The following is a 144,179-nucleotide window of genomic DNA, read 5'->3' as shown; positions in this document are numbered from 1 at the left end:
TCTGTATCTGGGAGGGGACCACAGCAAATAGCCACCATCCACTGCAGCACCTGCAGCTGGGCTTTAGGATGGCAGGAGCCAATGTACCTGAGGCCTGCCATTGGCATTGGAAGCAGAAGTGACAGGTATGACAGTGCTGTGGATGTGAGGGACAGGTGCAGCTACAGACATATGGGGTCTATGACAAGTCCTCAGCACTGACAGGGACAGGCAGCGAGACAGGGACTTTCTGGGCTGCAGCTGGAGCTGCCACAGTGGCCTGGGAGTTCTAAACAAGGGTATGGTTCTCCTTTCTCTTCTGGAACTTTCTTCCAGCCACAGTCATTAGACTGCAGGGTCCTTGCCTATGCTCATTGATAAGGTCTTGGTGGTGACAAGAGCTGCAGTGGTAATGGGTGGGAAGAGGGGGACTGGGAGAAGTCAGAGACCTTCCTCCTCCAGCCACTGCTCATGGTCAATTTGCTTTCATGGGGAAAAAAGTATTTTCTTCAGCTACCAGATTCACAGACTAAAAGAACTGCAGCCCTGTGAAAGGGGAAGGCCTTTGCAGAACTACTACTAACACCTGTAAATGATGTTTCAAGCATTTTGAACACTCTGTTTTGCAGCCAAAACAGGCACAAGGAAACCCTTATGACAGTGTTTGTGGGCAGCCAATGTGTGTGTAAAACTGCAGCAGTGAACACTACTGTGCTATGCAACCACAAGATGCTAGGAGGGTGCATCAAAGCATTTGAGACCAAAGGGCTACCTCAAAATATGCATTTGCTTGTGTTAGGCTAGTATAGAGGACACAGTCTTGAGATGTGTGGCAACATCTGTGGTAAAGCCCCTGCTGGGAGAACCTGACTGATAGTGTCAGATTCTGCAGACACAACAAGAATGACAATGAAAAGAAGCACAAAAGAAATCAGAAACGGATGGGCAGAGTGCCATCTAAAACATGGCTGGTGGTGTGTGGGAATGACCAGACTTACTTCTCACCAAATACACTAAAAGATATCTGCTCCATCAAGTAGACAGGAGGTGTCATATCCTTTTTTCATCCCCATCATAATATTCATAATCATCTGGCTCATCATGATTCCTTCTTAATACCATTGCTTTTATAAGAGAGAATTCACCCAAACTGAATTTGACCCCCTATAACTAGAGATGACTCCACAATATTTTTGGAATTGTATTTCAAATAATAGCTACACAATTCCTTCAATATTGAATATAAATCCCAAACCAGCAACAATGGTGGCAGTGATCCATGGTGACCAAAGTAACTGTGGGTGACACAAATCTACATATAAAGTTTCTATTATTGTATGTATTAATTTTGTTCTTTTTTTGAGAAGGAAGCAATTGTTCAACATTTTTATTTAGTCTGTATCCAGTGGTTTTGCTCTTCCAGAGAAACAAAAAATGAAAAAAATAAGGAAAGAAAAATGGAAAGGAGAAAGGAAAGGGAAGGAAAGGAAAGGAAAGGAAAGGAAAGGAAAGGAAAGGAAAGGAAAGGAAAGGAAAGGAAAAAGGAAAGGTCAATTTCCTATGTTTTTTATTCCATTTTCAGCAGTTTTTATATGATCTTCTTACTTGTGCTGTGAGGAGACTCTAAAAGATGCTGAATCTCTTGAAGGTTGTGCCATCATGCAGTTAGGTAAAAATGCCAGTAGAATGGACCACTGTCTGTTATTGAATGATCATTGAAGTGTTGTGCCATTAAGCAAACTGAAAACGTGAAAACACGTATTTCTAAAAAAGGAAATGCTGCTGAAATAATTAATATTCAGAGTTTTCATCAAAGAAAAAACCCACTAAAGTTCAAATATTTCTGTTTATTAAAAAGTCTGTTTATTTAAAAGTTTGACTTTTCACTTCAAAATAAAGTTTTGAGACTAGCTTAATAAGATTAGTCAAAAGCTATATGAAGTGTTTTGTTTCAGGTTGACTTAAATATTTGGTAATTTCTTGCCTGTGGAAATTATTTCCCTTTCAGATTTCTCAGTTTGGCCATCTAATAAAAAGCAAAACTTACACAATCTATTCAAGAAGTCTGAACTCTGTTCTCAGCTGTAGGCAATGGGTTTGGCATTGGGGAATACGGCCTTCAGAGGTCGTTCAGTCGGAGTGCTGGTGTTATTCTCTCGTGGTTATTCACAGTGCAGCTCTGATTTCTGTGTTATCCAGTCAGGCCATGCCCATGGTCTCCCTTTGGAGAACAGAGCTATGTGGGAATATGGGGGGTAGGATGGTATTTACACAGACCTTTCATGATATTGTTCTTAACAGCAGGCAGGACTAGGGAGACAGAAGACAGGGTGCTAAGGGTGAACCTCTTTCCCTTCCTGTAGGGTGAGTCCTACCAAAGACTAGAAGTGACTTGGCTGGCAGGTTGTGCATTTAGGTAAATTGTTTAACAATCTACATTTCGTGGAGCTAATGAGTGAGCTTGAGATTTCCTAGACAGCTTCTAAGCCAGTAAAAAATTAGTAAATCTTTCCCCATTTTCTTGGATTGTTAGAAAGCTGGATGAAAATGTGAAAGCAATTATATCCTTCAGAGCTCTTCAAATGACTGTACCATCCACACCCTGTGACTAAGTCCTTCTCTCTGTCTGTTTGAGATTGTCAGAGGGGATCATTCTTTCTTTCTAAAGCAGAATGTGCTGTAAGGTCTCCTGGGATGGCAGAGGCTTCATGCATACAATGCCCCTTTGCAGACAGAACTAAACCTTCCAACTCAATGATCTTATTACACATATGTGTGTTTGCTTTATAGAGGCATACAGATATATAGGGTATGCATAGACAAATTAGTTTTCTTAGTAATGAGCACTGCTTCTGACAGTGCTTTTTTCTTTTGTTTTTAGACTCCAGGATGTGGCACACTATAATGCATGCTTCTGTGCTGTTGCTGCAAAAATACCCTGCTGCAAGCAGGGGTATTTGTCTTCTTTTGAGGGGGGTTGTAGACCAAATATGGCCCAGGCCTGTTTGATAGTTCTCTCGTAAATGAAATGATGACAATCCTCTTATGACTAGGAAACATTCCAGAGCCAGAGTGTAGGGTTACACAATGGTACAGTGTCTTGCCCCTGATTTATAATTTGAGAAGCAGATTGTGTTCAGACAGAATGTGAGTTGAACAATGAGGTTTCTAGTCCTGATCTCATTAACAGAGATTTATACCAAGAGGCTATTGTATCTTGTTCTTTTGCTTTGCCATGCCAGCAAACATTCATAAGGTTATTTAAAAAAGAAAGCTTCTGTCACACAGTTAGGTCAGAAAGTTCTCAGGAAAATAGCTGGTCACATACAGAGTGGTCTAAATCTGCACTTAGCTAAGGCTTATGTTTCTGGCCTTAATAAGTCTCAGAATGATTACTTGAAACACCATACTCAAGCTTATTACATGTTAAGATTTCTGGAGACATGGTTTAAAATGCCTTTTGGTATATTTATGTTTGTTCATGGTTGAGTCACTCCAAAATAACTAATATTTGCAAATCATCCATAATCACCAAAAGAACATTCTTCCAGTACAGAAGAACCAGCAGAATGTGAAATAACAATAACGTCTTGAGAGCTGCTTTCCCTCCTACTGCCCCAGAGCCTCTGAGCTGGGAACCTGCTCTTTGTCGACAAACCAAGCAGTCCTTGTGCATCCAGAAGAAGATGTACAGCACATTAATTAATACTTCAGTAATGCTGCCAGGCAATTTGCCCTGATCATCAGTAGAAAGAAAATGTAGGTTCTTTTCCATGCTCACCGTGCTAGAAAATAGACTGCCCTGTCCATATGTGTTCACGATGCAGCTCTGAATCCTGCAGACCAATTCTGCTCAGAGTACCTCAGCAGGAAGCTGAATTGGAGTGTTGTAGCAAGACATGAAGCCATGCAGAGGCACAGCAAAATCCAGCATGGCTCTTAGGAGATTAAAGGGCACTGTATCTGGAATACAGGAGGCATCTGGCTTCAAAGTGCCACACAGCTGTCATCACCACTTTCTCATACTCATGTGAGACATGAACAGCTTATCATTATCACAGCATGTGACTTCCCAATTTCACCTGCACTGCCTACTGTGCTGTTGCTGGTATAAATAAGAACACAGCACTATTAGACTGTTATTCAAGGTCCTGTCAAATATCAAGTGCTGTAGTAATACTCTCGTGAGCTGTGCTCTCCCAGACAGCTGATGCACATGACAGATGAGAAGCTGCTCAACCCCAAATTTGACGGTTAGTTTCCACATATTAAGCACCCGAGAGTAGGTGCCGAGACAGGGCAGCAGAAACATGTCAGGCAAACCTTCAGACAGCAGCCAGCTCCACATCACAGAAAACTGCTGTTAAATAGCATCTCCTGTGGCAAAGAACATGGATTGGCCAGACTGTACATAGAGAAACACACAGGAGCATGGAGGACAGCGGACGTTGTACAGACTGACAGCACACCTTTGGTGTGTTCAGTTTGTGACAATGAGACCCAGTAAAGGCACAACAGCTGAGTCTTTGCATGTTGAATGAACAGCAACAGTCATCCTTAAATCCTGTGGAAGAACAGTAGCTAGACCTTCTGTCTGGTCTCCTCTGCCTGAACTCCCAGTAGAGTTTGAATGAAATTATACAACATCCTTTCATCAACTCCTGGCCTCAGTGTTACAGAAGAGTTGCACAGAATTTTTCACAAATTTTCCAACACATTTTGAAAAGGATTCAGGTGATCTTTGCTTCTTATCCTGTACCTTTGCTCTCTGGTAAGCCTGGGGAAATAGGAACATGTTGCTCACTTTTTTCTGTGCCTTTCAATGTTTTGCATGTTTTTCCAGAAGAGTTCAGACTGCACTGCAATAGCAGCTTGTCTATCTTGCTAATGACTTGTCACTGAATGCCAGGCAAGCCAAATTTTAAATAATTAGGGTAGGAATGAATGGCATTTTCTAGGCAATATGTAAATGATAAGCTGTAACTAACTTTGGCAGTCTTCTGCTTAATCCATACCTTTTTTCATTTGGCTGAATGCTTGGTGTTAAGTGATAGAAAAAGGCGAACTTTTCCTTTTTTTTTTCCTCCAAATGTTTTAACTATTCTTTATCTCCCACAAAAGCTACACTTCCCATAAGTCTTACTTTCTAGAAAGAAAGTTCTCCTTTACAAGTTTCCTATCCAAGTACAACTGATTTCTAGCATTTATACTTACTTTATTATGAAGAGCTGGAGAGACAATCCCAACAATTTGTTTTATTCCAGTTATTAAAGCCCTGTCAAAGAGCAATGATCTGACAAGGCAGTGCTTAAAGCAATGAATCCTATGTTAAATCTTCACAACAGAAAAAAAGTTTTCAATTGCCTTCTGTGTTTACCTTCTTAGTCTCATTGCCATTCACACCCGATGCAGTGCTTACAGCAGGATCACCCAGCCTCCCCTCTGAAAACTGCCCTTTCCATGTTTCTGGGGACCTAGCACCAGAGTAAAAGAAACAAGGCTGAGGTCAAGCAGGAGAACTCTAGGAGAAAGCTTCTGTCCTCAGCTTTGGAAACAAGCTCCACAGTGAGTCTTCTTAAATCCTATTTTGTATTCACACGCTCAGTCAATATGAAAAGACACACATTATTAGATCCCCAAACTTTGATTTTGAAAAAAGGTAAACTTGACAGAAAGGGTTCTATTGGTAAGAGCAAACCATTATGGCAAACTCACTCTCTGAGGATTAGACCCCTACACAATAGTCTACCGGGGCCAGCTCCTCCACCTCTTATCTTGCTCTGAAATGTGTGTTCCACATTAGCTGCATTTGTTACGTGTATTCTACGGGTACCTCATTTTTCACAGCACTCAGGTACAAGTAGATTTGGAGTCTCAAATGCCTTGTACCAATGACTGATGCCCAGGTAGTCTGTTAACTCAAGGTAGTAGCATTTCTGTTCACGGGTGAGAACCAAACTTTGGATATGGATTAGGTACTGGACCTGTGTCCTTACCTTAAGTATCCTCTTAAGGTACATACATGTCATTCTGAATCTTCCAGAGGCTAAGACCCTTTGGAGAACTAAATCATTAGCTCTGGCTTCTAGTCACTCTAAGATAGATAGACCAAAAGTCATAGCAGTTGTGCTGCCTCATTATCTCAATGAATTAGGACAGAGAAAAGGAATATAAAATACTTCTCCAACCCTGTTGAGGTTTACATTCTACTATAAATGAATATCTGTGTCCTGAGTCTGCCTCCTGCTTTTGCAGTGGTCCAACCACATGGTCCAATCTTGGTGTCATTTGACCCCCTATTAGGTCCCTTGCTCACAAGCTCTGATAGTTCATGTTAAAATCACAGGGTCATTTAGGTTAAAAAAAAAATAAAAAACAACTTAAAATTCCTGAGTGAAACCATTGAGCCACTTAAGATGTCACAGACCTGATTTGTCCATCCTCCCCTTCTCTGGAGATTTGCATCCCCATGGCTCAGCTGTACTTCACAGCCCCAAAACATGTTAATGAACACCCAGGGCTGGGACCTGAGGAACCTCAGGACTCTGACTCATGAGCCTTGTCATGGACAGCACTGGAAGTAAGACAAGTGTTTTCCAGGCTATCCTCAAGGGCTGTTACATAGGGGACATTCAAAGAAGAAACAATTGGTTAGAAAATACATACTTGCAAAAGAGAGACCCCCTGTATGCTCTCAGTACTCACCCACCTTTCCTGTTTTCAGGAATCTGGTAGAGGTTCTATGCTCTTCTGGCCATGAGCACATGATAGGAAAGGAGAGGAAATGGCACTATAACAATAAACACTACACAGGGACCATTTCCAGCAAGGAAACTGCTCCTGGCACTGGATGTAGACAGTGGCTACACAGATACGTAAATGCTGGCTACACAGATTAATACCTCCAGGATTTATGATTGCAGCTAAAATACTAAAATATTCCTGTTTTCTTCTCAGTTTAGGCCCATTTTTAATTTTTTTTTCTCAGTTTGTGTCATTAAATCCACTGCCATATCAATACCTAAGGAAAATGGTTGCAGGGTCAGAAGCTTCTGGATCCATGCTTTGGCAGGTTGCAAAGTAGAAGAGGAAAAGGAAAGGAGTTTCAAACTCACCTGTCTATGGCATTACCACCCCCAGGAGACCCTGCAGCAAGGTGCAAAGCTTGCCAAAAGCCATTTGGGTACACATGGTAATTTGAACAGCAAGATCTCCTGAACTGTCTCCAGCACAGCTGTGGTCTAAATGTATTATTTTATTGACCATATAGGTGCAATGCAACTGTCCTTTGTGCATATGAGTTGGAGAGAGCATATTGCTCCCAGTTTTGTTTTACTTTCTATCAGCACTTGTAGTAGACTCAGTCTCATCTCTTCTTTCACCAAATAATGCTGTGGGGTACATGTCATTTGAGAGATTCTGTACAAATATCAGAGAATCAAAGAATCATGGAATAGTTTGGATTGGAAGAAACCTTAAAGACCACCTAGCTCCAAACCTCCTGCCATGGGCAGGAAACCTTCCACTAGACCAGGTTACTTGGAGTCCCATCCTAAGTGGCATTTGCCCCTTCCAGGGATGGGGGGTCCACAACCACTCTGGACAACCTCTGCAAGTGCCTCACCCCCATCACAGTAGAGAATATTTTTCCTAATGTTTAACCTAAACATTGCACTCTTCAGCTTAAGGCCATTTCTTTTTTTCTTATGGCTGCCTATGGTTGCATAGCCTTGTGAAAAGCTCCTCTCCTGACAGCTTGTAAGTCTCCATAGTTTGCATTATAGCAACCCAAATGATGAGAACATCATCAGGATAAGCTTTGCCTAAATATCATACAGAAAATTGTGCTGAAATTGTTTTGAGAGTGGCTCATTTCCATTCCTCATCCAATACAAAAAATGTTGAGATCAGTTCTAAATTGTTCTGAATCTGCCATTAATGGCAGAACAGAGACCCCACACAAAAGAAAAACATCCTTTCAACCCAACACCAGCACAGCATGCAGAAAGTCAGTACCATCTTCCTGCAGAACTCTAACAGCTCTATTTTCTGAGGTCCTGTCATCTGGGCTCAGTTTTTCCAAGAGAAGTAAATACTAAAATTCTTTCATCTATCTTTTCAAGTGACCTTTGTCGGCTAGTAGGATTTGCACAAACAGGCATCTCCACCAAAACATATTTCAAGTTTCCTATTGATCATACCCAAGGTTGGCAAATTAAACTATACGCAAGACAAAATCTCTTGATTTAAAGTTTCGATGAAGGACATTACCATGAGACCCTACATCTAATTTGTGTAAGTATGATTATATTCTAAAACAGTCAGATAAAATAGGTCAGACCCCATTTGGGGAATCAGATGTCCCTACTAATTCAGCATGCTGATAGCTCAGAATCTGTTACTCACAAGTTTTTTAAACATTGGGGGATGTGTACCACATGGAGGGGAGCATTATGAAAGCTACTTTTCAATAGTCTTATATTATTATATCAAGATATGTAGTATTATACTGTATTATAGTGTATATATACTAAATTGTATATAACTATTATTATACGTTGCTAAAAGTATCATCCCACGCTTATATGTGGTCTTCTGCAAAATGGGAAGCCAAGGAAAAACTTGAGTTTTGTGGCTTGCTGCATGGAGCTGGGAATATAGAAGACATGGGAGAAGACTACTTTTCTTTTGAATGTAGAAGCAAGATGATTCTGAAAAGTGGGACTATTGTCTGCAAAATATTTTAATTTGGATTTTGTGGAATTGATAAAAATCCAAATTCAAAACAAATATGTTGCAATTAAATCCTTATCAGAAGTGCTTATTTTGTTCTATTTTTCTTCTTAATTTTGAAAGGAGACAAGGTGAAATAAAGTATTCAATATACTGAGATGAATAATTATTCATACAACATTATAATAGTCCAAGTTAGGGACAGGGTCCAAAGTTCCTACTCATTTTAATGGAAATTATGTGTCCACATTTTTTGGAAAGATTTTTAAATCTCAGATATGATTTATTAACCAACCACAAAAGCATTTAAATGGCACCCAAAAAGGTCAATAAATGCACAGAGCACATTGCAGCAAACTGAGGTGAATCCAATAATCCAATGACAATGCTTAGTTCAGTTTCTGAATACCAAAGTATAAATAATTTATAGAAATTTTGCAGAAAACACTTTAAAAGACAATATAACTCTCAAAATCATAGAGATTTTCTCAGTCAAAGTTCTTGTTCAGTGATACATAGCTGTCAGCTACGTTACCCTTCTCCTGAGAGCTGACAACAAACACACAGCTTTGTGGCAGCCCTGAACAGTCCTATCAATTTAGCTTGGCCCTGCATACAACATCTGGCCCATAATTAATACAGCATTTTAAAATCCTTCTGGTACTATAAAATGCAAGATATATTAAACCAAATTAATCTAAAAGTTACTGGGGTAGGTTTTTTTTGTTTCTTCTGGAGAAGAAAAAATCTGAAGGGTTAGAGAAGACGAAGTTATTAACATATTTTAAAAAGCCAGAGTACTAAATTTGACATCTCTGCCAATTCCTCTCTAGTCTCTTTTGTCCTTAATAAGACAGTGCTCACACATTAGCCTGTGGAGTATCAGATGGCCCTTTTGTGCTTATTCATTTCCTATAAAGAACGCGACTCCTGTGGCCACTCATGTTTCCTTTGGCAGCTGAGAAGCCGGAGTTTTACCACGCTGTAAATCTGCAGCTGTAGCAGAGCCCAGGTCCCACCAGGTCCATGGCCACTGTGTTTGCTGTGTGCTGAGAGGGCCCCCAAGCTGACCCCTTCCCCAGGCCACCACGTGTCACCTACACCCCACTGAGATCTGCGCTCCTACCCTTCACTGCCTGACTGCCGTGGGGAGAACTGCACATGAGCAAAAGCTATGCCTTGAGGGACTACTTCTGCTGTGTATGGATTTATTCACAAAGGGTGAAGAAAATGTAACAAATAATTGTATGGCACCATTGTAGACTGAGGAATTAGAAGCTATGTACATCTCCTGTAAATGTGTAGAAATTATATATGAGAATATTGCCAAATGCTTCCTTTAAAACAACTGGAGAGAAACAGGCAATTTTAAGGTATGATCCACCTGTTCCTATATATCTGAAATAGGTCAGATGAATCAGTCCCTAAAAATATTTATTTGTTTCTAATGACTTGAAAGAGAGGTTACAGATGAGCTCAGCCATAAGCACTGTGTAGAAGTTAGGTGACACACATGCCATTGGAGGCAGACTCGGAAGTGGTCTACTGACTTCTTAACTTTCCCTCTTGGCATATTGTTTTAAAAAAACTAGATCTCAAGCTGAGATGACCAAATTTGGCTATAAACTGACATATAGCATGCAAATATGATCATCACCAATGCATAGTGAATGTGGATTATTACAGTTTCCATCAGCCAGATTACACATCTGTGTGCCTAGGACATGGTTTAACCTCCACAAAGATAATCTGGCCATCAATAAGGGACAACTGGCTGTATTTTCAATATCATATCACTTTGTGAGCATATCAAGGGAAATCATTATAATGCAGTAGCATCTTCAATATTTACTGTTAGTGGAGTTTTAATATTGCACCTTCCTAGTCTCTAGACTCAAGCTTTCAAGGCAGAGTTTTCAATATTAACTAAATAATTTTTCCAATTTAACTCTAACCAACTCCATTACAAAAGTTTTAGTTATTCTAGATGGAAGATTTAACACAAAGGAAAAGTGTTATTTCAAACTTAGTAAACGCAAAGTACACCTATACTATCTTGTTGGTATCTGCTGGATTTTTGTGCCTGTTATCTCCTGATTGTTCATGCTACTTGAGTGTTAGTTCACCCCCAAACTTAAATCTGGAGAAAGGTTAGTTGTTTATGGGCTGGTAAGAACTAGGCAGAGAGGAGGAGATAGTGTGTGCCAGTGTCCCACCCCCACACTGCAGGAAGATACAGTGTGAGTGTGACTCATGTTGGGTTTGGCTTCTCCCAGACTAACCAGTATTTCAGATGGCCTCACATCCTAAGCCACCCTTGGTGTTACACAACAAAAAGACATATCTGGCAGCCTGCAAAGCAGCTTCCCAATAGCAGCCCAGGGCAACATCTTAAAAGGACCACAGCAAATCAATGTCTCCATTGTTGGGAAGATTTCTTAGCAGCATTTTAATATTACACTGAGTGTCATAGCACAATCTGGTTTTATACAAACAGGACTAGTGCTAGTTTTAGTTTCATACAGATCTATCTGTATGTCCATGTATAGGCAGATGAATTTTGTGTCCCAGCTGTGTGTGTGTACATACATGCAGGAGGGGTAACCAACCCTTGCATGCAGGCAGGCACAGCTGCCTAGGCTATACCAACATACATGTGATCCTTGTAAGCCCAGTTTTCAACAGAATTCTTTGTGATTCCTGATTGCTGTGAGGATGGTCTTGAGAAGCAGGTCCCTGCTTTGCTTCTCCAGACATGAATATCCCTGAAAGTCTCCAGGAGGAGCCTTCTTTCTAGGCTGTGACATCTACTCCTATAGACTCACTGGAAGAGGCTTCCCAGGAAAGTGGTCACAGCACCAAGCCTGACAGAGTTCAAGAAGCATTTGGACAAGGCTCTCAGGCACATGGTGTGATTCCTGGGAATAGTCCTGTGCAGGATAAGGAGTTGGTCAGATGGATGCATTATCACTGGTGCTCCAGTCACTTGCTTATAAGTTTTCACAGCAACTGGATATTTTTCTGTAGGGAATATCTATACTGCCAAACCAAAGGGGACCAGGTAATGAGATCAGGCATTCACACTTACTGTTACATGGCTTAATTCTTACTGCTCTCCTTGACTCTGTTTTGGAGCCCTTCAGCTGTCACTGAGAGAAGCCAGTTTACAGGGAGCTGACCCTGTGGAGTGTGGACATGAGCCAGTCAGTGCTATTCAGCTTCAAGGCTTGAATCAACTCAGCAGAATAAACACAGCCAAACAGTCTGTATGTTCAATGAGATGAAAAGGAGCAAACAATTCTGATTCCATTTAATGCCAATTTACGGCTCTTAACATTGCCTTTCCCACAAATCAAGCAGTTGTATTGTCTAGCTGAGGGCTTTTGTCCAATGACAGGATGAGAGTCTGAGAAATCTGTCTGTTCTGATAATGTTGCAGAAAGTGTTCACATTTACTATCAAGGCTTCACTAGGACACAGTCAACATGTTGATTTTGCTAAAATAAATGTCTGGAATAAAGGAAGACACTAAAAATAAACATGATCCTAGGAAGGGCATTCACTTTATTTTTGCCCAGAGAGGAAGAGGTGTAGCTTGCCAGCCTTTTTAGTTGGTTGCTAACCAAATAATGAACAGGAATAAGCTAATTCTGACTATGTTTTCAATTACTGTAGGGAATTTGATGCCAATGAGTTTGAAATTTTTCTGTTAACTTCTGAATACTTCTATGCAGGGACCACCTTACATATATATGATGACCTTCAGTGCTCCAATGTAATCAAATTTCTTTTACAGGTTCATAGAATAGTTTGGGTTACACATGACCTTTAAAGGTTGTTGTGCTGGTTTTGGTTGAGATAGAGTTATTTTTTTCATAATGGCTTGAATGGGGCTGTGCTTTGGATTTATGCTGAAAAGTTGTTGATAATATAGAGATGTTTTCATCATAGCTGAGAAGGGCTTATGGAGTCCAGGCCTTTTCTGCTCCTCACCCCATTCCACCAATGAGGAAGCTCAGGGTGCCCAAGAGGTTGAGAGGACACAATCAAAACAGCTGACTTCAGCTGCCCCAAGGGATATTCCAGACCAAATGGCATCATGCTCAGTATGTAAATTGGGGGCAAGAATAAAGAAGGGGTGGAATGTCAGAGTGAGGTTGTTTGTATTCCCAAGTAAGTGTTCCACACAATGGGGCACTGCTTTTCTGGAGATGACTGAACACCTGCCTGTCCACGGCAAATGGTGAATTAATTCCTTGTTTTGCTTTGCTTGTATGTGTAGCTTTTGCTCTTCATATTAAACTGCCTTTGTCTCAACCCATGAGTTTTCTCATTTGCATTCCTCTGATTCTCTCCCCATCCCAGTAGGATGGGAGGAGTGAGTGGCTGTGTGGTTCTCGGATTGGTTTTGTGACCATTTTCTGGACCCACTCCAACAGGTCCACACCTTTCCTGTTCTGAGGACTACTAAGCTGGATGCAGCACTGCAGGTGGAATTTCACAAGAGCAGAGCAGAGGGGAAGAATCACCTCCCTCACCCTGCTGGCCACACTGATTTGGATGCAGCCCAGGATATGACTGGCTTTTTTGGCTGCAAATGCACATTGCTGGGTCATTGCATGTGGCCTTGTTATCTTTGTGAGGTTCATAAGGGCCCACTTCTTGAGCTTGTTAGAGTCCCTCTGGACAGAGTTAGGCATGTCAACAATACCACTGAGTTTGGTATCATCTGCAAACTTGCTGGGGGTGTACTTGATCCCGCTGTCTGTGTTACTGTACCCCAGCAGGACAAGAGCCTGTGTGATAACTCCTGTAGCTGGAGCAAGAAGGTTTTACCAATGGGCTACCCTTGATGAGGCAAGCTGTAGGAGAGACCAGCCACGAGGTTCCGTCTGTTGTCTCAGTATCTTGATTCTTACCCGTAAGGTTTCAATCTGTTCATGGCTATTCTTCAGAGAGATCTCTTCGTGCTCTATCACACACATCCCTCTTGGTGTAGAGGGCAACCTCTTTGATCCTCCTTCCTTGCCTGTCTGTCCTAGGCAGACTGCAGCCATCAACAGCCACACTCCAGTCATGGGATTTGACCCACCAAGTTTCAGTAATGACAACAGTAATGGCATCTTAGAGCCTGATGATTTGCTAGAATTACAGTTCTCAGGATATTTGACATCAGAGATCTAATTGTCTGATGGCAAATAAAAAGATATATCAGTATGAAAAATTGCTTCCTGAGATCACTTGTTTATTCCTTGAACACTTGGATATTTTCTCAATAACTCTCAATGTGTTCTACATCTAACTTTAAAAAGTATGTTCTGTAAAATTTTGTATTAAGATTGCACCTAAGTATCCACAAAATGTAATCATTTTGCATTTCAAGATGTTAATGTATGAAGTTCTCTTACAAGCCTTTCAGAAAAATCATTGTATTTCTTTGTACTTATGAAATAAGGAAATGCTTACAAGCTCTCTAGAAAATTAAGTAGCACTTTCTGAAATGTATGGAGATCTCTAAATAGAATTGTGAAGTGTCAGATTGTGTACTATTCTGAGAGCATTTAATAGATTAACCTCTGAAGGAAGTTATGGGTTTATTAAGAGTATGTTAACCTTTCCTTACTTGCTGTGTCTTGGATGCAGCCTGAAAACTCTTTACACCTCTCCTCCAGATTACAACTCTTTTATTGTATGCACATGTCTGGCACAATTAGTCTACATTTTGGCAAGGACCTCTTGGTCTATTGTTATATAAATAATTTCTTTAAATGTTAGTTCTCTAAATGTTCTCTAAATGTCCCTTATGCATTTTTTTCCTAAGAGGGTCTTAATACCCAAACATTTACCACTCTAGTCTAAATATTCCTCAGCTGAACTACAACATGAATAGGAAAAGCATCCAGCTTTAAAGAAAATGGCAATGATCCCATTGTTCCTGCTGTGCGCCAGATTGTGCACTGTAAATCATGCATCCCTCAGAAGAAAAACCTCACATCCTTCTGCCAGGACTTCTGATTATAAAGTTTGTAAGTTGAAAACTTTAGAATTGCTTCTTAGCTTGAGCTCTAGCAAAGGGGAATTTTAATTTAGACATTGAAATACAGAAAGTATTAAAATCAAAAGCAAGATGTTGCCATTTCTCTTTCAAACTCATTGCTAAGGAGTAAAAGCAGGCTATTCGTTCTTCATCACGTCATTTGAACAGAAAGGATAATTCAGTGTCTTTTGCAGCGGATGGAATGGATTGCTTTCCTCAGTTTCATAGTTTGTGGCTCAGTTGGCTTCTTGCTATTCCAAGTAAAAGGTATATCTTCTTGGAAACATTTTAAGAAAGCATTTACATATTATTTTATTCAAATGAAACAGTGCAGCTCAAAACACAAGTGAGACTCCTCCCTGGCTCGTGTCTTAGAATGAGTTTGTAATTTCCTCATCGGGACAGTATTGTTTTAGTAATGAGACATACACACTCATTAGGAGAGCTAAGAGGATGCTCTTCTCATTCATACTGATCCTTTCAGAATGGAGTCAAAGGGAAGCCAAGATTGATGTTGCTGTCATAACTACACAGCATGATTTGTAAGACTCAAGGACTGAAAGGAGATGCAAACACCTTGTGGGGAAGACAATATAAGGACAGATTCTAGAATAATCTTCTGTGCTTGCAAGAATACTATCCTGCTCTAGTTGCTGTGGATAGGCAGCAGCCTTGTTATTCAATTTGCAGGTGCAAATTTATTCTCACCAGATAAATTACAGAAGCAAACTAGTGTACATATCCTTTTATCTTCTGGCATCTGTAGACAAAGTGATGAGCTTTCTGATTTGGTTTCCTACTGGAGGACATACACAAGATTTAGGCCACACACTTCATGCCCATAAACAAGAGCTCCACCTCTCCTTTCAGTCTTGAACCTTCATCTGGGGAGAGGAATTGCCTCCTTCAGTGTGGATTCCGAAGCTCAGTGCTGTCAGAGGATTACTATTTAACACTGCAAAGCAACCACATAGAAGCTTAGAATAGAAGGTAGGGAAGAAAAACACCAGCTGATCCAGGAGGAGGAGTTTGCAAAGATAACGTAGCAATCACATTCACTGATAAGTTATTTTACTCTGTTGTGTAACTGTAAATTCTGGAGAAGCAGACTTGCATTATATAATCTCAATTTATAGGAATCAAAACCAAAACTCTGAATTCTCACTAAAAACCCTCTTAGTTCCCTGCTTGGTAGAATAATAAGGACCTGGGTCTTCCCTGTTCTGTGAATTCAAGATAGCCTGTTGTGCAAATAGATCTGGATTCCTAAACTCTATATTGTTGTCCTCAGAGCCTAAAATTTCTAACACTAATGAGAACTTAAGTCTTGCTCTGAGGGAGAAGCCTGGACACTTGGTGACCTCTATCATAAGCTGTGGAACCCAAGTTTTAGATTTTCAGCTCTGCCTTGGGAGACTACATTGGGTTTTCCTGTCTCCTGGAAACCCTGCAGTCTTTTGCAACACTGAAGAAAAGTCACAGAGCCACCAACAGATTTGAATTAACCACAGAATTCCTGGAACTTAACCAAGAAGTTTACCTGTTTCCTGTTTCTTCCACAGAAAATGTAGAAATGTCAAGTTTTCATTTAAACTAAGTGACATTTTTGTTTTGACAATGCCATTTTCCTAAATTGACCCTATATTTGACTTCAGGCTATGCTGTCTTGGTACTCTTAAAATAGATATCCTTGGAAGGTTACCCTCACTCTTCAATTAGTCCTGATTGCTACAGCCTGTCTCTTAGGTTAAGTAGAATAACAAGAAACTTTTGCTTCAGACATTTACATGAGTGCATTCTGTTCCCCTGTACTTATTACGCTTAGGTCCCTAGACATGTTTGTCTGTCCTAGAGTTGAATTTGTAGAGGTGAACTAGGACAGTCATAGCGCCTGATGCTTAGCAAGGAACCCATTACTGCCAGGTCTCTGGAAGAATCTTTATCTGATATTGAACAAAACTGAGTCAAATTGCATGAAACATCTCTGCCTTTTCCATTGCAGGAGGTTCTGGCATCACCTTGAGAAAAAAATGTCTTGGCTGATAGTCTACTGGCTGCTGTAGAAATCATAATTGTGAAGGGAAACAGCAAGATAATCGGCTGGAAAATTTTAAAGGGAGAAAAATTTCCCCCCAAAAAACTTTTCTTGGTATTTTCTTTATTTTTATGGACAAGTGTAAAACAATCTTAAACTTGACTTCACAGAATATCTGTCCTAGGCCAATCAGGTTTCAAAGTGTAGACTTTCCTCTTTGATGTGACTTCCCAAGCTCAATTCAGTAAGCATTCCCTGAGGTGTCCTAATAGAGAGAATCCTGCATAAAACAAGAGACAGTGTCTGTGTCACCCTTCTCCTTTCATCTGTGTGGGTTTTACCCATAGGGGAAATGTGCATTCCCTTTTATAACCTCCAGATCAGAGGGCAGTATAGGACAGGTGTCCATCAGCCTCACTGTTGAAAGTATCTGTTTGTAAAAATGCCCTACTTGTTGAGCTGAAGAGCATAAAAATGCTCTGCCACAGAATTAGCAGCCAGAGTTTTTAATTGAAATCAGGGACACTTCAATTCAAGGGCATGCCTCAATTCTCATTGTACATATGGAAGTTGTCCTTTTGTCAGATATTGTTTCCTGGTGGATAGTTTAGGTATCTTTCTGCTTAGAGTGGGACTTTCCAAAGTGGCAGCTCAGACATACAACTAAGAATCTGGATCTTGGTCACCTCAGCCCAACAGCATTACCTTCTCTGCCCTTTGTGGTCTAGTGTTAAATCACTCGCTTAGATTGCAGTAGAAGCTTGTGGTCACATTGGGAACTGACTTCAGTTCTGCAAAGTCCAGAAGAAGCAAATTCACAGTAGAGTCCACCTTTTCCTCCCCTGTCTAGGAAGAACAGGATAGACTAGATTTCCTTGTATGATTGAAAACAATAGCAAGAAAAAATCTGCATAGGGTTTTTAGACCAGTTTAATGGTTTAAAATAAGTTCACAATCAAATAAGGCATTTTATAAAGGTCAAAGAACAAATACTGCAGTTCAGCAAAAACCTCATAAATTTAGTAGACAAATCCAAAACCAGAGCAGTTTCTCCACCCTTCCAGACTGGATCAGGGTTTAGATTGCCAGTCTCTTAGATGGCCTAGGTTAAGATCCATGATTATGCAATGAAGGATGCTTGTCAGACAGAATGGAAGATGACATTTGGGGACCTTATTTTACAAGGCTTCATAAGCTTTGTTTAAACAGTATAAACAGCAGACAAAGGAAAAAACTGATTTTGCAATAAAAGCTATTTTTACAAAAGCAAAAGTCACATGATCTCTTACCCAGCTTCTAAGAGAGCTGCTTTGCCTGTCAGCTCTGAAAAAAGACTGAACTTAATGCCAAAAACAGAGGTCTTGATGGGCAACAGTGCTAAATTCTAAATCTTACATATTAATAGCTTCCCTCTTTGCCTTAGCCTCAGTCCCTGGATGAGAAAAAGCCCCATATAGTAAGGCTTAACCCTTCACAGCTCCTGACTTTTACAGCAGCTATGGACACCCTGCTTTTTCACTTGGAAAAATTTTCAAAGTGAAAAGTATTGATGGGTAGCTCATATACACAACACATAGCTCATATACACGTAGGAGGGAAATCAAGGTCTCTGTGGGTCCTAAATATCCTAACTTCAAACTATTTGTGTCAAACTACATTTAGATTTGTCATGATCATCCCTCTCAATGTAAAATCAATATTGCAGGCAAACCTTTTCTTGTTCATTGCTAATGTTAATATATGTACCTCCGAAGTCACCTCAACAATATTATTGGTAAATACATCCTGATGGATAATTACACACAGTTTCCTTCTGAAATGGAGCTTTCCTTTTCCCTCCTTGAAAACTTTAATAAACTCCTCAAATGCAGTATTACACCCTGTAAAACCCTCAGTTACTGACTGAATTTTGTATTTGATACCCCAAGAATGGAAACCCTGTGAAGTCCCATTCAGTAAGAAGAAAAGCCAAGAAATATCAAGGTGAATAATTAACAGAATTAGTAAACTGCTTAGAACCCATGTGTACTTCAGTCTGACATAAAATATGCAAAAAGAATATGTTTAAATATAAGACTAATATTGTGTCCCCTTTTCAGAGAAGAAAAAGTGGGGAAAAGATAGTAGTGGTATTTCTGCCCTCTCTTTGTAAGGAAAATCAACAACTCCCTGGCTTTGGTACACAAAGTGAAGGTCATGTGAGTGAGACCTGAAAGCCATGACATAGAGAGGAGCAGAGGATGCAAAGAACCCTGAGGGTCAGTGTGGGTAAAACAAACAAAGTAACCCAAGGCTGGGTACAAAGTGAGAGAGTTGGGAGCAAGGGAGGGAGGGAGAAAGACAGGATCCTGTAGATTGCTGTAATTTACACTTGGAGGAGAGGGGCTAAACTGGGATGTACAAAATATTGGTGGGAAGGCAGTAGTCTTAGGTGCCTTATTGAGAGTATAGGTGGAGAGTAAGGTGTACAGAGCCCAGAGGGATAGTAAGTAATTTTACAATAGAAGAGATAGTTGTGCTTTCAATTTTGTTGTTCAGTTATGGAGTTTAGGATGTTTTAAGCTCACCTTATGGAGCTCACCTTATTCATCCCATCAACTGAATAAATCTGTTCACTCTAAGCACAGTACTGACTTGAAACTCAGTTCAGGTGCCTGCACACAGTCATCTAGTTCCATCTGAGACAAAGAAGGATATGACCTTTCTGGAACTGGCAGATACACCACTACTTAAGAGTAGACTCAGCCTCTAGCTGCCATTCCAGAAAACCAGAAAAGAGGTATCTGGGGCAATCTGAAAACTACCTTGGGCATCTGAAATGCCTCTCTCTGCAAATAAATTGAGATCTTGATCTCCCTTGATGATAATGGAAGCTTATCTGACCTATAAAGACCTACAAGTAGACACCTAAAATTATGTCTCTGAACCTGAAACATACCCCCAGGTCAGCTCTCACCTCTAAGTCTACTACCATTTAAAATTCCCAGCTGGCCTCCAGCCACCAGTCTGGAGAAGTACAGGCCTCCTCTAGGTGTTGTGTCATATCTGACAGCCCCATGAACATGTTCCAGCCTCCTTGAGTAGCAGACAAAAAACTCAAGCAACTGAATCAAGCTTCCAGCATCCAGACCTTCAGTCACTCCTACAAACATCCAGATAACTGCCCAGAGAAAAACAGCACATCTGGTAGCCTGGTTCTGCTATGCTTAGGCACATACAGGGAGATAAACTGTTATGCTTTAAAGGAATTTGTACCAGAACACTTGAAGTATGGCTACACAAATAATAAGGGGGAAAAAAAGCCAGAATAAGTAAAAAAAAATTTTAAAACAGGATTTCTGAAGAATTTGCAGGCCTAAATCCAAGTAATAAAGAGTCTTTTGGAACTCAAACAGGCCCCAGAGTTGTCCCCTCCTTTGTAAAGTCCTTAACCAAGAAATAATAGATACAAATTCATGTTTATGTTCCCCAACTGCTACAGTAAAACATTATTTTCTACACAATGAAGCAGATTCTGATACATAACTACCCAGACACCTTTAAGCTTTTGTATGTAAACTGTGCAGGAAAACTCTGTACACAAGTATATGTTTGGCTTGTGGGCCTTGAAGAAATTTGGTATACTGCTGAGCTCTCAAAGCATAAGGTGAATTTGAAACTGGGCTTCTCAGTTGTTGTGTATATGATAAACTCATGTATTGCTTGAAAAAAGGATTAGCAGCTCTGAAACCCTTTCTTTCTTCTGCTTGTTTTAAAAGCAGCAGCAGCCCATATCTGATTCAGAGAAAGTGTTTAGACACCAACTTTCAAAGAAGGCAGTGAATCTCCAGGGGAGTATATAAATTGCAATTGAGAGATGAGACTTAAGTGTGTGAATCCTCTTCCTTTCCCTCTTGGAGAGGGAGGAATAGTTTCACACACTGTGTTGAGTTTCCTGGGCCTCGCTCTAACTCTAACTGTGCATCTTCAGCATCTCATATCTCTTTCTTGAGGACCAAAGAAAATCAGACCTTGCAATGCTTGTTGCTTTGACACCTAAACTCACATTACTATATTCTATTATTATACCTATTAATGTAGGTATTAAACCTCACATATTTGCTTTATTACTTATTTCTAAATACTTTTAAAGATACAAATTGTAAATTATCCATATTTTAGATATATACATTACATGTTGGATATATACATTACTTTTTTTTTTTTTAAATTAAGCCCCATAATAGTCTGTAGTGCATGTATAAAGCAATGTACCGCACACCCTTGGGAAGCAAAGGTTATTAATGGAGCAGTCACTCACATATATGAAGCTGATTAAACTAAGACAATATGGACAAATCTGCCATAAACATAAGAACCTTGTAACCACACACTGAGTGTGAGGCAGCTGCAAGAGGGGGTTGCTCTGTAAAATCAGCTGAGCTGGCAGCCAAGGGTGACAGAGAAGTTGGTAGGGCAGTGCCCTCCCTGACACAGCCCCATCCCACAGCACCCTAACCAGCAAAGCAGGTCTGGTGACAGTGACCATGTTCAACCATGAGTCCAGATCATCAGACCAGCCTAAAGGGATGAGACTGGTTGAATCTGAGGTGAGGCCCAGGACTGGTGGGTTTATGGCCAGGCTCAAGCATGCTGTCCATGCAACTCCAACAAGAAGCTGGGGAAAAATCTGGGGCTGAAATGCAGCTCCCAAGCCAAGAGGATTAGGGTGCCATTGAGGTGCCATACACTTCTGTCCCACCCAGCTGTAAGATCCAAGGTCACAGCAAAGTTAGCCTTGAGTGCAGCAGGCGTACCACTAGGAAAAAGTGGCTGCTGGGTCTCTGCAGAGTCCTGAAACTGATCCAGAAATACACTTGCTAGGACAGCAGCAGGTTAACTCGGGATGTAACAACAGCCCTAGTAGGTGAGGCACTTCAGATATAAAAGCTTTGAGCTTGGACTTCCTCAGGCTGAGAGACAGTAAAATCCTGATCTTCCTCTTCCTGGGTGATGCCTCCAGTTGGTTGTCTTTTAAAAGAAAAAAGCAGAGCAAGCAGAGGTGTTAATTCCTGCCCTCACCTGAGGATCCAGACTCTGACTCTGCAACAGACAATGACTCCTGCCTTGCAGTCTTGAATTACTGAGGACTAATCCTTGTGGTGGTGGTGGAGAAGGGAGAAATTCAGATATACCACAGACTTCTATTCACTGTTTTAGATACATTTTTATTTGGCTTCTAATTGGCCTCTGTCTCTCACAGACTTGAACCTGTAATCTTTTGTTAGTGCAAGTGCCTAGAATTGGACAAATCTTCTGCAGGAGCTGAACTTCACTGTAATGTACAGTGCCTTCTATGCCAGGTGTTTCTAGTCCTCATTACAGACTGGATGCAGGATCTGAACTTTAATTCACTCTCCATCAGACTTATCCCACAGTATTTTAACACTGGAAAGACTAATTTATTTCACAAATTAATATATAGACTGATAATTACCCCTTTCCTCCTCCATTTGGCTAATTCACTTGGCTTAACTATCCCTCAGCAATGCTGAAGACTTCTGCAGGAGGGAGGGAGGTGCTGCCATTCAGGTTCTTCACTACCACCCCAACTGGAACAGGCTGCTCCTCTGTCACCAGCTGACCTTTGCCTTAAAGACTGATGCACTTTGCAGAGGTACAACAGGGCTGGTCCTCTGTAATTTGATTTTTGTTTGCCATGGAAAGGCTGGTTTGTTTGCTTTGCACTTAAGGCCTGTGGTTTATTCAGCAGTGTAAAACTCTTCACAATCACACATAAGAAATAAGTGAAAAACAAACAATGCTGAAAATTTGTCTGCTTAAAAGGGAGTGACTACTATTGCTTAACAGTATATACTAACCAGACTTCATTTTACAGCAGAAAGATACATTTTCCACCGTCCAAATGTCTTCTGTGAGATGATAAAATCCTCAACATTTTAAAAAACCAATTTCAATCTCTGGCTTAAAAGAGTACTGTGCCTTTCTTCAACAGCCATGAACATGGCTGTTGTTCATGACATCAGAGGATACTGAGGTCAGTGTTTAAACTGAAAGTCCCAATTTAACTTTTATTATTGTGCACTGCTTAAACTGGAACTACTGAATCATATTCTATGATAGGTAAATGGCACAACATTAAAGAAATCAATTCCATAGTTTAGAGTTTCCTGTCCTGATCCCTCTGGGCCAGTCATGAAGTCCTTGCTCATTTCCTTACTCCTGATTCATCGGAGTGTTTAAACACTCTAGATTTCTGTGGGGTTTTCAGCATATGCTAGTTGATTCAACACTTTAATCAGATAAAACCCTCACTAAAGTCAGTAGGATTTTTTTTCCAGAAAGACCTAAAGTTTCAATCTTCTTTTTGTTTGGTTTTTAAATCCTGCATTTGAGTCCACACAACTTGAAATTAAGAATTTATGTGTTTGGTAGTTGTTGCTACACATCACTCCCTGCCCAAACCAGTTCTTTCACTTTGGCTATTTAATCACCGGCTAATAATATTAGTGGCAAGAGGAATTTAACAGAGGGGTAGTGCTGGAGTAGGTGGAGACTTGTTGAGAAGGTTATAAGAATTTGTATCACATGCTATCACTTTACATTGTATTTAAACACTGAGAAGAAAGGCACACTTTTTCTGTATCCCCTCTTGAGCTACCATTAAAAAATCTTTAACCATTTAAACATCTTGAAGTATACTATAACTTTATTTTCCCTCATTGCGTAGGTGTCAGCAAAATTTATTGGGGAAAAATACCATGGAAGTGTGTTGCAAAATGCTTGGAGAAAACAGAATGAAGAAAATATAGGGGAATGGCTCCCTAAATCTCACATACATTGCTGCTATGCAGCAACTTGGTCTGCTGAAATGCAGCCCACTGCACAGTTAGAGAATCTAGTGAGTAGGCAGTGAGCAATTAATTCTACTGAAACTGCGTTAACACAGGGCTTCTTAACAGGCTTATGATATCAATTTCTTCTGAATTCCTTTGGTACAGGCCTGTTTGATGAATGTCTCACAAGTTAAATCTTTGGGAGCCTTTTAGAGACCAATGACACCAGGTGATATGTGGTGGCAGTCTTGACTTCTAATCAAAGATGTGGGCCAGCTTTTTTTTTTTTTTTTTTCTTTTTTTTTTTTTTTTTTTTTTTTTTTAATAATTAGACACCAACAAAAGGACTGTCAAACTTCTTGGACATGGGAGTGCTGCTTAGCCTGAGCAATAGATTAATGGGAAAATTACAGTTTTGAAAATTTGTGGCTAAGCAAGTACAGGCTTTGGAGGGGGTAGGCTGCCAAAGGATATAGTACGAGATGTGCAGCAGCCTTAAATTCTCACTGCTTTCCCTGCAAACGACAGGAAATCCCCCAACCTGTGCAAGGTGTCCCTTGCTTTACTAGACTTGAGGAAATAATTTCCTGAAGTAACAATGGTCTTTCCTTTGATTTCGACTGGGAAGAGTTTGAAAGCACGGCTTTGCTATTCCCAAATGACTTTGCATCCTGGGAAGCAAATAGCAGCCCTGATTCGCTCGAAGCTCATAATTCATAACTTTGGCCTTTTCCTAGTTAGTTTTGGTGTTTCGGCACAGGGGTGGCCTCTGCGAAGGCAGCAATGGCAGCCCCTGCCTCGGCCTGCTGGGCAAGCCTGAGTTTTCCTAGCGCAGAGACAGGAAGAGGGGGAGAGGGCAGAAGGCTGATGTTGAATTAAGGGATTTTGTAGGCAAACAACGAAGAGAAGGGGGACAGCCGAGCGCGCCGGCCCTCACGGGCGGCGGAACGCTCGGGAGCGGGGCCGGGCTCCGCGCCGGAGCGGCGCCGTCTCCACGGCAACCGCCGGGCCGCCAGAAGATGTCCGCGGAGGGCGGGCGCGGCGTGGCGCGGGTCGTGTTCCGAGCGCTGCCGCAGAAAACCTTCTCCTGCCTGCAGGACAGGGACATCGCGGACCGACTCCTCAAATGGTGGGGGGAACGCCCGCTGCGGGGTGCCTCTCTCTAGGGGCGGCGGGGGAACAGGCAAACCGCTCCTTCTGAGGTGTGAGGCGTGTGTCCCGGCCTCCCACAGTGAGCCGAGATCTATTTCAGCTTCGCAGCGGGGCTCCAGCGCAGCTCCAGCCCTCCAAAGAAGGGTTGGAGCCGCTTATAACTGAGAATGGGGGTGAATTACCAAAGTATCATTGGTCAGAATAGGGCATTTTGTATGTCTTCGGAATATTTAATCTCATTTTTCCATTTCAGGTCCATGCAAGGCAGGATCACAGCACAAGCGTTCAGTTTTGACCAGCAGTTTAAGCCTTATCAAAAGGATGAGTTTCTTATGGTAGTTCTAAATCCTTTGTATTTTAAATTGATTTTTTTTCGCCTTCCCGCATCCCCCCCCCCCCCCGCCCCATGAAATTATATTCAGCATTAGCAGTGTTTAATGCTATTGGCCTGCTCACTGTCTCCTTGAAAGGAGGTGTGGTGCTCAAGTCTCTGACTTTGTGGGTTAACTGTATTGTCCAGTAAAAATATTTCAGTCTGTACTAATGTTACTCTGCTTTAAGAGGAACAATTTAGCCTTTCAGGATTCCCAAGAATGGAAATCTGAACTGGATGCTGATCTTGGCTGCAGGGTTTCGTGTTGGGAAGTCCACTTAGTGTGAGACTTCAAACAGTGTACACGCTCACAGCTATCAGTAAATTTCTCACAGTAAATTCACAGTGCAATTAGATGTGCATGTGCACCACATATCTGGAAATACAGCTTTTGAAATGTATTGGATGCCATTGCTTTATACTAGAATTTTGAACTCTCAGCTTTTTGAGACTCAAATCTCTTGCTGATTTTGTGTCTTCCATTTCTGTCGTCTGCAAAGTCAAATCTGTCTGTTTTTTGTCTGTCAGACAAAAAAACCCCAAACTTGTGGTTTTAAGAGCTATGTGATTTTTACATCTGTTGTTTTAAAAACAACTCTTTGATATCTTATATGTCTACTTTATAGTGTTATCCTGGATAAAGAATTTAGCCTCCTTATATCTTAAAGAAATTTACACAGAGATGCACCAATATTTATTTCATCTTCCACTGATAAACATTTCAAATTATTGAAGTTTACAGAATACCCATTTACCCTCTCAATGCTTGTCTCTTTTGAAATAAAAATGTAAAGATATCACTGTGAAGTTACGAAATCTGAAGAGCTGTGAAGTAATTGGGGAAAAAAGGATCATTACATGTAATATCTGATCTCTTTGTATCCCAGAAGGGTGGTAAAGAAATTTAGTGATACAGAAATTGAAAGATCAATCATTTCATTTTCTTAGCAGTTTCTTCAGTGATTTTTCACTCTGTACATGTGGGTTTTCTTAGTTGGCTTATCTATCATGGAAACTTGTCAGCTATCAACATTACTATGGATGACTCCTTTCAATTGATAAATCAGTAAGACTGAATTCTTCAAATCTTACTGTGGAATATATCCTCCATCCCTTCAATAACTTATGAATCTCCTCTGTATCAGTTTAATAATTCTTGTGTGTCTCTACACTTCTCCAAGCTTCAAATTTTTTTTAAAATAGTAAATTTTAAAATCATACTTGGCATCTCATTTTTAACTTCAATGACATTGTATGCAGAGATAGAACTTTCATCCTCTTTTTTTTGTACCTCCATGAATTTCATACATTTTTGTGTGTTCTTGGACTAAAACTGTTTCATTATAAAAAATTAATACTACATATATAAATATGCACCTGAAGAGATCTTCTATGTATAAAAGACACAGGCTACACTGAGTTACAAACTGATGGATTTTGTGATGTGATATTTAGTACACAAACTAGTAGATTATGCAGAATCTACTTATTAATTGGAGCCTTACAATTTGGATTGAAAGTATCTAAGGCACTATAATTGATGATTTTCTGTTTCATTTCATTAACTTGTATTCTCTTATTTGAATATTATAGGCATTTTTTAATGATCAAAGTGTGAACTCCAGTTTAAAGTTGCTGTCAGATTCAGGACAATGGACCACATTGGGTAAATTTAGAATAAATTAATCTTAAATAAAAAAGTCTGTGTTTTAACTATTTTGCTCTAATTTACCGTAACAACACTTCATATTTGTGTGCTTCCAGCTAGTTGAAATATCTTAAAGAATGACTTCTTTTAGTAAAGTAATAGGAAGAGATTATACTTCTAGAATAAAACAACTGAATTGTAACCTTTTATGCCCTTTTTTCTTTTGACCCCTGCATCGTTCCATAAATCAAGCACCTGAAGCTGTTTACAAATGGTTTGTAGCATCCCATTGACCTGATCACATATCCAGACATAAACAACTGCATTATTTCGGGAATTACAGTCGTACCATATGCAGATAACATTTGGAGAAGGGCATTCTTCTGTAGAGGTGATGCCCTGACTTGGGGCAGGTCTCAGGTGATTGCTGTATTCCAATTAAAGCTGAGAGCAGAGGATTGGTAGAGCACACCCCGAGCTAGTGTAAATCTGGTGTGTGTACAGCCGTGGTGATGGAGGCACAGAAGAGCCCCATGGGACAGGTTGCTCCGCTTGCAGCCATGCCTTGAGGGTCACTTCAACTTTGTTGCCGTATCAGAAACTTCTGAACACACTCCATTAGGTCTGGAGGTGCAGATGAGACGCTAAAGCAGGAAGGCCAAAAGGAAACAGCGAATTTATGGCTCCACTTCGAAATTGCGTTTTTCATTATGTAAATGGCACACAAAAATTCATGGCTATTGCATGTGATAATGTAATGGTGATTTATGCATAATGTGATCTCTGATATTGCCAAAGTGATTTTCCATAATAGGAATGTCTTAAAAGAGGGTAGTGGGAAGCCCTCATTTCTTTTGGTTTGTCTGCAAATATTACTGTGTGCAAATGGAGCTTTGGGAATTTTCTAACTTTTCCATTTCAGCTCTCTGGAATTGGCATAGGTTTTTCCCACTATATACAATGACACTAGACATTGCCACTTTTTTGTCAGCAAGAATCCATTTTCCAAACACTTCACCCAACTGTTAAAACAATTGAAATATATATAAAATGCAAAAAATCTGTCAAGTATCCCTTCAGGTACCTCTTTCTCTGGCAAGCAGAAAGAAAATAGATGTATTTTAAGGCAGTAGTAAACCTTTTCTTGCTTTAGACAGGATTTGTTTTAGGCTATCTGTCTAGTCTACAACTTGACAGTCCCTGTAGTGGAGGTCAGCAGGTTACATACCTTGTGTTGAGTGGAGGGTCTCTTGCCAAGTAACCCAGCTTAACTCTTGGTTCTGCTCAATCTTCCTCCACAGAGAAGTGAAGCATTTTGTCCCAAGGACTGGAAGGGTTTCCTTTCTAAATCCTGAACAGCTGGTATGCCCTATTTGCTCTTAAAATTTCATCTTCCCATTCTTTGCCTATTTTTGGTGAGGAATGTTGGCACATTTTTCTATACTTAGTCTTCATGTGCATTTTTTGAAAATATAGTAAGAATTAGCTGTGAGTGGGAGTAGGTAAAAATGATCTTCTAGTATTTTCTTCTTCAGACATGCCGATACATTAATCCACATATACCATTTGCTTATCACTGTGGAGTAACTTAAAACAACATTCCTGTTAAAAAATACTGGAAACATGCTGATTTTGCCTTTTAGAAAATCTGAAGAAAATACGTAGTCTACATTGGTTCAAATACTGCATTTATTCTGTTACAAACAAAAATGTTAGTTTTGTTTGGTTTTTTTTTTTTTTTTTTAATGTGGGAGATAGTTTGAATGCATAAGATAGGTGGGGTTTAGACAGATCCATAAAAAACTCCCTTCCCCTGGCTTCCATGAGCTTGGGTAGGAAGTATTTATGGACCCACAGAAAGATGTCAGCATTATAAAGGAAATTAATAAAACATTACAGTAGTGTTTTGTTTTCATAATAATTTTTTTCTTTTTTAAGGCTGTGTTCTCCTCTCACCTTTTTACTTATGTTTTTTTGTCCTGGTAGAATTCCATGATAATACATTGTTTCAAGGACTTTAGCTTCAACATTGCTTGAAATAAAACATTTTAGTTAAATGATACACAAGGATATTCTCTAGTCTGCTTCCTCTGATCAGAAAGATGCTTAATGACCTAGTCTCACACCAAAGTTTTTTGCCTGTAGGGCAATATCCCTAATAGGGATATTTTTTCACCTTTTTCTGGCTGCGTGGCAGAGTATCTGATATTTCTGATGTGCTTTAAGCCACCTATCCATCTGTTACTCTGATATTTCAAAAAGAGAAGCAGCAAAAGGAGCAAATTTGATGCATACCCATGTACGTATTGAGTCTTGTGTTTTTTAAATAGCTGCAAGGAGAACTAAATAGTAGTTTTTCCCTGGATACATTGCTGGCCTTGCACCTGTCAGCAGTCTTAGGGAGGCAGGACTGTATCTGCTTAAGCTCAATTAACACTTGAAAATTTATCTTCAAAGGGTTAAAGTTACCGTCTATTTGTGTAAATAAAAAATTAGGATTTGCCTAAAAAAGGATTCTTGAGTTGCCATGTATGCTTAAAGCTTCAACAATTTCTGCCTTTAGAATGGGGTTTTAAAATCTGAGAGGTAATCTTAAATCAGCAATTTTTAAACTACTATTATAGGTTATAATTTGCAAAGAATTTTAGATGTCATATAAACCCATAAATCATCAGCCTACATCTTTTACTTTTGAAATATCCTATTTTTTTAATGCTGAGCACTGAACTTTCATTACATATAAACTGTTTTGTAAATAGTAAGTACAAGATATTTTTCTGACGTAAAAAACTTTCTTAGATTTTGGAGGAATTCTCCAAATTCTCCTAATCCAGGGTTTATCTGCCCCACACTAGATATGCAGTGTGTTAATTTAAAAGTGTACTGGCAGCACTTTATAGATATTCCAGAGTTGGCTCTTATAATAAGCTTAAACTGTTTCAGGATTTCTCAGCTCTTTGTTTTCCACTTGTAGAGTTGTTAAGGCACTTCTTCTTCCTTTTTCACTGCTTACTTTTATAGTGTTATTAAAACCTATCATTCTTGTCCAGGAAATTTTGAATTTCAAATCTCACTTCTCAAATAGAGAGTAGAACCTTCCAATGTATTTAAGCTTTTCCATGTGTAATTTGGTTTTCTGAACTACCGAATAAATTACAAAGCTCTTGAATTTTTTCATTATTAAAGTTTTCATAAAACCTTTTTTTCAGAGCAGAAGTCTCCTTTCCTTCCACCAATAAAATCCCTATAATTTAAAGCCTATAAATAGGTCAATTTCCTATACTTTTAGCTCAGTAACTGGATCTTTCACTTTTCTCAAGTCATTTAGCATCTGATGTTTGTTAGTCAACTCAGGTTTTAATGTTACTTTTAAAATAATTTATGTGATAAAAACTGATTTGTCTTGTAATAAATCCCTTATAAAATAAAAATTCAATCCCTGTGAAAGGGAGCTGGAGAATTAGAAGAAACTGGAAGTGAGGGGGTGGGAGGAAGTACAAATAAATAAATATAAATCAATTTGGTTTTTTTTTCATAGACTGTAAGGCTGTAATTCATTATTTTTCTGACTTGTTCTTGGTTATGCAATATGATTATTTTTATAGTCACTGTGTGTACAGGTAGGAGAATGCACTAAACCTTTTATTCTTCAATAAAAGGTACCCTTTTTCATAACCATTGTCAGTAGACAGGAAGCCAAGCAATTAAATGCTGTGCTTTTCTCTTTAACAGATTTTCTTAACATCACAATGGTCCAGTAAAATAATTTTTAAATTTTCTGTCAGTATTTTACCTTGAGTAGGCATATTTTCAAGCTATCAATTTATAATTTCTCTTTATTTTTTTCCTGCTATTGATTGGTTGGGTGGTACAGTTTACCCAGGTTTAGGTATTAAAATGCCAGCCCTACTTAACCTATGTGTAAGTAGTCTCTAGGTAACAGTATATGGCAGAAATCCCAAGGTTTTCTGGAGGTGTGGGCACGAGAAAATTTAGTTTATGCTGTGCTTACAAACAGTAGGATTGGAGTGAAATGATAGGTGCTCTTGGAAGCATCATGGTTCGTGCATCCCTTTTTGGCATGTTTCTGGTCCTGAAATACTGTCATGTAGAGGGAAGTTTGTACATTTCCTGAAGAGTACTGCTTAGTGATCCTTTAGGTCAGTTTGTCAGGACAGCACTGAATTTTATCTTTAATTGTATGGGGGAAAGCCTTTAAATACTGTGATGTTGCTGGCCAGTCTCCCATCAAGGGAACCTACAGAGGGGAAGAGATAAGAATAAACTCATGGACAGCTGGAATGTTGGGAGTATTCCCTCTGCTGAGACACACTGCCCTTGGGCTGAATGCTCACTCTTGCTCTCCTCCCCTCTCCTGTTCAGAAGCACTTTGAAGGTTGTTCAGGCAGACCTGGAGATGGGTAGAGAACATGTTCTAACATTTGGGCTGAACACTTGGACTGCAGAGAGAGACACAACTGGGCTGAGTCCAAAGCTTCTTAACATGGGGCCTATTGCTATTTGAGATGCCATAAGTTATCCAACACCATGCAGACAGATTTGTAGATGTAACACTGTATATAGAGAAGATATGTGCCCTTATGGACTGATACCTCTTTAAGGAAAATACTGTAAGGCAGGTATCTCAAATGGCACTAGATGTCTGTGAGCAACAGGATCCAGCCTTGGATGATCTGCAAGCAGAGGGAAAAAAAATATAGAAAAAAATATTCTGCATTTAATGATTACAGAGGTAATGCTCCAGATTCGTGCAGGAAGTGCTGATGATACTTTTTTCATCCTGAAATAGCTGGTTAATAAAGCTTACAGTGGCTATGAAAGAACTTTTTAAAAAGTTCAATATAATGCTTAACAAATCAAAAATTCTTCGAGGTCGTGTTCATTTTGGTTTTTACTTTGTGGGGTGCTGTTAGTAGCTGTTGACTTTGGTAATTCATCATGCCAAATTTGGCATATGTCCTGAGATGCTTTAAGGCTTAAGCTGTGGAATATGATTTTCTAAGGGTGTGATCTAACGTGGTGCTGGGTTCACACGGTGTTCCATCTATCCCTAGTTTCGGTTGATGGTATTTACCAACAGGGGGAGCAGACACATGAGCCTTAATGGAAAGTAGTATTCAAATTAATTTAATGTTTTCTTTACACTTGTTTCCTTCGGCTTTTTTTTTTTTTTTGCTTTTTTTTTTTTTTTTGCTTTTTGAGGGACTCTGTGATTGAGTCATACTTACATGATGTGTGTTTTTTTAAAAAAAAACATGAAACATGCAACCAGCTTCCTGTATCTTCCAGGTTCCAAAGTGACAAAAATTGAAGCTACAGTGGTACCCTGTACACAGATTTCCATGTCATTTTTTGATCGGCTGTACTCTGAAGGAATTGTTAGAGAAAGTGGAACTATTGTGAAATGTTATGATGACTATTATGATGATATTCTTATCTCTGATGAATTAAGGAAGGTCAGTATAGTAATAAATAATTTATTATAATTTTTCCTACTCTATTAGGTGGCTATAAGGACACATTTTTCAGGTTGTTTTTTTTCTGACAGTGGTAAAAACAGGCATCAGTAGCCATGGTTTACAAACAACTGAGGCACTACAGTGCCTGAATATGTAAAAGCAATTACTTTTTTTCTAGGTGAGCCCTCTTTCATTTTTAGGGAGAAAAAGGTAAAGACTTCTTCTCCCCACCTATGTCTCAGGCAGTCAGTGCTGGGGGGTGCGTGGGGAAATGCACTTGTGTGCTTAGGAGGGGGAAACAAAAGGTCCAAAGAGAAAGTACTGTGATACTCAGAGGTGTAGGTTCACCCAGCCTTCCAGGTAGTGGATGAAATTGAATGTATTCCATATCTACATCCTGAAATGTTCCTGGACAGGCATGCTGATCATATCATATCTGAAGGCATTTAAACAAAACCATCTTAATACATTTTCTCTAAAGCAAGAGGAACTATGGAAGAGGAAATTGTTTTTCGGTATAGTACTGGAAAATTACTAAATACATCTCCTGAACAGGCCTGCAATGTGAAACTGTTTGTTATCCTCTAGTGGAAGTGTCAGAAAGCAGATTATCTGAAAAAGAATCTCTAACAGTGGCACCCTTTTAATCAATGTATGTCTTTACTGTGTTTCTTTTGACTTCATAAGCTAAAACCATTTTTTAAACTTATGTTTGTGTAGCATTAGCAAAGCATAGTGTGGGAGAACTGGATTTTGCTCTTCCTTGTATATATAATCAACATAAGTACTAAATAATTATAGAGTTGCACTCATTTGCACTTGGCAAATCCTTTGAAGGCAATGTATTTGAACCAGTGACACTGGTTACAGGATGTGGCCTGAAATACTGGTCTGTCTTGTAAAGTTCTGGGAAAAGGTGAGAACTCAAGCTCATGTTTGAATTTCAGATGTAGTTTGTGGCCTAGCAGTTCAAAATACTATGTATTTATTTATAAGTTGTGTACATGTGAAATGTTTTCTGAAAATTAAATATATTGTCTGTAGGAAGGTTAGAGGCAACATTAAAAATTAGAGATTGTTGGGGTTTCAGTGTCTTCCCATTTTCCTTCCCATGGAAGTGATGTGTAAGTCAGCATTTGCAAGTTGAGGGTTTAACACTGGTTTGAAAAAAAGGTGATTCCTACTCCTAAGACCTAAGAGAGCAGAAAGAATAAGTCAAAATCCAGGAATGACATCAACATTTCAAATTAATTAGTCAGGGCTCTAGGACAGAAGACTGTAGGGGGCACCAGACTGTCTCCTGGTGTCACAGGGTAGCCCTTGTCTGCAAGACTCCACGTTTCTTTCCTACCTGCCATGTTTTCTCTTCTTTCAGCCAATGAGGTTGGGATATGTATGAGATGGCCATCCAGAACAGTAGTTGCCCTGAGCCCGTTTTACTCAGGTTGTTATAAAGAGGGCCAGAGAGCAGTAGGCTCATGTCTGACTTTGACCAGTTTGCCTGGGCTGGCATTTGCAGCTTGGCTGACATGACTCAAATGTCATATAGCCATTGTGAGTTACAATTCCTGTTCACATTTACATGAACCAGTGTTGACACTAATCTAGCAAGTCCTCTGTGTTCACATATCTCAGCAAAAGGCAGGTGACTCGCATGGAGGCAGCTGGATGCATGTCTGGCTAATCCAGGCTACAGATCAGGCCTCACTGGAGTCTGCAATAAAGAATGATGGGAGTTTGAGTGATCTCCTCTGAGAGATCCTAGAATTCCTTTACAAATGTGAAATAACTCTGTCAATTTAAAAATTAAAAAGCAAATGTTACCAAAAACAGTTACCCCATTGATTAACAGCAATTGACATATCAATTATAGGTAGATTATTTTCAGATTGCTTGTTTCACTAGCATGACAGATAATTAACCAATGAAATAACAAGACTTGAAAAATATTCCTTTACGTCTTTTGGGCGTAAATCTGACAGTGATTCTGCTTTATGTTATATGTAAGAATTTTGAACCTAATTGCATCATTGGAAGAAGGATTTAGAAATATGTATTTCCATCCCTCATCCATATATTTTAGATGGACATAATTTCTGTGTACCATCCAGAATACTAGCTGCATTATTTATAAACTGAATCTTAAATAAATTTTTATCAATTTGACTTCCTTGTTTTTTTCGTTGTTCCACAAGGTCTTGCTTCTGGAGGATTCAGACCATTATGACTTATTCACTCAATTGGATCGTGAGGAATTTCTGTTCTGTCTTTTTAAGCATTTTTGCATTGGAGGAACTCTTTGCCAATTTGAAGATGTAGTTGACCCATACTTAGAAACTACAAAAGCTTTTTATAAAGACTTGGTGAGGTAAGTGTTACTCGCTTTTTTTACAGCTGTGTACATGTACTATCCATAGAGATTTTGTGTTGATTTGTGTAAATTTATTGTACATTACTGATTCAAAAATGGGGCTGTTATTTAATCCACCTGCAAGCTTATTTGTGTCCAACTATCAAAATACCATGGAACAATGGCAGTAGTTCAGTGGCAAAATATATGCAATTTTAATTGCATCAGTCCTACATAAGAACATTTTTTATATTGCAGTTATGGACATTGATATAATTCATTCCCAATTTAAAGATACTTTTTTCCATAATCATCTGCTGAAAACATGGAATAGTACTGGAAATAGACTGTGTTCCCACTGTCATTGATAAAATATCAACAATTAAGTCTTGACTGTATTATCTTGAGCTACTTTCAATTGGACTACTTTTAATTTAGGATTTAAAATTGAAATAATTAAGTTGAAACTTTCAGTTGCATATTTTTTTTATCCCTGCTGATTTTTTTTATTTTTTAATACAGTTGGATTTTGGTCTTCCTAGTTCTGCAAATACACTTCTCACAGTGTAAAGCTAAAGGCTGATAGAATCTTGCTGTTAAGACAGGGTGAACTAACACACATTTATTTTACCAGGTTTGGTATATGGAATTATTTGGAACTTTATGTGAGGGGTTTTTTCCCACTGAGATTAGAGGTAATTGATCAGAGGTTTAGATTCAGACTAAAAACACAACTTTTGCCCTGCTTTCATGTATCCATATGCTGACTTCTCTGATTGACAAAACTTCTTATGTTCTGGTTGCTGGGAAGTGGAATGCAGTTATTGGTTATACAGACTCATTCTTAGTTATGCTAGTGGGAATATAAAGATTGTAAGAGATATTACTAAAATTTTTGTTAGTATAAGTAATTTTGGTATTTTCATCTCATACGTAGATGAGAATCAAGTGGGTGCTTCAGAAACACAGCATCTGACATAAAAGGATCCATCAATGTTTAACTCTACCCTGCCTTTTCTTTTATATTGTTCATTCTGCACTTGAATCAAGCTGCTTGTTCCTTCAGTCCTGGGCCATAGGTGACTCTGCATTGACTGCAGCTGTTTCTGCTCTTCTGTTGTTGAATTAATCTAGGACAAAGTGCAAATCCAATCAGTTCTTTCACTTTACTGCTCCCCTTTGCTATTGAGTTGTTTTATCCTAAACATGTTCAAGTTCTGTTCTAAGCCACTCATTTTCTTTACCTTCCTATCTCCTTAAACCTCTTTCCATTCTTTTTCCTTTTCATGTTGTAAAATTTGGTAGGGATGTGAAATAGTTCTTATTACTTAAAACAGAAAAAAAAAAACCCTCTGCCAATATCCTCCCACAATTTCATCCTGTTTCCAAAGTTTACCTTTTCTGTATCCTCAACCAGTTCCCTATTAGCCCTTTGTATTTTCCTCTTGTGTGCTGCTTCTGTCCTTTATAAAATATTTAGGAGAAAATATTTCAAGTGTGTATTCCTGTGATGTTTGGGGATTTTGTTGGGTTTTTTTGCCAGTTGGCAGATTGCTTTCTATCCTCCCAAGTTTTCAAGTGATGTAACTGATCTTCAGAATTTGTCTACCATATGTCTCTCTGTTGCCTGTAAATGCTGGTTTCTCGCTGCCAGAGGAGCTGGTGTCAGCACTGGTTACCAGCTGAAAACAAAACTTACCATTTCACTGAATCTTTTATCTTTCTCCTTTGGTATTGAGTTCTTTGTCAGTCCCATGAGAAAAGCTTTTGATCTTGACATTTCAGACCTTTCCTCCCCCTTCAGAATCACGACTGTCTTTTTCTTGGTCTCATTTCCCCCTGCTCCCAGTTGATCCAAAATGATGCTTCTGTTTTATTTCCAATGTGTTAAGAAAGAAAAAGACAGTGACAGGCTCTGAATAGGAACACTAATGACAGTCTTGACTTAATTTCTAATTTCTGGGCACTGTGTTTATTCATTCTTGCACAAATTACACCAGAAAATAAAGCAATTAAAATTACTTTCTTATAGCCTCTTATTTTCAGTAACAGATTGCTGATTATAGTAGTAATCTCTTAATTCTGTTTATCAAAAAGTTCACCCTCAAATACCTATTGAATACCAAGTTTTGTTGAAATTCTTTTTTTAGACTGCTATCCTGTGTGTTTTCATTGTATCTTGGATTACAGTTGCATTGGACACTTTCTACTCTTTGTAAAGTGATACTAAAAGCTTTTCATGGTATTAAAAATTCTGTAAACTGTACTGTCATTAAGGTTTAATTTTTATGTTCGAGGATCAGACGGCTTGGTAGAAAAATGAATGTATACTTCAATAATTATTAGCTGCTGGCTGATGATGTGCATTGAAAAATAAGCTGCCACAGACGAATTCAGTCTAATAACAGTAAGGTTATGGATGTATAAACTGCTGCTGTTTAGTCCTGTTACAGTATTCCTTATGGGCAAGAGCATATATTGGCATGAAGAGTTCCACAGAAGTGCCTTTACTGCTGGGAGCAGCAGACCCGCTAATGAGTTTTTCCCTACTTACCTTTATTACAGCTTTTCTTTTTCTGGCCATACCTGAGTTCTAACTCCAAGGCACTAGCATTCAAAACAGTATCAAAAGTTTTGAGGTTTCATTTTATTGAAGCATTCCTATGTGCATTGCTTTATTATAACAGAATGAAATAATTTTTTTTAAATTAACAACTCTAGATATTTTACAAGCTAGGAACTTCCAAATACAGCTACTAAATAGCAGACATGTTTTTCTGTGCAAAAAGAGTGATATATTCTTACTAATAACATAATGCGCAACTTGTAGTCTGTTACTAACCCATCGGTAACTAGTCTGTGATCAGTTGAATCCATCCAAAATTCTAGTGTTTGGTATTGTATCCTGTATAATCGAGAAAATTTCAAATCCCTATCTCTTGTTGTAGTATTTTGATTTAAAGGATACATTTACATAAAAAACTTGCTAATTAAAATATAATGTATGAATCTCTGTTGATAAATCTTGTCCTCTGTACTTAACCCCTGATTTTTCTGGCAGTGTCTCTCCATGGTGACAGCTGCTATAGCATCTTGTAGTGATTGTTTTCTTCTCCTTTCTTAATCTCCATCTCCATGCCCTTTTCCCCATAATGAATGAATGTATGTGAAAGCATTAAGTTGTTCTTTTATTGTTTGGAAAGCCTAGTAAAATATTGCCAGTAAGGTTAGGGTATAAATAAAGCCCAAAGTGAATAGAGAGACCATGAGGATGTTTGCTTTTCATAAAAAGAGAACAGATGCACATTAAAATGATGAACTACCATATCCAATGAATAGTTTAGAAGTTAACAATTTGAAAGAACATGGGGCTATTAACGTTATTTTTAAGGAAATACTATCCTCTTCAAAAGGACAAGATAGTTTGTTTTTTTTTAAAACCTTTCAGGGGGAAAAAAGAGATAGAGCAAATGAGTTTGTCAAAGGCAACCTCTTGGTTTTCTTTCAAGTCAGCAAAGGAAGAATCTCTTCTGATATTAACAGACACAAATTTTTGCCTTAAAAAATAACCAAAGTACTGAAAATAAACATTTTGAAAAATTACTTACAGGAAGCTAACCACAAGGGGAAAATTTCTCAAGGTCATGGAATAAATAGGAAGACTTATTCTTAGTCAACTCTTACTTTGGTATCCTAAATATATATATATATATAAAATACGAAAATTAAGAAACCAGAAATTGATAGCATAGTTTTCTGACAGAAGAATCTGAAGCCAGAGTAACTTAAATACAACTGTTGCTTTTGGGGGTGGTAGAAGGCAGTAATGCCACTAATCCTCTATGTCTTGTTCTGAAAGTTGTCACTCTTTCCACAGAGATGGTTGAAGAGTTTCTGAACTGCTGCAGTTACAGCCTGGTTTGTCAGCATAAAGTGACATCTGGGTTAGTTTGGCTTAATGCACTGGTCTGTAAACTGCAGTGGTTCAGAAGCTGAGTCATGAGGTAGCTGAGCTGTCCTGCTGGGAAGGCAATCCTCTCTGGAGGGGTGGGAGGGCACACAACTGGGGTCAGTACTGATTTCAGCAGTGCTGTCTTCATCCACCGTTGAGTATGTCAACATGTCAGATGCAACAAAAAGTTCTGAGAAAGCCTCATTGCTGACTGACCACAGGGAAGATCAGCCTCACAGTATAGGTTCAAACATGACTGTGTCATTACTTTACAGATGAAATCAGTTAATTGGAGAGTCAATCTCTTTTATTGGCTGCAGAGATTGAATCAGCAAAGGTGCTGTTGGTTGATTTGGGGTTCCTGAGTTCTTACAAAAAGAAGCTTTGCCAAAGCACTAGTAAGAGGGGACTGCTGTCACAGCTTGGACCTGGTGTGGTGTTCAGCTGGCCTGTGTTTCACACATCCTCTTGTAACTTGTCTATACTGGGACCTTTCTTTGGAAAGATCTGGGACCTTTCTTTGGAATGGAACCTATTTGTGACAAGGCAGGTTTTGAGATATGCTTTTCTTGGAAGCGTTTAAGTATGGAAGTTTTAAACCTCAGCTGTTCTACAGTGAGTTAATGTAAGTGGGAATCTGCAAAATTAGATAAATGAATAGCAGTTGCGTGATCTAATTTCTGAAGAAATGTAAGCATCACTTAAAGCAGACTTGAGGAAAAGTGATATATTAAAATACTTTAAATAGGTTGAGATGCTTGGATTCTTTTCAATAATATTCAGTGTTATTAGTAAATGTGATGAAAGAAATGGCAATCTTTACAACAAACAGTCTAGAAATATAAAAGCTCAGAACTAATCCCATCCCAAGTTGCATAGCTGACTACATACAAAATTCCAAAGGAGAAAAAATAAATCTAAACTGTAATTATATACTAATTAAAAATTAGCTAAAGAATGTATTTCTTCACCAGTACTGCACCAGTACTTCTTGTAGTCTGTATTAAGATGCATTTCACTTTGCAGGCTTCTTTCTTAAAAAATATATGAAAAGATTTTTATGAAATGTTTATCTGCATAATTTTTCCTATCAAAATAAAAACTGTATTTGGAATCATCTAGGTCTGTAATATTGCTGTGATTTAGTAGCTGAGAACAGTGAAACCAAGTCAGATTTCTAGATATATTCAATATTTTTTAGTAAAATGTCATAATAACCATGTTACCTAACAATGGCCACATAACTTTTCATGCTCAATATAAGTTGAATTTTAGCTATAAATTTGACCTTCATAAAATTTGAGCAAGTATACAGTGCATATGTTTAAAATGTATTTCATAAATTAAAGAGTCCAATTATCAGTACTTAGAATACATAATAAGTATGTATTAAACCCTTGTATTTCAGTGTTCAAAAGGACCCTGAAACAAAAGAGATACATATTATTTCTACAGTCTTCAGAGTGTCTGCATATGTAAGTATTGATAATTTTTATATGGGATTTTACAGTAATATACATAACATGGAAATAATTAATTTACTTTTACGCAAAGAAAATATAATATTCCACTGTCACTTTTTTATTTGTGAACTCTTTCTCTGATCTCATCCTGTTTCTTATCCTCTTTACTGACTCTTCATTAGTAACCACCAGCTAAAGTTTTATTTGGTAGCTCACTAAAAATAGGTTTACTGAATTACAGTGGAAGTCATAATAGTCATCCAGAAACTAGTTAATGAAAAAAAAGAAAAAAAAAAAGAAAGGTTTCAATAATAATAAAACTTGAGTTAACAGTAAGAATTAAGGATGCACTCTTGACTTCCTATAGTTCTGTTTTTTGAAATGATGCTGGAGCTTTGTGAATAGCTTGTGTTGTATCTGTTTCTGTAAAGACTGCAAGGAAGTTTAGTACACAAAAAGGCTGGGGTGGTGAGATGACTGCTAACCTCTTTTCCCCTCCCTTGTCAAGTCTCATTCCTATCTGTTTTCCTTGCAAAATCATACATTTACCATCAAGATAAGTTTGAGAACTGGCATGTTTACTAGATTCAGCATATCTGTCATTTAAGTTGTTACAGTAGGATGAACTACTTCAAATTCTTCTTGAGTAACCAGAATATGTGATAATTAAATGTCAGATAATGTACCGACTTTCAACAGCAGTAGCTGATGTAATTTCAGACTTCACAAACTTCCCTGTAGGTTGCCAATAGCCCAGTTGTTCATTTGTTGGTCATCATCTTTTAAGTACTATATATGATTCATAAAAGGCTTTTGAAAATAAACACTTTATGGGTGTATCAAAATTTATCTTTGTGCTAGGTTGCATACTGTAATAAAAATAAAAAGGCAAAACCCTGGTAACTGGATGTTCTCCTGTTATTACGGTTCCTTTCACACCTCTAAATCAAACGCATTGATGGGAACTTTGCAGATTTCTGTGTTTAGGCAGATGGACAATAAAGAGCTCCCCTAACTGTGTTGGCCATACATTAAATATCATCAGTACTACAAAGAAAAAAGCAACAAACAAAACCCCAACCAAACCTTAGCAAGTTTTGTAAACAAAATAGATGGACAAAAAAGATCCAGTGTTAATGCAGACCAGGCTATCCTCCTTGTAGCCTTGGAAGAAAATTGGGCATTACTGCACTTTCTGAAAATTTGTGTGGTGGAGAAGAATTCTGAAATTACAGTTTCTATTAAAGAACAAGCTGAAGAATTTTCTTTCAGAAAACATAAAGGCTTAAACAGTGTGTCTAGACTGTTTGATGGTTATGTGGATCAAAACTACTCCACTTCACATGGCACTTACAGGAAGGACATTTACTGGAGTACAATGTCTTATGTTTGTGGTGAAAAGTTTCTTTCAAGGAGATAACTACATTTCTGCAGTGGATTTAGTTTCTGAGTTCATTTGATAAGTAACTGTAGAGTTTTATTATAATCCTGATTTTGAGCTGACAGTTTTTAAGCCAAGTTTTCTTGGTTTGTATCTGGAAGAAAAGGACATACCCTCCTAGCCTAATGTAAATAGATAAATAATTTTTAAAATAAATAAATTTTTAAAAGCTGATCTTGTAAAAGTGACTTTTGCAGCTGAGCACAATTTTAAAACAGTATCTTAAAAAGCACACTATTAGAGATGTAAATATTTCAAAGTTCTAAGTTATAGTTCACACAATTACAGAATATGCTGAGTTAGACTGGACCCATGAGGTTGCTCAAGTCCAACTCCTGGCCCTGTACAGCACCATCCCCAGGAGTCACACCATGTGCCTGAGAGTGTTGTCCAAACACTTCTTGACCTCTGCCAGGCTGGTGCTGTGACCTCTTCCCTGGGGAGCCTGTTCCAGTGACCAACCACCCTCTGGGTGAAGAACCTTTTCCTACTGTCTAAATGTCTATAGAGCTCCTGAGCATCAAAACCTAATAGACTTGGGCATCACAAGAGAAATAATTTTGGATCTTGTGACAAAGTACTCTGTTGAACTCTACCCTTAAGAACCTCGGAGCTTTGCAAATAATGAAATACTTTTACAGCTTAAATATTGGAGTGCTCACTGATATTTCAGAACTTTCTTTACCTGAACCCAAACTGTGGCAGTTTTAGAAATCTGAATAATGCAAAGTTTATTCAATAAGTATTTTAAAAAATTGTCAATTACATTTTGCAGTCTTGAGGATGTTCAGCAGTATTTTTATGCTATGCATATGTATTCTTAAATCATCAGCTGTGTTGCTACAAAGAAAAAAATAAAATTATCCTTCTCTAACATCAGTAAATCAATCATTACACCCCCTGCATGTGTGAACCAAAGTCCACACTGCAGATGGAATTGGTATGATTCTTAACTTCTGTACATGCATGAATGTAAATATCAAAGCCTTTATGCTCAAGCATTTTAGGGGTTTTATGATCTCTTTTGCTAATTAAAATTAAGGACCTTTTCATTTAATTAGATTATATTGATTATTTTCCTGATACCAAGTTTGGTATATTGCTTGAAATGCCTCATCGCCAGAACTTACATTGGTTTTGTTCTTGAGCTGTTGAACAAATCTGTAGTGGGCTCACACTGCCTCTAAACAGCCAAAACCTCAACTGCTATCCATCAATTCCACACAGACTGCAGGAGTGGGATCCTTGGTAGCAATGGGAAAAGAGTTTAACTAGCAATCACATCTTGATGTTGATGTTGTCTTTTTTTTCTTCAGTTACATGCATGAGCTTAGGTTATTTTTGGATCAAATTGCAAAGGCTTTTTGATGCTGAGCAGTATAAAATCTGAAAATTTGCTCTCTTTACTGCAGTTGAGAATCCAATGTTCGTTGCACATGTATCCTTAGAAAACACCTGAAGAAAGCTAGGTATCCTACAATTGGAGATACAGAGCTTGTATGTTGTGCCGCTTAAAAATAGAATGCTATTTCTAGCTTGTGGCATTTGACTACCATTGGAAAATTCTGGGAATAAACATTATCAAATCTCTACCTGTCTAAAACAGTGCTTTTATGAGGTGCTTAGTTTAATTTAAGATTTAGGGGTTTGAATAATCCCTCAAAGGAAGACACCAAAACATCTAATAATGGATTCATTCTCTTTGAAACAGCAGGAGAAAATGGGGTGCCAGTAAAAGCTAAAGGATAAAATTAACAAATGGTCCTTGGTGCAGATATGGGGACCCAGCTCTTTTCCTTCTCAGCTGACTGACTTAACCACTGAGAGAGGTTACAGTTTTCATGTTTCCTTGGTCCAAAAAAAGACAGATTATTTTATGCAAAGGAAGACAGCTTCAACAGAAGAATGCGAGAGATATGAAATCTGGAATAGTCTGTAGTCTTGAGTTTAAAATTTTCCTGGAGAAAATGAAAAATATATGCAATGTAGCAATTTCTCTTAAGCAGGAAAAGTGTAACAGAACCCACATCTCTTCAACTGTTGTACAAAGGTGTTGGGGAGCAGGAGGAAACTGTTACAAGTTTTAAAAGAAAGGAAGTGCCAGCTACATATTTATTGGTCTTTCATATGTTCAATTACCACACTGACTAAATAAAAAACCCCCAACGCTTTAAAAATCCCTCCATCTAGTTTCTGGATCCCTACTGGATTTGAAGTGTGTCCAGCTGTGCTGTTCTGTCAACACCGAAGCTTTTATTGACATGTGCAGACGTAGGATGTTAATGTGAAGAGCCCAGCTCCCCTGCTGATTGTCAGCTGAATGTATTATTTTCAGAACCAGGATTTTGCAGCTATGTGTCTAGAATACCTTCAAACCCTTTCTGAGGACTGGCACACAAAATGTTTCCAATAATGGTCCAAGTTGTTAATGTGATCTGTAATAAGCGTTTTGCTTAAATGCAAATATTGGAACCTGAACAGATGCATTAGCAAATGTTAAGTGAAATAAAAAAAATTACGGATGGAAGAGCTTTATGTATTAATATAGAGTAAGTGATTATTTTTCTGTTTCAAAGGAAACATGATGGGCTGTTGTATATTTAATCATTTGTATTTTAGGATCTAATTGTGTAAACACATGATTATATGTTTAATTTTACACTTTTTTATTAATATTACATTTACCTCAAGGTTATTTGTACATCTAGCCAGAATTACTGAGCATTTCATATTGTTAGGATCCTTATGGGGACATACACAATTTAAATAACTGTGGTGTGTTTGTTCTATTTTGCTGTGCAATGAACAGTTACAACTGGAACAAAATTATTAACTTCAGATTTTATTAATTCTCTTGCAGATATCCCTATTGTCCCTAATACTGTTCTGTTTCTTTCTTCCTCTCAGGATGCTAATGGCCTGTGTTACCCTTCAAGCAAAAGCCACCAACAGACTTTTGCCTACTTGATTGTGGATCCTTGCAAGCGACATGTGAATATCCTGTATCACTGTTTTGGTGGAGGCCTGTTTACAAACTAGTTATAAACCTGTCTGGTCCCCAGTTTTATAATGGAGGTTGCCTTCTTTCTGTTGGGTTCAGGTAGACATTGCATAGTTTTCTGACGAGGAAAGCTTTGCTTCTTGATGACGTGCTCGGAAGTGCTTCCCCTTCACTCAGATGTTACTATGTGGTTAGTGACAAAAGTTTTCCGGTATTTATAGTTCTTGAAGCTGTTTTCTTGGCCGTTTCCCCCTTCCCTCACCCCTTTTATCTAATAAAAAGTATTTCTCTAGAGGTCTCGTCATTTTTATGAGCCAGCTTTACAGACCCGCGACGCGTAACTGCAGGGGAGGCTCTGCAGTCGATGAAAGCTCTGCGGAACCGGGAGAAAGCGCGGGAGGGGACGGGCGGGAGGGGTCCCGGGCCGATGCCCCCTCCGGGCCAGGGGCAGGGAAGCGCGGCCGCCCCTCCCCACCCCCTCGCGGAGCGGCCTCCTGGAAACTGGGATAGAAGTTAGGGAGAAAAAAAAGTTCTGGTTGGCGGCAGCAGGCGGGCGGGCGAGGCGCGGGCGGGCGCGGAGCGAGGGGCGGTGCGGTGCCGGCGGGCGGAGCGGGGGCCGGGGGGGCCGCGCAGCGCCCCGGGCGGGAGGCGGTGCGGGCGGGCGCGCGCAGGAGCGCTGCGAGCACGGGCTCCCTCCGTCGGATACGGTGCGGGCGGGCTCAGGAGGGGCGGAGCCGGCGGCGGAGAGTGATTCGGGCGGGCGTAACTGCGAACTTTTGTTTGGTGTGTTGTGTGAGTTAGTTTCCGCCGCCGGGACAGAGGCGCCGGCCGGGCTGGGCCGGGCTCGGGGAAACGCCGCACGGCCAGAGTTGTTTTGCCAGTTGCCGCGGGCGGGTCGGCTTCCCGACCGAGGGGTGAGAAGCACCGGCGACAGCAGGACGAGCCCGCGGCCCGGGGAGCGGGGCATGCGGGACTGGGAATCCGGGCTCTGAGCCGCCGAGCCCCGCCAGGGAAGCGCCGGGGGGTCCCGACGGAGCCATGGATCCTGGGCAGCCTCAAACGCAGCAGCCGCCGCAGGCAGCGCAGCCCCCGGCCTCGCAGCAGCAGCAGCCGCCGCCGCAGCCCCCTGGCCCGGTGTCGGGGGCCCCGGCCGGCGCGGCGCAGCCCCCGGGTGCGGGGCCCCCTCCGGCGGGGCACCAGATCGTCCATGTGCGGGGCGACTCGGAGACCGACTTGGAGGCGCTGTTCAACGCGGTGATGAACCCCAAGGGCGCCAACGTGCCACACACGCTGCCCATGCGACTGCGGAAACTGCCCGACTCCTTCTTCAAGCCGCCCGAGCCCAAGGCCCACTCCCGCCAGGTGAGGGGGAGGGAAGGAAGGGACCCGCGCCGCGGGCGGGCGGGGGGCGGCCCGGCCGGGCCGTGTTCCCCCTCCCCGCCGCCGAGCTCCTCCCGGGGGAGGCGTATGGGGGAGGGGGCCGGGGCGGGAATCCACGGGGCCGAGCGGGCGGGGGGCGCCCGGCCGGGGCTGTCGGGGCGCTCTCTGCCGCCCCCACACCCCTTTATTTGTTCTTCCCCTGGGGCAGGGCCGCCTCCCGCGCCCCGAGACGCCGACGGGGCCGGGACCGCGGCGGGAGGGCGGGCGAGCGCTGGCCCCGTCCCGGTCTCCAGCGGGGCCTCGAACTCCACATCCGCTCCTTGGCTTTCTCGGCCTCACCGGGAGGGCGACAGTGGGAGTGAGCCCCTAAAACTTGGGTGAAAAGGCTTCGCTTGGAATGTCGCTTTGGGGTCCAATTCCCTGCTCTCTGTGGAAGGGGTCGATGAAGTGGTGCCAAACCCACACCCCCTCGCCCCGTCAGACAGTAAATATGGATGTGACTTTTCCACCATTTCAGCACGGCGCTGGGTTGGGTAGGATTAACCCCCCCACATCCACACGCACGCACATCCGAAGCTAATTCCCGAGGCAGACGCCAGGTCCGACGGCGTCCAGGGTCCGCCGGGCGCAGCGCCGCATCCAGGGCAGCGGCGGCAGCCTGGGACCGGGGCTCGGAGCCGTGGGGCCGCGGCCGTGCCGGCCCGGGGGAGGCAGCGATGCGGGGCAGGGCCGCGCAGGGAGCGGGGGAGGGATGCGGGGCAGGGCTGGGAAGGGGGCGGGACAGGGCCGGGGGGAAGGGGCGATGCGGGGGCAGGGCCGAGGAGGAACGGGGTGGGGTGTGCGGGGCAGGGTCGTCGCTCGGCCTCCGGGAGCGTTTGGTGTTTAAGCAGAGGGACTTTTTTACCAAGACCTAAGTGTTGGTGTGAATACGAGCGAAAGCTAATGCTGTTAACCAGCGTTTTGGATGGAGACTGTGCATGTCTAGTCAAGTGTTATTAAGTAATGAACTTAGTTGCTAAGCTATAAAATAAGTTTTATGATTGGCTATTGTCACTTTATCTATGAAGCCAATAAGGGTGAAACTCGCTGTGTACTGGTGCCTGGTACCCGCGTTGTTAAGGGTCTGTCAACATTTCCATTATTAAACTTCTGTTTTGAACGATTTATAACTTGACTTCAGAAGCTCATTCCAGGCTGAACCTTGGCACGTACTCTCCCAGCCTAGCAGTTAATTCATTTTCCAAATACTCAAAAAAGCAGTCTGGCCTTCATATAGCAAGACTGAAAAGAAAATTGGAAGGAGTGGAGCTGATCTGCTTCTGTAGTTTTGCTAGCTTCTGAGTTGCAGACCTTTAATAACATACTGAAATCCAGCAAGGAATAAGGGGTTTATATATAGTGTTCTCCCAGCTTGTGCATATCTCATCGCGGTTCCATTGTGTACAAATCTGAATGGGTAGACATTCATCTAACACTTGGTGCTGTGTTTTGTTAAATACAGTAACTGCAGTTAAATAGCTGTCGTGTTTGAAATGCACTAAAAGTGTGTGATGGTCATACAACTTTTGGTTGTACTTTTAGGCTTAGCCTTATATTCCTTGTGTATGTTAATCTTTGTCTGTAAAGCATATTTAGTTGGATCATTGTTCCTTGTACCACTCAGTGGTTCCTAAAACATAAACTTGAAATCCAGCTAAGGCAAGAGAGAATCAATCATTTGCTTCATTGTGGACTGTTTTCATTTTTCCTTTCTGTTCAATTGTGCCATATAAACATTCTGCTTAAAGAAAAGGTCTCTCTTTTCTATCATTCTGTGATTCTCATGAATTTAAATATTGCAAATCCGCTTGATTTGCAATATTTATTTGCACTTACTACTTGCTTCTTTTGTCTGGATGTAAGTGCAAACTGATTTGTTTCCAGTTGAACACATGAAACTTCATGTGTGCTTGCATACAGATGGAGTGAAGCAGAACTGTAAGAGGGTGTAAGTGGGGCCTCCTTCGGCGTAATACCTTGTGTAGAGAGGTGTGACAGGGACGCATACATGCATCTCATTGTAGGTGTCAGTGTTGTTCTGGTCTGTCTATAAAACCAGTTAATTGGTAAATATATATTTTTAAGCCAATTTTACTTTAACCAGGTTTTCAGAGCTGCCTTTTCTGTTCCATGTTGGACGTGTATTGAGTACTGGCAAGGACTTTCTGTGTACTTATGAGTGGTGACTCCAGTGAATGAGTTTGTGAGTCATTTGTGATTGACTGGTTCAGCTGTTTGCTGAAGCTTTGCTTTGGATAAAACATGGACAGACTCTTTATACCCTTAAAAGTTTGAGTTATTAGGAAATGTTATGTTTGGTCTTCTTGTTTAGATTTTTTAATGGTTGAATTCGTGAGTCTTCCTCCATTGGAGCTCACTGCTGCCAGTTGGCATTTCACTATTGCTTTTCTCTTTGTGTGATCTTTTTAATCCCTGCGGGCTGGGGGGCGGCAGGGTGGTGGTGTGTGTGTCTACTTGAATCCCCACACCCCCACTTGAAAAGGAGAGTGGGAAGTTAACTCCTCCAGCAGAAAGTGGGTGTGATGGTAGGGAGTGGGTGCAGTCCAGTAACAAACCACTGGATGAGATCTGCTGACTGCAGGCAGGTTTGTTCTTAACCCTGTGCTGAGGAGTAAGAGCTTTAGTTTTCAAAATAAAACTAAGGGCTCTCAACACGTACAGTTAATATTTATTGATTTGCACAGGGGCTTTTAACCAAACTACGTGGAGGCTTGCTTGAACAGTAACAACTGGAAAATAAGCAGAACTTTAGAACAACTGAGCTATGAATTTCTCCTGAAACGTTCATTTAAAGTGAAATGTCTTCTGACAGCTGCATTTCTACTGAAATATAGGAATCTTAATAAAAATAATTTCACTCCTGGCAGGCCAGCACTGATGCCGGGACAGCAGGAGCCCTGACCCCACAGCATGTCCGAGCTCATTCCTCTCCAGCATCACTGCAGCTGGGAGCTGTTTCTCCAGGGACACTTACACCCTCTGGAGTAGTGACTGGACCTGGAGCTCCATCTTCTCAACACCTCCGCCAGTCTTCTTTTGAGATCCCTGATGACGTACCTTTGCCACCAGGTTGGGAGATGGCTAAGACACCATCTGGACAGAGATACTTTCTTAAGTAAGTAAAATTTCTTTTCAATTAGCTGTATCTCTAGTTTGGTGGGGTTTTTTTTGGGTTTTTTGGTTTTTTTTGGGATATATATGTTTTTACCATCTTAGAATTTCAGAAAATATCATTGTGTTTAAAATATGTATTTTTAAAAACATGCTTGTGATTTTAAGTAGGGGACCCTACCACTTCAGTATTTCTCACATATCAACTCTGCTGTTTCTGAAAACTGTATGGTACTCTGTGAATATTTGTCCTATCTTAATCTTAGCTAAAGAATGTCATCCATTATATTGTGTACTAAAAAAATCAGTGAAGTTAGCATAGTCATTCTTGAACAATGACACTTTTTGATTTGCTGAATATTGTCAGAGTCGTCATGGTGGTCAGGATACATTTTACCTCCTTTTAATAATACAGATGTAAAAATACAGAGTTAACTTTAGAGAGTATTGTAGTGATAGTAGGTCAGGACTTCTTATGCTTTGATTAAAAACAATTGTTTAAATACACAACCAAAATGTTTTTGCCTACTCTCTCTTCCTGAGGTAATTAACATATGTGTTTGATTACAGTATTTGTGTTTGTAAATTAACTCATCTACATTCCTGGCAATGAAAAGGCAATTTCAGAATTTCTAACATTGTTTCATGTTCCTAGAGCTGCAATTTTTCCACACAGTGAAATTAGTATCACCTTTTCTATAACTGAAGAAAGTTAGACATGCCATCCATTTGACATCCAATCCATCAGGAAGCACTTTCTTTTATTCTGTGCAGTTTTCTAAAAGAGCAGGGACTTGTCCTTCTTTCTGAAAATGTGCCCACCAAGACCATAACTTGCCCTCAAATACTTTGACTATAATTTGAACTTTTTATTTAACAGCAAGTCTCTAAATTACCCATTATATGTCATTTGCAGGGTGGGGAGAGGTAACATAGTGTTACTTATGGAAAACTTGTTTCACCCAAGAAAAACTATTTCTTACTTCCTTTCTCACTCCAATATTGTGATTAATACCTGCATCTGATTGAAGTAGTTGAGCTTGTAGCTTCAAAAACAATAACAAACTTACACTGTCTGCAATGAAAACTGAACTTGCAGAACTTCTTAAAAACGTTTCTTGCTCCTGTAGCTGAGGTATTTCCATACAGAAAAATTAGCCTTTTTCAACCAAAAAGAGGTTGCAGAAGTTGTCTGAAATTATTTGAGCCTGAAGGTTCCCTTTTGAGAACAATCATTCTCTATTAGAAATGTGAAAATAAGCATTAGCTGTAGATCTTGAAGATGTGATATTTTCTTTGGTGAAGTTTAACAGATCAGTGTGTTCTAGAATATGAGCTCTTCAGCAGGCACAAGTAGAAGTTTTTTTGAACTGTGTAATTTATGCCGTTTGAGAACTGTAGCTCATTGAACCTTGAGGAAAGAACAGAATGAGTTTTGAAATGAAAAGCAAACTTTTGTTTTGACTGTGTTAGTGAGAGCTCTTAAAGAGCCCCTTATGAAGCATGAAAAATAGATATTTGATTTTAAAGTTTTACTGCCACAAGTATTTGTTCTTGATAGCACTGTCAATTTTACAGAAGATGAAAGAGTTTAAGAGACAAAAAATGTCTTCCTGCCCCTCTAATGAATTTTTTTAATTGTGCTCATTCAGGTGAAATCAGAGTGAAAGATTTATTCTTGGAAAGCTTTTTTCTGCAGTTTGATTATTACCACAAAAATCCTTTCCTTTTCTTTTGCAAGTTTTTTTGTCCTTTCTTGGTGTCCTGGTATCCATTTCAAAGGGTCAGGTTTCAGCAAGAACAATAAAGAGCCTGAGACTGGAAAGTACACACAAGTCTGGCAAACTCATCTGCATGAGCAAGATCGTTTGTTCTCAAGCAGACATCCAAAGTAAATGATTGAAAGAGCTGCTAGCTGTGAAGGATGTGTCTTGAAGGGGAAAGGAGTGGAAACAAACCAGGTTGTTAGGAAAAAAAATAAAGGCTGTGCTTTTTGAACCTCTCCCTGCTGGGTCACATGCTGACCTTGGGAGATTTTAAACAGTGTAATGGGCTGTTTCCTTTTGGCTTTCCTTGGGTGATGCTCTGGTATGGAAGAGTCTAATGAGGACAGCTTTGTTCACACTTGAAGAACATTTGTTCATAAAAGGTTGCTTAATACTATATGCAGGTGAGATCCACCAACTTCATTGGAGTTTTTTTAGATTTGTAAAAAGCATTTAAAGTACTAGCACAATGTTTCCTCTGTATGTGTAGGAAACCCAAAGAAATTTAAGACTAGTTTTGAGTAGCAAGTTTGTTTTTTTCAGTGATGAGTGATAAGCTCACACCTACAAGCCTGCTAAAGCTCACATCTTGCCTGGTTATACCTTAAACATTTGCTTGAAGTGTGAGTACTAAGATTTCTGATTCTAAATCACCTTTAATGTGGTTCCTTCTATCATATGCAGATTTTTAGTGTCTCTTCAAGTATTCAGCTTTTTTTCTTCATTGGCTGCATCGCTCCTTGTTTCCACTTGCTCTGTTCTGTAGCTACTCCATGAACAGTCTGGCAGTCAGGCTCTAGAAAGATCTTTACAGAATAGGTAACAATATTAGATTCTTTCCAGATGTCAGTAAGCCTTATGGTTATAGTTGTCATAATATGCCACAGTGCAAAGAGAATAATACAAAATTGAGTACCATACTTAATACACTCTGGAATTACAGTTGCTTCCACTAATCAGTGGGTCAAGCACTGCAAACACAGTAATTTGTGGAAAGAAATGAAAATAGTGTATATGGGAGAGAAAATAGTTAATCGTCTGTGTGTGTGTGTATTTATAGAGATAGATGAAGAGTTGTTTAGCCAAATATTTTATATACACACCCCCTGTAGCCATACACATTAAAAGAAGGTGGGAGCAGTACTATAGGGTTTGAACCAGAAAGAACTACTCTTGTAAATTAGTCTATCATCTGGATAAATAGACCCCCTTACGTATGAATACCCAACATTCAATGATTTGCCAGAATTTCACTTATTAGCATTCATCTCACTGTTATGAGTAGTAATGGTGAGTTTCATTTTCCCTTAGCGATGATTTTGAGCAGTGGGTTAAGGCCTGCTTACTGTACAGCTGGTAAAACTACTTTTTATTGATACTGCTCCTTCAGTGGAGCTTGTAGGTTAAGACTTGCTTGTTAGTAAGTGGTCACATCTGAGTCATCTCTCACTGGTGTAGCCCATTCTTAAACATACAGTAAAAAAGCCGAGCTTGGTTTGTGTGGTGATGTCAATTGCATTGCTTTTTAACCACTTCCTGTTAGCCAGCTGCTGCTTGACATTTCGGTGAACTGTGCAGAAAGATAGGGAATCACTCTCGAGGCAAAAGATAATGTGCAATGGGAGTAGCAGACAACAGCTTGCAGAAAGAATAAACAAATTTTGCTCAGTTTTAGAATTACTCTTGTATAATTTTAAATTAGAGTTATGCTTTTAATTCTTATAGAGCTTTTGTAATACTACTTCTTGTGTTGTAGTGTGAGGAAAGGTTAACTGATTGTCCAGCAAACAAGTCTTGTAATTATTTTTCCTACAGGAAGTAGTTCTTGCAAGCAGTTTATCAACAACTTCCTATTTTTTCTGTGAAGTGTTGAATGACTTCCTGAAGGAGGCCAAGGTGGTTTCCATTAGTATTTGTGGGTGTGTTTGAGGTGTTTATCCATCTGGCAGAAAAAAAGATTGCTGTTACACATTTCTGATGTGCTCCATACGGGAGGTATGGTTTTGGGTGTTACAAAACCAACTAGTGTTAAGGCAACAGGGAAGTTTGTTGCTATGATTTTTGGTGTTGGATTTTTTTAATTTCCTTATGTCACACATGAAAAATATCCAGTGATGATGTTAAATTTCTCTTCCATCCTGTTTTTACCCCTGACTGGTACTACTCACTACACCAATATCCTCTGTTCTTCTCAGTCTCCCCACCCCACCAAAGTAGTCTTAGTTTTCAAGGACAAAAGATGTTCATTGGAAAAGCTGCAGCCACAGCTGCATATTTTATTGAATACCTTAATTTAGTCAAGTGTGTATTCGGAGTCATCAATATGACTTCTTATGTTTATAGTTCTATAGTTCAAGCAAGCTGGTCAATTACAGAGCAGTATAGTTGGAAGCCAAAACTGTAGCCACTGCTTTTGATGGGCTTCTCCACTTTTGAAGATCTTTGGTTGCTAAATTGTATTTGTAATATGTCAAGTTAGTTACATTTTTACATTGATGATTTGACTGTTTAAGAAAATATTCAAAAGATCAAAGATCTCCCTAGAAAAAGCCATGAAAAAATCATACTGTGGACGCTGTCAGTTTCAGAACATAGCTGAAGGAAAACATTAGTTTAAACACTTTCAAAGGAAAGCTTGCTGTGGTGTGTTTTTGACGGTCTAAGGGAAGACAGTCACAGTACTACTAAGTGTGTATTTTTCCTTCTGCCTCTTACTTTGAAGAGTCCTATGAAAGAGCAATAACACACGTTTTTTTGAATTCGCAGTTCTACTGAACATTTCAGTATCTTTGAAAGGGCCAAGGAAGAATAAGGGCAAATATGCCCTATTTTTGTTAGCACTGAGCCTGGGCATCAGTGAGAGCAGTGGCACACATTTCCTTGTGTTTGGTGACATAACGTTATCCATGTATCCAGTACCGTGCTGTACCAAGGTGATTTTATAAGACTATTCCAAAGAGCAGTTGAGATACGATTTCAGATAAACCAAAAACATATCTCATGGTTTTCACAAATGTTTGGGTTTTTTTAATTTATAAGCATATTGACATTTATTATCTTCAGAAGAAGCTAGAACTGGGAAAAATACAGCATATGTGGCACCTAGTTGGAAGTTAATAATTAAATTCTCTCTCATGATTTTTTTTAATTGGTTGTTGATCTGAACCTTTCTTCTTCCCATGGGTTTTTGTCTTTCATATATCTCATAAAAATAGTCTTTGTGCATTGTAGTATCTGATTTTGGGTCTATATGCTTTAGGTATCTCGTACTGCTTTGTAGCACTGCTTTCCTATTGCCTGGATCAAATTTGAGAACAGTTTTATATTACTGGTGATCTGAAAATTTTTTATTTTGTTGAAAGCTGTAATTGTGACCAAGTCTTAACCAGTCTTTTATAATTAAAATACTGAAGTATCTCTGATTAATAATAAGAAGAAGAGTATTTGAATACAGGTTTAATCAGAATTTCATGTTTAAAAAAAGATGCTTCTGCAGTTCTACTTATTAAATATTTAATCTGGTTATATTTGAGTTAGAGTTGTAGCATTAAGCTCTATGGGTGCAATTGCACTGCTGTGGAACTACTGTTTTCTGAGGTCTTGACTTCTAAAGACAAACAAGAATTTGATACAAATAACAATGATTGTCTTCTGGATTTTCATCCTTTCGCTTTTTGTTTTCTGTATGTGGAATATGGCAAAGAATTACAGTAGTGGGGTTTTTAGTAGTCATCTGGCTCGTAGCACAGGATAGTCTTAACCCCTTAGTCACATGATGGAAATTCCTGCTTGATAGAAAGCAGTAAAATAATACAAGCATATTAATTGGAGAATTCCCAGGTACGTAAGACTGAGCACTACTACATCATATTTTTGCAAGAAGCTTCTGATAGGTAAATGCTGTTGAACTGATCATTGGCGTGTTTGGGTAAAATCATACCAACTTTTACAAGATTCATCTCTTAGTCTCTTATCTTTCTCTGTCTGGAAATGAAAAAATAACAGTGGCTTTAAAATTCAAAATGTAAAGCCACAATTTATACTTTGCTCAATTTCTCCCTGCAGTTGTGGCACAACAGCTGCAAGTTTTCAAAAGCTGACACAGCAAGCAAACCGGATTTTTCACTCTGTCTGGCTTTAGACTAAACCCTCAGAGAAAGTAACTTATTAGCAATGGGAGTGCTGAAATACTTAACGTCAGGACCTAAGTTAAGTCACATGTAAAAGTAAAGCAGAGTTCCTGTTGCTTTCAAAGACACATTTTCCCGTATGGGACATAAGCACTTGACACAAGCACTTATGGGGGTGATGCCCATGAGAGCAAGAGGTGTTGCTCAGGGCTGAGGTATGAGATTAATTGTTAAAACTAGTCTTCGTTACAGGCAATATTGATTAAGACTAGACATCTCTGCTCTGCAACCATCCAAAGAAATGAAAAACAAAAATGAGGTAAACAGCAAGAGATCTGTCATCCAAAACTAGGGATGTTCGTCTTCTTTTTATATGTGGCCAGAGCACTGCATGTGTTTATCTTCATAGCTGGGAACAAATTCAGATAATGTAATTAGATTTAGTTTAACCTTTTAAAACTGATAGCTGCTCAGTTCTCATATTAATTTCTGTCCTTGTGTTTTTATACGTTCCAACATTCTTGCATTTATTGTTTGTACACTTCTCATATACCTGTGCAGTAAAACTCAATAATGGTAGGTGGAACTTGCTGTCTTTTGCTATTTGAGTAAATACTCCTTTTTTTAAGGTATGTTTTTTTTTCTCTCCTTTTTTTTTTCTCTCCCTGTGGCAACAAGCTGTGAGTGATTATGTAAATGCCGTTATTTACCTGACTCAGTTTCTCATGTAAATACTTGGTTGAATGATGGAAATTTACAGGAGATTTCTGTGAGTAGCAGTCCTCTGGTAGGTGCCCCTAAGATACAGCCAAATACCATGTAGTTGGCCCAAGAGAATGACAGAATTGTGTCTAGGGGAAATTTAACAGCATGGGGGTTAGCATGATGGGAGACAAATTCTTGGAGGAATGTTGTATTGGAATGTTAACAGACAGATGCCAGGTACTGGCTGGACGCTGTCCCCTAAACAGTTTGCTGAACCTGATTTTGATGTCAGGCTCTGTTGGGAAATTTACCAGATGAAATGTATTTTTTGTTAAGCATTTGAATAGGAATTTACAGCAGGGGAAAATTTGTTTTTAATAAGAAAATGGTACCTCCTAGCTGCTTTTTGCTAAATAAAACTGGAGTTTCATTTGGAGAACAAAAGTTTTTGTAAGGCGTGACTAAGCTGTGTCGCCGTTTCATGGCCTCCTGAAGTGCTTCTTGGAGTCTGTTTTCTGGGATTCACTCTGTTGCTGTTTTATTTGGCTTTTAGCTAAGTTACTTCAGGCTGTGTTTCAGGCAAGTATTCTAAATTGCTGGTTAAGTCAAAATAATAATACAAAGCTGCCTTGTAAAGTAAGACTTTTACCAGTATGCTGCCTGTCGGTCATGTCAGTTGCTAAGGAGACAAAGCTGTCTTGAAAACAGTCTTGGACTTTGCTTTAATTTTGCTAACGAGGCTTTGCTGCGTCACAGTGAAAGACCAGATCTCTTTTGTTAAGTCTCTGACATGCTGTTTGGTAACTTAGATCAGTGTTAGGGGTTCAGTGTAGTTACTGATTATTACACCAAGGTTGTGAAGCCAGTTTTTTTTCTGCTGAATTGTTTCATAGGAAAGTCAAGTAAAGGTCGTTAACTATTGCTAGTTTATCTCCAGTGAGTTCTGATTTGTTGAGAGCTTCGTTGTCTGCGCTACGCAGATTTTTTTAAACAGTGTTACAACTTCAAGGATGCTTTTCCCTTTCTGATTCCCTTGTTGCAAGTAAACTTCTTTGCCTTTACTGGATATGTTATCAAGTTAGACATCTATGGTTGAATAAAGCATCTGAAAGGAAAGAAGCATAGGTTTATAGGCAAAATGGAATTCTTTGGTTAAAGGAAATAAATGCAACTCACAGGTATATTTTCTTCTTGGATTTACTTCTCAGTTATTTTTTCTAATTTGTTGTACTTATTTGAAAAGCTTGTTGGCAAGTCCTCTGCAATTACTTTGATTGCAACATTTCGTGTAGTCTCTTTAGAATGGTGGAAAACAGAGTAAAAGAGTAATTTCTTCCTATGTTGCTGTTAGTGTGGTTGATATGGTTAATAGACCTAAATGTCCAATGAACAAATAATTCAGTAGTGATTTTTATTTACAAAATTTTTGTCACTCCCAGAGCAGCCAACTTTGCTTGAGTTAAGGATATGAAATATGCATACTTAAAAATGTGTCATCTGATGTATAAAAGGCTGTGACAAAGTTGCTTTGAAGTGTGTTCTATGCCATCTTTAGAGACTGTTTTTATAAATATAAGAAAAACATGTTTGCAGAAAAAAAGTAATACTGTGCTGTAACTGGATTTTAGATGTTCATTGACTTCAATGATGGTCTTTGGGTCATGATGAATTGTACTCATTTAACAGTGAAATATTTTAAACACTTTCAGTTTTCAGTGCAAACAGTTAATAGCACATTCTGTGGTTACAGCGTTTGTACACAAGTACCTGACTAAGCTAAAATTGCCTGTGTTCTAGTTCATGGGTATGGATATTTCATGTGGATAGATTTTTGAGAGCTTTTTATTATGCTGCTGTCAAAAGAATTATGTTATCATCAGTGTGGACCTGTGTTTCATTTTTATACCTTCGGCCTCTAAACACATGCACACTTAATTTCTGACCATGTATATCACTTACTTCTGGCCAGTGAGTATAAGTAAGTGAAGTGAGCATTCTCTTTCATAACTGATATTTCAGATTTTCACTTTTTATGAGATTTTGATTCTAAAACTAAGCAGACGTAAGATTTTGGAACCAAATAATTAGTAAGTAACAGAGGGCAGGAACTTTCAGATTTGTAGAGTTAGAACTGTTAATCATTGTGGTTGTGATTTGGCTTTTTATTTTTTCTGTAATGACCAATAACAGGAAAAAGTTCTGTTGGATATTTAACAATATCCTAGTAATTTAGACATTGGTTAGGCATAAGGAAGAGAAAATGTAAAACAGACCTTAGCATAAACAGTTAGTTAAGAATTAACATTTTAGCATCCTTGTTAACAAGGTCAAAGGAAGTCTTAATTACATGCTTTTAAAAATTGTTTGCAATTCAAAGTTGTCCCCATTTTTTATTACTCTGTCAGACAGGTCCTGACATGATCAGCTTTGTGTTATGCAAATTTGTTGAGGAAGTTGGACAGTTCATTGTTTTCTTAATGAATTAAATTTCAGTTTTATGTGGTAATATATCCAGGACAAAAAAATCAGTCAATCAGCTTCATCATTATCCTACCCATTTTCCAACTTTCAGGTTTAGTGTTGCATTGGAGTAGGGAGCAAGGAAGCAGAAGTTTCTCTACTAGCCAAAAAAAAGTTTATTCTTTGGGTGGAATTTTCTTATGATTAAATAAAAAAGCAGTTAAGGAAGTTGCTATATTGGGTTTGCGTAGTAGAATTTTGATAGCAGGGGAGCTACAGGGATGATTTCTTTTGAGAGGTTACTAGAAGCTTCCTCCATGTCTCAAGGAGCCAATGCCATCTGGCTCTAAGAAGCTGGTGAAGGCCAAGGCCTTCAGTGACAGGGATAGTTCTTTTGGAATAATGTATTTAAGAAGAAGGGAAAAAAACTGCTGCAGAGCAGCAATAGCTGAAGAGAGGAGTGGGAGTATGTGAGAGGAACAGCTCTGTAGACCTTAAGGTAAGTGCAGAAGGAGGTGCTCCAGCCTCTGGAGGTGAGATTCCCCTGCAGCTCCTGCTGCAGCTCATGGTGAGGAAGCTGTGCCCCTGCAATCCCTGGAGGACTGTGGGGATGCAGAGATTCACCTGCATCCCCTGTAGGACCTCATGCCAGACGATGTGGGTGCCTGAAGGAGGCTGTGACCCCATGGGAAGGCCACACTATAATAGGCTTCTGGCAGGACCTGTGGCACCATGGAGAAAGAAGCCCATACTGGAGCAACTTTGCTGGCAGGACTTGTGAACCCATGGGGCATCCGCGCTGTAGCAGCCTGTTCCTGAAGGGAACCCTATGCTGTGAGGAGGACCCAGGCTGTAGCAGTCTGCAGCCTATGGGTAGATCTCATGTTGGAGTTGTTAGTGAAGGGCTGCATCCCATGGGAGAGACCCCACACTAAAGGAGGGGCCCTTCCACTGAGACAGCGTGTGATGAACTGACAGCAGGCCCCATTCCCTGCACCCTGCTCTGCTGTCATGGAGAAAGTAAAGAAATCAGAAGTGAAGTTGAGCTCAGAGAAAAGGAAATGTGGAATAAAGGCAATTTTTACATTTTGTTTTTATTTCTCATTATCCCACTCTGATTTGACTAGCAATAAATTAAACTTGTTTCCCTGCATCACGTGTTTTGCCTGTGACTGTACCTGGGGAGTGATCTCTGCCTGTGACTGTAACTGATGAGTGATCTCTCTCTGTCCTTACTTCAACCCATGAGCCTTTTGTTATATTTTCTCTCCAGCTGAGGAGAGGAGAGATAGCGCAGCTTTGGTAGGCACTTGGTGGCTCACCAGGGTCAGTCTACTACATTTTTGCAGTCTGTTTCATATACTTAAGTTAGTCCTGTGTTGTGACATTTCATGACCTTCTTACATTGAGTAAGTCCTCCAAATGACTGTGCTGTACTCTGCAGTCTGGTGTGTATTCAGTAATTCATCCAGGGATCTGCCTTACTGGAATACCTGGTTAACATATATCAGTTTTCTTGGTTGTTGCTTACAGTTGTGATTATATTTATGCAATTTCTTTTAAATTTCAGAAAGCTCTGACGGGTTACTGGATGTGTAATACAGTAATTTCATTTCAGTCAGTATGTGACATGGTTTCTTAAATGTATATGAGTGAGTGCTAAGTCATAATAGCAGGGAATTCTATTCAAAATAGAAGAAATTACTCCTTGTCTATGAAATCATCCTCTATATTTGTACTCTCGGTGTACTGTAATTATGGGTTTCTGAGCAAGCCAGAGCTGAGAAGAGGAAACTAGATAGAACAGAGAGAAGCTTATTTCCATTGGGAAAGCATGTCTTATAATGTAGTTTGATTTTGGAAAGGAGTCTTACAGTGCTGACTTCTCATCTGATTCCAGAGTGTGGCTGTAATGTGAACTCATCGCACTGCTACATAGGGATGGTCTTTTGTCAGCAATTGACTCCCCAGTTCTTGGTGCTACAGTCAGTCTTAATTTTTCTCTTTCGGTTGTTGAACTTGTCATAGCAGATTGGACGTGAGTAAGTAAAGTCATGGGAATACAGCAGAGCCTAATGAGGTTAAAGATGTTAGAAGAGGTGGAGTTTGAAGAGTGAAAGTAAGCTTTGTTTACAGATTTTGTTTGATGCAGCCCCTCTGGGTTTTGTAGCTGAAATTGTGCATAGTTATTGTGTAGTTATGTTATAAGCCATGTATCAGCTTTTTCTGTGATTATATTTTTTCAACTAGACTCATTCTCTGATCCAGGTCATGGTGTGAGTGCTCAGAGGAGGAAGTGAGGTAGATGCTTCCTAAGAGTTAATTAAGCAAATCAGTGATGGCACTAAAGAGAGATGCATGTGGCATCATTTCCATCTGACATTAGAATTTAGTTGTACTTTTCTGTCAAAACAAGCCTCTGTTCCATAAAGTATTTTGTTGGCACTTGAGATGTACTGAATGGGATTGGGGGTTTAGAGGAGCATCTTGGTTGTGTGGTGGGTTATGGATTTTGGTTTGGGGTTTTTTGGGGGGAGTGTGCATTATTTTTTTGTTGTATAGTTAGCTTATTTTTTACATTTACTGTCAGTACTACTCTCTGCAATTCAAAATCACATGCTTAGCATTTTCTGTGGACAAATTAGTGAATTCTGTATTGCCTTGTTCTGGGCAGCTTTAGTGGGTGTTTGATGCATTTGTTTTGTCTGCAGTAAATATATTTTAGGTTCAACTGATGCTGTTTTTACTCTCTCACCCTGTGATGCAATCAAACAATATTTTCACGAACTTCATAGTGACTGAACATAAACCTATATGTACTGGAGAATCAATGAATTTTTTTAAGGCTTTATTGAAGTGTTAATTCTAAATTCTTGATTAAAGTTTCTAAGCAGTGTTGTTTTGATACTCTTCTTTCTAATAAGTTCACTGTGGATATTAAACACAGTCACTGAAAGACTAATTGAGTAATAAAGTAAAATGTTTATTCTTTTCTGTCTTGAATCCACATTCTGTTATGAACCTCCAGAAAAGGGGCCCTTTAGGTCTTTCTTTTAATCTTCATGCACGTCATATCAGCTATGGTGATGCTCAAGAAATATAACAATCCTTAATCTAAAATCCAGAGAGTTGATTGACTGCAGTCCTCAAGAAGTGAATTTAAAAAGTGTACAAAATTTCACCTTTTAAATTGTATTTTGAGATAGTTGGTTCAAAAAACCCCAATCCCCCTTGTGTAGGTTTCTGTAGGTATGTGATCATAATCTTCTGTTTGTGGAATTTGCATTCTTGTGCTGTTTATAGAACCACAGGTCTCACTGAATGGAGTAGTGTGAAACATGGTGTTAGATGGTCTACTTTGGTGCTTAACTGAAAATGTTAGTCTTCTGGTCCAAATATGTGGTACATCAGTGGGGAACAGAGGAAATAGTACAGATCAATTTGTATAATTCTTTGGTTTAGATGGGGCTTTTAGCGGTCATTCTTGGTGGTTTTGGTTTCTTTTTAGTAAATAAGCCCATGCATTAATATTTAGCTTAATATGAACTTTGCAAGCAGCAAAAAAGTTATGGGGAAAAGGAGTTTTGAGTGAGTCATATGGAGAAGAAAAATTAAAAAGCAGTCATGTTTGTCTGGCTTGTAAACTTCAAGTTTTATTGCAGCCATCTGTGTAGAGTTACCACCTTTCTTCACTGAAACTGGACTAGGGTGGCACAATGGTTCTTCCAATCTCATCAATACATGTCTTAGTTACTTATGACTGGCATCTAAAAATAAAAGGACAATCCAGAAAAAAAGGCATACTTTGATCCTTGATAAGTATTATACTTTGTTGTGATCCAGTATGTGTTCTGTAGCTAATTCATTGAGATCTGAGCTTGCTTTTATTTTAAAAATATCCATAAACTTGGCTTTGCTGCAGTTACAGATTTGATGTGTGAACTAAATTCAGCTGAAATCAGCAAGGGCTGTGTGGTGGTTTTGTGGTTGGATTTTTCATCTTTTTCTTTTTTTGTTTTGGTTTGTGGTTTTGAGGCTTTTGGTTTGGGTTTTTTTTTTTCCTTTAGTTAAAAAACATTGAGCATTGAATTGAGCTGTTAGCTCACATGATGTGTGCTATCAAAGATGATGTGCTAATAAAGCTGAAATAAAATTTTTTGCCTTTGTATAGAATCTTCTGTTTCCTTGTAATTTATCAAAGTCCAAAACTTCTAGCTTAACTGGAAGATCTGAAATAGTGTGGGTTTTTGGAGGAGTGCTGAGAGGAAGACAACTTGGATTTTTGTCACTGCATATAAGTGTTGATTTTTGAGCCTACAAGTGCTCAACCGAGTTTCAGCCTGTTCAAACCATTAACAAGATCCAAAATCTGCACAAAATGAATAATGTTACTGTAGTTAGCTTTCATTGAGGGAACAGAATATAAATTTTAGCTTTTTAACAGTGTAAATTTTGTGCAGCTGGTATTAGAAAGTTCCTGTAAAAGGAAACGTATTGAGCTGAATTAATGACTGATCTACAAGTGACTTTTAACCCTGGAATCCTTGAAGTTGGAAAGGAGGAGGTCATGGAGCTCAACTGCTAACCTGACACCACTGTGTTCACCATCCCAAAGTGCTGTGTGTCCATGTCTTTTAAATACCTCCAGGGATGGTGACTCCACCACTTCCCTGAAAGTGATTCAGCCTGTTCCAATGTTTGACAGCCCTTTCAGTGAATAAATTTTTCCTGATACCAAACATAAACCTCCCTGGCACAACTTGTGGCCATTTCATCTTGTCCTGTCCCTTGTTATCTGGGAGAAGAGACTGACTCCACCAGGCAGTTGTGAGCTACCTTTTCTTCTGGCTAAACACCCCCAGCTCCCTCAGCTGCTCCTCACAGCACTTGTGCTCCAGACCCTTCCCCAGCTCCGCTGCCCTTCCCTGGACACGCTCCAGCCCCTCAATGTCTTTCCTGCAGTGAGGGGCCCAGAGCTGAGCACAGGATTGGAGCTGTGGCCTCAGCAGTGCTGAGTACAGGGGGACGGTCACTGCCCTGCTCCTGCTGCCACACCAGGGCTGATCCAGGTCAGGATGCCATTGGCTTTCTTGGCCACCTGGGCACACCCTGGCTCATGTTCAGCTGCGTTGATGAACATCCCCAGGTCCTTTCCTAGTGAGCAGTTTTCCAGCCCCCAGCCTGTAGCGCTGCCTGGGGTTGCAGTGACCCAGGTGCAGGACCCAGCACTTGGCTTCGTTGAACCTCATACAGTTGGCCTTGACCAACTTTTGCCATCGATCCAGCCTTTCCAGATTGCCCTGCAGAGCCACCAGCAGATCAACACTCCAACCCAACTTGGTGTCGTCTGTGAACTTGCTGAGTGGACACTTGATCTTCTAATCCACATCATCAGAAGAGACATTAAACAGGGCTGGCCCCAATACTGAGCACTTGGGCGGACCCCCCTTGTGACTGTGTGCCAACTGGACATGACTTCATTTACAGCTCCTCTCTGGACTCAGACATCCTGGCAGTTTTTATCCAGTGAATGACGTAGCCCTGCAAACCACAAGCACCTAGCTTCTCCTGGAGACTGCTGTGGGAAATGGTGCCAAAGGCTTTACTAAAATCCACCTAGACAAAATCCACAGCCTTTCTGTCATCCACCGTGGGTCACCTCACATGAAAAGATCTCGTTGGTCAAGCAGGACCTGCCTTTCACAAACCTGTGCTGGCTGGGCCTGATCCCCTGGTTGTCCTGTGTGTGCTGAGTGTTGGCACTCAAGGTGATCTGTTGCATGGCCTTCCCAGCACTGAGGTTAGTCTGACAGGGCTGTACTCTCACAGCTCCTCTGTCTCTTCTTGTAGATGGGAATCGCATTTGCTGACCTTCAGTCAACTAGGACCTCACTAGTTCCCAGGGCTGCTGGTAAATGATAGAAAGTGGCATTTCCACCACCTCCCTCAGGGCTGTTGATTGAATCCCATTTGATCCCACAGAGACGTGTCTGTGTAGTGTAGCAGCTCGCTGGCTGTTTCTTCTTGGATTATGGGAGTTTCATTCTGTTCCCCATCCCAATCTTCTAGCTTAGGGGGCTGGGTACTCTGGGAACAACTGGTCTTACTATTTAGAGGAGCTGAGACAGTGAAGGCATTAAGTACCTCAGCCTTTTCATCATCCTTTGGCTTCTCCCTGTTTCTGGTAAAGCATGGAGATTCTCCTTAGTTCTCCTTTTGTTGCTAATGCATTCATAGAAACATTTTTTATTGCCTTTAGCAGCAGCGATCAATTTAAGTTCTAGTTGTGCTTTGGTCCTACTTTTCTCCTTGCATAATCTATGACATCTTTGTAGTCCTCATGAGTTGCCTGCTCCTTCTCCCAAAGATCACAAACTCTTATTTTTATCATTACTTCTGGACAGGTCTGTCTGTTCAGCTAGGCCAGTCTTCCTCAACAGCTTGTCTTTTTGCCATATGGGGATGGCCTGTTCCCATACCTTTCATACTTCCTTCCTGAAGAATGTCCAGCCTTCCTGCATTCCTTTGGCCTTTAGGATGGCCTCCCAAGTGACTTTCTCAATCAGGCTCCTAAACAGGCCAAAATCTGCCTTCTGTAGGTCCATGTTGGCAGTACTGCTGATGCCCATTGTTATTTTTGAGAATTGAAAACTCATTTTGTGAGTGCTGTGACCAAGATGGCCTCTGACCATCCACCAGTCCTCCTCTGCTCCCAAACAGCTGGTCCCAGTTGGCTCCCTCACCAGCTCTGTAAGGGAAGTCTCTTTTGCAGACTCCAGGAGTATCCTGGACTGTTTCCTCTCTGCTGTGTTGTACTTCCAGCAGAAATCTCGTAAGTCAAAGTCTCCCATGAGAATAAGGGCTAGAGATGGTGAGCTAGCTCCCAGCTGCTTACAGAATATTTCATCTGTCTCTTCATACTGGTTGAGTGGTCTATAACAGACTCCCTCCAGAGTTATCTGCCTTGTTGGCATAAAACTTTACTCAATAATAATTTGATCAAAGTGTGCTAAAAATAAAATGAAGGGGGAAGAAAGGGGTTTTTTTACAAAATACGAGTGGTTTAGATCAAACGTATTGATAAATACTGTGAGTTGTACTAGATCTAAGTGGGAATTTAACGCTGTAACTATTGTACTTAGCAGCTCAACTTTTAAGTAGTAGATCTGTTGCAATTCTGTCTGCTCCTAGTCCAGGTAAAATCAGAACAAGTATTTTCTGTTCTCAAAAGCTTTTTGTTGTAAGTATACATGTGCAAGCAAAAGTCTTGAATGTTCTGAAGGTCTGTGTCAGTAGAATAAATCACAGAATGCAAGCTTTATTAAGAAGTGTAAATGTATAAATTTGTTCATAATGTGTATCCACACCATACTCTTCTTTCTTGGTTGGTGTTTTTGTTGCTGAACATGCTGGGTTTTTTTGTTTGTTTTTGGGGTTTTTTTGTGTTTTGGGTTTTTTGTTTTGTTTTTGGTTTTTTTGGTTTTTTTGTTTGTTTTGGGTTTTTTGGAAATTTTTGGCTTGTTTTGTTCGGTTTTTTTTTTTTTTTTTGGTTGCTTAACATGTTGCAAGTTGTTGAAGCACACTTACCAGCAAAATTGAAATATTGGGCAAGGTTCAAATTCATACAGCAGGTAATGTGAGGGAGGGTTTAGAGGAAGACTGAAATAGAAAGAAACTTAAAAATAATGCAATTTTGGCATTTCTTTGTTTCTTTCTCATGTTAAAGAAAAGTTCTTCCATGGGAGCAATAAAAGTGGTAATGATTTAGCTCACTTTTAAGTAATAATAACAGTTTGAATTTATAATTGCATGCTTATACAGTACAATCTGTTATGCTTTTTAGTGACAAAATTAGCATGCTACTCCTATAATAAAGTTAGGCTTGATATGGATGCCTAAGAGGAAGGATGAGTTGGGTTTTTTTACAGTTTTTTTTTCTCAGAAAATACACGTGGCTGTTTTGTTTGCCGTAGGCTAAACAGGGTGATAAAGAGTACTGAGTGTCAGACCAAGAGGAATTGATGTAGGGAAACAAGAAAACAAGAGACGTGTAGGTACATGTTGGAACCCTGGATGCTGATAATTTTAAACTTTCTGTGCTAAAAGGCACAGACCCACAAGAGAGCACTGCATTTCACCTGAGGCTGTGGAGAAGGCTTCCAAAATTGATTAATAGCACTGGGATTACAGGTGTGTAGTTGAAGTGTGTAATATCACAGAGTGGAAAACCTAGAGTTTGGGGTTTTAGAATGCAGAATTAAATATGAAGCAAGATGGAGGCTTCAGGGAAGAGGCAGGTTGTTCTTTACCTTCTTCCTTCTTCTTCATGGGTTTGGGTGATGTTTTGTAATTTGACAGAAAAGTCCTCATTATGGGCTTCAAGGGATCAGTTATTGGGTTAAAAGGGCAAATAATCAAGGTGTCATTTCTTAATTGGACAGTTTAGTCTTAAAAGAGCTTGTAACAAGAGACAGCCATTTTGTGCTTTGCTAATGAAGGGCTGCAGAACTCATGGTTGTGAGGCTGTTTCACTGATAAGAAACAATAAACACCTGAGTCTGAACATGAACTACTGTCTCAAGTGCCTTCAATCCTGACCTCGAGAAACTGATAGGTACAGGTCTGCTACTAAAGGAATTTGTCATGGTTTATTCTTGGAAGAACTGATAGTAACAAAGAATTCAAGCCTGTACCATTGTCTTCAGATATTTTACTAAACATTTAAAAGTGTAAGTAAACAGTAGTATTTGATAAATCTTCTAAAGTTCAATCCTTTTCTAAAATCTCTTGTTCCTTATGTAAATGGTTACTGCAGTTGCAGTTCATCTCAAACATCAGAATAAAAAATGACCTTGTTCTTCCAGTTGACCAGCTTGGTTTAACTGCTGTGCTGTGTAAAATTAAGTAAACTTTGAATGCTTTAATTAACTGTCATCATATATGAGGATAGAGCAAATAGTTTCAGTGTATGTTTCATTACAGAAAGATGTATTCAACTCATCTGTGAACCTTCTATTCTCCCATATGTATATAATCATCTACATAGATCAAAATACATGTGATTTGATTTTAAGCAGAAGTCAGACTTGTAACACAAAAGCATGTTTTAGGAAATAAGTACTGTTAAAATTCTCAGTGCTCAATAAGAACCTCAATGGCTGACACATCCTTGGAACAAAAAAGCACAACACTGTTAAATATTTTGTGTGAATTCAGTCAAGGACTTTGTATAGCCTGAAATTTCTCTCAAAGTAGAAATTACGAAGTGTGAGTGAGGTCTAAAAGTGTAGTTCTGATTCTGGAAATTTTCGTATTTGAAGTGATTTCATGTGGTTTTTAACAGACTTTACACAGTAACTATACAGCTTAGGCAGTGTGACAAAATCAGAAAGAAATAAATCTCAGTTCTGAGTTACGCACTTCTTTTACACTTTGGTTGTAAACTGTTTTTTGTTTCTAGTAGCACTAGATATGCCATTGATGGTAATGCCACCCAGTAACTACAAGAGAGAGACAGTAAAAATTAATTACTTTGATTTCCTTTTGTAATATTTCTCTGTTTCATAGTACAAGCCTTTTGTTTGTAGGATTGTTTGAAGCCAATCTACAGATTTGTAGAGGTTGGATACTGCCTTCTTTAGTGAACGATTTGGTATTAATAGTATTGATCACCAGAGGTCGGGTATTTCAACTCTTTATTCAATCTGCTTCTGTTTGGTGAGTCCATTTTAATTCCAAGATTATGTTTTGCTTTATTATGAGAAACTTTGGGAATAGAGTAATACAGTAAGGCTTCCTCTGAAAGAAAAGGGGAAGGTTCAAAAGGATAATTTCTTAGATTGATGCTTATAGAGGCAGCTGTTGTTGCCTGCTGTTCAGAGGCAACCAGTGGATCTCTATTAATTGGGGCAATTCAGCCCTTTATAAAGAAAAAGCCTATGTTTATTATTGGTTTGGATTTGACCTCTGATTAAGTCTGTCAGTAGTTATTTTCTGGGCAAATATGTCAGCAGTGTAAAAGAAATTGGCAGTTAAGATTGCAAAAGCTTAATGTTGTGGTATGTTTGAGTCTAAAAATAATGACATAATCACAGTTCTATTTTTTGTATGAGTGGTTTTATGTCTGTTAAATCGAGTTCCTACTAAATAACTTTTCATTTTTTGTTACCTTGAAAGACTTGGAACTCTTTTACTGGTTGCTTTTGCGAATCACAATCACAAAATTTGTTGGATTTGCTAGTTCATCAGATTTTAGACTAAACACACAAATCCAACCTGGCTGAAAACTTCAAGTGATGCCCTTCTATATAGGTGCACTTTCCAGCTACAGCCAGGGAATTTGGAAACACTAGAGGCATCTGTCACCTAGTTTGACCTTCTTGATAACAGCCAAAGGATGATGTAATCCATCCGTTTTGCCATTGACAATATGTACATTTATTGTTAACAAATAGTGGTCTACTTAAATGTTGGCCTCCAGCGAAGTCATGCAAAGACCATGCAGGAGAAACTGTGCCTGAATGGGGTCAGGATTCTGAAATTAATTTTGCTTTTGAGAGATCAGACAGAATATTGGATTAGTTTTATTAGTGAAATTAAAAGTAATGAAAATAATTGGAAATAATGTTTATAATTTTGTTTGCAATTGTAACATTAATTCTTCCCTCTGTTGAAGGTGTAAACATACTGTTGCTTTTAAACATACTATCTCCTCAAACTTTGGAGACCTGAACCTGCTAAAATACAGAGACTACTTTAATTAAAGAAAGAAAAGGCGCAAAGTTTGAAAGTTTCAGTGGAAGTGAGATTTAGTATTTTAATTTTTTTTCTTGAAAATGGTCAGAGAACATGTGACAGATAAAAATGAGTCCCTGCAGTGTGTTTATTGCCTTAACAAGTCAATGTAATCTATCAAAACACCTTGTAAAGCCAATTTTAATTGACATATAGAAATTAGTTTGAAACTTCCCACCTTCTTGTGGAGTTAGACAGTCATGTTTTATTAATTAGTAGCATTTAAATCAAAAACAAGTTAGTTAGTTACTTCACAGCTGTTTGTGGTAGAAAGAGGCAGTAAGTGGATTAAATTGAGGCCTAGATTTCTTGACAGGGATTTCATAATATTTCCCACCCATTACTGTACTTATCTCAAGCTTCAGATAAATGCGTGTCTGTAGTTCCACGGCTTCAGTAGCGGCCTGTTCACTGAAACTCTGGTTTGGAACTTCCTTTAGCATAACTTTACAAGTTTGAGAGGTGGGTTATACAGTGGATTTTAAGAAAAAAAGTTGCGCTTGTGTTGTTTTACCCAGCTTTCGTGATCAGTAAATGGAATTTAAGATCAGCATCTTATGACACTTCGGCAATGGTTGCAACTCTTTTTTAAATGTACATTAAAAGCACGTATCTACTTGAAAAGCAGAAAGACATGTGCTGCTTCCTGAAAGTGCAACTGGCACTTATGTTTGTAAGGAAATTTGTTTCTCTTGTGCCAGTCTGATAGGCATGTAATGTTTCTTTCTTCCTGAGGGAAGCAGAGGAAAACAATTGTACGAAGACATGTTTTAACAGTGTCTTGCTCAGCGGGCAGGGGTTAGCCATGTTTTGGAGCCTTCTGGGAAGCAAGGGCCTGGGCATTATCCAGGCCAAATGATGAGAAATTTTGAGTAAATGGTGTGGGGAAATACATGCTACATACTGAAATTATTATAAAAGTTATTACTGCCTGAGGGAACACTTCACAACAAAAGCATTAATTAAAAGCAGTATTATCCTGGCAAGACATGGAGAGCAAGATCTGTTCTTTTAACAGAAGCATAATTGCAGTCTTGTCAAAATATCATTAGACCCTGTGGCGATTGAAAGAACGTCTTTCCAACATGGTTTGACTTTTTGGAATCCATTTTTTATGCTTTAAGTAATTTAGCACTTTTCTATCTACATATTTTTCTTTTAATTTTTACAGTCAGCTTGAATAATAGTGTTTTTGTGAAGATCAGAAAAAAGTGAAACAAGTGAGACCAGATGCCCTTCAGCCTAAAAAGCCCTTCAGATTAAAGGGAATCATACCTTGTTTTTGCAAAGCTGTTTTATCCTCCTACAGTATAAACCTGATGGCTTCTTGGTATGGGAAAATTAGGAGATGCATTATAGAGGAAAGCCATGATGGTTGTTAATTTAACCCTCCAATGTTTTAGAAGGCTGTTTTCAGCTTGAGTCAATGAAACATGAGGCATGGGAGACTATCTAAACCAAGTTTTATCAGCAGTGCTCAGCATGTCATTCCTGCTGTCATGTTATTCGAGAAGCATTGCATATATGTAAATATATCGTTTTGGAGGCTGTGTTTTCACTGAAGCATTATTGTTTAAAGAGAATGATTGTTTTGGTTGTTGAGTGCTATCCTGTTGAGATACTAGCAAGAAAAAGAGGGGAGTTCAAATACAAATCTTCATTATATAACTATAAAAATTTCAAAGGTAAACTCATTAAACAGCAAGTCTGTACAGAAAAATATAAGTACATGTGTACACTGATGCCTTTTAATGTTTATCTTGACTTTTAGTCTCTGTATTCTGGTAACTGTTAGGTGTGTGTTTATAGGCATTTAGAGCAGCTGAGTATGATTGACTTAAAGAGCTCAAGTGCTCTTGTCAGAGTTGCTTGCGATATTATGAAGACTTCAGTTCTGTTAATCAGTTACATCTGGGTAGTAGTTTGAGAAGGCATAGTTTTATTATTTTTCGACTGTATTTGTTATTTTTTCGTAAAGCTACTCAAGAAATTTTAAGATTTAGTAGTGTTGTTCTCTAAGTTGTTTCTTTTCATCAGTTTCAGGGTGGGGTGGAGTCAGAAGGAGTATTTTAAAATCAAAATAGCTTGATGGAACCTAAGACATCAAAATTCAGCTTTCTGAAGCTGGTTGTAAAAGTGATTGGATCAATTTGCTGTTTCAAATAAATAGTAATTGAATCACTTCAATTCCTAAAATTCAGCAATTATTTTGATAGTTGGTATGCAAATGTTTAAAAATTTGAGTTCCTTTTCATGGCTGAATTACTTCATGAAACTTGTTTACTGTGCAAAACTAAGGTAGTCTGCAATCCAGTCTGTCTACAGCATTCGGTAATTTTTGTTTAAATTGGTTTTTAATTGTGAACTTGTCAGACTTTAAACTAATTAGAAATTCCCAAAACCTTACTCTTGGGAAGTAACTTGAAACAAATACTTTATAAGGTGGCTTAGTCAAAATCTAGTGTGACATGTGAGCTGCTGCTCCATGTTGACATGAACACGCTCCCAGGCTTTTCTTCCTTAGTCCCTTCCATCTTGGATGTCTGAAATAGGAACTTTAAAAACCCACTGGCTCCTATGTTCTTTAAAGTACTTGGACTTTCTGATGACTCAGTTTGCATATGGATATGTGAATTTTAGTGATAGTTACTATCATACTGTGCATGTCTGTATGTGCATGTATATTTTGAAGTTTTCTGATTTCAGTACTGCTGAAAAAAATTAAAATGTATAAAAACTTTCATGGTTTGGAAACTGTAGCCTGTAGGAAGAGATTAGTCTTAACAATGCAGCATTGTCTATTGAGTCAATTAAGCGTGTAGGTTTAGCTAGCTTGGGAACAAGTTCCAGCATGTGACATTGTAAATAGCACACTCTCATAACAAATGTAAGCTTAGTAAGTGGGCCATAATTTCTCCTGCTACTTTACTGGGGTTTTTTAGGCAACTTAGTATTTCTGATTACTATCTTGGGATGCTATACTATGTGCTATACTATGGAGTATTGGATCAATGCAAGGCTGATTTTCTCCAAGTGTTGTCTGTCTTCCTGACTTCCTGGGCACATGATTTTTATTTGGTTTTCTCTGTTTATCCATATATAGAAATGGAACCTTGTGGCCCAATGGCTCGGAAATCACTAAGAATATTGCTGAACATGTGCCTCTTCTCAATAGCTTGAATACACCACCTGATTGTTTGATGTAGCAAAAAGTAATAGCATTTAGAAGAAATAAGTATTTCTGTAAATTTTCATTGCTGTTTTCTTAATAGAGCATCATCCTTCAAGTTAAAGTCATCATCCTCTGAAGTAATAGTTTTCAGGAGGTGATCAGTCACTATCTGGTCACCTTCTAGATGTGAATTGATGTTAAAATCATGGCAAACTAAGGGGTTTCTTGTCTGCAGCAAGCAGCAAATGGGTGAACCTTGTCTTTGTAGTGGATGGTGCCTTTTACATCAGGCCTGGTTTCATTGCGGCATATAATTTTGTTTTGTCTTCTGGATTTGGACTTGGCTTTGTACTAGAACAATCTTTTTTCCTTCTTTGACCTCCTCTCCCAATCCTGTTGTATTTGGTGGAGAATTAATTCAGACTGAATCTCCTTCAGCATGAACCTCAGATCAGATTTCTCTTTGCATTTATGAAAACAGGCAACAGAAATTCCTGTAGCTTTCAGTGTGGACTTGTAATTTCAGGTAATATTTGTAATGTGCATAAATGGATCCCCCAGTTGGAAAAGTGAAGCTATGTAACCTCTTACAAAACAGTATTTTGCACTGTTAAATGCTGCCAGCTTTGTCTTGTCTCCTCCCTACACTTCTCGAAGTCTCAATAACTTTTGTTAGAATGTAATAAATGTGATATTTGTTCAAAATCTCTGATAAAAATAAAAGTCTGTTACAATCAAAGCATGTATGATTTTAGCCTTGATTTAAAGTATAGCTGTCATCAGCCTTTCCAATAGTTCAATTGAACATTTAAAATACCAAGTTCTGATACTGGGTACATTTCACAAGGATGACATTCTTCTTTCGGACAGTATAAGCTGTCCAACATGGGGTGTGTATAACCCAAGTGCTGTGAAAGACACCGAAGTATATTTTGGACCATTGACAAATAAAAATTAAGTAAAATAGTGCTTAGTTCATCTTTAGCACATCCTTTTCTTCTTCCTGCATTTGTATATGTTTCATAATGTACATCATGTATTACATGTGTATTATTTATAAATGTACATAGATTGTGGGTGCTTATTCAAAATTGTTTTACTAATAAGGTTTGTGGTAAAGAAGTTTGGAGACACTGGGCTAAGCTACCTGTAACAAACATTTTGGCATGTATGTTTTTGTTGTGTTCTTTGTCCTGCTCCCCTTTCCTATTAGAAAACCTCTGCATTCTCTTCAAACTTTGTATTTAAAATATCAGGAACATAGGGGTTTTCATTTTTTAGTAGATTAGGTTTACCTCTGTGGGTATATGTCTGGTATGAACGATGAAATTATAGTAAAGATTGCTTTGGTTCAGTTGCTTTGGTATAACAATCTTAAAAGTTGTACTAGCAACATAGTGTTAGGTTTACTGGTGTTTATAGGCTAAATTAAAAAATAAGGCCTGTCAAATTTTAAGCTAAAAACCTAACTTTGGAGGTCATGTGTCATATTGATGCGTTGAGACATCCATATTACTCAAGTGGAAAACGTAAAACTGAATTATTTTGATCTTCATCCCCATTTATGTCTGTATTCTTTTTCCTTTATGTTATATGCAAATTTATGGAGGGTTTTTTGTTAATTTGGAAATCATAAAATTATTGACCTCTTGGTTACATCGTAAGGTATAAAATGAAACGAAACTGAGGTGAAATGAAACATTTAAGCTTTTTGCCATACATGAAGCTCTTTTCAGTTCAAATTTTAAGAAAGATAGGTGTTCAGGCTGATTTTAGTAATTTTTCTGTAACTGGCTCAAAAAAGGCAATAGGTCTGAACATATTTCTTCCGTACAGTTTCAGGATTGATGTAGGACACTTGGTCCTACAACCACTCTAAAGATTCTTATATTGATTGAGTCTTGTATCAGGGAATTACTCAGCATTTTCATAAAGTATGTTTTTGAAGGGGGTTGCTTTCCAAAACAGTCTTGGATGTCCTTCCTGTGTTACATACAGCAGAAAGAGGCTGGTTACAGTGCATCTATTCCTTGGCCCAGTTGTGTCATTATTAAAGCATTACAGCAATCTGAACCTTTAACACAAAAACTTACAAAACTGTAGTTCTACACTTTAGCCTTTTCCCGTGTTACAGATTTGAGTGCTATCCCTATCTTACTGCCGCTTATGGACAGGGTTTTTTGTTCATTTATTAATGTCTGCTGTTTGGTAGACAGTGTCTACTGTCTACCAAAGCTTTTTCTTTCCTCTTAACTGTGGGGACTGTAAGAGCACAGGAGCTACAGTAAGCTGATGTTGCTCCACACTTTTAAGATAATAAATTTAATTCCTTAGATAGGAATGGGTTAATATAATCATTAAGTAAATACTTGTCAAAAAATGTGATTACATCAGCAGAGCCCCCTAGTGTGGTTTGGGTAGGTGGTGGTATAAGAAGGGGTTTTTGCCATGTATTGCCTGAATAATAGAAGCAGGAGAAATGCCTTAATGTTATCACAACATATACCATGGGAGGCTTCTTGTCTGCATAGCAACATCAGCCAGAAGGATAAGAATTTCTGTTCTGTACTGAAGGGGTCAGAGATGTGCCTGGTGGCAAAATAGCATATGTTATTGACTCTTGACCCAATTCTTTCTCCTCTGGGATTTTATTGGCAAGGCAAGTTCAAAAGTTAAGTGATGTGTTGGTGTTGCAAATGTCTCAGGTGATCTGGTGTCTGTGCTTTCTGCTGGCCAGCACACTGTGTACCCAGCATTTGTACGAGAGTGGAGAAAGGCTTGGGTTTGGTGGGTGTTAGGTGTGCTGACCTTTGTGGACCACCTCTAAAGAGGCTTGAGAAGTTTGATAAAGCTTTTTGTCAGAAGTGTGCTATGCCTCATTATACCCACTAACAAAAAAATGGTAAGTGTTGGTGGTGAAAGCTCTCTTGCAAAAGAGGAGAAAAGGAATTTGGTATTGTGTTTTTGTACCTCTTAAAAAGTTTCTCCAGTAAATATTAGTGATGATCAGATGCAGCTCTTTCCTACATATACTTTTTGCTTTTTGTTACAATATGGCTATTGTATGGATTTGTTCTTACATCTATATCTAAACTTGTTGGAGTAGTTCTGGAGACCCCAGGTGAGGTTTCTCGACTTTTGTTACATCTTTTTACAGGTGAACAAATCCAAGTAACTGGGTCAAAATCCCACTTCCACTTCTGTGCTTATATATGAATTATAATATTCCATCTTTAATTATGTATTTTATTGTTTTCAGCTTAGGATTCTGGCATTCTCAGTATTTTGTTGTTATGTCCCAATAGAGAGGGTTTGTTTTCCTTAAGTTTTGTGAACAGAGGCAACTGGTCTAAGAAGAGGAAGCCTGTTGATTCCACCTAGGAACATAAAACTGTAGTATGAGCCTCTCTCTTACTAGGTATTGATAAATCTTGAGAGCACTTAAACAGCTTGAAATACCTAGTTAGTGGGGCTGTACATCTTGACTATTCTGGAGGTACTTTTGACTCCTGGTAACATAATGAACTCAGAACAGCTGCAAAGGTAGGTTCAGCATCAGACACACTGGCTGAATTCTAATTGGCTTCATCTGTCCAAACATATGGGTGATGGCACTGAAGACAGAATTTCACACCTATAGTTATATAGAGAGGAAGGAGCCTAGCTTGACTTTCAGGGTGGTAAGAAAGCTTTTTGAGCAACGCTGAGAATCAAAGTTTTATTTGTAAAGTGGTATGAAATTGTATCCCCAAAATATGAAGCCTCACAAAGTTCATTCTTCAAGATACAAAATTTATACTACTTCCCCTATTCGGAGCAATACTGAATCCGTTTTCTAGGAGTAGATGCTTTGAAGTGGCTTAGAGTTTTCAGTGTATACACTGTGGGTTAAATTTTTTATGTGTAAGAAAAATCTGAATAATTGTCGCTACCTGTGGATTGGTAGGTTTGAATTTACAAAAAAAGCAAATTTAATCAGCCATCTAAAACACAGTGATTGTTTTGTATCTCAAAATGTCTTCATTACTTAACTTTAGGACCTAAAATAAAAAAGTGTTTTGTGTGTGATACTCTGGAGCTGGAAAGTGCTACAAATCTGAATCCTGATTAGTTGGCTTCATTTTAGTCTTCATTAAGATGGTGTGACATGTGAATTCCACTTGTTTAAGTCCAGAGATGGGGCAAGTAAACATCTTAAACTTTTTCCAGACCAAGGCAGACTAATGTCTGTGTATTTGTATGCCAAAAAAAAGCAAACTTTTTGGATTTTCCTTTCAAAATAGAGGCTTGCAATCTGAAATTTTTAAGTTTTCCAGAAAGAGATCTAACATTTTAGAATGCTAAGTTTCCAGGCTGCTCAAACAAGTAGAACTTGTGAGTGTTTTAGAATGTGTCTCCATAGAAATTCTTTCCTCCCCCACCAAGTTCTTTCATATTTAGTTTCCATAACCAGTGCGCTATTGTGAAGAAGGGGAAATGCAGGTTAACTGCAGGGAGGCCAGCCAATCACTCCAGCATCAGAGCAGACTCCAGGGCTTGTGGAGCTAACCTTTGTGACCTTCACAAGGGGCCTCTCTGAGGAGAGCCATTTTTCCTGCCTTGTAATGGTAAAGAAAAAACTTGGCAACTCCTTTGATCAGCAAAGCAAAAACAAGGAGAGCAAGGAGCAAATGGGCAGCTTTGTGCAAAAAACTGCTAAGTCAGTACTGGCATTCTCTGTGCTGAGAACAGTGTTACCACCTTACATAGAGTATGTGCACATTTCTATAGGGTACTGGGATATTTGTTGCATATTTAGAAAACCCTTCAGTTCAAAACTAAGGGAAAATCATGGTTTTTACCAGTTATGGTGAAGTAAAAGCATTTCATCTAATAATTTGCAATGTGAGAGTGATCTTGGAGGTCAGGATTTTCAAAAGAGGATTGCACAATGCTAGAAAAATAATTCTAGCATTGGGAAGTGATCATTTATTGTATGTAGCTGGCATATATTTTTACTGTAAAACTTACTGCTTTGCAGCTTTTGATGATTTTTCTCTTCCATTTCTCAGTTGATGCTTGTAGTGAATTTCAGATACATGCTTAAAGAAAAAAAGTGTAGTTTTGCTTTGCAAGTATGTTTTGGCTTGTACAGATTGAAAATTGAACCTGTTTTTTACATTGGGAGAATTTTAAATCAGCTTTTAATGTTTCTTCTCTATTATGTTCTTCACTATTCTTCTGCCGCTGATACACAAATGCCTCTGTGTCCTTCTGTTACTCTTGGTATTCTGATAAGTTGTGTTGCTCATCTGTGGTAGTTTTCTGCTCAGTAAATTGGGTTCATTCTTCCACCTGAGCTGAAGTGCTCTGTGTTTTTCCTCTGCCTGAGAGTAGGAGAGGGTTCATAATGTTTTTATTCAGTACTTCCTGGTGGGTGAGAGTCTGCCTCCCAGTTTAATCTCCCAGACCAGTGTATTTCTGTCCAGTGGATTCAACAGTTCATTCATTCTCAGCAAGAATTCTTCCTGTGGTTTGTAAATTTGCAGATTTTGGCTACTTCAGCATCTCTTCATGCAGCTTGGCTCCTTGGGAGAAATTGATACTACAAGATTGCCAGATCCCTCTGCAAGATGTTTCTTCTTTTACGCTTACAGTATTCACTTTCTTTTGATGTTTCATACTTTCCTCTGCCACTCCCTGATTAATCACCTCCAGTACTGTGCTGAAGTGTTCACAGTGATGTTGGTTTTTTACGTTACAGTAAATAAATAGAAGTTACGGAATCAGGTAAACCATGTTTTAACGTCTGCTGTTTTGAAGTGTGGTCCCCTTCAATTTTATGAAAGTGGAGAAATTACTTGAGTGTCTTTATCTCACAAAATAGCTACCGGTGTTCAGTAATTAAACAGTTTATTAGATCCTTGCACAGTTCTGGATGAGATGCAAATCAATTTTTAATAGATGTGATTTATTTTAGTGCAAACTGCTCTTCAGCAGCTTTCACCTGCAGGACATTTTTACTCTAACATATTCTGTGATTTTCTGATAAGGTGCTAGATAACATCTCATTAAGATATTCAGGAAATTGATTCATTTGAAATCCCTGATCACAGATGATATTCTAAGTATATGGTAGCAGCATGAGTTTATCAGCTGATTTAATTTGTCTTGCGTATGCTGACGATGATATGGTCTCACTACAGTTACTGTATTTAAGGGACAAATCCCCCACTGATTGCATGGACAGAATCAGCAAAGAGCAGTTTTGGCTGCTCTGTGAGCAGGATGAGGGTGCCCCAGGCCCTGCTCCTCCCGCATGTGGGGGCAGCGTTGGCAGCAGCAGCTTCCAGCCAGCTCAGGGCATGCTCTAGCACAGAAGGTGGGATTTGGCTGCTTGCGTGATGCTTGCTGTCCAAGCAGCTGTTCCCTGTAGGAGAGTTACCAGGTAGACTGCAAGATTCCAGGACTACTGCAAGCTACTTTAGTTAAGATTGCAATCCTGACAAGCTCAGCATATATAAGTAGTCAAGTCAGAGGTGAGGAGAAATGTAGCACGAAGAAATGGGACTCTTGAAATACAGCCAGTTAGCTCCAGGGCTTGGTTGACTTTCTTTCATATGTCTTCTGCAATATATTCTTTGCTCTTGGTATACTCTTAAATTTTGTTGTTCTTGATATACGTAAGTAGATTTCTTGTAAATAAGCATGTTATGTTGTCAGACATGTAACAGTCCTTTTCTGGTCTCATTTGAACATAAATATTTTGTAACAATTTTCTGAAGGAATAGATTCCTGAAAATATATTTCAAGGATAACAAGGTATCAGAGAAGAGTGACCAGAATGTTTAATGTCCCAGTTTATACAACTAGAATCACAGTATGGAGGAATAGATTTTTTTCTTTTTAATGTACAGTTTACTTTTAAAAGGTTTTGAGATAAAGTTTAAAATTATGACCTGTCTAGTGATAATGAAGTGATTGCAAAATAAATTTTAAGATAACACTAAACAGTGGATGTTTGCTACTGAACTCTGAGTGATAAATTCTGGAAGGAAGTTGCTGTGTAAGTACCTGGAGCTTAGAAGTGTTAAACCACAACTTAGAAAGCATTAGCCAAGTCAATGTTTACTTTTTGGTTTATTCAAGCATCTTAGTTCAAAACTAAGAAACTTGGAGCCGAAGAGCAGAGTGGTTTGTTTCCTTCTTCCATAATACTGAATGTAAAAACAGTGTGGGAAAAAAAAAAAGATATCTGTTAATGTAAGCTTTCTTTGCATGGTGACTAGAAGTAATCAATTCACACTGATAAATGCAGTTCAGACATTTTATAGGAATATCAAAGATTACTGGAATGGGGCAGAACAAAAGGATTATATTAGCTTGGTGTTCAGTTTTAGCCAGCTAAGTGTGGGTGTCTAAGAAATATTATGAATTTAAACATATATTGGGAGTTTCAATTTCCTCTTGATCTGTCCTTCATCTTTTGCCCTCAGGTACTGTTTACATCCTCTGATCTGAAGATTGCAGTTTAGAGTACTGAGTTTAAAGGGCAAGAGTGGATATATTCTGCAGTTTGCAGTGACAGTGAGTCACTGAGTGTTGTAACTGTTCGTGTGCAGTTTAGGCGCCTTGCCCCAGCAGGTGTGTATCAGGTAACCTTTATACAGGCTTGCTTCCGGAGAGCTTGGCATAAAACTGCTATCAATATGGTTCCATTAAATATCTTCTCTAATCTACTGCTTAAATTTCAGAAAAGCTGTGTCTTATTACTCATGTGTTGAAATTACTGATATGTGATATGCACATTGGCTCTTCTGACATCAGGAGCATTATATTTTCCAAACATGGGTTGTGAAACAAATATATTTTGTCTTTGGAATTTTATATGCTAACTACTGAATGAGCTAAACCCAAGCAAATAGACAAAACCTAGACAACCTCCAGAGCTTGCAGTTAGAATTTTGTTTGAATTGAAAGTTTCAAAACAATTTTGGCTTCCTAGTTGATGGACAAAAGTAGTCCTGTAGGATGGTGATAAGACACTTGTCTATAGGAAGTCTATTTTATAGAAGACATTAAAGGAACTCAGTTTGTCAAGAGTTCAAAGTGGCAATATTCACGGGGAAAAAAGCTGCTTCACCCTCCAGGGGATTTCTGAAATAGTTTGTGAATTGGTAGGCAAAAAACCCAAAAAGCTGGAAGCCAATAATGGCAGCTTTTGGAGCTGAAAGGGAGTGGAGGAAAGGGATGGGTCATAGGGAAGTGCTGACTAATGGTGAGCAAACACTGTAAGGGAGTTCTTGTACTGAGAACTGATCTCACTTCCTGAAGAAAAATAAACTATGTTATCCAAGCATGAAATTTGGGCTGGGGAAGTCTCTAAACTCGACTGTTAGAATGTGGGGAGGGATGATGCTAGAAAGAAAGCTTGATTATAATGATGTCAGCCATTAAAAAACCCACACAATTGTCTTCTGAGACACGAGTTAGTAGTAATCAGTAGTGTGTAGTCTGATCTCTTGTGTGGATGGATTCATATCTTTAGAGAGGCCTGTTACTAGTAAGTATGATTTTAAATACTAGACATATGAGTCTAGTGAGTACATGTTTTTTTAAAATGCATGACAATAATTAAATACAGTGCTCATCCCCCTCTCTCATGGCAGCAGCACAGTCCCTTCACTATCTCACTCCCCCAATGACAGATGCTGATTTTCATAACTAGTAGATGAAGACTGCAGAGATTATAAATTTAGGATTAATTTAGACTAAGTTAAGGTGATAACTTTAAGTTATATAGGATTTATTTGGAACTTCAACACTTACAAATCTGCTGAAATGCAGTGAAATTAGGAGATATGTGGGTTTTGCTTTGTGATCTGTTTTGCATCTAAGGGCTGAACAATTTCTAAATAAGTACTTCACTATGTTTATTGATAAAGCATGGTAATTGCTAATTTTGGCAAAGACTAAACTGTTAGTACTTTAAGAACTGTTAGTAATATAAGTGATATGCTTTTAAGTAAAATCATGTGCTTGGCATATTTTGTCATCCCTATTTTTAATTCCCTCTGTACCAAAAGATAATTAGAAAGTAAATTAAATAACTACAAATCAAATGTATAAATGCTGAGGTATTGGTATTTATTATGATGATTTAATGATATAATTTAATACTTTAATTGTTTCTAGAAAGCTAGGGTTTGTTTTGCTGAAGATAATTTTACAGTCAAACTTTTAGTTTCTGTTCGATCCCGGACTTTGCTATTACTCTGTTACTTGCTCTAGGAAGGAGATTGAACTGGATGACCTCCAGTAATCCCTTCAACCTTTCAGTTTCTGGGAATACACAAATTCTTAATAATAGACCAAAAAGTAAATTAATATTTCCAGTTGATAACTTCTGAAACATGCAGTGAAATCTGAGTTCAAAATTAGTTTTAGTTTCCTCTGCTTATTTTACAATGGGCCTTTGAATAATGTTTAAATCGATGCTCCTCAAACTCTTTGTGACTGGTGAAGAGAAATATAGAACCTGTAATTTTAAAAGTCTCAGGTCAAAAACATTTTAAGGTCACTTTTAAAGGTAAATGTAATAGCTATTACATTTAAGTGTACTGTACATTTGAATGATAATTAACATTATACAATAAGTAGTTTAGTTTCTTTGCAGGTTTTTACTCTGTATTTTCTTTGCCACTCTAGGTTAAATTTGTAAATAAAAATAACTTTTCAAAGCATAGCCATCAGACAATATGGTGTATCTGGGGTCAAGAAATCTGTTGCCTCTGGTGGATTGCAACTTGTGAAATCTGTCTTCAGGGAGTTGAAGAGTGGGGGAGGAAAAAGAATAATTTGCTGGCAAAAAACAGTGTACAAGATTGCCTAGGGTTGACTGAGCAGTATCTTGCAAGTACTGACTCAGGCAGCAACTTGCTGCTGGAAGATTCTCTTCTTTGTTTTACTTAGCATTCTGCAGAGTCTTTAGGGACAGGAATGATTGCCTTCTACCTCAGCAGCACATGGTGGCTGTCTGAATTGTAAAAATAAAAAGCTCTCCCTAAAACAGAGTCATAAGAAGGAAACGGATAACTTGGGTATTTCATGAAATAAAGTGCAGGCCTCAAATGAGGGAAAAGATAGTCCATAAGACTGTTTGTATGACTAAAACTGAGAACATCTGAACAGATTATAAACTTAAGGTGTGAAGTGTCAGCTCTGAAACATAAATTAAAAAGAGATGTTAATATTAATGATTTTAATGGCAAGGAAAACGGGTTCATTTTGTAGCAGAAAGCTGTGCCTTCATTTCCAATAGGTCCTACCTAATAGTTCCCTAAGAGTCAGCTCATTCTGTCAAAGCCATCTGGGAGTGACCATTGTCTGAACACTCAGGCAACCAGTTTGAACTGCCCTCTGAGACTTCCTACTTAGAGCAATAAGGAAACAACCTAAAGAATCTTTTTATCTTAATATTTTGTTTTCCTTAGTGGCGGTTAGCCTCAGGGTTAATCGACAGGATTGCGAGGAACAGCCCCCTTTAGATACTAACACAGCTGGCTATAGCAGCCTTTATTGCAGCATGCTTAGGCAAGCCTCTCTGACTTGAAAACCTTCGGGCAACAAAAGTAGGGTGTTTTGAGGGGGGCGTAAAATTGCCTGGCTTCTCTTCATGCAAAGAAGCACTTGATTTCCCTCTTGCTTTCTTTGTCTGCTTTTAAGAGAGAGAAATGAGATAGAATCTCAAGAGATAAAAGGACACTAAAGTGATAAAGTATTCCATGGCCCATCACTTCTGAAAATCATTTGCCTTCCCTTAATAAATGTGAAAGTTAGTGTTTGTGTAATCTTGTCTTTAGTGTTACAGAAGGCATCTTGAGGAGGTCTTCTGCATTTGCTAAGCAGGAGTGTAGGAGGGTATCTGTAAAGTCAAACAAATATAGTAATTTCATTTGAAATAGCAGCAGAGACAGTTCTTCCTTTAAATTTTCCCTCCTTGGTGATATATCTTTATCTTTTTCATTGAAAATTAAGGAGAGGAAAAAAAGATGAATTCTTCATATGCTGAATGACTTAGCCATGGAAAGCTAACTTCTTAACTTTGGCGGTAGGGTAAAAAGAAAGGGAGGTTTCCATTAAAAGTAGCCCTTTTTTCTCCTGGGAAACTGAGAGGGGAAGTTTAAATAAATCTGGTGACAGAGAATGTGATCACAGCATTTAGTCCTTTATTCTCTGGAAAATAATTGAACTGGTAAAAAGACTGCAAAACAAGGACTTTTCTTTTTAGTCTCTATATCTTATAGTTTTCAAAGTAGTGGAAAAAGCTCTGGCAATGAAAATGTCCTCGTACTCCTTACTTGCTCCTGAAACTCAGAAAATTATTTTATTTGGGAAATCCACAGTAGAATTCAAGAATAATACTTTTGGGAATCAATTTAAAAACTTGTAAGCATTGTGATACAAGCCCTACTTTTCTGTATGAGGTCCTTAAGTGCAGGGCAGGAAAAGGGGCGGGAGGAAAAAGAATAATAAACACAAAAATAAACGTGTTATTGCTTCCATTTTGACTTTGACAAAAGGTAGTTGTTTCAGGAGCACATTATAATAAAAGTGTTGCTGCCTTGGCAAACCTTTGAACATCATATCATGCATTCATCTCTTTTTGTTTATCATGCATGTGTGGTCAGGCTGCCTACTGCCCTCAAATCCATTTTAGCATTACACACTCTGAAGTGAGGACCTTTCTGTGAATGCTTTCCTAAGAAGTGCAGTGCAGTTCTGCAGCTTCAAAACAGTGTGGTGTTTATAATCAGAACAGAAAGCTTAGTTTTTAAGTCCTTGGTGTATGTATTCTGCACTGTCTGCAGGCAGGCCAGTGCTAATGAAGGCTTTGAATACCTTAATGCTAAATACTGTGTTTTGTATATCTGTAAAAGCTCTTTATTTTGTGTATCGGTGTCCACAGCTTTGTGGGCCATGCTTTCTGGAATTTCTGGTACCTCTTAGTATCTTGCAATATTCAACCACCTTAGGAATAAATTCCAGAGATTTGTTGAAGAACTTGTCTGACTAGTAATGACTGTATGCGAAATCTGTTTCTTGATGAATTAGACTTTTGTCAGATGCATTTAAGTTTCCCTTATTGCATTGTTCTAGTTCAGATTCAAACCATTAATTTGCTGGAAGAATTTCTGCTGCCTAGGACTGTAATTTCATAGGAAAGCATGTGGTTTTATTTCATACTTAGGTGAAGGAACTTGAGCTCTGACAGGCTCTCTTCCCACCTGGTCAACAGGATGCTTGTGCCCACCATTCTCTTACTTTCTGCCTTTGTTCTATTTCAAAATTAATGAAATCACAGCTGTGGCACCACAGTATTGCACACTGAGCACTTGCATGTCAATTTTAAGGTATGCTTTTGCAAGCTGAATGAAGGTCTACTGTCATTTTACTGGTGTGCTCTCTGGCATTGTATGCCTGTGGTGCAGTTTGGTGAGAACATGATTGTGGTGTAGATGGAGTAGTCCAACACAAGCTTTGTTTAGTTAATGCGTTAAGGCTGCCAAGCAGAAGGAAGAATAAGGAAAACTCAAAAATACAGCCATTTTATGTATTGCAGGAATATTCAGAAAATTATATGAACGTTTCTCTTTGTTTCAGGCAATTAGACCATGCCTGGAGACCTTAGCATCCTTAAGAGATAAACTGTTACAAATTTTAGGGGCTTTTGGGAAACAGCGAGATTAGGAAGTTCTGAATTTTACTGCCATGTACTTTTATAGAAATTAGGCTGTAACAGTCCTGAAACCTAAGGAAATATTTTACAAATAGATGGAGCACAAGTGGAGAAACAGTGTTTTCCCCAGCAATGGGTGGAATATAATCTCTCAGCAGATGCAATTTTCATTGTTCTGTAACCAGCCTTTTGCTGGATGTTGTTGGAATTTTTTTCTTTACAAAGCCAGTTGGAATGTCCTTAAAGACTTTTTTGCGGTCAGTTTAAGGTTTACGGTCAGTTTAAGGGTGTATCCTTGTCTAAGAATGGTGCAAATTCAGAGAAATGTTTATGGAGGACTGAAATAAGGGTAAAGGTAGTTGCTAACTGAGCTGTCTTATCTCCCCTTCAGGCTTTTCTCTGTACTGTTGCTGCTTGGAATTGAAATCAACTCAAATAATGTATTTAAAGTATAAATCTGTAATTTTGTTACAGCACCTGCAAAGTCAGTTATGCCAATTAAAAGTGGCCCATATATCTGAAGACTTAGATTCATGTTTTAATCCTTTCCAATTCTCGAAATCCCCTGAATAGGATAGAAAAGGGTGCATGCACAAAGAATGTCACGCCTTCTATCCTCAGGCAAAGCTGAATCCACTCCATTGTGTGTAAATATCCTAAGATCATCAGCAGCCATAACCCAGAAGTCTCTGCATGCTACACTCCAGTTTTTGAGAGTGGTAATTAGACCAGTTCATGTCGAGGCTCCTTAAACTCAAAACCCTCTTTTTCATCCCATTTCTAAATGCAGCTAAAATTTACCTGTGGGAATCCTCCTAGCTCATCAGCCCTGCCAAACTGATCTAGGCCTTCCAGCTATTGCCACTTTCTTAGGAATTAGTGGATACTGCCACTTTGACAGCTGCCCGATGGCCAGACCACCACATTGGTACTCTGCTGTAGAGCTCAGGCCTCTGCAGAAGTAGTTATTTTGATTTCTTCCCTACCTGCTAAAATGATAGCTAAGTGGGTATCTTGGAGGTACCCTACACTGTCTGTGCACAGCACAAGTTTGTGTAAGATTTGGTGAAGAGGTTAGTTGATTTTTTTGACAATTTGTGATAGTTTCAAAAGCAGAAATATACTGTTTCTCCTTGAATCACCAGGAAAGCTAACTTTCAGTATATACATCAAGACCTGATGTGCTTAAATGTACTGGTGAGAGCTCTAAAATAATTCTGGCATTTATGAAGAGATAATTTCTCTTTACTAATCCTTAAAATTAATAGACAAATATAAATAAAAAGTGAAGACCTTTCAGAACATGATGCATTATGTGGATTAAAGAAGCTAGCTGGTTAGGAAGACAAAGAAAAAAATGAAAGAGTAGAATCTATCTCATTAATTTAACGTAAAAAGAATTATAGGTGACATGCTTGTCAATGGAGCAGCTGACATTTGGGATTTAGTGAAAAGTTTAAATTTCACACCAAAAATAGAACATAATTAGGTTTAGTTTCATTTGTGCGCTTGCTTATGTTACACAAAGACTTTCCTAGCTATCCCCAGAACAAAAAGTACTCAATGCCACGTCAACACCCTTGGGAGGTCTGTCACGATGTGGTCAGTGGTATGTGTTCCTGTTTTGCTTTTCATAAAATGTGATTTCCAGTGAATTCTTAACAGTCCCAAAAATCTGAAAACCAAAATCCAAGGTTAGTCATCTCAAGTTCACTAGAGACTGAAAATAATTTTCTCACAGACATAAAATATATAAGTGTTGTCTAGATTGTTAAAACACAAGCACTACATTATGGAGAGATGTGTGCATCGTTTTTTACAGTGATGCTTTTATACTTAGGAAAAACTTGTCCTTCTGTGTGTTTGAGACTAAATTTTTGAAATGTCCTTTCAGGAAGAGCCATGTCCAAATGTACTGAGAAGCGATGGTTTATTTATTTTTATCTATTCTTTTATGTGTAGATCAGACCTTTTTTTTTTTTTTTCCTTTTTTTTTGCTTGCACAAATTTCATACAGTATGATGTCTGGTACTGAGGATTAGAATATCTGTTCATTCTTTTTTGCTTTTCTTACTAACATTACATTTCTATTGCACACTTCAGTAAAATAGTCTTGCAGTTCTGACCTGCTTATGATAATAATGTCTATCCTGATATCTGTTTTTGTGAAAGGGAAATTCTAATTATAAATGATGTAGCATATATAAGGTGACTCTATGCTAATAAAGGCAGAAAGAGTGAGAAAGACATATGATTTTGTAATGACTGGGAATTCTGTTGGACAAATGAAATTCTCAGCGTACCCTGGAAAGTGCACCTGCCAGCAGGGACACTGTAGTTGCAATACATACTACAGAATGTCAGAACTGAAGACCTCTTAGATAAGCCTTTCTTGAAGAATTTAAGTAATTCTTTGAGTGTCTTTTTTGTGTTAGTTTGTTTCTGGCTTGGCTTTTAACAAAAAAATACATGTCTTTAGTGCAGCAACTGGAGAATGAATGGGAAGGTATATTACACTTTGTACAAGGGCTTTGTTTTTAAAATGGTGTTATTTTATTAGTCTACTAGGATACAAAGGGTTCTTAAAAGAAAAAGTAAATTTCCTTTTCCTTTTTAGGTCTCTATAGGTCTCTATATCTCCTGCTTTTTTTCAATGTATTAAAAAAAACTCAAAACAAAATCTTCAACACCCTTCCCTCTCAAAAAAAAAAGAAAAAAAAAAAAAAAAAAAAAAAAAAAAAAAAAAAAAAAAAAAAACCACCACCACAACAAACCCAAACCTTAAACTCTAAAATTAGGTTAGAATTTGAATCTGACAAATCTTCAGGCATGTGATGGTGTTTAATGCCAGTAAAGATTTCTTTCAATTAAATTCTGATTCTTAGTAACTGCAGAAATTCTCTTTGTGTACGTAAAATGGGAACATTTTTCTTTTCTTTGAAGTTGTTCTTGTCAAAATGCAAATAATTTGTATTTGGCTGTAGAACTTGAAGATGGGTGAGGAGATGCAGCTTGTGCTCTTCGTAATGCACAGCACTTTGAAAGTCCTTTTTGGTGGAGGATGGTGAGTGATGCGTCTTGGAACAGTCACTCTTCTTGATACTAGAATTTGTATAAGTTTGCTAACAAATGCTTAGCATGTGGTGGGTGTTTCAGTTTTGTTTTTCTAAGGCCTGTTACCACAGACCTACATTTATGGTACAGTCTGATTTCCTTAGTTTATACTATGCTTGTCCAGTTTACTAAAGTTTTACTTCTCTGCTACATAAATGAACAATAATAAATAGTGCCAGAAAGATATATGTTAGATTTGAGAATTCATTATGTGAAATAAAATGTCATACATTGCTTATTATCCTAGAGATGTTGATTTAATTACAGGAATATTTACTCTGTTCTGTTCACACAGTACAGAGCTATGTTTCTCATTCCTGAGTAGGTAGAATTTTAAGTTTTAATTTGATAATACATGCTATATATAATGGCTGATTTATAGGTTACATTGACTTCATATAATTTGCTAATATTTTTTAATCTTTTATTTGTGTTGACACTAGTTGCTTATTGAGATATGGTAAAGCTCATGTAAAAGAAAAGATCTTTAATGTAAGGATTGGGGCAGTTGTCATGTAATTCAGCTACTATGAGAAAAAAATCTACTTAATGCAGGGAAAGATAATGCATTGTTGATGTCAGTTCTTGTTATGTCCATTGAGACCTTTCTGTGCTGCTGTTCAAAACAGAGGGAAAGATCTTTACCTGTGGAGAATGTCCTGTTTCAGTACTTAAATTGACAATTAAAAATACACGGTGTTTATAGTAAACATACCCTTGTCCATGTGCTGCGAATAGGAACAAAATTAATTCCTATATTCCTCCATGTAGTACTAGGATTTATTTAAACTTTTCATCCATATAAGTGGGGGCTTGCCTACTTTGCATTCCATCAGCTGAGCATTATTTGGAATTTATAGGAAAGAACTGATCTGTTGTGAAGTGTTTTGGGTGCTTTCTTAATATATAGCATTCAAACACTCAGGATATGGAGCAGGCAAGATATGAGGACTGTGATTTGATGGAGGTTGAAGAGAAAAGTTTTGAGGGAAGGTGTAGAAGAAATGGATGTGTAGGTCATGAAGCACTGAGCTGAGTAGGAGGGAAAAAAATTTGCCTTATTGAACCAGTCATATGGTCAGTATAATATTAATATAATCAGCTTGCTTGCTTGGAAGCTTTTTCTCCATGGCTCTTGGCTCTAAGACTGCTGATTGTAGTTCAGCTGGTCATGTAAGGAACATGCTGACTTTTCTCAAGTGTTACTGAGCTAGGGAAAAGCTGGAAGCTGCTACTACCTAAAATAGCTATCCTTGTTAACAACTCCATGTGAACATTGTGTGGTATGCTTAAGCTGTCTTGAGGAATTGATAATGCTGTCCTTGTGCTCAAAACTGGAGGTACATCTAAAACTGCTTCTTCCATAGTCCATTCATCTGTCCCATGTTCAGATGTGTTTTGAAAAATTGATGAATGTTGTTACTTTAGTGCGTTCCTACAGTTAACTGTAGAACTGGTTCTGTAATGCAGGCAGAAAACATTTTTCCTTCTATTTCTTACTCTGCACTCAAATAGCATTTAAAAACAAAGGCTATAAATTATGTACCTTGCATTTTATTAGTTCATAGTGTTACATGGGTTTTCATAAGAGTTAAATGGAAATAGATGAATGCGTTATTACGGGTACAGTCATGTTTTCCCAGTTTCCACTATTGCCAGCACTGAGTTGAGCAAATACAACAAATCAGAAATGTAAGGGAGGAGTGGCACATGCTGGTACAGTAATTTAAACACACAGTCTGTGAAGCATTACAGTGCAGTGTTTTTACATCTGTATTATCTTTACCTGTTTTCATTGCTTTGCAAAACTGACCAGCAGAAAAGTGAAAAATTGTTCTCCAGTATGAAGGTTTATATATAGGGCAGTCTTTACGATGTTGCACCATGTTTTATAAATAAATCAGCTTTAAAAATAAATAAAGAAGTCTTGCTGTATGTGGCATGTTTTTCAGTGAAGCTGAATATTTGAAAACCTGCGCAACCAGAGATGCAGTGTGCTTAATAGTATCTTATTGAGGTTTAACCCCAGCCATCAAACATAATTTATTGGTGTGATGATCAGAGGGAGGTCAGGTTCATCCAAAACATAGCACAGTACTAGCCGTGGTGAAGAAAATAACCTAAATAACCTCTACCCCAGACAAAACCAGCACATACTGTATTAAATGAGTTACTACAGTGTGTCTGTAACTCTTTGGTCTGAAATTGCTTATGTGCATGTTTAGAGAGTGTTAATATACATATGTTAAAAATTTTTTAAAGCTAGTTTGTGGTATGTCTACCTTGTAACAGAAGATTAGAATGTGATAAGTAGTTTGACATAAGTAATTATTTTGGTGACTGCTGCTTCATTTTATGTTCTTCTGAATTCGTTACTTGTTGTGGTTTTGGTGAAGAATGTGGAAATGGGCATTCCATGTAATCCAGAAAAGCATAATTTTAAGGATAATTTATTTAAAGAAAGAATGGTACCAAGTTAATAGTGCATTGGATTCTAATTTATAACAATACTATCTGAATATGATTTTTAATTTATACTGGTTTTAAATGATTGGATAACAGATTTTGTTGTCAGTGTTCCTGTGCATTTGGAGTTGTATTTTGACCCCATGTACTTCTCAGAGCAGTGTTGCTTAATGGCGTCAAGATATTGTTGATACTTGTTATGAATAGACTGCATCTGTTGCTCATTAGCAAAACATGCTAATCGCATACTCCAAAAGTAAAATAATGATTCGTTACACTTTTGTATTCCCGTTGAATTGAATACTTCCATGAATGACAGTTGTGAATGTACTTGCGATTTTTTTTCAAAACAGAGAAGTCTTAAGCTTCCAAAGTTTTGCAGAGGGCTGGGTGGATTAGTTGACAGTCCCACTGTCCTCACTTTTTGCTTGAAGTTGAAAGGCAACTGCACATTCCTTTCACATTAGTGCTTTAGTGTGACTGGTTACTTCAGCTACCACAGAGAGCTTGTTCAGGTGTCAGTGGGGAGGAGAGTAGTCTGCCCAATAATCTGAGGATGTGGTCTATGCACAGAAAGTTTGGGAACACTAATGATTGCATACTAGCCAGTTCATTACCGCTCCCTAGGCCCTGAATATGAACTCATCATGCCAAGGTACTGGACTGTGCTTGAGATTCCAGACATAACTGGCTTGGTTTGCAAATCTGTGAAGACACATTTAAAAATGGCAAATAAGTGATCAAAGAGAGAAGGAAGCAAATGCTTTGTTCCAGGGTACAACATCTAGTTATGGTACAACAGTTTAGATTATGGTATTCATGATGAACCTTATCTAACCATTGCTCTAGCTCTGGTTGCTGCAGTTGTTGGTTGGGAAACTAGTGGTGGCCAGGGCAAGGGTTTGAGAATCTGACATACAGAGATGCTTGGAGAGAATCCAAACAGTTCTTGTTTCGTTTTGAATGTGGCTGTTGTTGGCAAGCTTAACCTTTTGTTGTTAAACTTTCTGTGCTAGCAGGTCATTGTTGTGAATGCATGACTGTCCTAACTCTTGCTTTGTTTTGTCCTAGTCACATTGATCAAACAACAACATGGCAAGATCCTAGGAAGGCCATGCTTTCCCAGATGAATGTTACAGCTCCCACCAGTCCTTCTGTGCAGCAGAACATCATGAACTCAGCATCAGGTAAGCAAAATTTGTATTTATGAAAAAGATCATACAAGTAAACCACAAGCTATTCTAATCAGGGGATAGGGAGTCCAGATTTAATAAATGTTCTTCTAGTTGTCCTGGTTTGAAACTTTAAATTAGTTGATGCCTGATTCATCAAGCAGGAGGCTGATAGGTGAAATAAGAGAATTTGTATAATACTTACATTGTCAATAAAAAGAACACTGTAGTTCTTTGATTTATATTTTTATTTTTTCAAATGAATTGTTCAGACTTATAAGGAAACCAGAATTTTTGTCTATTTTCTTCTGACTACAAAATGCTGTTAAATTGTGAAGACTAGAATTTCCATTCAATTAATATCAATTTGCATTAAAGCTTTTGTGCTTCAGTGTTCTTCTGCCTCCATTTGCTCACTGACTAGACATGTTGAACTACCATTTATTTACATTTCCTACATTTAATATGAACATACAATTTTTTCCTGTCCTCCCTAAATGGATCAAGCAAACACCTTAAAAATCTTGTTTAGAAGCAGAGATGTTTTTGTTTTCCTCTTGTGTTTCTCTTACTTACAAAATCCAGTATCATGATCATTATTGGTCTAGCTGGAGGAAGTCTGTTGTCTTTTCCTGGAATATGGAATTGTTTTTCAGCTGGCGGCGGGGAGGGGTGCACTCTCACTAGACAACAGTAAAATGTTCTTGTTCTTGCTATAGAATCTGCTGTGTGTTTTCAGAGCTCTCTCATCTCTGATTATGCAGAGAGCAAGCAGATAGAGTTGGTGCCATGCTTGTTTGAGTGCTTGGTCTTGCCCTTGCTTTGTCACCTCCTGTCTGTCACTGAGGTTGATGTTATATTTATTTTCTCACAGTCTGACTGTATTCTGTGTGTGTCTGCTGTTCCTGTACTTCCCAAGGGTTATTCTTTGGTGCTGCTTTTTGTGGTCTGTTTAGACAGCTTTGTTTCATGCTGCAATTCATGTGCTGCAGACAATACCAAAAGATTAACAGGCGTGACCAAACTGTGCTGTTCATGACTGAGTATTAGAGGGGAAGTTAATCAAACTTTTTGCTGGCTAGGCCAGGAGGCTGGATTATCCTGAAACAAATGAGTCCTGTTCAAGTTCAGGAAGTCGTGATTCACAGCAATTAAGGTCTCAGGCTCTGATGTGAAAATAAAACAGTGTGATTATTTTCTGTGTAAATTTATCCCAGGAAACCTGCAGCAATAGAGGTGGCATGTTTTTGTAGGGACACTTCTAAAGGAGAGAGAATAGGAGAAAGGAAACAATTCCCTTGGTCTGTCCTGCCTTTTGGCTTATTTGTGCTAAAACTAGATGCTTGCTGTTTCAATATTGACATAAATTCTGTATTTTAAGATAACTCCTCAAACCTTCCATTGTACCAAGAATTTACAGGAAAAAATACTGATAGTAAAGTAGCAATCACTTTATGTACTTAGACATGAAGGGTCCTTAGTAAAAAAAAAGTACTGTTAAATTGTAACAGGGTGGTAACAAACTAGAAAAGAAGCTAGCAATCTGGACACAAGGATTATTTTTAAAAGAACATTTACATGTAATTGCCTGATGTAGTTGTGTGAGAGAGTGATGCTGCATGGATATTGTTGTTTGTGCAGTAAAGAACAGTTGAAATGTGCAAGTGGGTTGTCTTGTGATTTGAGAAAGCACTTGGATACAAGTTTATTGAACATTTATTTTTAATTTCACAGATGATACTGTGTTGAATATCAGTTAAAAATCCTGTGAAGCATTTTTCACCCAAGTGCTCTGAGACTGATAAAGTGCATGAAGGACTCAGAACTCCTGTGTATATTGAATTACATCACATGTTATGTGGAGTTAGGTTTTTTTAAGCTTAAGTCAGTTGAAGTAGTATGACTTGGAACTGGCTCTCTGGATGCACTGGCTTACCCTGATTTGCTATTAACAAAAGTCTGTTTTGAATTAAATAATACTGAACCTGCATTTATTGGGTGTGATTCTGATACTTGATCTGGCAAATGTCTATGTACTAACTTTAAATTATGACTGTATATTTGTTTTTACTAAAGTCTCTTATACCTAGTTTTGTTACTTTTTATTACTGAGTTCATGGTAGCTTATGCTTCCTTGGTAGCCTCTTGAATAATCTTGGAGAGAAATGGAAAAGTCAAGTAACTATGTACCACTTCAGCACAGTGCAACTTAGAGTCATGATGTTGGCACTCAGATTTAAGACTACTTAATGTTCTAATTTGGGCATTCATCCTCAAGAAATCAAGTTGAGACCTTAAAGACAGAAGTTTCCTGTTATGAAATATTGCTGGCAGTGAAACATACCCTAGTGCATGAGAGCCTTTCATGAAAGATATTGGGAAAAAACAAGTGTAAGTATTGTGACAGCTGGAGATCACTGACTTGCAAAAAAGTGTCTGAAATGCCACAAAGGAGAATATTTTCCTTTCTGTATAGACCTTGTATATGGTACTCATTAATTCTAGCCCTTGGAGTTACTGTCTAGGCTCTACTGTACTGCCTCAGGACCCTGTAAGTCAAGTTACTGTGCTGAAACATAGGAGAGATTTCTGGGAGCTGCCGTGACAACCTTTAGAAGCTTTAACCATTTAGCCAGAATTAGAGTTCATGACATTAGCAAGAATTACGAGCTGAAACAAACTGAAGATGCAGAGAGAAGAGAATTGTGAAAGCTGATGTGTACATATTGGAGATAAACCTGTTGTCTTTGTGGATAAATAGGGTAAGAAGAATTCAGGAAAGATGTGATGAAGGCAAGTCAAAAGATTGTTAAAATATAAAAATGGGAAAGATGTAGTTTAGCATGAGATTGAAATCTTAAGGTTATCTGTCTTAAGACATTCCATCTCTTGAGGCACTTAGGGTACCTATCTTGCTGCAAATTACATTTCTTCAAGGACGTTAATGGACAGCTGAATCAGTTTTATCTGTTCCAGGCATAACTTTTGTGAATTAGTTATTCTGTGAGTGTTAGTTAGCTACATCCTTTATAGGAAGTCATCAGTGTGTGAAAAGTTAAGAAAGGTTTTTGTCTTTCTTAACTTAGTTGCTACAAGTTATCAACTGAAATAGTTTGGGCCATATGTATGCAGAGAACCAGCACAGCGCTCTGTAAGATGGCATTTGTTGATTAATCTGTAAAATAGGATTGCATCTTCACTTCAGTAGTGGAAAGGAAACAAGCCTGTTATTTGTAAACATGCCACATGTATATAAAAAGTCATTGCGACTGTTCTCATTTTTTTGCATTATGTTTCTAATCATTCTTCCCTAAAGGAAAACAGAACAGAAGAAAAGAACATAGTTTCTTCTGCCTTGGTTTAAAACAAACAAACAAAAAGGTAGTAATAATGGTATGCTGTTCTTCTTAGGAACATCTCCTATACATTTCCTACTGAGGTTAAGTTGTACATTTGAAAATAAACAGTGGCTGTTTCGTATACAATTACAGTTGATGCAACAGAGATGGGATAATTGTATTTATGTATTTCTGTTCTTCAGATACTTTTGCTTTCTGAATCATGCTTGACAGCACTGCATACTTCAGCCTATTCCGCTTGCACACAGACCTTAGATAATTAGCTTTGGGGCAGATTGTGTGTCTTTGTCCTCTTTTGTCTTCATTCTTATGTGGCAGTTTTGAATTGAGTTTCCCAGTGAAAGTTCCATTGTGCAATTCCATTGTCTCTCAAGGTAAGGCTGTAGTGCCATGTTAAATGTTGGTACAAAAATGGACACTTGAATTAGTAACTCTCAGCGGACAGGTGGGTAGGAAGGAATATGCCAATAACTAAAACAACTTCTAGCTCTTCTGTTAGGTCCTTGCTTACTTCAGTTGCAGATTGCTCTGATGTAGCAAATCATACTACAAAATTATGTTTTGTGTACAGTCAACACTGTGATCTATTGTGAAGCTCGAGTTTCTAAGTATCTGCGTGACAATAATGTTAACTTCTTTCTTCATCTGCAAAAACCACCCCTTTTTAAATAGTGTCTTTTTATACTAATTTGGCAGGATAAAGATGTACTTTATGTAAATTTTGTAGACTTTGATATAATTTTTGGAAGTTTTAGAACCACTGTGACTGAAGGGACAAAGTTCAGCTTTCACAGAGAAAGATTAGGAAAGGTCTTGGAGATCAGTTTTTATATTAGGTGAAGGTGAATCCTGTTGTTGAACAGGTATTCTAGTTCCTAGGTGTCCATGCATAGTCAGTTGGTAGATAGATAGGGATGCCCTCTTGTATGCATTGACCTGTTGATAAAATATGGCTTTGTTTACATTTGTTTTAAAAATAATTGGAGTCTTGCAAGATTCACTTCTTATCCCAGCATAGGATGAATCTCTACTACATTTTTGCTTTTGTTACTCTTCCAGTTGCTTTCTATCTGCCAGAAGCAAGCTCTGCTTTGCATTCCAGATTCCATGGCATATGAGAAAGTTTAAAAAAAAACCTCACAAAAAGTGGAGATGTGCACCAAAGAGACATGCACACAGGCTTTTAAAATTACATGTTATTTATATGAAGTTACACCATTATATAAATATTTAGTTACAGAGGTATGGCTTACCAGTAGTTCTGGAAAGCTGGCTTACATTTGGAAATTAGGATTTAATTTTTTGGTAACTTTGTCCTCAAAAGTACCACAGTGCAGGCTGAGTTCCCTGCCTAGAAGGGTTGTGTCTCCGTGTGCAAATTATTTCATGGAATTCTAAACTTACAGGTGTGATAGTGTTCAGTTGTCATAGGAGGCACCCAACAGAACTAGTAGGGGGACCAGTCACAGGGATATTGTTTGTCCTAAATATTTGCAAAAGTTGGAGGGGAGACTGGAGAAGTACTTGAGAGATATTTTGGCACTTAGTAAGCAGACAGAAACCGGCCCAAGGAATAACTTGTGATAGAATCACAGAATATCCTGATTCGGATGGGACCTACAGGGATCATCGAGTCCAACTCCTGGCCCTTGCAGGACATCCCCAAGAGTCACACCATTGAGAGCATTGTCCAAACACTTCTTGAGCTCTGTCAGGACTGGGGCTATGACCACATCCCTGAGGAGCCTGTTCCAGTGCCCAACATACTTGGAGGCCAAGTGACTATTCATACCTGTATACCTCCATATGTATTCAGTGCTTTATTTAAAAGATTATAGAGTGTGATAGTCACTAAATAGGCTACTTTCATCAGCCAACAAGGTCTGTCCATCACCCCAGGCTAGATGCCTGGACTAAATGGACTTTTGGTTAGACCCAGTATTGCTGTTTCTGTACAGCATGAGCCACAGTAACGATGGAAATTTTAGTGAGAAGGTCTGAATAGCAGCAATATAGGACTCAGCTTTTGTGACCTAGGTTATCTAATGCTGAAAATTCTGTTCCTATTCAGCCTTTTGGGAGGAAATGGGCCTGTAATTGCAGAGGAATTTTCCTAGATGCTCTGGTCTCGTATTCCTCAGCATGAGTTTAGTTCTTCCCTCTGGTAATTGCCTTGAATACAGAGTTTGTCAAGTGACCCTTTAGAAAGTCAGACCTGTCTTCTAGTTTCACAATTACAAAACCAAACAGGAATTACAGAAGGCAATAATTTCAGTTTTTGAACTGCCTTTTCAGTATGTAACGATGACAGCAGAAACATGAGAGCAGTTTATTGTACAAGGAAGCAAGCTACATTATTAATGCCAAAAGTTTCCAGAGATAAAAGCTCTGCTTCTGCAGTCATTTATAGCACTTAGCAGGGAAGGCTTGCTGCTGTGACAGCCAGGTGAGCAGATGGACCTTTTTGTCCTGTTCCACAGCTGTGCATTTTATTTAGAAAGAGAACCTTGCCCAGGTTTGTCTCTAGTAGTAAGCTAGTACTCATCAGATCACTGAATCTCTAAAGTAGCATTATTCCACCCGGTGGATGGATTGATCAGCTCCTGGCAGCCTTCTTCAAAGGCATTTTGTTCTTACTTGCTTCAAAGGAACATGCTGGACCAGTACAGATTTCAGTGTTCAGCAGGACTGACACCCCAAGGCTGATTTTGTTTTTCCTCAAGCCAAAGAGGGTTTTTCTGGCTTTGCAGTTCACAAAGAATTTCTTGCTCAGTTTCTCCAAGGCATGTATGGCTTAGCAGGACTCTGAGGAGAGTGATGGTGAGAAGGTCTGCCTGCATGGCTAGCATGTTGGGTCAGCAGTAAAGGAGTCAGTTTGGTTCTTCATTGACTTCTACATTTGGATGATGGGGGACATGTCTCTGTGCTCCTGTGCCCCAGCTTTGAAAAAAAACATCTCACTGGTTAGCTGGCTGGTCTTTGGGTATGGTAAAAAAGTACTGCGTTCTTTGCACTGGAGCTTTCATTTCTCCATCAAAGTCCTTTTGTACAGTGAGTATCTTAGGGTTTAAGCATCATTTGCAGTATTGTCACTCTTTCTTGTCTGTTCTGTTCAGCTTCTGATAAAACTGAGGTACGTGTTACTTGTAGGCAACATTTAGAGCATTACAGATGAGAAGAAAATGCCTGGTGTTCACTGTTTTTCCTCACTTGAAATTCATCTGTAACACCAGCGATGGAGTAGTGAAGTTGTTAGAGAAGGGCTTTGTTTTCTGAGCCAAAATGAAAGTTTAAATTAGAAATGTAGTTTGCAAGGGATCTTGAAAGACCACAGTAAGAAATTCTTGTCCTGATGATGCCTTGGGATATTACTGGAATGCAGTTGAATTATTTTTTACTAATTTTGACATTTCTCCAAGAACATCTTTTGAGATTAAGCAAATGAATCTGTCTTCCCCACCTCTTCTCCAAGTTTTAGACTGAATTCTTTAGCAGGAGCATGACTTCAAGACAAAGTTACAGTCAAGAGCTAATGTAGTTTGAAGATGGATGTAGTAGACATTTATCAGATGGGCACATATTTTTGGGTGTACCTGAATCTCATGTGTGAAATAATGATATTTGTGTATACTTAGTGTGTCTCACATTATACAGAATAATCTGTTAGTCTAAGTCTAACAGCCAGATTACTTCTGCTGTTGTATCATTGTATTTCACTGAGGAAGAGTAGAAGAACTTGGAATACAATGGCTTGCTGCTACAGCAGGTTTTGTTCTTATTTCTTTTACATTCTTAACATGTGTAGTGAATCTTTTGTTGCATAATTTGAGGATTGTACTTAAATCTAAAATACAGGGAAGATCTTCCTATATCTAATTTAGACCTTTTTAAATGTCCGTGTCAATGTGAGCATAAAAATTCAAACCCATGTATTTGTAAAGCACCTTCCAGATAAGATGAGATAAATATAATTTTTTAAAATAGTTTTCAGTCTAAGCAAATGTATGGGTGAATGTGCATGACCGTATAGATGGGAACAAGAGGTTTAAGTGCTGTATAGGAATGAAAGGTAGTTTCTTGAAAGCTGCTGATGGGAACATATGGGAACCATTCCTCAGGCTGTGTTCAGACATCAACTGTGGACTCCACAATATCATTATGTACCTCCCTTTGACCGTTTTCTAGAAGTAGTTTTTCCTGTGTGTGCCTTTCTGCTTGTAGAGGCGTTGCACTGCTGTTCATGGCCCTGTGTCTTTGTGACTGCTCATGGTGTTTCTTTACCTTTGCTCTGTCATTGCTTCTTTGCCTGCCTTGTTCTTCAGGTTTGCATTTTTGTCTGCTTAAGCCTTGAAAGCTTTCTCCAAAAGTTAGAGTATGAGGTAATGAGTTTTGTCACTTCTGTTTTTAATTGTTTGTGAAAGACAGGAATATTTCAGGATCTCCTCAGTGTTAGTTTGTTGCTGCTGCTGTGTCTTAATCACTAGATGAACTTTTCTGTGAGAGGTAGAACTATTCTTCTTTCTCCTGGTGCACATGCTGGTTTCATTCTGGCAGGCTTGACTTATTGCTGGTTTTATACTAGTGCGCTATAGCAAAATGATGTGTCAAAGGATATGAAAGCATACAAACAAGTTTGAAAATTAAAGTCCAAATCCTAAATAAAAATGATAGAAGTGTTTCCTGTTCCTTGGTTTCCCACCCAGCACTTCTTTGCCCTTAATCCCAGAAATGAGCTTGAAACACTTCTGTTTCATGTATTGTTATATATGTAGAATGTTAAAATATTTTTTAGATCAATTTCAGCTGGAGCAAACAAGAGCCCGCCATCAACTCCTTCCTTCTATATTGCAGGCCCACTCCCCGATGGATGGGAACAAGCTATGACCCAGGATGGAGAAATTTACTACATAAACCATAAGAACAAGACCACATCTTGGCTAGACCCAAGGCTTGACCCACGCTTTGGTAAAAGTTCATCTCAATTCAGAATTCTTGATTTGCTTCAGTTCACTCAGCTTTAATTTTGCAGGCATATTTTGAAAACTTTTTATAGTACGATTAAAATATATTTTGACTTGTAGAGGCCTTATTTAAATAACTTCTTTTTTTTTTTTTTTTTTTTTTTTGATAAAAACTATTAGTTTATATCCTTCAGGACTGTATGTTACCCAAGTTTGTAATGCTATGGGTTGGTATTTTGCCACATGATCCATACAGTTCCCCAAAGTGGTGACATTCAGAAATTACTTCTTGAGACAGTTTCAGTCAAGCTCACTCGTCCCTTTAAATTAGCAAAACTTTACCACAGAAGAATATTTTAATTCCTAAACAAATATTTATTTTCCTTTGTGCTATCTTAAGAGGGCATTGTCAAATAATAGTTCATGCTGTTTAAATACACTTGAAACATATACCAGCTTATAATTCCAGCTTGTCACAGTGATTATCATGACAAAACTTTCTGTATTAAACAATATGATAAGAAATTATTAGTTTTGTTGCTCTTTAATAACCTTTTTGTTGGATAAAGACTATGTAATATTGGAATTAGAAATAGTAACTTAACGATCACAAAGTCTAGATGGAGAAATTAAACAAAGCAGAACTTTTATGCAATTTTTTTCAATTATATTTTTCATCTATGTGAAGAGCAGAACTGCAAACTTTTCAAGAAAATATTGGCACTGATGACTATGAATAGAAATCACATATAATGTGAAGACTCTAAAATACTTTCATAGATTATCCAAGTGATGTATTTTGTATGGTGTTAAAATTTCTGTTTTCTTGTAAAGCCATGACCTGTGGGTGTCAGCCTTATTAGCTTGCCCTTGATTTGTTTTCCCAATAACTTACTATTTTCAGCTCCTTTGGATTTTAGTTATTTTTCCAGAGCCATGGAAAAACAGTAGGAGTGAAAAAAAAAAAAAAAAAGGGATCATTGTGGTTTTCAGGCTTTACTTTTGGACTCAGTGCAGCTAAATGAAAACAGTGTGCAGATCACTGAGTAGGTCAGGCTGAGGGGATGCAAAACCTTTGAAGCTTTACAGGGGTTGACCTAACAACAACTGTGGGCCCCTTCTGGGAAAGGCATTAACTCCATGAATGCCATATAAATACAGAGCTACAAAAATCAACAGTCACTGTTCTGTTTTGTTTTCTAAAATGTCTGCTAGAAATTCTGCATTTTGGTTTGTAGGCTTGAGTGCTTGCTTACAAGATCCATTTACTCTTACGAAGAACATCAGATTGTCACACTTTGTTTATAAACTGCTCACCAGTTTGTAGACAGGTTGAACCACTATGCAACTTGAGCCCAAAGGTGGGGTGTCAGCTTTGGCAAATGTCCGTGCTGGCTTTAACACCAGCCAGAGCTACAGACTTGTTTGCACATTGCAAGAGGAGTGTGTGGGTAATTTGCAACTTCACAATTACTTACTATGTGAGTAAGACTGAAAAGGAGGCAGTCATTTTGAAAATCAGTGTTGCCTTTTGCAATTACATTTACTCGGGTAATCTTGCAGGGTAGCTGTTTTTCTTTACATGCATTACTTTATCATTTCCAAAGATGAACTGGAATTAAAAAGGGGTGTGGAAAATGCCTTAATGGACAGAGGTTGTGAGTGAGATGAATCTTGCTTGTCACAATTATGTATTCCTGTAAATACAAGTGGTTCAACTGTAAGGGCAAAAGCTGCTTGTCTTGTGCATACTGAAACTCTATCAAATGTTAAGGCTGTGCAGTTAAACTGAAAGAAGTTAGAAATGTCCAAAAGACTGATTAAGGGTTTCTTGCTGCATAGCTTCCCTTTTTGGGCCCACTGTGTATGTGTATCCCAGACAGGCTTGAGTACATGCCAAGGCTCTTTATTTTGTGGTCGGACTTTTAATCTGTTCCAGACCTTTTCAGTCAAAGAGCTCAAGTGTAACTGAAAGGGGCAGGAAAGGAAAAAAAAGCATGTGGGCTCTTCTGATCTAGAGTGACGGCAAATAGAGACAAGCTGCTAGCTGCTGTTGAGCTTGAAGGAGTTTTCCTTGAAAACCTGGGTTGTATACATTGTATTGTGGTTTATGTTTTTATCATTTGAGCCAAGAAAATAGAAAATTCTATTCCTGTTGCTTTCTTACTTGTGACCTCCTTAAGTCACTCCAGTCAAGAAGAAAAAAAAAAATCTCTTTGACAGAGTTAAATTACTGAGCCTTGCATTTATTTACTATGTGGAGATCCTCGACAAATATGTGCCGTGACCCTAAATAGCATGTGAATGACTCAGAAGTTTACCTTTCTGTGCTTAATATAGGTTGAAACTTCTGTTGGTATTTTTCCCCTGAGGATGACCATACCCTTTTTATCACTGTGCTTTAATATAAGGGCTTGGTTTTCAATATTTGTGCCTACTAATACTTCCAGAAGCATGATAAATTCATCTTTGTCTTGTTGAAGCTTTTGGTTATTACAGTGGTTGAAAATGAAGGAGAAATTAATGTCTCTCTCTGCCATTTTCACTAATCTTAAGAACCATTGAAAAAAACAAAGCTATTGAATGGTATGTGCAAACATACTCCTCTGTTCCAGTATTCAGATGCAGAAGGTATGAAGAGTTTTTGCCCTAATTGCTTCTGAATTCCCAGCTTCCAGGGAGACAGCCTTTATGTCTCTGTATGTTCCTCATCAGATGGAAGCTTTACATTCATCTTTATTTAAGTTTGCCAATGATAGGACTTGGTGTGGATATAGCTCTTTTTTAAATAGTGCTTGGAATTTTCCTTTATTGTGGCTAGAAAACAGTTGGAAAAATTATTTTAGGTGGACTGACTTGGTGTGGAGCATTTTGGTATAGCATTCATGATTTTAAACAGAAAATAATGAATGTAATTAGTATGTATTCTTCCTTGGAGCAGGCTTTTAGAAATAATGCATCAGAAAAGAGCCTCTGTCAGAATAGCTGTGGGTTAGGCTGGGTCTAAAACCTGAGTGCTCCAAGTTGAAGATAAGAACTTCGTTCCAAGACTCAAGTCTAACATCTTTGAAATGGGTTCGAGGTCTTCAGCTATACCACTTAAGTGTCAGTGAAGTCCTGAGTCTCAGACTTTCATCCTCCAAGTCTACAAATATGACTTTAAAACAGTTTTTTGTTAGGGCAATTCACAAACTTTAACATCTAGGAAAGAACTAAGTATGAAAGAAGGGTCTCCTTATGCTAAGCACAGGCAGTCGTAAAGATGACATGGGATCAAAGGAGTAGGGATGGGAGGGGGTTGGTCCTTAGGCATGTGTCGGCAGGATTCTTGTCTAGTGGAGCATCTGGTAAAAACATGCTGTCCTACCTTCTCAGTGCCTTTGCAGGCCTCATACTGAGAGGCCTCAAATTGCCTTGGATTTTTATTTTATTTAGAAGAGGTTTTTTTCCCTTGATGGGATTGTACTGTCAGGTTGAACTTGTCTTTTGGACCATTTTGTCTTTTCTGCTATTGTTCATTGGTCATTCTTCACAGATCCTACTGGATTTTTGAGCCTTTCGGATAACATAATGCAGTTTCTTGGTACTCAAACATCTGGATAGGAAGCAGGTCAGCTATGCATTTTGAGTGGCTGGAGTTGGTGAAGTAGAAGAACATCTGCTTTTCCTATAAAATCAAATTTCCTAGAGGTTTAAAATTGTTCAGCTTTTTTGCTGTAAGTTTCCAAGAATTGGCTTTTGTATCAAATAGCATTAAAGGGATTTTAACTCTTATTTAAGTTTGCCAATGATAGGACTTGGATTTGAAATGCAACCTTAAATAATTTGCCCTTTGAGGGTGCACCATATATTAAATTCAAAGATGAAGTTGAAGTGGGAAAATACTGGAAACTGGGAATTGATTTTCATGTCTCTGCTGGTTTAATTTTGGTGTGGAGACATTACTACTCCAGTAGTCAGACAAGTGTCTGTAGCATTTGGAGTAAAACAAGATATTGTTTGAGTTTCCTTTGGTTGTAAAGGCTTGTAACTTACGGTCATGCCAATGTTGCACACTCCTATTTTCTTTCCTTCTGGTCTTCCAATTCTTGGAGGTGCGATAATGGGGTATGAAGCAAAATTTGTGACCTCAGGTGGAAATCACTGCCGTGACTTTATCATTCCCACTTAGAGATAATGTTAATGTTCTTTGAAGTTCTGCATGAATTTTGGATGAGGGGGAAGGTAAGGCAAGACAGTGTTTAATATCATTATGAAAAGTGCCATAGGGGCTCTGTGTACAGTAGCTGCTTGACTGCATAATTAGAAAAGGAAATAAAACTGATGATGACAGTATGATTATACATAATGTATACCAGGTTTTTCTGCTTCCTTTTTTTTATAGTATAAAAACATTGTGCCTTTGAAAAAGTGAAAAGAGCTTGTTCAGAAACACTGTAGTAAAATGTACATTTCATTGAAACATATATTTCTCACTTCTGTTTAAAGAAAAAGCAAGCAAACACACAACAACGTTGACATTCAGTTAAAGCTTAAGCTTCGGAGCATTTACTAATTTTAAAATATCAGAAATTAAAAGGAGGTATTCCATAGTGTTGCATTCTTATTCCTTACATATCTTGCACTTTGTTTAATATCTGTTCCTCCAAATTAGTTTGTAGGAGCCTTTCAAGATGCAAATTTTTGGACAAGATAGAACTGGAGCTCTAGATTGGAAAACGGGTTTGGCCTTTGTCTAGTCAAAAAAAAAAAAGCCCAGACTTTGTACCTGATCATAGGAGAATTTAAGATTTCTTAAGTTCTAGATCTGCCTTCAGTTCTTTGCAGAAAAAGCAGAGCATGAGCCACAGGTGGCTTTGGTCTGCAAATGCAATGGCATATCTTATTTATATATTCTGTAAAACAAGGGAGGATTTGACTCATCTAAAAAGGTGTAGTGGTATTAGATTTTTCACTTACCTGTCTCGGTTTTTCCAGAAGAACAGTTTCAGGAGATCACTTAGGGTGGGGTAAAGACTTCTGTGTTTTGGTATGTGTGTCAGAGATGTTTACAGATGAAGTAGCATCAGTTTTCAGTGAACCAGTGACTTCTGTCAAAGCCTGCTGCAAATCTGCAGAGGCAGATGAAATTTCACTGGTAAGTATCCCTTTGTAAAAGACAGGTGCTGCCTTATGGTAATGACAATAAATAATTATTTGTTGTGTATGATTATATCAGAAAGTGAAATCTGGGTTTGTTTGAAAGCAGGATGTATTTATACCTCTTAACTGAAGTTCACTGAAGAAATCACTAAATCTGTCCACAGCTATTGTGTCAGGATGCAGTTACCTACTTTAGGTAGAATATTTCTAGACTATGAAAGAGAGAGAAACCCACACTTTTCTTAAGAATTTATCAGGACAGTAGGTTTATGTAAGTTTATACCTGTTTAGGGGTTTGTTCTGTTTTCAGAGTAATTTAATCCTGTTCAGGAAAGGAGATTTATTGCTAATGATGACTGGGTGCCAGTAAAAATAATGCATGCTTGCAGCGTTGTGCTAAGCAGCTATGATAGTGAAAGGAAACTGCACTCCTAACAGGGACACTTTTTCCACCATATCCTTCTACTACAGCAGTTTTCACTTTCCTGTTAATGAGCATACTGTGTTAAAAGTTGAAGGTGGATCATTTTGAACATGATTCATTATCTGTAATCTAAATATATATACACAGTAATTATATAGTCTATATCTAATCATATATGATCTTAAATTCAAAGACATCAGGTTTTTGTCTTTGAATTCAATCATGTTGAAACATGATGGTAGTTTCTTATATATAGAAGTGTTTCTTGACAGTATACTGTTGATTTTTTTTTTGCAGTAGTTTTTACTGGATTTTGTAATTTCTGTTTAATCATTTCTCATGGGCTTATGACAAATTAAAAAAAAAAAGAAAATATGAAGATGTGCAGATGCATATATTCAGGGTTTGTTCCACTCAAATAAATTAAAGGAAACCTGCATTTAAAAAAGTTATCTCATTATTTTATAATAAACTGTAAAGAAGCTTGTCTTTTGGTTAGTTAACCCAAGAAGTATTATTTGGTGATTAAACAGTGAAACTGTTCGCAGCTAATAGCCTTATGTGGGCTCTTTGCTGATTAAACTTTGGTCTAACATGTGGACTAGCTTTCATTAAATATATTTTGCCAGAGAGTCAGTGCACAGACATACAAGGCCTTGGTTAGCTCAGATTCCTGCACTTGCTGTAGTCTTCAGTGTTTCATACATAAAATTTAAATTTAAACAATGTTAGTTCAGGTTTCTTCTCATAATCTGTCCAGTGCATTGTGTCTTATATAGTTCTGTAGTGCTAATACTTACAGGGTCAGTTGCATTCTGTAAGTCAAGTAATTTAAAACTTGTTTAGCCTTCCAAAATTAAAATTGATTTTTTCCAAAAAAAAAGAAGTGTTATGTAGAGAGTTAAAAGAAAGTTTTAATAAGAGCCCATTGTTAAAGTGTTTTGTTTTATATTTATATTTGTTTGCACTGAAGTTCCTAAAAGCTACTTACTTAACTTATTTTACTGCTGAATGTAATTGATATTTGCTTTTCTGGCTGGCCAGAATATTTTAGTTCTTCTGAAACTGGCACACATTGAGTGAAAGTGGTTTATAAATGCTGCTGTTTACTGCTGTGGGGGGAAAAGAACTGACACAGCGTTTTACTCCAGTTTAGTTACCAGTGATTCAAGAGTCTGTCTGTACATGCTGTAGAGTCTTAACGGTGCTGAAGTCAGTCCAGCTATTGCACGTCTACATTTGACAATACAGAAAGACTTCAAAAACAATGGCAGATTTATCAAAGAAAAAGGAACTTAATTTATATTGTTTTAACCAGCAGGTGCGGTAGTGGTACTAAAACAAAAAGTAAAATACTAATTTGATTTGAATGAAACTAGTTGATAAATGCAGAGTAACCAATCTGTAGTTTGGACGTGATTCTGTAATATTATTTTCATTGGATATATCTTGCTTTAACCAAAAGTTCAGCTCAGGAGTCTGTGAATATTTCTGTTTGCCTGAGACACTAAGATTTGTTTGTACACTTAAAGCAGCAAAATGAGCCCTGAGAACAGTCTATTTGTGGTTTCCCCATACTCTTAAGATTCAGGATTGTCAGATTAATTAGAGACTGAAAGCAGTGGAATATTTTATTGTGCTAATTTTTAGGTTGTTTCATAACAGCAGCATTATGAAACTATGAGTGGGATTTCCTTAGAGTAACGTAGCAATACATTATAAAGAATACAATCCAGAAACATAACTTACATCCTGATTAGGCAGCAAATTGTTGTACCAAGCCTTTCTTAAAAAGCCTCTTGGAACATGTTTTTTATTACTTCTACTCTTTCAAATCCTACTGGTTTTTTTTTTTTTTCACCGCTCTTTTAAATGTAATCAAAGAGGTTTTTTGTCTTTGTTGAAGTGTTGCAAACTAGCACCAGGTAAAAACCTGACTGTAGCCAAAAATAATGCACAATAGCTGTCTAGTTTCAAAATGGAGCTGAAAGGGACAAGTTCTTTAGTTTCCCCAATGAAAACTTTGATTCTTATTAGTAAGGACAGTCAGCTATAGTATGCTCACATCCTGAGCTTTTTTGTTGTTGTTTGTTCAACTAAATAGTGTCTTCGAATTGGCGGATTAAAATTAGGTTTAACTTTGAAGGGTGGAATTATAAGGAGAAAAGAAACAACATCAAACATTTAGCTGTGTCTCCTAATCATTAAAGGTGCAATCTCTGCATGTAATTCTGCATAGGAGAGAGGTGCTGTGTTACTGCAAACTGTCACTGCCCTGGGACTTGGGATTTTCAACTGACAGAAGATCTTGGGAGAGAAATTAGCTTTTTATGCTTGAGTTGTTAAAAATTTGTTGGCCTTTTCTCTCTAGCACCAATGCCTGGTAATTGCTTCTCTCTCTTGGTCTTGTTTTTTTGGGTTTTGGTTGTTTGGTTTTTTTCATGTATGTCGACAGCAGTCTAAACCTTTTTCAGGAATTGTCAGGTATTGTCTGGTATAGTACAGAAGAGGCATTTCTGCTGTTGACAGTACAACATTTGATGTGTAGCATTTAAAGACCAGTAATTTTCTCAAAAATGTATTGCAGCAATTGCAGTTGACTGTATTCTGCAGATTGTGAAGCCATACTTTAGGACAAGATCTTTTTTATTGTCTTAAGTTGCCCATGTTTTTTAACTTGTCTGCCCCTCCTCCTCCCTCAAATCCCCCTCTTCTAGAAACAAAGACTTGTTTGTTCCTGCTCTGCCTGTGAGGTCTTTGCATCCTACGCTGTGTGGGTGCAGAGCCCCTTATTTAAATGCTTTCCATAGCCATGGAAGGTAAGGAACAGGATGCATTAGAAACTGGCAAGTCCTCGCTGACATATAAAATGAAGCTCTTCACCTTTGAATTCGAAGTACTTGAAAAGAGCTGTGCATGTCAGTATCATTACAAATACATGAGGTGTAGAAAAAATAAAATCTGCTATCTGAGATCACATTAATAAGCATATTCTTTAGAGTGCAGATTTTTGCAGTCATGTCCTGGTAAATAATGGGGAATTAGGAATGTAAAAAGAAAAAAAGCTCACCAACGAAACAAGCAAGCAAAAGCACCTCAACCCCAAATCAGCAACAAAAAGCTTTAAAACCCTCTGTTTTTTCCTGTCACTTGAAACAAGAAGTGTTTCCCCCCACTTTTCATTAAATACTGTGTTGGAAATTATAGATAATTACATTCTTCTTTGAGTTTCCCTTGAAGATAGCACATTTGTGTAATCACCAAGGTGTATGAAAATCATTGATACTGTTGTTGTGGTTTTTTCACTGGTTCTTCACTTGGATATGTTAAGTCAGTAAAATTCACTTAGCAGCATCTTCTTCTAATATCCTAACTTTTAGTTTAATTTCATGGTTAAAAAGAGTATGCTCATATAAAAACATCTCCACAGTCTGTTCTGACGACGGTTTAAAATCTTATCAATTTGAAATCTTTTGCACTTTCATTCCTGAAATAATAAAATGTTCAGAAACATCCTTTCAGTGATGTGATGATGATGATGATAATAATTTATAAACTGGATTTTTATATTCAGCTTCCAGATAGTTACCAAATCATATAATTAAGTGATCCCCTAATATTTATTGATGAATTTTAAGTATACACCAAAGTCTCAATATCTTAGATATTCCTGCTTTAGATGTGCTTTTTCTTAGAAATACTACTTTCACAATGGACATTAGAAGACATTTTGGGGATCTAGGATGAGGGAATAAAATGAAAAACATCAGAGAAACATGATTTCTTTTTTAAAGTTAAAATTGCATAGTCAGTAGATGAGAAGAATGGAGCAAACAGTGGTCAGAGAGAACAGGAATAATACAAGCAGCTGTCAGAACAAATATATAAAATAAAAAGAGCATAAAGTGGCATGAGCAGGAAATACAAAGCTGCCTATTTGAGGAAAAGAGATACTTGTATGGTGCATGCAGGAAAAACAAATTCATAACATGTTGAAGGAATGTTAGTGATACTGCACTGAAGTGTTTAACTAAGGTTAGACACTGTTAAATTTTTATGAGGTTATCTATAACATGACTTGGCTGTGAACTGCATTGAGGTAGGACTCTGAAACCATGATTGTGTAACTGGGGACTAGACTATAAAGAGAACCTTTTTAACCAAAAAAAAATTGACATTTTTTAGCTTTAGGTACTTAAATTCTACAAGCTAATTTGCTTTTAACTTATATGTGCTCATTTCAGGTGATTGTAATTTTTTTTTTTTCTTCCTTTTGATTTTGCACTGTAATTGACCTTCCCTCTTGTTTATTAGCAGGGTTTGGATCCTAGAACTTCTGAGGAGTAGCACAGACTTTGGATAGAGTTGCAGAATTAACTAACAGCAGGAGAAGGCTGTTTTCCATTGTCCCCTATTAGCTTCATTTCTGCTTATAAGGTGAAAGAGAGTAAGATAAATAGAGCAAAAGACATGGTCCTGGTTCCGGATTTGAAAAGAGAGAAAGGAGGAGATCTGTTCCCCACTCCAGCAATGTCTTGTCTAGCTTATGTAAAACTGCTAAATGCTTTCTGCATTGCTTTCTCTAGCTTCAGCTTTGCTTCAGATTTGATAAATGAAGGTTGACTAATTGTTGTCAGATCAGCAGATATTGCCCAGTGGAGCTCCTGGTGCTTGTAGTTAAGTGTTCACTGCCCACATCCTTACAGGACAGCTATTAATGGTGTTAGGACTTTTGCTTAACAGTTTCTAGATAGTGTCTTGGGCTAGTGTTCCTGTCACAGCTTGTGTGGCAAAGATGTTTAATTGGCTCACTCTGATCACCTTCTGTCCTGAAGTTCAGTTCTCATGAAGTGGTGCTGCATGTCTTGTAACATCAACTGCTTGATTTTAGGCTTTGATCCACAGGAATGTCATTTTCCCACTGGTGTTTTTTTTCATGCTGCATCAGGATGAGACTTGTAGGTTGGAACTGAACTGCAGCCCTAGTTGTTTCTACTTGGTACTGGGATCCAGTTTCTATTCCTACTTCGCAGGTTCACTTACCTTACAGGAAGTTTTATCATATTGGCAATTATATGTGTGAAGCTCTTTAACTAGTAACTTCCTTAAATGCTGTTTCAAATTACTGTAAGCTATGTTACAGCATTTTATGTTGGCTGGACTCATGAAAATATGACCCTTCTTCCCATTAGACTGTTGAGTCTGTACTGGACCAGTGGATTAGTTGAAAGGGTAGACTGCAGAGTTGGGTCTCTAACTGGTTTAGTATTATGTGGTAAATATATGTTGGCTTTCTTGGAACAGAACAGCACTACTGCACCTGAAATTGACCACTCAAAGGACATGGGAGACTGAAGGGCTTTTCAGTGAAAAGATGATTCAGATATTTTTATGAGAGAATTCTCCTTTCTTATGGTAGCTAGAAATGTTAGTATTCTGGGAATCCTCTATATGATGAAAACATTAATTCAAACTAATTCTACAGATGGGTTTTTTCCCCCACTTAACCCTGTCATCCTAAAAGAACCTCTCTCTTTTTTTTTTTTTCTTAGTTTCTGTAAACCATAATCCACATTCCCAGAAAAAAAAAATCCCTGCCATTCTCCCATCACTGCTTCAGCAAATGCATTCTGCAGAATACTGTGAGTGTTAACAGATTCAGTCTGTTACGGAGATCACGATGGAGATGGAGAGCTAATTCCAAGCTGAAAGCCCCTGAAAATAGTGCCCTTGCAATACAGTCAGCCTTTCCCACCCTCTCTTTCACTCTGGAAACTCTAGTACCTCTGTTGACTTTAACCATATTGGTGTCATGTGAGGGAGAAATCACGCCTCATGCATCAAATAGATGCATCCCAGTTATGTATTATTTTATAAAATAAAATTGTCTTAGGCCTTATTTTTATAGGGGAAGGGAAGATGGCTTCTCATTGTGCATTATGCTTTCAAGGTTACATTTTTAGTCTCCACTCCCCAGGAAAAATGCAGTGCATAATTCTGAGGGATAAAAGAAAATGAAGCACTAGCAAAATGTTTTCTATGTTGATGTCCATATTTATGGCTGTATAATTTTTCTGCCATTTCCGTACCAACTCTAATTTTGCCTATCAAGATAGCTCTAAATGAAGTCTCTAATACTAAAATAGTGACAAGGATGTGAATGCTGATTGCATGACCTTGCACCACAACAAGTAGCCTTTAACTGTTTTCAATAAAAGTGAAATTATCCATTTTGTCATTCTGTGTGTTCTCAAGTTAAATGGGCCTAAGATTCCACATGAATAAAACAAGTTATTTACTATTTGTGTCTGCAGTGAGAATAGTTTATTAGAAAGAAGAGAGATTTTTCTAATTTTACTTGAAATATTTTACTATCACTTTTGAATTTTTCACCAGTTAGCACATTAAACTGTTTTTAGCAGCTTTTAGAATAAGTACATGGTCTTAACCCTGAGACTTTTGCCTTAATTTTGCACATATCAATTGCTCATGCATGAACATACGTTTCGCACTCTGAATATTAGTGTAGCTGCATGTTTTGTACTGTCATGCCTTGTAATTTTGTATATTTTTTAATGTATACCTTTTGTGAATACTACTTTCCTTGCATGTATTTGTTTGAATTTATTTTTTAAGTGTTTATTGTTTTGGTTCCTTAGCCATGAATCAGCGAATCAGCCAAAGTGCTCCAGTCAAACAGCCACCTCCTCTGGCTCCTCAGAGTCCCCAGGGTGGTGTGATGGGAGGGAGTAGCTCCAATCAGCAGCAACAGATGAGACTTCAGCAGCTACAGATGGAGAAAGAAAGGCTGAGACTGAAGCATCAAGAACTGCTTCGGCAGGTGAGGCCACAGGTTAGACACCTACTTCCACTATTTCTTTTGTATGCTATGTTTTGATTTTTCTAAGTTGTTTCAGTGAGTCTTAAAGGCCAGTGACCATACAAAAAGCTTTGAGATCTAAAAAGGTCTGAATTCTCTTACTGATACAAGCTTGGTGGTGAAAGTATTTCATTTTTTAGACTGAAGAATTTTGCTTTCCTCCATCATTCCTCCCTGTAATAAAACTCTTTAAGAGCTGGCTTCACAAACTATAAAGATGACAGCGTGGACTGTTGATGTGATTGGATATTCTTCCTATATTCATTGAGTTCCAAGTCATGCAAAAAGTTATTTCCCACGGCTACTTTAGTTCTCCCTTTTAAGTGGAGGAAAGTCTTCAGTTTTAGAACCTGTTGCAGTCTGTAGGATTTTGAGGTATTTTCAAAGTTTATATAAGATACTTTGAGGAGATGCCTTGCTGGAAAATCTTACCTGTTTGATAGTGGAGTGAGCATGAAACAACTGAATAACTTGTGCTGCATTTTGAACCTGTGGTTTCTTATGCTAAAGAATTTCAAACTTCATAATAAGGCTACAAACTATGCCTTTCAGTATTTTCTACTGTATGGATATGGTTGTATTATCCACTATATGGATATGGCTGTAGCAAATATTAAAGTGTAGAGCTGGACTTTGCAATCTCTGGATTGGAATTCGGGCTTGATCTCCTTTTGACTCTAAGCCTTCTGCTTCGGTTGTTCAATCTGAGTGTTTTAATAGTTACTACTATCTGTGCTAGATACTTAAGGTATTTCTTTGGGTTTTTGACACTGGCAGAAAAAGCACTAATCTATTCCTTGAGGAAAACCTTTTAAAATCTTTCCCTTTTCACTTTGGGTGATGGGCCTTGTATCAGAAGAGGATAACATCTTAATGTCTTCAAAGACAGCTTTTCTCTTTCTTCAACACCTGCAGTATTCTGTCCTGGAATCTGACTTCCATTATCCCCTTTGTAGTCAAGGACTGTTTTGTAGGAATCTTCAGCATCTCTTGGTGTAAGATGGGTCATCTTTACAGCCATTACTTTTTATAGTACTCTAGGTAAGAATACATTGCAAAGGTGGCATCAGGACTTTCTCTCCGCTTAAGCACCTGGGCTTCTGCTGTTCCTGCTTTGCAATTAATCCACAAACAGACATTTTACCCTGTGCTAGCATGCTTCTAGGTAGGCCTTCTAATTGTCTTCCTGCCTCAGTTGTCCTTGAGAACCTGACTAACTTTTGAGCAGGTGGCAACCGGTTCTCTTCATGTTGTTCTCCTTAGTCGTTAAGCTTATCTGTCAAAGTTAAGCTTATCTGTCAAATACGCATCCTTGGTAAATCTGTGAGTTTTGTTTCACTGTGTCATGATTTTCACAGTTCTTAACTCCCTTATCCTGTCTCATCTGGCCTGTCTCGGGGGCTTGATACTACAAGATGGTGTTTATAAGACAGCCTGCATAGGTAAACCGTGCAGCTAAAGTAATTTTTATCCATCTTATTTTTACTCTTAGGCATTGCGGAATATCAATCCCAGCACAGCAAATTCTCCAAAACATCAGGTAGGCTCTTAACTGATGTTTCAGCATAATTAGAAAAATGAAAACATTAAATTAGGCTAGCAGGGAACTTTCTGCTGCATGAAAACATTCTAAAAAAGAAAACAAAAAACCAAACAAAAAACCAACCTCTGCCATGCACATTTTTGAATCACTTTTCTGGTCACAGCCCTAACATTGTTTTTAGGAGTGCTGCATTACCACAACTTTATATCAATATTTAAGAGCAAATGAGGAATTCATTGCACATTTTTTTACATTGAAAACAACCTTCTTATATAGCACTCTTGAGGATACTGCTGTTCCAGTCCTGATGTCATCAAGGTGTTTATTTGAAGCAAACTATCAAAGGTAGTAGTTGGTGACTTTTAAGTACTGCTCATATGAATGTTCTTATCAGTTTGTTAAACCAGGTGTGATCTTAGAGAAGGATATCTGTTATCAGTTAATGAAAAGTCACTTGAAATAGTTATGATTTTTAAGCATGCATAGTATAACAGTATAAGAATTACTTAATAGATTAGACTAACAAAATAATCGCTATGCAGATAAAATTTTTCCATTTCAGTGTTTAACTGGTTCTTGCACACATACATTTTCTGTATAGGAAAAAACAGTTATGAAAAGCTCAGACCAAAATAAAATTGTTCAAAATGTGAAGCATAATAAACAGCTAAATGAGGTCTTCTTTCAGTTGCTAAAGAAGTTGAACATAGAATGAATCTCTAGAAGGGTGGATTTTTGGATACATTTGGAGAACTTCATGTTTGCTATTGTTAACAGTGTTTTAATCTACTGGTTCTTAGTACAATATTTATATTAGCTTGTACTGTACTTTATTTTTAAGAAAAACCTCTGTATACACTAGGCAAGAAAAACAGAATAAAAGAAAGTATCCTGTTTGGAAGCCATGAGTACTGATGTACTGTTGCATTCTGAAGAGTACCACAAACCTTGTATGTTACTAGTTCTGAGATATAGGAACCTGAGACCTTAGTGCTGACACCCTGGAAAAAAAACTTTCTTGTTTGGCAATACCAGAGCAGCTCTTAAACAGAAGCATTTTAATTGAGATGTAGTAATTTGATTCATTAACAAAGCATTAACCACATGATGATCTTATCAATATTAGATCCTATTCTGGAGGAGAAAAAAAAGTCCTCAAGAATAATGGGTATACAAGAGAATAAACAAAGGAGAACTACTCCACAGTAGTGGAGTAAAACACCTTATCTTCTGGCATAATTAGGTCATTCATAGGGGATGATTTTCTTACAGAATGCCAAAAGTGTATTCTGTGTTTTCTTCTATGCTTGAAGCCCTGTCATTGTTCACTCTTCCACTAATTTCTTCCTGTTGCCATCTCAAAAAAAATACAGGAAATGGAAAAGTTTATTATCAGTTTCATACTGAACTCTGTAAAATGAGGGTTTTGGAACTTCTTGAAATTATGGCTTAAAATCCTAAAAAACAGCGAAAACTTGAAGGGACTATACTGATAATTCATTAAATGTATATGTAGTGGTCACTCTGCTCTGTTTGGAGTGGTAACTGATGAAAGGATTCATACAAAAACCAGGATTCCATTTATATTTTAACTTGCTTTCTACCATACCTCCTGCCTAGGATCAGTTTTATTAGTCTGCACTTGCTAATGAGTCAAGGTGTGTGTGTGAGTGATTTGTTGGGTAGAAGAATGGGCAGTGATGTCGCCTTTGAAGTTCTATTATAGTAGACTATTTGTGCACACCATCTAAATGTACTTTTTGTGTTTTCATATCACCTCAGTAATGTCATTAATAGCCACAGGTGGAAGAAGGTGCTTAGAGAACTGCTTCTGGGTTCTGGTTCTCTAAATGCTTCTTAGGCCTTGTACTGTAGAGGCAGATGTAGTCTGTCTTCTCTGCTGATGCTGCTATTGAAGTCCCAATCTGTACATCTGATCAGATCACAGCTGACCTAGTTAATGTGGAAAATATATAGAAAGAATTAAAATTTCTTTGCTCAACTTTTTTCTTTCAGACAGGTCTTTCTTTCTTTTCGAATAAAATTAATGAAGTTTGGAGGAATTACTTGCTTCCCTGATGATAAAGCTGTGCTTGGTGGCAGAGTAATTGCTTCTCCTGCTAGATTTTAGATATTCTTTTAAGGAATAATAAAAAGTAAATCTTCATATTCAGTGCTCTTAATTCTGGGACGACTAAGTCTGTTTTAGAGAGGGATTGCCAAGGTCTTGCATTTGTAAAGAAATTATGTAACACTGGCATTCTTGAAGCTTGTATCTAATGAACTCTCTTGTATAGATGGATTAAAAACATCTGAGAAATGTTCCTTAACTTCTAACTCCTGATCAACATCCTGATCCTTCTTGACATTTTTCCCCATGTAGCCTGGGTGCAGTACCCTGGTTGTACTGATATCTATGGTCAGGTTTTTTTGGTACTGAGTAACCAAAGTGTTCCTGCCAGGTTTTGGTGTCTCTGCCATGGTACTGGCAGTATCCTGTGGTAACACTAACATTCCAAGTGTTGTGTATGGAAGCCTTAGCACCTTCTGGAAAGAGCATATAATTGCTCAGCTTCATTTTTATAGAAAACACTGTAAGAGACTCTTCCTGTTTGAATGAGGATGTATTTTACTGAAATTCTAAAAATGTCAAAGGTACCTGTAGCAAAAACTACAACTTTCAGACTTACTGTGTATCAGCAATAATTGTTGATACATCCAGGAAATTCAAAAACACCAAGCATCTGTTCAGTTACTTGTGCTTATCGTCATCAGTTTTTTGTGTCACCTTAAAAATGTCTGTCTTTCTCAGTAAAGAGATTGCATGACTTGACTTTCACTCCATTCCCACTAGCTCTCTTTCCATTTTCCTGCCGTTAGCATCTGATTGTCAGTAATTTCTAATGTAGAGCAGATGTCAATCAAGTTTTGTATATGTCACAAAATTGAACAGATGTTAAGTAACAGATTTCTTCCCTTACAGTGTGCTGTGGAAAGAAATAGAGGCAAATAATGTCGAGGTACTGATGACATTATTCTTGGATGTTGTGCAGACTATTTTCTTGTGCTGAGAATGGAAGATTTCTTATTTATTTGCTGCTAATATTAGAGTATTTGCTAGTAAGATCAGCATACTACATATTTATAAGTTCCTCTGTATATGCTTGCTCATTTTGTATCTGCTGCTTGTTTCTAGCTTGTTTCTGAGCTTTACAGATCAACAAAATAATTGTGTTGCTTGCTTATGTGTGTAGATCTTTATGGGTAAATACCTTGTTTAAAAGTCTGTGTAGTAAATCAGAACTGCATTCACTGGCTGTCCTGGTTGTGACTGAAGCAGTGAATGGTCCATTTCCCACTTAGTCCTCACAAATTGCCCAGCTCCTCATTGCTGAGTTCGTTTGTCTTCCATCAGTCCCCGTGTCTTCCCTGTTTCTTTTGTATATGTGCTACAACTTTGTGGCCCTCACAAAAGTGCAAGCACTTAATCTGAAGAAGCAACTTGTGCTGTAAGACTGCCCATAAGTGTTGTGGTCTTCTCTTTCCCCTAAAACTTCTCTCCCGTCCCAGGAAAGCCTGTGTATCATTTGAAAGTCAAGTGATGGTTGGGGGCAGAAATATTACAATTGGCACTTCTAAAGTAAATTTGCAAAATCAGAATATATCAAATAAAATTGAGTAGCATCTCATAGGTCTAATACAGTAAGAATATAAGTGAGTTGTACAAGTCATCTGCCTTTCCTCAAAAGCCAGTGAAGATAAAAATGCTCTTAAAAGTGTAGTTTTATGAAGTTAATTTGAACATGGTGTGAATGACCTATAATTTAATGTAAAACTTAATCTGTCTGGAATTATGAAAAAAAAATTGCATGAGGTCAGCCAGATAAATTACACAGTGCTGACCTTATTTTTTAAATTATTTAAGGAAATGACAGATCATTTTGGTCTCTGCGTAATAACTAAAATTCAGCTTTTGTGCTACCAATAGGAATACTACGCTTTTCTTTTCCCAGAGCTACTTAAAACAAATTTGACATAATTAAAAAATAGGATGAGATCAATTCATAGAAATCTAAGCCAGGATTTTGTCATAGTTTTATTTTTGCCTCCAGACTTTAAATACTTCTAATAAAGCACATATTTTAAAGCATGAATCAAAAGCCTTGAGTTCACATTGCTCTGTTTTGGAGCTGGGAGAGACTTGGACACTCCCATACATTTTTTTTAGTATAGAAAACCTACAACTTTTTTTTATTGCAAAACAGGTTTATAAGGAAGGAGAAATGAAAAGACTGTTCTTCAAGCAACACAACTTCAGCTTCAATTTTTTATACCTTTTAGGAAAAATAGTCTTAACATACGCTTTAGGCCTTTAGGAAACTTTGCTTATCTTACAAAATGATTAAAAATTGCCCTGTATTTGTTTCTCAATAGCTTGTCTTTTTTGGTAATTCCTTTCTCTTTCAGACTCCCAGAATGACATAAATTTATTACTTACATGAGTAATAACATTCTTTTGAGGGGAAAGTGCTTCTGACTCCTGTAAAAGTAGCAGTAATGCTACTTATAAATAGTTAAAAATAGTTGCAGTTTTCCATTTTTTAGCAATGTTGTTAAAACAAAGATAAAAGTAGTACTAATTTTAAAAATACTAGTTTCACTACGTAGTACATGCCAAAGCATAGACAAAATATAGTTCTCTCTCCTGGTTTAATACATCTCTATAGTGGGCCTTTAGAGAAATTAGATTTTTTTGTTTTAGCTGGCTAGTGTCTTGAGCTACATTTATTTTTACCATACTGTTTAAGTTCATTTATTGATGAAACTTCAACCTCTCCTACACTCTGAGGATTTAGAAAAATACAAAGGTAACTTCCCTGTTTTTCCGAATTTTTTATTCCTTTGTATTGACTTTTTTTCTTATAGTAACAGAAGAAAAGTTGTGGGTTTTTTTTTCTTTCCTGGTGTCAGTAGCTCTTGAAAAGGGGACGTCTGGATTTCTTATCTTCCTCACAACTGTTGAATCAGGAGGCAGTTCCAATTGGAAAGGCTACACAAAGGGTATAAAATGTCACTCTAGTTCATATGCAGAATTGACTCCATGTAGATTTTGCTTTGTTACTACTCTTTGTGGCACTGTTGTGTGATTAAGCTGCTTCTGCAGTCTGCTGGCACTTTTGGCTCCTCCTCTTCATCCAAATCAGGGACAGCAGCCCAAGGAAACAAAGATGTAAAGTACAGATCAAACCAAGAGGGAAGGGGAAAAGGACACAGCACATGGGTGAGAAGTTCTTGAGCTATCTCTGGAATAGCTGGTCTAAGATGTTCTGCCTTCAGATCAGTGTTTGGGAAATTCCAGGAAAGAATGCTTCTTTCTTTCTTTCTTTTTTACAAATGGATGAGTCTACCTGTATATCAGGTAGCTTGAGACTGATACAAGGTTGCAAACTTAGCTGTGACATAAGATGTCATTATGTAGGTTTTACATTAGGTTTTATTACATAAGCAAATGAAAATCATATGGATAAGCCTTTAGAAATTATTAAAAGATGTTTAATGTCCTGTGATCTGAAAAAGGGGATGGGGTATTAGTAGTATTTGTTAGGACAGTGGCCAGATAAGTGGTGATGAGCAGAGGGCTGGGTTTACTTGTAACAGTAATTGGGTGTGATGAACACAAAAATCAGTGGTATGCTTGTACACTTTCTGGAGAGATCTAATCAGCTGTAGTGAGAAAATTTTCTAGTGCAAGACCTAAAATTTAAAGGAATACATAGAATAGTAATCCACAGGAATGGGAGTGAAGCATATGCAGATTAGAAAAGAAAACCTGTCAGTAGGGAAGCTTAAATAAATTTCTGCTGGAAATAAAATAAAATAACCTTAGATTTGTTCACTTGGAAAAAGAATTGGGGCAAAGTTACTTTTATATACTAAAAGACTACAGTATAGAAGTCCTTAAACTTATCATTGAAAGTGGATGAAGACCTCTCATTTTACAAGTGAGAAATACTAAGTATTGTCGAGACTGACAGCGTTGGTTTTGCCTGAGATTATCTTCCCAGGCACAGCCCGGTAATCACGTACTACCAGTACTGGTGACAGGATAGTCAATAGATTTATAAGTCTCTGCAATAACAAAGCTCAGTCTTGGTGGGACGTTGATGATGTTTGAATAGAGCTGCTTGAAGAAAATGACTGTGCAACTCATTCACATATGCAACTCATGGAATACTTGTTTAAAAAGGGGAGAGGGGTCACTGGAAATTACATCAAATGTTGCTTATTTCCATCCACCCGTAATATAATGCATTTTATGTTAACACTTACTTTCATTAATTAGTAATTACAAGCTTAATGGATGGTTTGATTCAAGCTGGTGAACATTCAGATGTGTAAAAAACTATATGTAATTTAGGTTTGTAACTTCAGAAATGCAGTGTCTTGGCCTTACTAAGAAATTACTCAGAATCTGAAGAGTTTTGAAATTTACTTAGGAAACTAATCACTGATTTGATCAGTCAGAAATTTCAAATGCGTGCCTCAAACAGGGAGCATGAATGGAAACTTTTAGAGAAAGACTTGAAAGTTTGCTGGCTGAAACAAGAAAGGTACAAAGGAAGTCAGGAGCTAAATCAGAATTTAAAAGAAATGGGAATAAAATGCTATTTAGCAGAGCTAAACAGGTTATATTAGGGGTCAGATAGTATTAACAATTCTTGTTTTGGTTTAAGTATATACTTAGCAGAAAGATACTGAAGTGAACTAGAAAATATTTGGGTAAGCATAGAGATATTTATATGCATAATACATTTACAGTGCAGTCTCTGTAATGGTGGTCGTGGCTGCTGGAACTTGCATTTTCATTGAAGCCAGTACAGATTCTTGCTTTGTCCTCAGAACCTTGAGTTTCATTTCATTTAACTCTTGTAACTGGAAGCAGTAAAAACATCAATTATGTATAATGTCATGTGTTTATGTATCCAAAAAGTGCATTCAAATGCCTGACATGATCTCTCTTTCTCCCTCTCCTGCTGTTCTAGGAATTGGCTCTCCGTAGCCAGCTTCCAACAATGGAACAAGACGGTGGATCTCAAAACCCCGTGTCATCTCCTGGAATGTCTCAGGAACTGAGAACAATGACTACAAATAGTTCTGATCCCTTTCTTAACAGGTTTGTAGGAATAGCTACTAGAGGAAAGAAATTTGATTTAAAATTCTGTTTGGTACATGTAATAGTTTATTTTGAACATCTGTCTGTGCCAAGAGCCACAGCTGTAAATGAATCTTTCCTTAAATGGCAAGTCTAGTAAAAGCTGAAGATTAAAAGCTGTCTCCTGTGGGAGGAAGTAGTCTGTTCAGACTTGTAGGAAGGTTTTTATTCAAAGTCATAACAAGTTTGCCTCTGCATAATCTGTTGACTAACAGTCATTTCAAATTACTGACTGAATTTGTGAATAGCTCGGTGTGAGATCAAATGAACTGTGAGGCACATTTAGGATTACAGCTTGAGGTTCATTTTAAGGTTTCTCCATTCACCCCTCCCTTACATTTCAGGTATTTAGCAGTATTTTTACTCTGCTAATGTTAGGTCTACAAATATTGGCATGTTTCATTTTAAATGCTGTATTATTTTGAAGTGGGTATTTTCATTCAAGATTTAGAATCTTACAATATAGACTAGTCTTTCATAAAACTTTTTCCTAAGTCCCTCTGACTTGAAGTGTTTATTTTGTTGGAAATACTGTTCAAATTTCAGCTTGCAAATGCTTCCTACCAAACATTACAACTTTAGAGACACTGCTGCAGCTTGAGATAAGTGACATCTGTATTTTGGGTAATCCCTTTGGGAAGATTTATCTCCTACACAGACAATTATGATTAGAAAACTTGATGTTTTTTGGAGGGATTATCCAGCATGGAATTCATCCTGTAGGGTGTTCTTGCGTGAGCCTCAACTGTGCTGGCTTTGTCCTATGAAATAAAGGAGACAACACAATTTAAACATGGCTTGCTCTCATATGGGAAACCTCTGTAGATAGGTGACGGTGTATCACTGTGGTATGGTAACATTCTGGCTTGAACTGCTGGAAGGCTGTTGCCATCATACATCATACAGGTCCTCATATCCTCAAAACCTCTCTTCCTACCTGAAGGAAATGCATCTTTAGGTTTCAAATGGCCACGGCAGTGGACTGATGCGGTTTATCCATTGTGAGTCTACACACATAAAATAGTGATAAAGTGATGGATCTTTGCCATTAACTAGAAACAGAGGAAAAAGCTAGAAAAGGGCAAATTTACATTCTGTTATTTTATGGCAGTTTGATATTTACTGCAAAGTGCAAAAAGATACTGCTTGCCTGGTTGCATATATGTTTGGGTTTTTTTTTTTTAATGTAGCCCTTACCCCATATAAAATATTGAAAATCTGTATTTGACTTGAATTCAGATTATCTTCATTTGCATTTTGGCCTGAAAATTTGTCTCCTTCTAAGCTGGTGTATATGTGGCACCACACTTAATTCTGCCATATGGGTGTGGGAGAGGGATTTTTAAGAAAGGACAGCTGTGAATATGCTTTGCTATCTCAGAAAGCAGTCCAATAATTTTGACTTAAAGGTCTTGTTGATACTCCTTTTGTTAAAGTTCAGACTTCGAGAAATGCTCCTTTCAATCTTCATAGGGTGTATATAAAGTTCCTGGTGAGACAGTACTAAATTAGGCCACAGAGTTATATATTCTGAGTTTAGGTTGCTGCCTATATAATAGAAGCATTAAAAAATCTCAGAAAATCACTACATTGGAGCAATTTGAGATAATGCTCAATAGTGGTTTAAAATGCATAATCAAATCTCCCTCCTGTCTTCAGTACTTACTGTCGTTATGGTATATTTGATTATTTTTTTTAGTGGGATATTCATCAGTGCAGACTTCGTTAGACTATTTCACCTTTTGATTTGCCATACTTGTTTATATATTTTTTGTCGGTTAGATTTATATTGGTAGTGATGGTAGTTCTCTGTTTAACTCCTAAATTGGTATTTCTTCTTTTGTATACACATATTTTAACAATGATTACTTGAAGAAGAATCCACTCTATTTTGGGTAATGCTGTTTAGTTGCATGTAGTAATTTTGGGTGGTGTAACTGCTAAATGAACAAATCCTTGTTGAAGAAAGAGGAAATGCGTATTAATGAGTGATTTGAAGAGAAGTGCTGGACATTCCAAGTGGGAGAGCAACAGCCAAAAAGCCCTTTCCGCTGGAGTGCTTAAGTTCAGCATAGTCTCAGTTCTGTTTTTAGTATTTTGTCCCATAAACTAAACCAGATTTTTGTACACAGAAGTTCTAATTTGTTTAAATTTAATTACTAAGATTGTATTAAATGTGTGGTGATTCTGTTCTTAAATCAGTATAAAAAAGAGAAATATTTATGATTTATCTACAAAGAAATGTTAGGTTCCTTTCTTGTATGGCAGAGGTGTCCTCATGTAATCAAATATATATATTTGTATACCTGGCTGAAGGCATTCTGCTGGCATCTGATGTTGAATAGCTGTTCATAATTTTTTTGGTTCTTCATACTTGACAAAAAGGCATATACTATATACTTGACAAGTACATCATGAGAAGGATTAGTATGTCTTCAAATGATAATTTGAACAGTAAATCATGTTAATATTCATTCAGGATGCCAGATGGAAAATCAGTAAGGATACATAACCTGAAGAAATGCAGATTTTGAAAATATTTTCTGAAGACTGAATATTAGAGGATGCAGGAGGGAGGGAGGTAATGGTGGCCTTCAACAACTGCTCATGCAGGCCATAGCTGCCAGCAAAGGTGCTCCAGCATGGGCTCCTCTTACCATTGGACCACAGGTGCTGTCAGCCTTCCAGCACAGGTTTCCCATGGGGTCACAGCCTCCTTGAGGCACCCCCCCTGCTCTGGCATGGATCCTCCACTGGCTGCAGGAGGGTCTGTGCTCCCCCTGGCATCTCCACGGGCTGCAGGGGCACAGCTGCCTCACCATGGTCTGTGCATCACGGGCTGCAGGGCAATCTGCTCTGGTGCCTGGAGTACCTCCTGCCTCTCCTGCTGCACTGGCCTTGGGGTCTGCAGGCTGTTCCTCTCACATATTCTCACTCCTCTCTCCCATCTTCTGTTCAGCATTTTTCCCCCTTTCCTTAAATATGTTATGACAGAGGTACCACCATATCACTGAAGGGCTCAGCTTTGAGCAGCTGGACCACTTTGGAGACAGCTGGAAGCAGCTGGCTGACATGGGATCAGCTCCTCCTGCTATGTCACACAGTGATCCCTGCAGACCCCTGCTACCAAAACCATGCTATATAATCTCAACACAGTGGCCTGCTTCCCCTTCCCTTCCCACATTTTCCACTGTGGCTCTCTTGGTCTTGCTTGCTGCACTGGCAGGAGATGTCAGTAAGAAAGTGAAGGCATGTGAGGCCCCATGCCATCAGTTTGGTTAACTGTTCTGTCAGCAAGATCATTCTGAGCAGGGTTTGTTTATAGGATGGCTTCTGTACCAGGGTTTGATTTATATTTGGGTGCTCTCTTGCCTTGACATGTGTGACTGAACAAGTAGTAATGCAGCAGTGGGAAGCAATTGAAGAATTGCTAAAGGAGTTCCAACTATTTATAACAGCAGTGACCTAAAAATACACTTCAGTGGCTGATTAAACATGGGAACATTAGTTAGAAGTATTTTTTTTATACTCATGGAAGCATAAAAGGGTGCACCATAATTATTATTATTTTTATAATCATTATGGATTACCTGATATGCTTCGAAAGGTTTTAGCTGTGGGTGGGTGTGAAAAGATTAAAATTATGCACAACACAAGTAGGCTGTTTCTTAAAGCTGCTTATGTATGTTCTCATCAAGTTAAATCGAATCTGAATAATATGGTTTTAATTGGAAAAGGTCTGCATAAAATAAAACAGGTGTCTCATGCAAACAAATGTGTCAGGTTTTTATTAGAATAGGGGATTTCTCATGGTAGCAATGTTTTCAAAGCCCGTAAATTAGTTCAAAACAAGCATCTATTTTATTTTTTTCAGTGCTCTACCCTCATTTTTTTTCCTCCTTATCTTCTGTTGCAGTGGAACATATCACTCCAGAGATGAAAGCACAGATAGTGGACTTAGCATGAGCAGTTACAGTGTACCCAGAACCCCAGATGACTTCCTGAACAGTGTTGATGAGATGGATACAGGTCTGGTTTGTGTACATTTTTAATGCATGTTTTCCAAATACACTTGTATCCATTTGCAATGAAAACAGCAATTCTGAAAAGCTCTGACACTTTTTGCATTATTTTCTACCTTTTCTTATTTCCCCTATTTCTCTGATAGAAACATTTGATTTATGAAACAATACATTTGTTAATTCTACTCCAAAACTATATTTGACTCAGTATTGTCTTTTTCCTTCAAGTGTAAAAATTAAATTATGCTAAATGGCATCAAAGCTCTGTGAGATTTGGGTCAGTAGGTGAAAGTTGGAAACAAAGGCATGTTCTTTATACATCTGCATGCAGCCAAGTTATCTTTGGGGTTTGTGATGGATTTCTATGAGTCACACTGCGTGTATGATGCAAGAGGTACATGATTAACCAGTTACCCTGATAAATTGTAGGTTTGGTACTTCCAGTATACTTAATATCCATCTTTGTGTTATAACTAGGTGACAGTATCAGCCAAAGTAACATACCATCCCATCAGAACCGTTTCCCAGACTACCTTGAAGCCATTCCAGGGACAAATGTGGACCTTGGGACACTGGAAGGAGATGGAATGAATATAGAAGGAGAAGAACTGATGCCAAGTCTGCAAGAGGCTTTGAGCTCTGACATCCTTAATGACATGGAATCTGTCTTGGCAGCCACCAAGCTAGATAAAGAGAGTTTTCTTACTTGGTTATAGGGGCCTCAGGGAGACTGAATTCTAAATCTGTGAAGGATCTAAGGAGATTAGGACATCTGTATCTGAAGTTCAGAACAAGCCAGTGTGGTGCACTTTGGCTTGTGTTCAGAAAAAGTAAATGAACAAATACTCAACAAGTTTGTTTGGGTTTGCTCTTCCTTGTCCATCGCTGCTGTTATATATTGCTGACTTTTTTTCACAGTTGACTCTGAAGAACAGACATCTTCTTGATCTTTTTCTATTGCTGTTGCAACTACTGTTGGAGGGGGGTGGGGAGGGATGATGAGCCTATTTTGGTTGACGAATGCCATTCCTTTTGTCCTAGTGTGCGCTTGCGTATCATTTTATCTAAGTACTCAGATTTGAGAGTTAATTTCTGCATGTCACTGCTTGTAGTTTGCTCAGCTAGTTGTCTCCTGCTGCCTGTGGCAAGTGGTAAAACATGACATACTGGGGTGACAAGCCAAAAATGACGTATCTGGTCAAAAGAAGTCAATACTGATTTGGAGATACGACGTAGAGGAGGGCTGAAGACTGTTTGGCATTAAGTGTTTCTACTAGTAGCTCTTGCATTAGCCACAAAGTGCTCTTGTTTGTATTTTATGTTATAGTAAATCATGAGTCATTTTACATAGAAACATATATGAACTTTGATTGTTGCCACATACTCTAGCCTAACTTCCATTTTTCAAAATTACTTTGATTATTTTTGTTAGTTGGTTTAACTGTAGCTGTAGGATGGGAAGTAATTATAGATGTTCTGGGGTTTTTTTTAATAGTGAAATCTAAGGGTTTTTTTCTGATTTCACACAGTCTTATTTAAATCTAAATTGTCTGCTTTTTTTATACTTAAACCATGCTATTGTAGCCTGATAAGCTAGTGAGTACATAAACCAGTATGTTTTGCCTCTAACTTTTTTATTTTTTTAAAGGCTAGCTTTGAATGTAATCATTAGATTTCATGACCAGTGGCTTATTTTTCATGTGTATTTGCGAGACTTTGAATTAGAATCTGATTACAGCAATGTAAAAGAGTCCTTTGTCATGTGTACAAATTTTAAATGCATCTTAAAGTAGCAGAACCATTTTAAAATTACATCTAATCTCCCTTCTGGTTTTCAGTTTTGATCTCTAAGTGAGTACAGATTTTAAAATCCTTAATGGGAAAAAAATTTATGAAAAGTTTCTCTTAAGTCAACACACACAAAAATTCTGAATTATTAGTATCACTGTATGTTGCAATGAAAAGGCTAGAACACCAAAAAACTTCTCAATAAAAACTTCTAAGTGTAATAGTTACCAAGTTCTGTTTGGTGAAAAATAAGCCCTGGACACTATATGTAGAAGAATGTAAAGTTATGTGTTAGATGGTGACATGAGCAGGTAATGAAGTGTATATTAGTAGTAGAGCTTAGCATGGGGTAGAGGTGAATATGAATCATTTTTATTTTAACAGGAAAAGATGTATCACTAAGTTGTCTGCAGGAGTTGACAAAAGTTTCCAAAGAGTATTTTTAAATGAACAAAATGAGCGTGAATCAAACTTTCAATATAAGCTATGAATTTTTGTGGGGCTTTTGGGTTTTTTTTCTGATGAAAAATAGTGTCACCAGTTAACACCTCTATAATTAAGGGCCTGTCACCATTTTCAACAGTGAGCCTTTATTTCCAAGGGTGTGTAACATGACTGTAAAGATACCATAAGTATGAAACTTAGTTTTGAAAAAAAACTCTCAGTTAGCAGGGACTTCTCCTGAGGAGAGATTTTTTGGGGTTTACTGTTTTGCATTTTTTCAAGACACTGATTTAAGCTAGGAACAAATCAGCAAAACAACAAAAAACCCCCCATCATATTACTATTACCATTTGGATTTCTTTTATGCTTCAGAAATAATTCTGGTTTAGGATGATGTAAAGAATGAAAACTCTTAACCAAATCCTGTTTTAAAAACTGAAGCAGCAGAGGCAGAGATTTGAAATTTGCAACTATAAATGTACATTTACTACTTTACATAAATATTTTAGTGTTTGAAAAACACAAAATTTTATGGCTTGTTCTGGGATACAGGCAAATTTTAAAATAATAATTTTTAAAACATATTCACAATTATATATATTCTGCTACACCAATAATTCAGCGATTAATAGGCCACTTATATCGTGCAATGACACAGTAGCTCCTAAAGCAGTGTTATTGTGTCCAAGATAGGGATTTTAGTAGCATTTTTGTAATTTCATTATGAATTCCTCTCTTTCCCTCCCTTCAGGAAAAGAAAAAGACACTAAGTTTTCCTAACTTGAACAATCTGACATAAAACCACAACAGCAAGGAAATTCAGAGTAGATTCTGTTTCAGCTGTCTTCCACAGTTGTATCCAGGTATCATAGCACATAGAGAATCACAGAATAAACTGAGTTGGAAGGGACCCATCAGGATCATCAATTCCAACTCCTGGCCCTGCACAGGAAACCCCAAGCTTCACACCATGTGCCTGAGAGCATTGTCCAAACACTTGAACTCTGTCAGGCTGGTGCTGTGAGCTCCCTGGGGAGCCTGTTCCAGTGCCCAAACACCCCTGGGTGAAGAAACTTTCCCTGATATCCAGCCTAAACCTCCCCCGACTCAGCTTCAGGCCATTCCCTTGGGTCCTGTCACTGGTCTTAAAAGTGAAGAGATCTTACCTGTCCCTCATCTTCCTCTCATGAGGAAGTTGTAGACTGCAATGAGGTCTCCCCTTGTCTCCTCCAAGGTGAACAGACCAAGTGACCTCAGCCATGAGGAGTGGCTTCCCCTCAAGGCCCTTCACCACCTTCATTGCCCTCCTTTGGATACTCTCCAGTGGTTGAATATCCTTCTCATATTGTGGCACCCCAGCACTGCAGGTGAGGCTGCCCCAGAGCAGAGCAGAGCAGGACAATCCCCTCCCTTGCCCGGCTGGCCATGCTGTGCCTGATGCTCCCAGGACGGGGTTGGCCCTCCTGGCTGCCAGGGCACTGCTGGCTCACGTTCAACTTGCCACAGACCAGGACCCCCAGGTCCCTCTCTGCAGCGGTGCTCTGCAGCATCTCAGTCCCCAGTCCATGCACACAACCAGATATGATGCACTGAGTGCAAACTCCTGACAGTGCTGTACCTCGCTACAACAGAAATGAGTACAGAACAAATTCTCTTTCCTTGCTTTTGTGTGTTTGTCACAGCTTTAATATTTGAATGTTTTATTCTCATTGTAGAAACACTAAATGGCTTATACTGTATTTGGGTAGCATGGCTTAGGGTAGATACTGACAAACTGGGAATCCTTGAACAGCTCTAACATTAATTATGTTTTGTGAAACTTATTTTAATTAAGACATTTCCGTTCTCTCACTTACTAGGAAACATACCATAGAGATGCTGTACTGTTGGCAATCAATATTAATTCGGATTTTTTTTTAATTCTTCAAATGCATTGTTTGATGAAGTGGTTAAAATTGTTTGAAATGCAGAAGTGTTTTGGGTAGTATTTTATACTGATGTATATATTGAAACAGAAATCATTGTAATAATTGTAATAGCTGTTAGTTTTAAATACACTATATGCAGACAGATGGGGCTGTACAGAGCTGTACTGTTAACACCCGGGTAGGGCTACTGCTTGGGAACAGGTTGCAGTGTCAGTGAACCATATGGATCAAATATTGTACCATTCAGTGTTGGCGCTCACCAATGCAAAAGGAGAAGAGACAATTTCAACAAGATTAACACTACATGGTAAATTAGTACTACAGTGACCTTTTCACTTACAAGCATGTTTTTTATACAAATTAGCAGGTGTGCTTGTATAAAATAATTTGTGTTCTGTATCATGGAAAAAGTACTCTCCACATTTAGAATCACAGAATCATGTTGTATGTTAGAGAATTATGTCCAAAATTATATATATATTACTTAACAATGTTATTTTTAGATATGAGCATGACTGTAAGCTAGGTACTTAAGTACATTCTGTTACATTATTTTTCTTTATGTAATACTTTTTCAGTTGTTTTATTTGGTATAAATATATACTTTGTGCTTAAACATCTTTGTTCATTTTTAACATTCAATAGTATGTAAAGATATGATTTCCTTCAGTAAGATAGATGCATTGAATTGTTGGAATGCCTATTGTAGTGCGTCTGTTCTTGTCCCCCTTGTCATTGCTTTTGTAGTTGTAAACTCCAGTTCTGCAAATACGGTGTGCAAGCTCACCTGAGAGACAAATGAGTTCCACTGGCTTCAGTAAAGGCTTAACATTAAAGTGTACATGTCTGTGTGCTTGCAGGAATGAAGAGACAGTGACTCTGGTGAGCATCATGCAGCTTGTGTAAAACAATACTTTAATTGCAAATGGCACTATAGTGAGACCTGGTAAAAGAACATCTGGGTATCTACTAGAAGAAAGCATCCACTTTTTGCAGATAATGCTTGCCATGTTCGGATGGCAGATACATTTTTGGCTAACTCTTAAGTTTATGCATTAATTTGTGGCAGACTATCAATAAAGACACACTATTTTCATTTCCAAGTTTTGACTTATGAATTGTGAAATATGTAATGACATACCTTGAAAGTGCCTGAAGATTCTAGTTTAAAATGTCTTGACAAGTTTCATTAATTTTGACCTTCTGTATAACAGTCTGAAAGATGGGGTTTTTTTTTAATGTAGCGCAATTTGGAAAGGCCAAAGTCATACACTGTTTGCATTTTAGCAGTTCCAGAGTTGTTACTGTTCAGTACCAAATGCCTCAACCCTGTGAAATTCAGCAAATTTGTGCGTTTTCTTGGTTAAAGGTACAGCCCTTGGTGGATTTATCAGTTTGTCTTGTACTTCTGAGTTCATAGCCAGCTTTAGTCACCCAGATCCTTTAAATTTAAATGCAACATCACACCTTCCACCTGGGAGTAGGCGGCCTGTGCCAGGGAATGATAAGGTACCAATTTTGTTTGTTGATATCACTCATTTATAAGGTGGTGACATATTGCAGTAGTTGAAGTATGAGTGACCTTCTGAGGCAGCCCTAAATAGACTGTATTACTGCAAAACAGGATATTTGGTCCAGGTATTACAGGCTCACTTTGCAATTCTCTTTGAAATATTTTCAACACTTAGTTAAAAATAAAAAGTATTCATTTCAGTAAGCCAGAAATAATATGCTCCCAAGGAAGCAAGTGCCAGTTATCAGCCAAATAAAACATTTTTCATATTGGATCATCAACAGAATAATTATTTGAGATCAATCTATGATCTGTATAACACCTCCTATTTTGGAGGTTCATTCAGAGATAAACCAGGGCCACTGCTTTTATTTATAGTATCAGCATCCAGAGTTTATATGTTCCTTCTGAAGAGTAAAGGTGTGCTTCTTGACCTTTGTTGTCACCACTTCTTAATGCTAACAGGGGTTATCTGCACCCTCTAAACTTGGGTGTCATCATTATAGGAAGATGTCAGTACAGGATGAGAGATCTTGGTTGACACGAAATGGTGAATCCAACTCTTAACTGGAGAATCAAGTTGTCTTTAGAACAGAGGGTAGAGCTTTGTACCAACTACCATGTCCAGTACTGAATGCCTCTTAAATAAAACAGCCAATGTGTTCCTCTCTAGGCACTGAGGGAGCATGTTGAATAAGAAACATAAAAACACTGACACATCTGACAAGGCTGCCTAACGGATTTTGTGGAAAACTCACGGTATTTACTTTTCTGGACATACTCCTCTGTCTGTAATGCAGAGGCTGTAACAGTGAATGCTGTAGATCTAGGCTGTCACACACTGGTTTTATTTTCTCTATGTGGGAATGCAGTTGGTCACTCTCATGATAGAATTTTCTATATCAAATAGGCTTGGCTTAGAATATGAGAGGCAAAGTAGTTGTATGGGATTTTCCTGTCTATTAGCAAGTGTGACTGTGGGGGAGGGGGTTGTTTTGTTTTGGTTTGTTTTTTAAGGGGAAGGGTCAGGAGCAGCCCTGCAACAACAATGACCTGCAACAACAAGCTAGAGCTCCATATAAATGCTACATTCAATCTCATCTGAAACACTCTTCTCCTCCTCTCATATATGTCGATTCTGAGCTGCTCTAGTGTGTTTTAAATTATTTATTGTATTTACCATCTGTGAGTTTTGCTTTCCTAACACCTAATGACTGGACTGTAATAGTAAGTGCTGTTTGTCCCCAGAGGAGAGCAGAGTTTCTCCATCCTGAAATCCAGCTGCCATCGTGTTTGAAGTCTGTAATAACACAGAATTACAGTCTGACTCCAAACATGATGCTGCCCAACTTCTGGTACAGGATGGTTATGGGCAAGTGTGATTTTTTTTGAACCATGGTGGATTTCTGTCATTGCTTTGATTTCTGCAGCCAGCTGTCCTAGCAGGAGCAGGGACAACAGTCCTCCTGTTGGAGTACTCCTACCCAGCACTTAACCTGATGTTAGCCATGATAACGTTTTTTTAAGCTGAGAGAGTAATTCAGTCTTTCTCTCATAGTTTCATTGCAATACAATTGTCTCAGCTCTCTTGACTGACAAGGGGCCATTTTTAGGCTTTGCCCAGTGATGTAACCCTTTCATACTCATCATCCATGTTGAAGTGTGACCCAGAGGCCTCTGAGAGGTTCAGCTGCAATCCTGGACTGTCAAAGTCTACAGTCAAAACGAGGTAACTGGTTGTATTTGTGTATGACAAAATCCCAAGCCCACAGTGCTAAGAAATGGTGTGACTTAGGTGGTGATACCTCACAGCAAATGGCAGTAACTGTGAGGTACCATCTGGTTCGGCCAGTGGGGTTCAGCCTGAAAGTGGTTACCAATGGCTGTGTAGTCCAAAAAGTTGCTGGCAGAAACAAAGCCTGTGGGGCAGCCTGGCTCTTGCCATGCAGGTGAGGTTCAAGCTGTGGTTGAGAAGATCGTCAGTGCTACAGAAGGTGGCAACTGCTGGGCTGATTAAAGCCCCCCTATCAATGCAGCCTGTACCTGCTACCCCCTTCATCCCTGTCCACAGGTGATTCAAGCAACTGCTCTAAAGCACTGGGGTTTAGATTTGTATTTGCCACTGTGTAAAACTGTGACTTCCTTTATTTTTCAAATGTTTGTATTTCACTTAAAACATGACTCTTCTTTTAAAGGTCTTTCTTCCTGTGAACAGCCTTTCAGGACCTGGTAATCTTTCTGTGGATATAGATTTTTCTAATTAATATGAATGTTATAAGCACCAATAAATCACTGAGAAATAGAAATTTCTGTTTGCAGCTCAATGGCAAGAAAGCTAGAAAATCTGTCACCCAAACAGTAGTATCTGCATCCAAGTTCATCTCATCCATATACTAGCCATGGTTTGGAAAACAAGCTGATTTTACATGAAGATCCATGACTTCCATAAGGCTCAGGTGCCTCACAACTGTCATCTCTGCTGGTGAACCTTGCTATTGCAATATGTGGATTTTATCATCACCTTGAAAAGAAAGTAATGGAGCCTGGTGAGGTTCATGAAAATAGGAAGGAAGCAGACGTGTACTGCTGCAGCATGAGGACTGTGTTTCTTAGCTCCTTTTGGAAATGTCTCACTTTGAAGACATCTGGTGGTCTTGGCACCTCACATTCGCTTGCATTTTATTTTCAGTGTCACTAACATCTAACAGATGACCACATTATTGAAGTGATTGCACTGGTGACATCTGAAACAGGATAAACATATTTTTTGAAATGTAGTCAGGTACAATCTACCTGGGTACACATTGCCCTGGATAAAGACAGTTCCCGCCTTGTAATGGCACATCTGACTTCCTGCTGAGCCTTTGAGTAAGGCATTTTAACATTTCCCAGGAAAGCTGTGTGCATGGTTTTACTTGTGTCCTGGGAGCACTGAAATGTTAATGTTTGCAAAATGCTTTGAGGGTTAAGCATTAAGTGCTTCCTCTTAATTCATTCTCAAGCTGTGCTATTCTGGGGTTTCTACAGAGTGACATCACCACATATGAATATAATCTTTGCAATAAGGTATGCATCTGATTCTACAAGTTTAAACACACAAACGCATTACAGGAAGGTCATATATTCATGCATACCAAATGATGGTTTTCACTGGCATGTGAACACTCAGTAGGAAGGGTGAACTGACTCAGCCCTCCTGTGCTGATCACCAGCTAGCTTCAGTTCCTTTTTGTTTGGTAGAAAAGAGTGCACAGTTACCACTGACACATTAATGTGCACCAGTTCTTCCTTCCCTGAAAACTTCTGTGCCTAAGTTTTTAATAACTAAGGTTTTAGTTATTTTTTAGATTGAACTTTCTCGTTGAGCTGCTTCTGGGAAGCCAGAGTGACCCTTTAGGTGTGGAAGTACATTGAATGATCATGGATGTGAGGGAGGGGAAATCTTGCATCATTATACGTATATACAGGCATAGAGTACTGTTGCATGCATTTGTGTGTGTCTCTATATATAGATATTCTATATATAAGCACTAATTTCCTGCCTAAAGACAACTCAGTTTCTCACGAGCATTACATTTGTTCTAGGCTTCACAAGGAAAAAAAAAAAAAGGTAAAAGTGTCATCCCATTTATAAAGTCTGCATGGTTGTTGCTTATTTTTAAATATTTAGGGTTTTAGATGTGACACAGAATCATTTCAATCAGAAAACCAGAATGAATAATGAGAGAATATGAACACACATGTTATTCCATTGTGCTGCCTCTCAAGAACCAGTCTGGAGTAGTCAGCTTTTGGGGATTTGAAGGTACCTTGCACACAACCCCAAACCAAAGAGCTGGGGTAAGAGGAGTAGGATTGCCAGTCTCTGCTCCCTGAGAGAGAGCATGTTTTGCTTTTAAGCTGGGACAGAAGGGAGGTTGGCTGCAGGTCAGATTTGTCTGCACTGATGTTTACCTTCACGTTTAATGCATAATCCATGCTTTGCACCTTAGTGTGTGTGCATTCTGTCACTGCACAGTCACAAAGAGAGGTGTGTGTGTGGCTATTGAGACACAAACTGGTACCTTACAGAGCAAAGAGTTTACTCATAGCAAGGATTAACCCCTAATGTGTGCCTAGTACAATGGAGTGCCATGTTCCACTGATACACAGCGCATACTGTGCTACTTGCTTGAGCTATTCTCTTTAAATAGAGATTAAGATTTTATTATTACTTCCCTATCCCGTAGATCCCATGACAGTTGCTGGGGTTTGTTTTGGTTTTAAAGATTTAAGATGCCTCCATGGGTGGGCCTAGACTGTTTTAAAATGTATTAACATGAATTTACTCTGCAATTGAGTGTAGCTACTTCTGTTCTCTGACTTTGTTGCTAGGTATGTCTTTGTTAGAGCAGCAGCACTGGAATATAAAATGCCTAGTAGTTGTCCAGGCATTTGAAGCAGACTCAGGATGCTTTTGAGGCCAGAAGTCTGGAAGGCATGGGATTAGGAAAGGCAGGTCTTGCTTGATCAACCTGATCTCCTTTTATGACCAGGTGACCTGACCTGCCTGTGGATGAGGGAAAGGCTGTGGATATTTTGTGCCTGGACTTCAGTAAAGCCTTTGAACCATTTCCCACAGCATTCTCCTGGAGAAGCTGGCTGCTCATGGCTCAGACAGGTGCACTGCTTGTTGGGTGCTGAAGAAGTGCTTGGATGACCAAGCCTAGAGGGGGCTGGTGACTGGAGTTACATCCAGCTGGGGGCCAGTCACAAGTGGGATTCCCCTGGGCTCAGTACTGGAGCCAGACCCATTTAATACCTTTATCAATGACCTGGATGAGGGGATGGAGAGCCCCCTCAGCACCCAGGGAAGCAGTGGAGGCACCATCCATGGAGCTGTACCAGAAATGGCTGGACATGCCATGTCTAGCTGACAAGGAGGTGCTCACTCAAAGGCTGGACTTGGAGGTCTTTTCCAGCCATAATGATTCTATGATTATATGACCTTAGATCTTAAATCAGCCCTTTGGACTCCATGCTGTGCTTGTAGTGGACCTAACCTGCTACTGAAACAAACAGGAGATTTTTATATCCCATAATAGTCAGACAGTACTCTGACTGCTTCTAGAACTGACTCCAGTGGCTATTATCTTAGGCTTTTATTTTGTTTTTCTTTTTTTTTTTTTCTCATTGTGTCATCTGTAGAAATGGATTATATCCTTTCTATGTTATCCAAATACTCCAGTCTCAGATGAGATGTTTACATTTTGTGCATTTATATGAACTAATACTTTGCATATATTTGTGAACTGTATTTAGAAATACACAAAATTCAGAAGGGCTTTGAGTGTGTCAGAAGATGAGATCATCAATGAAGTGTTTTGAGAAAAAAATGGAGACAAACCAACTGAGACAGATATGCACGTATGTACTAAGTAGTCAGCTACAGGAATCTTAAATTAGGTCCTATTAGCTCAATAGATAAAATTGCTTTTGTGGCTCAGGAGATCAACACAAAATTGATTTATCTGTTATTTAACTGACAAATAAATGTATATGCTCTCATGGGATGCACAAATGCAAATAGAACAAGCACAAGGGAATCCTGCACTGGTTCGTATCAGTGAGCAGTGGGAATGCTGGTCAGACTTTTGGGTACAGCACTTGATGAAAGGCACTGATCATGGTCCAGAGGTAAGCACTGACCATGAGGAAAATGTGAGAGAGGAAGATTAAAGTAACTGGGCTGTTTTTCTACAGAAAAGCTGACAAAATGGGGAAAGATGAACTTCAAGTAAAAGGCAAGTACTACTATGAACCTATTATCCATGGAGTAAAGGGTGAGAATTTACATTGGAGTAAAGTAAACTTTAGGTTAGGAAAACCTTCTTTTACTCTTCTAGTGCCTGAGGATGCTGTAGTAGCTCTATTGTGGCAGCATTCAAAGGACAAGTTTGATGAGCATCTCTCAGAAACGGGATGGAGCTGACCTGGCCTCGGGGTGGCTGAAAGATCGAGCTGACCTCTGAGGTCCACTCCTGAGGACCAAGTCAAAGAACTGGGGCCACTGCTGGAGCTCAAGGACTAGGTTAGAAAACGCAGGTTCCTAGACTTTCAGATCACTGGACCCTTTCCTTACATCAGCTAGTAACCCCTGTCACTCCTGCAACCATACTGGTAGCATAAAAATGCAAAAAATTAAATAAAGAAGAACTTATTTGCTAAATAAGTTGCTAAAACTTTCCATTTGTCCAGCTTTGATTATTTCTCTGCTTAAGATATCATTTGGTACCTTCTCTTTTCTTCTATTGAAAATATTTGCATGCTTTAACTAAGGTCAACTGCTTTAATAAACAGGACAAAATGTTTCCACTATGGTAAGGGTGCTTTATTGCTATCTGTCTTCTAACTAAATGTACTGCATGTGTGCAATTTGTCTGTGAATTAAACCAGCAAGATGAGTTCGAGTGTGGCCAAGATACAATAGATTGAGCACAGCTCCCACTTAGTAGGAGAAAAACCTCCTGCAGAGAAGTAAAATCATCCTGAAAATCATCCAGCCTTTGTGGAAAAGATGTATTTTTGGCTGAAACTCTAGGGGAGAAGTACTGATGAGCTTGAAGCTAAGCCCAGATACCAGTCTTGGCAAAAACAAAAGCATCAAACTGGGTAAGAGGGGAAAAAATCCAGCCAAAGAAGTGTGTGGTCCTTTCTAATGGAACAGTCTTTTTTGCACGTTCTCTGGTGTAGAGCAGTGTGGTAAAAATGATGGCCTGCAGACTTACACATCATTTGTTTACTGGTATGTATTTCCCTTAAGGGAGTGGCATATTTACCACCCCCTTCACCTCAAAACTTTCTCTCTACAGCATTTTTCTTTCTTTTTTTCCCTACTGAGGAAGGTCTTCCTCATAGCTGACTTTCTGCTGTTCGCACTTCTACCCTTGAATAAATAAGCTTCAGAAGACTTGAAAGAGAACTTTGTGGAATATAAACATGTTTGGGAGCAATTTCAGTAAGTTAAGATGAAATGCTGTGTTTGGCTCAGGGTCATTAAATAATTCACTGTACTTATTGCCAAGCAAGCACTGTTTCATACACTGTTTTCCTGGCTAAATTCCAACCTGGCTATTTCATGTGCCCACCTAAATTCCTCCTATGTGCCTGAATAGAGATGATCATCTTCACTTGCCTCTACCACACTGGTGCCCCATCTGGCCTGTGCAGCGTGCCCTGCCTTCCACAGGTGCCTGCTCATGGGTGGGTAGGTGATAACTCCTATTATGTAAAATACTGCAGGCTCTCTCAGGATGAAAGGTGCTAAATGTATGCAAGTCATTTATTATTTTGCTCAGAGCCTGAGTTGAAGACATGCACAACCTGTTCTGACTTCTCCAGAACAGGTTTTAGTGTGCATTAAACACATTTGCCAGCACTGCTGTGCTGCCTTTTGTTTCTAAATTTACCCTATTGCACAGCTGATTAGGGAGACAGGAAGCAATGTATCTTGAAGCTTTCAGGAGACAGCCCCTCCCTGGAGATGTACTTCAGTGACCTAAATGTACAGCGAACAACATGTGAGAGGTGGGGTTTCAGGCCCGGGCATGCCGACGTAGGTGATACCATCAGAGTCTGTCACTTCCTTCAGAAGTTCACTAACTTTCTTTTTTTTTTTTTTTTTTTTTTCCCCTCAAACAGGTTTATTTCAAAATTCGGGCAAGATAAATAACGTTGCTGTTTCTTGCTGCCCCGCACAGGTGGGATGGGACTTCTGAGAGTTCGGGATCAGCAGCGTCAGCACTGGAATAGATAAAGCAGAATTCTGGTGAGCTTGAAGTATTGCTGGGAGTGGTTTTTGTTCACCTCCCTTATCATTTTGGCAAATGCCTTAAGGAGTATTGTCTCTCCCTTTTCTATTTTTGGAAAGAGGGTTGGGAACACTTTGTTCTCTTCAAGTAGTGTTTGAGTCCAGTTAGCAGAGACCTCCTTAGCACCGTACACGTCCAGCTTCCACAAAAGACACCACACCATCTTTCTGAGGTTATTAACTACAGCTGATGCCAGCAATCAGGATGCCTGATCTACAAAATGCAGTAATTCTCTTGATTCCCTGATATGGAAAATAAGATATTAATAATACAGCCATTTTATACAAGCAAGTTCTTCTTGTTTGCTTTGTGTGGAATGGCAAAGCAAAACCAGTCATTTGATACTTCTGACTAGTGAAGTAGTCACTGTGAGTGGATGGGCTGGGGTATTACACAGGATCACAAACCAAACCCTGTGCTGTAACAGAGCACAGACTTCTGGCAAACCTCCTCCCCTCACATGTCTGTATTAGTGGGTGAAATGGGTATAGGTAATTTACCACTGTGAAAGTAACTTGCTTTATCAAGGCATTTCAAGGTTTCTTTCATGTTACAAGCTAACAATTAATTATTGAACGGCATCTACAAAAATATATATAGGGTTGAGAACTCCCCAAATATTTTCTGAAAGTTCCTTCTCTGTGAGCCTAGCTCATCCACAGTGTCATCTAGTTATACTTAGCAATGCTTACACCTGCCATGAAACCCTGGGATGCCAGAAAACTGCCCTGGCCAGCCTTTCATCTCTCATTTGTACCAGGGGGCTCATGAACTCTATGATATTTCAGAAGCTGCACAGATTTTTCTATGAAAAACAAGATCAAAATGCTTGCAAGTCAAATCACATGTGTAGAAGCAAGTTACCACAGGTAGTAAGGACCCTGGAAAATTCTCCCTGTGATGGTTTTGAGCTGCATTCACTGTTTGATACAGACCTGTTAATGCCATTCTGTCTGGCCAGGAGAGGGGAAAAGGAAACTGTCTCAGGACTGACAAAAGTGGCTCAAAGGTGCCAGTAATGATGCAGTCACAGCCAATGCAATTGACTTAAATGAGAGCACATTTGCCCTTCATCTGTTATTTCCCATCAAGTTTACTAATCCTCTAAAGCTATCTTAGAGTGTTTTTGATGAAAGGTGAATTGCTTGATTCATCCATTCAGTAGGTATGTGGAGTCTCTACATCATTTACCAAAAAAATCATGATGTCACCTTTGCTGTGTTTTTTTAGTGGAGGGTGAGATAGCCAGGTGTCAGAAATGTATCCCATTCCCAGGGTGTAGTTCAATTATCAAAGCATGACTACAGTTAAAACTTATGAAATACTGAATTAAGTGAATCATTCCAAAATGTGGACAGATAAAAGCAAACAGAGTCAGAACTCCAGCATCCTTTTGGACAGCTGTGTTATGCCATATATTGCAAGTTAATAATGGAATTGTTGATTTAGGTCCTATCTTATTTTTCTGTCTGGGGAAAAAAAAATTGGAGCACAGCTGACGGGGCAGTAGGAGACGCAGCCCCTAAAAGAGATTTCTCCATTTAGCTGAATTTTCCCCCCTGATTTATAATAATAATTCTTTGAATCTACCTTCAAATTGCTCCTTCTTTTTGGCTTTAAATAAAGCAAGGGAATAACTACAGTTGATACCAGCAGCGCCCACTCTCAGCAGACCTTGAGCTGTCCTTGGGCTGTCCCCCTGCCAGTACAGGCCACAGGTTTTCATGTGTTTGAGTGAATCACCCTGATCCTAAACACACAAATCATACTTGTCTGCTGCAACTTTAAATAAGCTTGGGGCTCTGCACAACATAATTAAGAGCTGTGACAGGAAACTCTAAACGTTGCTTCCAGCCTACAGTAAATCACAGATCTGTGTGCAGGACCTTCAACAACAACTGAATCCAGTTTTCCTTCATGTATACTTCCATGATTTTAACCTTCCCTTTACAGGGCAAATTCCACCTCTGCTTTAAAAGATCTGGGAGGAATTGAAAAGTGATCCAGATGCTGCAATGGCCAATCTGGTTTGAACCATCTGTGTTCCTGCCAGGGTGTGTCAGACATTCCAACAGCCCCTTCTGTGCACTGTGCTTCTCTCAGCACAGATCCCCCCCACCCAAAACCACAGGGAGCTATACATAAAAGTCTGGGATCTCCAGTGATTCGGCGACTCAGGCACCAGCATCCTTGCCTGAGCAAGTCCTCCAAAGTCCACACATCCATGAAAAATCCTGTGATGATAGGATTAACCCATTAAATTCACTAACAACAGTGATCCCCTCAAAAAGCTGGGCTTCTGTGGCAGTGCCATATCTGAGCAAGGGGATTTTTTAAGCTATCCATATAGCTTTAGGAAGTGTGTGCTGAGGTTTGATTTAACCAGCTTGGAGAAGCCACCAAGTAACTCGAGCAGTGAGATGGTCCTTGTGACACTCATGCTGTTGAAACTGCCTGAGGGCTGTTGGTCTCCAGCTGAAGCTGACTTTCTGAATTTTGTGGCATTTATGTGATTCGTTTATGGTTTTCTGGGAGAGAGAGAGCTCATAAACATCAAAACTTGGGGTGAATTTTGCTGTGTTACCGGCAGGGAGAATCTCAGTTTTTCCCTGACAGACACAGAAACACAGGACTTCATCTCTTCTTTTCCTTCATAATAAATGAGCAGTATACAAATTATAACTGATGTCTTAAAATTTGCTTTTTGGTCCTTCCCAATTTTTCTTTTGGTATAATTCTGCTACTTTTTCCAATCCAAAGGAATTTGAAACTGATACAACCAGTCCTATCTGAAGCAGTAGTCTTTCCCCTCCTTCTGAGTTGAGAATGGCAACTCAACCCAGCTTTATGAAAATTGAGATATATAAAAACTATCTCCCAGGAAAGAAGAAAATACTTGACAACTAATTTTTAAAGAGATGGAGTTTGCACCAGCTGCTTACATAAAAGAAGAAAAAGAGAAAGGAAATGTATCCTACATAGTGTTACCTAATTCAGAAGCTTTGACGCTTCATGGATAAGTGTTGGTAGGAACCACACTCATTTTGAAAAGGTAAGATATATAATATGGACACAGAATATACAACCTGAATATCAGCTTGTTGATGTTTTGAAACATAGATTACATTAATTATGCAATTGAATGATGTTTTCACGAAGTGTGAAGTAAATGGCAGTACATGTCTCCTGGTTTTCTTTTAAAATGTCATTATTCAACCAAAATTCTCTTATGCAGATCAGTGCTTAACTTCTGAAATGGTTACGTCTTAAACTGAAGAATTTCCTTTGTTCTCAATCCTTTGCCTCCTGAAAAATGCTCTAGACATAATAGTCAATTGGGAATGTCCATTTCTAAATGCTAAATTGCTTATTGAATGCCTGATGGTAAACATTTGTAAAGGCCAGAATCTGAAACAGAAGAAAATATATAGATGAAACCTCAAAAAAATCCTAGCTCGGTAAAAATATGAATAGTGTTTATGATCCTGAAATAACTTTTTAGAGTCAGAGCAAAGTAGGGTTATTTTAGCTTAACATTTCCTGGATCTTAAATATATTTGATTTCTGTTAAATTTAACTTCATTATTTTTAGGTTGTGTTTGGTTTGGAATGATTCAAGCATCCTAAGCTATTTTTATGTTGTTCACAGTGCATACTTACAAATTGAATGTGGTTACTTTAGCTTTTTTTGTTAATTGTTAAACTTTCATGCCACCAATGTTGAAACAGGAAAAAGATGTGTCATTTGTAGTGATATAAAGAAAAGCATCAGCCTTCTAGTTAAATTGATTTTTTGATGATAGATTAACTGAATCCTTGGCAATTGTATTCTGCTTTGCAGTAGTAAATAAAGAAGAAATCTCTCTGGCAGATTTAACTGGATCTTCAGCTGCTTCATCCCCAGAAGCGGGCTCAGTTTCCTCACTTGTATGTGAAGAAGAAGGAGGGAATGAGCTGGAGAGCATTCGGAGATTTGCTTCTCCGCCAACTCAGGCAAACCACTGCCTGCCCCTTTATAAAGGGAGAAGAAGCCTTGGCAAGTCCCTCGGAAAGGGGTGATGTGCATTAAGGATACCATTCCTCCATGGCAGTGGGTTGCTGCTGAGATGCCATTAAGAGCTTTCCCTGCTTAGTGTTGCTGCAGAGGCATTTTGAGGGGAACCTGCAGCGCCTTTAGTTTCAGGTGATGCTTTTTACAGGGACCTAGTGACAAGAGGAAATGGCCTCGGGGGGACGGGGGTGGATTGCACAACAGGGAAAAATTCTCCACTGAAAGGGTGGTCAGGCATTGGAACAGGCTACCCAGAGAAGTGGTAGAATCACCATCAGTAAAAGTGTTCAAAAGGAGCTTGCAGCTCTTGCTGGGCACCACATCACCCTACTGAAGAGAAGAGAAGAGAGATAAAAACCTCAAGAGATTATAAGGTTCTCTGTCCGCCTCCAGACTGTGACTGGATGTGCTCAACAACTTTATCTTGTGCAGAAACTTTCAGGAGACCTCGAAAAGTTTCAATAGTTTTTTGCTATCTTTGTAAAATAACATTGCCCCAGTCATCACAGGAGATTTCACAGCTCCATTTTAAACTAAACAAAGAAGATTGTGCAGTATGAAAAATCATATTGACTGAAACTCTGGCGTTCTGAGAGCACTTGGGACCTGAATGTAATTAAAAAATAAATACATTCAGCACTGTGTAGGCAATGAAAGCCTTACCTCGGGATTATTTGGTTTAGAACTTATCCCACACAAATTGCCAAGTTAGCAGTCAAAGGAATGACAGATTGAAGGCTGCCAGGCAATTCTATCTTGCCTTCAAACATATATTATTTATGCTTATTCATTGTAATATAGTCTCCAGGTAAACATGGCTACAAATTAACTTCCCTACATAATGAAAATATTCAGTGAATGAGCAACAAGCCTATGCTATGCAAAAGAAGCCTGGAGCTGAGACTAATTTTTGAAAAACAATGCTACTTCAGATTTTCTTGTTTCAATACACACACATCCAAAAAATTCAGATTTCTTATTGTAAAACTTTGAAAACTACTCTTTGAGATCAACTGAAAAGACTCTTAGATATATTTATCTTCAAATTTGTGCACTGTGTTTTCATTTCTGAATTTTCATGTTTAAATTCTATCTTTTTCTCCTAGAAACACCTAGGGCAAAGCTCTGCAGAGGCAGGTACCCCCTTGCCAGCTGCGGCCAAGAGCAGAGAGGCTGGAAGCACTGGGAGTCATGCAGGCACACACATCTGTTTGAAGCCAGAGTACAGGAGCAATGTCACACACTGCACACTCTGAGTGTGCTGTAGGAGCCCTGAATGCTCTCCTGACAGATGGTGAGCATCTCAGTACTCACTACATCGTGTGGCAAGGAGTCACACACCTCTCTGCCTGATTAACTCTGCTGAAAATAGCCATTGCATCTTACTTGTCTTGAACTTGTTCTCTACAAATTTCACTTTATGTTGTCTGATGTTTTTTATAACACAAGAAAGGGTGAGGAGTAATTTCCTGTTCACTTTATTCCTATTTCTATTTCATCTTTTTTTCCTTAGTTCTCCCTATTCTTGAGCAG

General features: G+C 38.5%; 2 protein-coding genes across 6 annotated transcripts; both read left to right on the top strand.

Moving 5' to 3' along the window:
• Nucleotides 1-24,605: 24,605 nt before the first annotated feature.
• Nucleotides 24,606-44,774, top strand: CFAP300 (cilia and flagella associated protein 300). Of its 2 annotated transcripts, XM_041487373.1 has the most exons (7): nt 24,606-24,749; nt 25,026-25,107; nt 26,739-26,811; nt 32,104-32,270; nt 34,469-34,641; nt 39,984-40,050; nt 44,387-44,774. In XM_041487373.1, the coding sequence occupies exons 1-7, from the start codon at nt 24,640-24,642 to the stop codon at nt 44,516-44,518; spliced, it is 804 nt and encodes a 267-aa protein (XP_041343307.1). In that variant the 5' UTR covers nt 24,606-24,639; the 3' UTR covers nt 44,519-44,774. The 2 variants fall into 2 exon arrangements, with proteins under 2 accessions (XP_041343307.1, XP_041343308.1); XM_041487374.1 differs by lacking the exon at nt 39,984-40,050 and having other exon boundaries at nt 24,640-24,749; nt 34,469-34,636; nt 44,387-44,519.
• A 454-nt stretch (nt 44,775-45,228) lies between these two features.
• Nucleotides 45,229-128,308, top strand: YAP1 (Yes1 associated transcriptional regulator). 4 transcript variants are annotated; one of them, XM_041487263.1, is made up of 9 exons: nt 45,229-45,842; nt 48,788-49,035; nt 91,428-91,543; nt 99,739-99,852; nt 112,074-112,255; nt 113,787-113,834; nt 120,881-121,011; nt 124,967-125,079; nt 125,550-128,308. In XM_041487263.1, exons 1-9 carry the CDS (start codon nt 45,519-45,521, stop codon nt 125,786-125,788), a joined length of 1,515 nt encoding a protein of 504 aa, XP_041343197.1. In that variant the 5' UTR covers nt 45,229-45,518; the 3' UTR covers nt 125,789-128,308. The 4 variants fall into 4 exon arrangements, with proteins under 4 accessions (XP_041343197.1, XP_041343196.1, XP_041343198.1 ...); XM_041487262.1 differs by having other exon boundaries at nt 112,074-112,267; XM_041487264.1 differs by lacking the exon at nt 113,787-113,834 and having other exon boundaries at nt 45,230-45,842; nt 112,074-112,267.
• Nucleotides 128,309-144,179: the final 15,871 nt, after the last annotated feature.

The sequence above is a fragment of the Pyrgilauda ruficollis genome, unplaced genomic scaffold, assembly GCF_017590135.1.
Source record: "Pyrgilauda ruficollis isolate IOZ18807 unplaced genomic scaffold, ASM1759013v1 scaffold8, whole genome shotgun sequence".
Taxonomy (NCBI): Eukaryota; Metazoa; Chordata; class Aves; order Passeriformes; family Passeridae; genus Pyrgilauda; species Pyrgilauda ruficollis.
The sequence above is the reverse complement of the archived record's forward strand: the minus strand, read 5'-3'. Positions and strand labels throughout refer to the sequence as shown.

Excerpts from the sequence above, each read along its gene's own strand:
- YAP1 (XM_041487262.1), top strand. The coding sequence starts at position 45,519 with ATGGATCCTGGGCAGCCTCAAACGCAGCAGCCGCCGCAGGCAGCGCAG. Across the intron at positions 49,036-91,427 it reads GGACAGAGATACTTTCTTAA|TCACATTGATCAAACAACAA; the intron begins GTAAGTAAAATT and ends GTTTTGTCCTAG. Across the intron at positions 91,544-99,738 it reads CATCATGAACTCAGCATCAG|GCCCACTCCCCGATGGATGG; the intron begins GTAAGCAAAATT and ends TCTATATTGCAG.
- CFAP300 (XM_041487373.1), top strand. The coding sequence starts at position 24,640 with ATGTCCGCGGAGGGCGGGCGCGGCGTGGCGCGGGTCGTGTTCCGAGCG. Across the intron at positions 26,812-32,103 it reads AGGACAATGGACCACATTGG|GTTCCAAAGTGACAAAAATT; the intron begins GTAAATTTAGAA and ends TGTATCTTCCAG. Across the intron at positions 34,642-39,983 it reads TTTTATAAAGACTTGGTGAG|TGTTCAAAAGGACCCTGAAA; the intron begins GTAAGTGTTACT and ends CTTGTATTTCAG.